At 43.1% G+C, this 137,871-nt stretch overlaps 2 protein-coding genes across 2 annotated transcripts in view; both read right to left on the bottom strand.

Annotated features, from left to right (window-relative positions):
* Nucleotides 1–16,282: 16,282 nt before the first annotated feature.
* On the bottom strand, nt 16,283–120,390 carry PMP34 (Peroxisomal Membrane Protein 34). Its single transcript, XM_068360122.1, has 8 exons — nt 120,234–120,390; nt 96,432–96,492; nt 88,311–88,377; nt 80,871–81,016; nt 58,552–58,677; nt 37,888–38,135; nt 26,630–26,697; nt 16,283–20,896 (listed from the first exon to the last, which is right to left on the bottom strand). The coding sequence occupies exons 1-8, from the start codon at nt 120,291–120,293 to the stop codon at nt 20,743–20,745; spliced, it is 930 nt and encodes a 309-aa protein (XP_068216223.1). The 5' UTR covers nt 120,294–120,390; the 3' UTR covers nt 16,283–20,742.
* A 16,516-nt stretch (nt 120,391–136,906) lies between these two features.
* HisT (Histamine transporter) overlaps nt 136,907–137,871 on the bottom strand; it is a 17,698-nt gene continuing 16,733 nt past the window's right edge. The window contains exon 8 of the mRNA XM_068360121.1: nt 136,907–137,612. Within this exon, the coding sequence (XP_068216222.1) occupies nt 137,459–137,612 (154 nt within the window). The 3' untranslated portion in view covers nt 136,907–137,458. The remainder of the gene's footprint in view (nt 137,613–137,871) is intronic.

The raw sequence follows: 137,871 nt of genomic DNA, 5'->3' as shown, positions 1-137,871 counted from the left end.
CTATATGATTGCTTGGCTTTAAGTTTGCTTGTTTTAAAGCCCTGCCTTGAAGATTGTTTGGCTTTAAGTTAGCTTGTTTTAAAGCCCTGCCTTTAAGATTGTTTGGCTTTAAGTTTGCTTGTTTTTAAGGACTGCCATGGAAATTGTTTGGCTTTAAGGTTGCTTGTTTTAAAGCCTTGCCTTGAAGATTGTATGGCTTTAAGTTTGCTTGTTTTTAAGGACTGCCTTGGAAATTGTTTGGCTTTAAGGTTGCTTGTTTTAAAGCCCTGCCTTGAAGATTGTTTGGCTTTAAGTTTGCTTGTTTTTAAGGACTGCCTTGGAAATTGTTTGGCTTTAAGGTTGCTTGTTTTGAAGCCCTGCCTTGAAAATTGTTTCGCTTTAAGTTTGCTTGTTTTTAAGGACTGCCTTGAAGATTGTTTGGCTTTAAGTTTGCTTGTTTTAAAGCCCTGCCTTGAAGATTGTTTCTCTTTAAGTTTGCTTGTTTTTAAGGACTGCCTTGGAAATTGTTTGGCTTTAAGGTTGCTTGTTTTAAAGCCCTGCCTTGAAGATTGTTTGGCTTTAAGTTTGCTTGTTTTTAAGGACTGCCTTGGAAATTGTTTGGCTTTAAGGTTGCTTGTTTTTAAGGACTTCCTTGGAAATTGTTTGGCTTTAAGTTTGCTTGTTTTTAAGGACTGCCTTGAAGATTGTTTGGCTTTAAGTTTGCTTGTTTTTAAGGACTGCCTTGGAAATTGTTTGGCTTTAAGGTTGCTTGTTTTAAAGCCCTGCCTTGAAGATTGTTTGGCTTTAAGTTTGCTTGTTTTAAAGCCCTGCCTTGAAGATTGTTTGGCTTTAAGTTTGCTTGTTTTTAAGGACTGCCTTGGAAATTGTTTGGCTTTAAGGTTGCTTGTTTTAAAGCCTTGCCTTGAAGATTGTTTGGCTTTAAGTTTGCTTGTTTTTAAGGACTGCCTTGGAAATTGTTTGGCTTTAAGGTTGCTTGTTTTAAAGCCCTGCCTTGAAGATTGTTTGGCTTTAAGTTTGCTTGTTTTAAAGCCCTGCCTTGAAGATTGTTTGGCTTTAAGTTTGCTTGTTTTTAAGGACTGCCTTGGAAATTGTTTGGCTTTAAGGTTGCTTGTTTTAAAGCCCTGCCTTGAAGATTGTTTCGCTTTAAGTTTGCTTGTTTTTAAGGACTGCCTTGGAAATTGTTTGGCTTTAAGGTTGCTTGTTTTAAAGCCCTGGCTTGAAGATTGTTTGGCTTTAAGTTTGCTTGTTTTAAAGCCCTGCCTTGAAGATTGTTTCGCTTTAAGTTTGCTTGTTTTTAAGGACTGCCTTGGAAATTGTTTGGCTTTAAGGTTGCTTGTTTTAAAACCCTGCCTTGAAGATTGTTTGGCTTTAAGTTTGCTTGTTTTTAAGGACTGCCTTGGAAATTGTTTGGCTTTAAGTTTGCTTGTTTTTAAGGACTGCCTTGGAAATTGTTTGGCTTTAAGTTTGCTTGTTTTTAAGGACTGCCTTGGAAATTGTTTGGCTTTAATGTTGCTTGTTTTAAAGCCCTGCCTTGAAGATTGTTTGGCTTTAAGTTTGCTTGTTTTTAAGGACTGCCTTGGAAATTGTTTGGCTTTAAGGTTGCTTGTTTTAAAGCCCTGCCTTGAAGATTGTTTGGCTTTAAGTTTGCTTGTTTTTAAGGACTGCCTTGGAAATTGTTTGGCTTTAAGTTTGCTTGTTTTAAAGCCCTGCCTTGAAGATTGTTTGGCTTTAAGTTTGCTTGTTTTTAAGGACTGCCTTGGAAATTGTTTGGCTTTAAGGTTGCTTGTTTTAAAGCCCTGCCTTGAAGATTGTTTGGCTTTAAGTTTGCTTGTTTTTAAGGACTGCCTTGGAAATTGTTTGGCTTTAAGTTTGCTTGTTTTAAAGCCCTGCCTTGAAGATTGTTTGGCTTTAAGTTTGCTTGTTTTTAAGGACTGCCTTGGAAATTGTTTGGCTTTAAGTTTGCTTGTTTTAAAGCCCTGCCTTGAAGATTGTTTGGCTTTAAGTTTGCTTGTTGAAAGGCCTGCTTTGAATATTGTTTGGCTTTAAGTTTGCTTGTTTTAAAGGCCTGCCTTGATGATTATTTGGCTTCAAGTTTGCTTGTTTTAAAGGCCTACCTAGAAGATTATTTGGCTTTAAGTTTGCTTGTTTTATAGGCCTACCTTGAAGATATTTGGCTTTAAGTTTGCTTGTTTTAAAGGCCTACCTTGAAGATATTTGGCTGCTTGTTTAAAGGCCTGCTTTGAACATTGTTCGGCTTCAGGTTTGCTTTCTTTATAGGCCTGATTTGAAAATGGCTTGGTTTAAATGCCTGACTTAAAGAGTGCGTTGCTAAAGTAAGACTTGATGATTCTTTGGATTATATGCTTGTCTTGAAGAATATATTTTTCATAATTGCATGGCTTGCAGAGTGCTTGCCTTAACTGGCTGACTTGAATATTGATTGGCTTGAATGCCTGGCTTGTAAATTGTTTGACCTAAATGTCTGGCTTGAAAATTGTTTGACCTAAATATCTGGATTGAAGATTATTTGTCGTAAATGGCTGACTTGATTATTGATTGGCTTAAATGCCTGGCTTGAAGATTGTTTGACCTAAATGTCTGGCTTGAAGATTGTTTGACCTAAATGTCTGCCTTGACGGTTGTTAGGCCTAAATGTCTGACTTGAATATTGATTGGCTTAAATGCCTGGCTTGAAGATTGTGTGGCCTAAATGTCTGGTTTGAAGATTGTTTGGTCTAAATTTCTGACTTGAATATTGATTGGCTTAAATGGCTGTCTTGAAGATTGTTTGACCTAAATGTCTGACTTGAATATTGATTGGCTTAAATGCCTGGCTTGAAGATTGTTTAACCTAAATGTCTGGCTTGAAGATTGTTTGACCTGAATGTCTGGCTTGAAGATTGTTTGACCTACATGTCTGGCTTGAATATTGATTGGCTTAAATGCCTGCCCTGAAGATTGTTTCACCTACATGTCTGCCTTGAATAGTGATTGGTTCAAATGCCTGGCTTGGATATTTTTTTACCTAAATGTCTGGCTTGAAGATTGTTTGGCCTAAATGTCTGACTTGAATATTGATTGGCTTAAATGCCTGGCTTGAAGATTGTTTGACCAATGCCTGGCTTGAAGATTGTTTGACCTAAATGTCTGGCTTGAAGATTGTTTGATTTACATGTCTGGCTTGAAAATTTTTTTACCCAAATGTCTGACTTGAAGATTGTTTGACCTACATGTGTGGCTTGAAGATTTCTTTGCTTAATTCTCAGACTTGAAGAGTGCTTAGCATACATGCCTGACTTGAAGATGGCGTGAATTATGTGCCAGGCTTGGAGATGGCTTGACTTATGGGCCTGGCTTGGAGATTGTTTGGTTTCAATGAGAGGCTTGAAGATTGCTTGGCTTTGATGCTTAACTCGAAGAATACTCGGCTTATATAACTGGCTTGAAGTATGTTTAGCTTAAACAATGGGTTTAAAGAGTACTTGGCTTAAATTCTTGGATTACAGATAGGTAGACTTAAATGCCTGGCTTGAAGATCATTTTTGTTTAAATGCCTAGCTTGAGGAATATCTGGCATAAATGTCTGACATGAAAATTGCATATCTTAAATGCCTTACCTGAAGATTACTCTGTTTAAATACTGGAATTGATGAATGCTTGAATTAAATGCTTTGCTTGAAGATTTCTTGGCTTAAATGCCTGGCTTAAGGATTGCTAGGATTAAAATCCTGGCTTGAAGATTTCTTGGCTTAAAAGTGTAGCTCAAGGATTACTTTTCTTAAAGGCCTTTATTAAAGAAGCCTTGCTAAAAGGTTAGGCTATTTGGCTTAAATATCGAGCTTGAAGTCTGGTTGGCTTAAATGCCTGACTCAAAGAATTGTCTTCCTTAATGCCTGGCTTGGTGATATTTTGGCTTAATGCCTGGCTTGAATATTTCTTGCCTTAAATTCTTGGTTTGAAGATTGCTTGATTTGTGATATTTTGAAGAGCGCTTGGCTTAATACCTGGCTTGAAGAGTTCTTTGCATAAATGTCACATTTTAAGGATGTTTGGCTCTGAAGAAAACCTGGCTTAAATGTCTGGCTTGAAGGATGTTTGCCTTAAATGCTCACCTTAAAGATTACTCGGCTTAAATGCCCAGGTTGCTTAACTCCAAGGCTTGTAGGATGCTTGGTTTGATTGCCTGTCTTGAAGGTTGCTTGGCTTACAATTAGGCTCATTACCTTACTTGAATGATACTTGTTTAAATGTACTACTTGAAGTATGCTTAGTTTAAATGTCCAACTTGAGACATGTTTGACTTAACCTCCTGCCTTTAGGATCCTGGCTTTACCAACCTGTCTTGAATAGTGTTTTAAACAACTTATAAAACGGGGTGTGTCGAAGAGAAAGTTTTTCTGTTGTATGTTAGTTTTCTTAGTGAAAATGTATAAGATCGTTGTTTTATTATCAGATGGCCAGATATTCAGGTCTATTCTTCCAGATACCAACTTTCTGGCCGGGATTTTGGTAAGTACCTAGATGACCTAACTGCATTATCATAGCACCGTATGAATGCCTAGCACGTTACTTTACGAAAACTTAATTCTTTTCGACTGAAGTTCCGTATGTCTCCAGAAGTCTTCATCACCTTAGTTGTCTTCAGCTTTGCCCAATATTTATAGGGTTACCGTTTCCTATTAGCATTTTTACACACACCATCCTTTGAAAAGTGATTGAGTTGAGACATTTCTTCTTCTTAAGTAATGTATGTCTGGGGAGGTCCTTATCTTAATGACTGCTGCTGGAGGGTTGCCTAAATGCATCTCTTTGCGGTATGAATAGAATAGTAAGTGAAGCCTGTCTCTTTTGAAGGGTACTTTATTACGGTTTTAAGATTAAGGGGGTAATCTCCACTTTTTAAGTAAGGTGATCTCTTACATTATGTAAAATTCCATAAGATCGGGCCGATCTATTATTTTCTTAAAATTCATTTTCTCAATAAGGCGAGCTACGGCTTGCTATAAAAAACGAAGTTAATGCTTTTTTTTTTTTTTTTAAATGGGTAGCTTGCATGGTGATAAAGTACTATAAATTCTCTTGAAAAATTGACACCACTGGCATTGTGTAAAGAACACACAAGTTAATGCATAAAACCCTCAAGTTTCACTTTATTCTTCTTGTTCCCAGGGTAAATGAGGGTGTGAAGAGATCTTTCACCTTTGTTGGTAGGTCAGTTGCATCTCAATTGATGGGCAATCCCAAATGACGCCATGATGGCTGTGAGCCACTGTGCAACACAGGAGAGAGTGAAGGAAGGACACGGCTGAGCATGCTCTAGGTGGGTAGATGCAGACTGTAGATTATATTGACTACTTTTTGCCTTATAATGATGGCTGAATTGAAGAATGGTCAGGCAGAAGAACCTGCCACGCAGGCTCGTCTGTGGCAGACTATTTTGGAAAGTATTTTTAACCCTGATTGTTTAGATATTTTGAGCAAATGAACAACTTCGCTCGGCTCGTCGGTCAATAAAGACTGCAGGAAAATGCATGTCAGCATGTAAATCGCTAAAGTATGAGATGCATCGACCAGTTGAATGCATATCAAGGTGAAAGTACCGACCAGTGTCTTTGATACTCTCAAACGAGTGACTGCAGAGATGGTAAGCATCCATCCCGGTGAGGCCTTGTGTTGGAGAAGGCATTGGTGGGCAGCATCATTTGTGTAGCTTTAGGAAAGAAAGAGCGAGCAAGCAAGTACAGCTTCAGGGGTGACTGTAGCGACCGTGATCCGCTGCGAGATGGGGATGTTGGGTAGGCACCTATTTCTTGTGCGTCGCTGGTCCGTTCCCTCAAGTAAGAAAGTTATGTCCCTTCACTTGGCCAGCTTCTGAGAGAGGGAGGTGGGCCAGGTATTGAGGACGGTGAATGATCCTGCTGGAAAAGCAGAGGCTAATCAGAGTGCCTTTCCCTTATTTGTGAGCGTGTAGCGGCTATGCAGTGGGTGGGATGTCTCAAGCAAACTTCAAGAGAAGAAAGCAGCAGCTGTTGAGTGAATTGTGCGAGGTCTACTCATATATGTGCGAGATCAGATTGAAGGATGGTCTTGAGCCTTGTGGTAGGGGTGTAAGAATACTACCACCATATGCCCAACATTTCGTAGAAAGCGACTAAAGGGACAGTTGCTGCTTTGCAGTCCGGCTTTGTAGCAAAATGCTAGGCCCACTGCCAATAACTGTGGGAATGGCAACCTTGCAGTTGGACTATTTAGTCATAGGCTAGGCCCTCCACCAATAAATATGGTTGATGACTGAAAGGCATATGATCATAAAAACCATGTGCCAAATTATTACCATGCCTGATGTTGTTGAAGATTAACATCAGGCAACCTACCCCTTAATGTAGGGATAACGGTAAGAAAGATGAAGACTGTTTTTATGGTTAATCTTTCAAGATAAACGCTTCATGTGTTTCCCTAAGGAAACATCACACTCCGGGAATGGTCCTTCAAGATCAGCCCTCAGTTTCAATGACCAATCCCACTATGGGTCACTGGTTTATAAAGGAAATTACAGATTCCTGAGATTCCTTTAGCCAAATTGAATCAGGTCATGTAAATATTACTGATCTAAGCCAATAGTAGTTCATGATAGCTGATGGCAACATTTAGTGTCTCAATAGAGGATGATTATAGGATGATTTCTCAAAAGTGGTATTACTGCGTGTATCATCTATGTGCATTGTTATGGCTCACCGGCCCAATCATGGACCTACATACCTAGCCACATGTTAGATGTGCCAGATGAGGAATAGTGCCGCGTAGGCTTCTTGTCTAGCATGTCGTTGCTGCTTTTGTCAGGCCGAGATGTGCTGGGCGACCCTGCTCTAGTGCCGTCATCGGGCCGTCATCCCATTATTAATACTCATTCTCCAGAATCCATGATATTTTTTTCTTCTACATAGGTTGCTTAGAAGAGAGAGAGAGAGAGAGAGAGAGAGAGAGAGAGAGAGAGAGAGAGAGAGAGAGAGAGAGAGAGAGAGAATTTTACATTTCATATATTGACTATCTAAGTCTCCTTATAATTCTTGTGATAAATAATTGCATGTAAAAGTCACTGTAATTAGTTAACTTATGATTCTCTCCTTAATTAGTAGGATTTGGTATAATTATTACTTAATGATATGTTTTCCTTGTGCATTCTAATTCTATGTCTCGTTACCATATTGTTTTGTTCTATTACGATTGCCTCACCTAATGTGGAACACATAAGGTGAACAATTGGGTATTGAAACAAGAGATAGAGAGGGAAGGAGCAAAACAAGTTTGATATTAGTGTTGTTCCATCAAGAAGAAGAAGAAACATTATCTCACTTTGTTTACATCCAGGACTCTGAGAGACCATGGTGGTTCATACACCGTACCTACATATCAGTTAGGTAATTAGTAGTTATAATAAGGGCAATAAGATATATATTGTTAGGGTAAGGATTACTAACATTGCAACCATATATACTAGATTATTAACGAAGATATTTGGGTTTGTTTCAGACGTGTAAAGCTGCAGGCAAGTGTTTCATTGTCAACACAATTTATTCAACTTACCCACAACCATGGGGAGGGTGCTGAAACCTGCTCATCAGACTCGTCTGGATGTCGACCAAAGTTCCCCAACGACAGCAAAGAATTGGTGACATTGGCACAGGAAGTTTGTGAACTTCATCGAAGAGCTCTGTGAAAATATGCCTAACAAATTCAGGACACTTGTAAATTGCGTGTCACATGCAGTGTTTGAGTATATTGAAGTGTGTGCAGACTGATTCAGGAGTAATTATTCTAGAAAGACTGTAAAACCTCAAATGAAATATTTGCATGGCATTTACATGCAACAAGGTGGCAGAAACTAGATGAATCACTTATTCCTGATAGAATTAAGGAAGTTAAGTAAAGACTGCAATCTAAAGGGTGTCAGTATTGATTAATATGTGGAATTACTTCAGAAGGCCTTCATGATTGGTCTATCTTCAGGCTACATACGCCAACGCCTCACAGAGAACAACCTTCTTGACTTGCAAGGTGCAATACAATCAAGCTTATGCCTGAGAACTTGCATAAAGGAATACTGAAGCCTACATTTCCCTGACTGCTCACATTTCTGTTACCCCTCAGAATCCACAGACATTGCAAGTTCTTCACTCAACTGCAGTGGTAAACCTCAAGTCTTCTGAAGAGGATGTCATGCAAAGCTCACCCCTCTCTTCTGAGAAGTCAGCAGTTGCAGCTAATTACAGTTTACGAAAGATATGCTACTTTTGCGGAGGACCATATCATGTTAAAAGTACATGCCCTTCAAATGAAGCTACCTGCCATAAAGGTTTTAGGAAGGGACATTTTGCTCGTGTTTGTCAATCTAAATCGACAAAACCGTCTGCAGAAACAGTGTTTAGTGACAAGTACTCCTTATGGACTTTCACAGGTTGCTACTGTAGTAACAATGAAAGACAGAAAGTTTAGTTCTCTATTAGATTCGTGTACTACTGAAAGTTATATAAGTGAGAAAATTGCTCAAGAATTAGAAGTATAAGTGCCTCCAAGTAGTAAGGGGATTAGTACGTCCCTGGGTATGTTGTGGCCGACCTCATATTTGATCTCATTATTCAATTTTATCTCCTGACACATCTTGGCGTACAAAAGGACCTGTGTGCAAACATAATTCTTGGGGTAGATTTTCAGAGACAGTATGGTGAGTTTCTTATTTTCTTAAATCGTGGTGTATTGTTGCAAATTATTGCAAATTCTTTTTCAACATAAATGTTTTCAAATTGGATTTTTCTTAGTAGTTTTTATGGATTATCTAAGGAGAGGGTCACTAAATTTGTCTTTTAAATTGAAAAAAAAAAAAAAAAAACTTTGTACTTTTTGCAATACAAGATCACTGCATTAGAACATTTTACATACACTTGTAATTTCTATATAGATAGGAAAAAGTATTTTCATGATTAGTAGATGTAATAAAATTAGTTTGCGATTATAAACAGCATTACATGAAAGGTGGTGAACCGTCTAAAGATCGCATGCGAGGTTATAAAATATCTTCACCATTATTAGCTACTGGTGATGTCATCAACTCCAGCCGTGATTGGCTGAAGCTAGTGTTTACTACTATACTGCGAGGTATTGCCAGATACTACAGTTTTATGATTACTTTAAAATTTTGGTAACAGTTTTGACATTTTTTTACTTTCTTATAATATGGAAACGCTGAATAATTGAAACAAATATATCATGAGATATTCATTGAAAGTCCACTGTTTTAGTAATAGAAGCTTATTATATCATGTAATAGTGAAAAGAGTTACCAAGTACTCTATTCCGTGGCAACAAAAAGTCTATAGCCACGATAATGCAATGAAAACCTAATCAACATAAATTTTCTTAATTTTCAGGCTTATTTTGGTAAAAATTAATTTAAAACAATCCTTTCAAGTGTAAAATAAAACGACAATCTCTACTATGATAATTTTGATAATTTTTTGCCACATAACTATAGACTTTTATTTGATTAAAATTGGCAACTCAAGGTTTCCATGTAAACACCCTTGAGTTGTCATTAGTAAAACCTTTCCTTACGAAAAGTTATCAATTTACTCTTGTTTCGAACAGCAATAACCTTGCCTTATTTATTCCTGTTCAAGCAGATTTCCATCTTTTTGGTAATTTTAATCTCTCTCTCTCTCTCTCTCTCTCTCTCTCTCTCTCTCTCTCTCTCTAAAACAACTCAAATCAATGGAAGAAATGTAAACCAGCATTGATCATAGTAATGAATCTGGGGTTGAAATTCTCGCAAATAGCACTGAAAGGAAAATTTGCTTGAAGATATACTCTTGTAAACAATATCTATTTGATAGCTTACAGATAGACTAGAAGTACTTAGAGACCATGTAAGGACATCCTCACGACCAATAGAAGGACCTGTACTGTCCAAAGATGTCCTCAAATTTTCTAGGACCACGAGCTCCCCAAATCCAGAGAAGCCTAAGAAAAGGATATCGTCTAGCTTGCCTCGTCTGAATACACATTGATCAACAACCCTCTTAAATAAGAAAATTCTTACAAATGTTATTTGATAGAAAGTAACGAAAGAAAAATCAAGCTAAACAAACAGATAATTTACCCTTGGACGTGGGAGACGTTGATATTAATAATGAAACATCAATTAACTAGGTTTGTAATTGGATTATTAAAGTTAATTAGTTATATTTTCTGATTGGAATAATTGTTTTATATATTGCAGTTGATTAACCTTAAGAACCTCCATATGCATTTCCTTAGCGGGAAGTGTCGTTGTGACGTCATTAAGAGTAGGATGAACTTTGCTGGCGTTACGATATCGAATAGACAGACTGACTGATAGATAATTAACATTTACCAATAGATATTCTTATTATTTTAAACGAATAATAAGCCTTCTATGAATTTAATGAAATAAATAAAAAAAGCACCTCTAGCTAGAGAGTTTGACGTTTATCCCTCGTAAATTTGAGTATTTCGTGAACAGCAGCCCATAAACTAGAGGAACCCTCTCAACTTATGTATTGGCTTGGCGGGAAATATCTGTCCTCTCATTGGCCAATTCTTCCTCTTCCGTGATTGGTAACTGTATGTGACGTCAGACAATAACATGGATCTTACTGAGTTGGGATAAAAAACTATAATTTTAAAGTAAATTACGGCTTTTAAATTTAAATACTGATTTTTAACAAACTTGAAACTAATAATTGTTGGTCAAAAAATATAAGATCATAACAATGGGTATAAATGAGGCACATACAACATTTTTATGGGAATAATTCGATTGCATACTGGCTACGCTGTTAGGTGTTTGTACGTATGTGTGTAAAGCAGTAGTAAGGGAATGTAACCACCAATCACAGCTAAGAATGATGTAGCCAATCAGGGGAGAGGAATTTCCCAACATCGGAGAGATCCTGCGTTTTATGAGTTGCTGTTACAGAAACCAGCCCAGATTTCCTGAATCTTTTTACATGTTAGTTTCTCAGGAATTATTTATTGGAGAAATTTGTTTTTATTGACATTTATAATGTTTTTGTTTATGTGATAAGTAAGATAAGGATGTTATGCCATTGTCAGGTCACAGAGAGTAGGATGAACTTTACAATCTTAGCAACTGATTAATAATGGTTTATTAACTTTTGCCCGATGAGTAAATACTATCATTATACTTAAATGAAATATATAAGGCCCTTTGTGACTTTAATTCATATTTAAAACAAAATTAAAAGGAAAAAGGGAAAAAAGGCTCTTTTCACTAGAGCGTCTAGGTCAAATATCTTTCATAATGGTGACGGTTTCGTCAACAGCAGCCCATAAATCGGAGGAACCCTCTCAACTCATGCATTTTCTTGGCGGGAAATGTCTGTCATCTCATTGGCTAATTCTTCCTCTGCCATGATTGGCGGTTGTATGTGACGTCAGGCACTCACTTTTTTTTTTTACGAGTCAACAGTATAACTATATATTTCTTAAGGTAAATCTAACTTTTAGATTCAAATGCTGATTTAGGCAAACATAAAACTAGTAGTTATAAATAGAAGAATAGATAATCGATTCTAATAAGGGTTATAAATGAGGTAAATATAACAATTTTATGGGAATAATTGATTGGATACTGGCTACGATGGCAAGTGTGTGTGCGTTTGTGTGTGAATCACAGTAATCCAGCGTAACCACCAATGACAGCTAAGAACGCTGCAGCCAATCAGAGGAGAGGAATCTCCCGCTATAGGAGGGATCCTATGATTTATGAGCTGCTGTTCATCTAACAGTCCCGATTTCTTGACAATGGTTTTATTTATATAAACAGAAAACAATTTTCGTTTAAATTAAATACAGAAATTGGTTTAAATAATATTTTTATGATGTATTTATTTGTATATGGATAACTGATTAAAAAAAATCTTATGTTACACAATGAGTAGAATGAACTTTACAATCTTCACTACTGTTTAATAAGATAATAAATAGATAATGCTTTTATTATATTTAGCAAACATTTTGATGACTGAAAAAAATTCTCATATTGCTGACGCTTTCGTGAACAGCAGCCCATAAATTAGAGGAACCCTCTGTACTTATGCGTTGCCTTGGAGGGAAATGTCTGTCTTCCCATTGGCTAATTCTTCCTTTGCTTTGATTGGTGGTTGTATATGACGTCAGACAAGTGTTTTTTTTTCTTTTATTTGAATGAATCATTCTACATATGGATAACACAACTATACAAATGTTTAAAAGAATTACGACTTTTAGATTTAAATGATATTGCTAACAAATTTAAAACTAATAGTTTTGGTGACAAGATAAATAAAAGATCTTGATAACTTGTATAAACGAGGTAAATATAACATTTTCAGAGGAATAAATGACTTCATACTGGCTATACTACATGAGGCGTGTGTGAAGTGGAAGTAAACAAATGTAACTACCAATCACAGCTAAGGATGATGTAGCCAATCAGAGGGCAAGAATTTCCCGTGTGAGGAGAGATACTACGATTTATGAGTTACTGTTGAACAAACTAGCCTAAATTTCTTGAAAATTTTATTCTGTTTTTCAGGGCAAGAGAGACCTAATTTCTTACAATTAATTAATTACATGAATTAATTTATTAACAGTTATAGTGTTGTTTTTTATTTGTGGAATAAATGAACTCAGACTATCAAATCATTACGTTTCTATGAAAAAAAAAGTTATGACGTCACAAAGAGTAGGATGAACTTTACAATCTTCCTTCTGATTAGTAACAATCATTGATTGATATTTTGCCTATGAATAAACACTTTTATTGTGTCTAAATGAAATTATGAAAGTTCCTCGTAACTTTGGTGCCACAACAAAATCGAAAGGAAAATATTAAAAAGAGCCCTTTTATTTAGAGCGTTCAAATAAAATGCCTCTTGTAATGGGGACGGTATCATTAAGAGCAACACATAAATTGGAGGAACTCTCTCAGCTTATCTGTCCTCTCATTGGCTAATTCCTCCTCTTCCGTGATTGGTTGTTGTATATGACGTCATCTGATCTTATTGACTATGGGCAAAAAACTATAATTCTACGAGTGTATTCTGTCTTTCCAGTTAGTAATTTAATACTTAAAAACTTAGAATTATATAACTTTTGAATAAAATAAATAATTGATATTAATAAATGGCCTTATGTTACATAAATGTAATATTTTCATGTGAATATTTTATAGTGTTTTCGCTGGAATGTGAACTTTGCGTGTGAAGCAAATGTAAACAAAGATAACCACCAATCACAGCTAAGGATGATGTAGCCAATCAGAGAACAAGAATTTCCCACCATAAGAGGAATCCTGGGATTTATGAGTTGCTGTTTGATAAGCCTGTCCAAATTTCAAGCAAATTGGTCTTAAACGCTCTAGCCATGGGGGGTTCAAGATGACATTTATATCTTTCGGGACAAGAGATGTATATTTTCTTATAAATGAGCGTAAAAATGTACAAATGAATAGTTGTAATAAATAATTTGTTTATGGGACTAAATGAGATTATTAAATCGCCACGCTGATGTGTAAAAAAATATCATTGTGACGTCATGAAGAGTAGGATGAACTTTATAATCTTCCCTGGTGTAAGATATACTTAGTAAATTAATAAATGGTATTTGGCCTCTAAACACATACTTTAATTATATTTATTTGAAGCCATGAAGGCCTGTGTGTCTTTGATTCGTATTATGAGACATTCTAAGACTAATTTTGATGAAATAAGAAGCAAGATCTTGTTGCTTCCATGAGATTGTTGCCATACAAAACCAGGTACAGAGACTTTGTGAAATATTCCTGGTTATTTAAACAAAAGTACCCATGATGTCCACCTGATTAAGTCTAAGAAACCTATCCGTCATGCACCTCAGCTGCCATTATCTTTTTTTATCTTTTTAGTTTATGTAGTTGGTGTGTGTGTGTATGAAGGCAAGCCTTTCCAGTATTGCCAACAATTCTTCGGCTCCTCATTAGAAACTTTCATTTGTTCTTTCATTTGTTAGAGATAAATACTTTAACTGGACTTTTTATTTTCTTTTCTAAATCAATCACAGTTTTCAGATTTAATTTGGCAGAGTTTTCATTTTAAATACCCAATTCATGTGAATTAGACTATAGTTTTACCACCACCTGGTTATGTTTGTTCACACATTAAGCATGTCTTGAAATTAAATTTCTGGGTTCCCCACACTTCAATCAGCTGATGAATCTTTAATCCCGCTTCAGTGAAATTAATTAATTTTGTTTCTTTGTTATTGGGAATATAACTTTTTAAACCTATTTAAGCCTACTTCATGGCTGTGTATGCTATTAACTACAATAGGTTAGGTATTTTTTTCTTTTTCAAAAGACCTAACTGGCATGTATCAAAAAAGAATTTATTCCTGGAAACTATTATGCTTTACTTGATTAATTTACTTTAAAAAGATCTATCATCTGTTTTATCCTAAGAATATTACACACTGGGATCTTTCTATATGATGAATTTAATCTAAAATTTTTCAATTAAATCTGAAGAGGTTGTCTTTCTTTCACTCAACAAAGTAAATGATAATTTCCAGGTAGGTTTATATTAAAATTTTTATTTCTACTTTGCCCCATTCTTCTGGTGATAAAAAAAATCTGATTAGAAAATTTACAAATAAGTTACAATTATGTGATATAAAAGGAAAACCAGGCGTTTTGAACATTTTAGAAAGATTAGAATTTAACTTATGACAACACTTTTAATCTCCTCTCAGCGAAGCGGCTCTATTAAGTTTCTTCATCTCTCTCTCTCAAGTTCGTTCAAATATGTTCAGGAATTCCGCGTAAATATTGTTGGTGTTAATAATGGTTGGTGCATGATCACTAAAGTAAATTATTTTTAGCGAGGCAGATTTGCACCGACTCGCAGCGGTGCCCTTTTAGCTCGGAAAAGTTTCCTGATCGTTGATTGGTTAACTTGTCCAACCAATCAGCAATCAGGAAACTTTTCCGAGCTTAAAGGGCACCGCTGCGAATTGGCAAATCTGCCTCGCTAAAAAAAATTGACTATAGTATGCCAGTCATCTAATGTCCTTCAATCAAAATCGAGAAGGAATTTATTAGCAAAGAGTTAGATTTTGATGCAGTTAGGTCACTGGCCTCAGTCTTACTTTAGACAAGACATAACGTGAGTTACTCTTGGGATTTTAAGTTGAACAATTCCAATTCACAACTAAATACAAAAAAAAAAAAATTGAATCCTAACTTTCCATAGGTTATTTTTTCTTTAATATTCTTCACATTTCTTCAAGTTCAAACATCGGATGATGGTTCTGTCCGATAATGTAACTAAAATTTAATACAGCAACAAAATTATCCAAAGGCAACAATAGTCATCAACCTTAATGAACTACACTTTATACTCTAGGCTATAAATACATTAAAATTAAGATTGGTGCTTTATATCAGCTTACTTGTCTTTAAAAACATGCCGACAGAATTATGAAATTTTTCTAAAATTTTTGTAATTACAAGCAATCAGAAGATGCCTACAGGGCAATAGGAGCTGCACTTACAGCAATAACTGCCCACGGAGAGAAAATGACCTTCAACTACTGATCGAATTAACTCAAGAAAAAAAAATCAATTATGCAATGAAAACTGGAAAATTCAGTCTTCAAAAATTAAGCAATTTAAGAAGACACTTTATTCTTGCAGTCTTTCGTTTCATTAATCTCTTTGAAAACATCATACAGTATTCATACATTTACCCATCGATAACAGGTAACCAAGTCTATCGTGACAGGTCATAGAATGAACATTGAAAAGATTGGGAATCTTAGCCTAAAGTTTGTGAAAGGATATACAGTATGCACTCAATTTTTCAGCTTCTTCATATTCACGAAACAGGGAAGAAGGTTGTAAAATACACAAAATCAACAACAAGTGTTTGATGCGAATAGTGTTTCTACTCGGCAACCATTTCCATTTCCAAGTTTTAGCGACTCCATCTTTTTTTTTTTTTTCTTTTTCCTTCAAGTAGACTCAAGGTATGCTTGTTTTTCTTTTGCTGTCAAGAGACATTCTTGACACATGATGTTGATAAATTTTCTCTCCGTTTAACGCCCAATTCAAGTAACACAAGGACCCACTTGGCAGCCAGTAGAGAATCCCTCTAAAATGTCTTCCATCACTGAAGCTTCATGGAATTTTAAAACATGTATGGGTATTTGTAAAGGAAACAATTAAAAGTGAAGTTGTCATATTTAATAAAAAAAAAATTGTGATAACTTTCTAAATACTGAAAAGCAATTCTACAGACTGTATCATTTTAATTGATAAAAAATTATGAGTATTTTATATATATAGGGAACAACTGCTGGTAAGAAAGAGAGGAAATTTGCTTTTTATAAATGGCACATCAAAACCTGTTCAAACAGTAAAGTACAAGGAACCAACATTCCTCGTAAGTTATATTTTACCCTCTTGCGGGTTGCTTGTTATGCTTTTATGGACTTTGGGGGAAGACAGTTTCTGCTTTCAAATGTTCATTCACAAAATATTAACACTGAAATCTCATACACTGATGTAGGTAAAGGATAGTTAAATGCTTTCCCTGTAAAAGCCAAAATAATTAAACAGCGTTTCCACAAACTAAGTCTCCTCATGTAATAATAATAATAATAATAATAATAATAATAATAATAGTAACAATAAAAATAATAATAAAAATAAAGAAAATTAAAATAATACTAATGAGTTGACAATGGGAACCTTTTTTTCTTTAAGACCTAAGATCACCTCAAGTCTCCCAAAAAATACAATTAATAAAAGTTTCTTTTCCAACTGAATTTTCAAATCTGATGATGCACTGAGTATTGGTAAGTAGGGATTAAAAAGTACAGTACATTACAGTACAGTACTCTAATGCATAAAAATATACAATACATTATTATATAGTATAATGGCAAGAAGTAATTAGCTTCGTTTGTATCTTACTGTGTTACATTAATACGTTACATCATTACTATGTATCAATAAACAATTTAATAAGAATATCTTTTATAAACAGTATCACAACTTCAGACAACCTAGAATACAAGTCACAAATGGAATTGACAAAATATTTTGTAAATTCTTCAACATTCTCAAAGATAATAACTATGATGGATTTTGAAATTAACATTATTTAAAAAACCACAATGATGTCAAAAATACAATTCATAATACAGAATAAGATTTCAACAAAAGTCATCTTTTTCATAAGCCAAATACTTTAATGCATTTCATATACTGTGACGAAAATATAATTCAATGTAAAAAAAATTAGAAATGGTTTGATAAACTAAAATACTGTAATATAATATTTTCTTACAGTTCATCAATGTAAATTTAACTGATTTTAATTTGTTCAATGGCACCTTTATACTCAATTTAGGGTGAGTGTAGCCATTAAAAACTGAGGCCACCACACAAAACTAAAAACACCAATCAAGACTCATGAAAGAACCTAAATTCACATTCTAGTTTGTTATCCTTTCCAGCAAAAACGATGTATATTGTCATCTACACTTAAGGAACATCTCAATTATAAACACACAGGATATAAAAAAGAACATACATACACTTTTGAAATATATACCCAACCTTCTAAATAAAAATCTTTAATTTTGTGCACCTGTTAGTCAGCATATTTAGCATTACCTACTACAATACATAATACTTTTGTACTCGGTAAACAGGTATTTAAAATTTAACTTCAGATCACCTGACATATGCAACATGTGTAAGTCGCAAGTTTTCAAGGAATGCGTCAATCATTTTTGAGTGAATTTATCAATCTGAAGGCTATTGATAATGTCTAAAGAAGAAAATATTGACTTCAGTGATTGGAGATGTTTATCAATGAACTCAAAATACATACCAAGAGTTTAAAGCATCATTAGCAGTATGACTTAACACAATCAGGGTTATAAGAATGCTATTTCAAAGATAATATATAACTTTGAGATGAAATGAAAGTAAAGCCCTTTCTTTTACTATGCCCTAAACTAGTCCTGAGAAACTAAGAACAATATGGACAAAATTCTAGCAATTAAAGACAAACACCAGAGGTATGTGAAGACGAATACTGAAATGGTACAGCTCCTACATAATAAATATATTCAGTCTATCTTATAAGCAAACAGATTTTATCTGCTTCTTGTAGCTTTACCTTTTTTCTCGAGCTTAATAAAAATAGAAAAAACTAATGGCAACAAATATCCAATTTCTGACTCGTATGCAACAGACTTCCTCGAGAACTAACAGTGTAAAAATACTCTACAAACCTTATACATCAGCAATATTTTAAACCTATTAAATATTTAACTTTTTATTGATCTTGTTTTTCATCACTACTTCTTCAAAGCTTATTCTTCACCATATGGGACTGCTTTTCCTTCTGGAGTCCTTGGCCTTGCAATATTCTGCTTTTTGAACTGCTGTTACAGTTTGGGTTGTAAATTAATATTAATAACTATAAGTTTACTTCATTCATCATACACTTAAAACACTGATTTTCACTACAGTAATACCCTGCCCTACATAGTCAATCGTTTCCAAGAGTGCATGCATATGGGAATTTTAGATGTAGGTTGGATTTTCGCCTTGAAAAGCGACATATGGTCCTTATACACGGACTGAACATAAATTACTTCTAACCTACAGTATCATTATATAAAAACAAGATTACATTAATAAGCTTCAATGTGATGTACATTACTGAACAGTACAGCATTTAATCATTATTTCCCGAGTGGAAACTGACATAAGGTAGGGAAAAAACATGTAACGCAGATTTTATTTTTTGTATTCAAAACTTAAGCAGGTGCAATATAAAGTCAGAACTGACGTAAGGAGGTGTATTACTGTATAGTTTTCCATCAACATCACAAAAATAAACAGAACTATAAAGCTAAATCTAAATGAATGAAAGACTTTACAGAGATATACAAAGACAGAAAGAGTTAAAGTGAGTTAAATATGGTCAGTAAGAAACACAAATATCAGCCACATGAGTTTTCAAAATTTTGTTTGGCAGACACTAGCTATCTGATGCTTCATGGGTTAGGTCTTCCGGTAAACAGCAAAATGTGACCAGTAACGACGTCACTGTTGTGTAGTCTACGTATGGATGGACTCGAGAACCTATAGCTGAGAGCAACTCGGTATGATTCTGTCTAGTCTAAAGTAAACTATATGAATCAAGGGATTTATCTGCATAATAAGCATTGTTTTGATTGATCTACGAATAGACCATCATGGAACCTGGGAGGCCATTTAATGACTGAAATGCAATATGTAAGAGAGAAATTGGGAATGGAGGTAAAGGAGATGGTTGAAAAGCACTTTTCTGGAAAGACCTTTTGGTAATGCTTGAAAAAATAATAGTATAACAAAATTTCTCCTTGGAATGAAGCTGGTGGGTAGTTTGAAAAGAAAAGGATTTCTCCAGTTTTCTCCGCAAATGAAATCGGATTCCTTGGATAAATACAGAGAAAATTTATACATATGGAAGCTTTTTTCTTTATAAAACTTACATGGAAAGCCAAGAGCACTGTACAGTATACATAAGCAAGAATTCTTTTCATTATAAAAAGATATAAATTTATAAAGTGTCTAGTTTGATTTTTTAAAAAGAAAAAAAAAATATAAGCATGATAGCTGAAACAATTGGTATTTGCATTTCTTTTGAGATGCTAATACATCTCAAAACTTATAAAGAGCATGAAGCTGCAAAACTAGAGAGAAAATGGAACCCAATTGGCAATGAATACCTTCTAATACCTTTTCCAATAACAGTCAACTCATAGTCCGTTTACAGAATCTATTCTAAGATGCTTTATCACCGAGCACTTTGCAAAACCAAATTGGTCTGCAATTACCTACACGGTACAGAAAGCCTTTAATGATTACAGCTTCCGGTATCAAGAAAGCATGAGGAAAAAGAACTCAAGCTGCATACAGTACTCTATCAGATCTCAATAATCATTTACGAAAGAGCAAAAGAATCCCCAGCCATGCCTGCCTTACATATACGGCCACTGAGCTGTGTAATTGTCTATTAACTGCAATATAAACAACCAAACCTTTAAGTTTCTCTCTTTGAAACTCAAATAACACAGACTGAGCACATAATTTCCTATCCCAAAAGAGGCTTTACCATGCTTTAATCTGGTTAAAAGCAAAAGCTTAAATTGGTAAAGTATTTATCAATTCCCTAATTAAATAGAAGGAAACTATTTACAAACTAATGTCTAACAATAAAAGATATATAGAAACTAAATAAATTCATTTAGGATATACTTTGATAAAAGAAAAAATTATATTAGAGAACTATCAAGATATGGTTACAAAAGATACCTCTTATAAAAACACACATTAGATAATGACATCAATTTGTATACAAAAGTCTCGAAGTATGATGTGGTACCTAATATAACTAACAAACACCTTTCAGGGAGTGACATGCATTGTTTTTAGACACACTTTATACAGGAATTTTAAAAATAATATAATTACCATACTGGCTCCATTTAAAATGTAAACTATTCCATAAAGAAAACATCCTCGTATGACAAATAAATACAAAAGATTAATAAAAAATGAAAATAAACAAACTAAAACCTAAAGCATCACAATATCTTGGTATTTGGGGCTTCTTAGAGCCACTATTTCCTGAGGGCAGTTTTTTTATTCCCCATAAGCACAGCAAAAACAATGCCGGCTATCTTCTCATAGCACACAAACATTAGAGCTGCTGTTAGAACCGTCTGCAAGATTTTTGCTTCTAAACCTTTGAACAGCCCTGTGAAGCCGTGTTTCCTGAAACATCAATGCAATATAAATTAATGGGTTATCAAATAATATTTCCTTCAACTTAAATATAAGATAAACAAGTAAAAAGAGTAATCAGAGATTTCAGAACTTCGTCAATGAAGATCGTCAACATTTAACTCAAGTCTACGGACTAAGCACTCCCCTTTTTCATTTTCATATGTTGACCGTGAATAAATCTACTGTATATTAATAACAATAATAACCAGAATCGCAATTTTGATCCGGATCACCCCCAAAATTCAAAGGATTCTTCTGGAGCATAATAACTATCTGTTGTTAAAATTTGGTGATAACACGGCAAGACGTTTTGATATACTCCTGCTAAAAAACATTTTCTAACCCTGGTGGAGGTAATTAATGGATTATCAAACAATATTTCAGGAATATATTTCTGGTAGGTTTCAACAAAACTAAGCAGAATATCCCATATCTTCACTACAACTTCCAAAAAATATTCTTCGAGCGGTGTTACATTACACAATTTCAGAAGTAATATTACACCTTATCAGTAGAGAAAAGCAAAGATGAAAAAAGTAAGAGTAAGATTAGAGCTTTTCTTTTCCTGATGATAATCTCTATTTCCAGACCTTGATCTTTCATCTAATTCAGTTCATTTTCAATAATATACAGATCTCAAACACTATCTGCTAAGCAATGAGGTTTTGATGAAAGGAAAACGCTATTTTAGGAAGTGCTGTGTGTTCCCAAAGATTTTCCTGTTAGGCTAGATCAGAGGATCCAATATAACAGGATAAAACATTGTCTTCCCTGACCTGGTGCGAGTGTATCAACATAAATGAGATCTATGGATTTCAGATTCACTTAGAATCTATCACAGCACCTCCAATGCTATATTCTTCTGCCAGCAGACAACACATTGCCCACTGAGAAACACTACTCCTCACTGAGCAGTGGCCCCAAGGCTATTATTTACCATGAATGCCATCTTTTCTTTTGTGATAAGGGTAGGCCTCCATTACATCCACACCTTCCTCATGAGTCTAGGGAGGTGGGAGGGCCTTCAGGACCACACAGCACCTCATGAATTATGGATTTTCCTTTCTAAAAACCTATTTTTGGGTTAGGAACTGTGGTCCCTAAAGACTAGTACGACAGGATATAAAAGGTAAACATATGAACCAAAAGGGTTAAATTACTAACAATATCAAACTAGGGAATAGCTAATATTTTCATCATGTGAGTGGAGAAAACTAACATCTTCGCTTCAAGAGGGAGATGCCGATGAAATGGTCAGATGCCTATTACTGAGTACAGGTATCAGCCAAAGGGCTCCATTAAGTTTTCCCCATCTCAGCCAGAATTGTTAAACAGCTTGGATATGTTTGAAGTAGTTTTTTTTACACACACCGTATGAAGAAACCCACCCACAAAGCTCATTATATCCTAAAACTGCTTATTTGCAAATAAATCTTGAGAAGATGCAATTTTTCTCAAATCATTTGTCTTGTGATGGAGAGAGGACTGGACTTCTTTAAGTGAGAGGTCATAAGACAACGGACAGCTATTGTTGAAAGGGACTTATTGGTCTAGGAGTTCTGACATAGACTACAGTCAAACCTTTGGATACGAAAGAATCTGCTAACGAAATTTTCACTCTGCGAAACGAGATGCGAAGAATTTTACGACTCGCATCACGAAAAATGTTTCGGACAACGAAAGGAGGTACGGTGCGAGGGCCCGACCGTGTCCGAGACTGATTTTAAAATTCGCGCCCCGCCAGCCCGTAAACTCGCTACCATCCCCCTGCGCTCCCATTGGTTATCTCCCTACTCAAATGCTAGTTACCACCATGAGATCCTGCTCTCCTATTGGTTAGCATCTGTATCCCATCATGCATCTATGTATTGGTGTTCCTAAGTCTTTTCGTTTTGGCAGCGGTATCGTACGCATTGTCTTAGTGTTTGTGATTTCGCTTTCGTAATAATTGTACAGTACTGCATCGTGTGTGATATTACATTAAAACATTAGCCATGGGTCCCAAGAAAGTCGCTAATGTCAAGGGAAAGAAGAGGATGATGCTTTCCATGGAGATGAAGATGGAAATAATCAAGAAATACGAGGCTGGCATGCGGTTAAGTGTGCTCGCGAAGGAATATGGCCGAAATCCATCTACGATAGGAATGATCCTGAAGCAGAAGGAAGCTATCAAAGCAGCAACACCCTCCAAGGAAGTGACTGTTTTCTCCAGCAAGAGGAGCCACGTCCACGATGAGATGGAGAGACTGCTACTTGTCTGGATAAAGGACAAAGAAATGGCTGGAGACACTATCACCGAAGCAATAATCTGCCAGAAAGCCAGCTCCATTTTCGGTGATCTCGTGCATGCTCAGGCTGAAGCCGACGCAGAAAAAGGAACATCGAAGCAGGAACCCTCAGAGTTCAAGGCTTCTCGTGGGTGGTTTGAAAAATTTAAGAGATGATCTGGCATTCATTTGGTGGTGCATCATGGGGAGGCTGTAAGCTCGGACACGACAGCGGCCGAAACCTTTGTTAAGACGTTCGATGAGTTGACTGTCTGGGAAGGCTACAGTCCCCAGCAAGTCTTCAATTGTGACGTGACTGAGCTTTTTTCGGAAAAAATGCCTCGCCGAACATACATCAAGGCAGAAGAAAAGAGGCTACCACGGCATAAGCCTATGAAGGACAGGCTTACCCTTGCACACTGTGCAAATGACAGTGCGGATTGCAAGGTGAAACCCCTGCTGGTGTATTACTCCGATACTCCTCGAGCCTTCAAGACCCACAAAGTCACTAAGGAAAATCTAAATGTGTTGTGGAGGGCTAATGGAAAAGCCTGGGTAACAAGACAATTGTTCATCGAGTGGATAGATATTTGTTCTGGCCCGACTGTGAAAAAGTATTTAGAAGAGAAGTGCCTCCCTATGAAATGCCTGCTGGTGCTGGACAATGCCCCTGCTCAGCCTCCTGCCCTTGATGAAGATATTGTAGCAGAATATTCCTTCATCAAGGTTCTCTATCTTCCACCGAACACCACACCTCTCCTCCAGCCCATGAACCGGCAAATGATATCAAATTTTAAGAAGCTTTATATGAAATATCTCTTCAAGAGATGTTTCAAAATCATTGAGAGCACAAACCTCTCCCTTCGTCAATTTTGGAAGGACCATTTTGATATTGTCACATACCTCAAAATCATCGATCAAGCTTGGCAGGAGGTTTTGAGGCGCGCCTTGAACTCTGCATGGATGAAGCTGTGGCCTGATGCCGTCTGCACGAGATTTCGAGGGCTTCCATGCAGGCCAAGCTGAAGCCAATTCTGAAAATGTTGACGATCCTGAACCTGTTCCTCAATCTGAAGTTGCCGAGATCGTTACACTCGGTAAGTCCATGGGTCTGGAAGTTGATGAGGCCGACATTGATGAGCTTATCGAGGAGCACCAAGAGGAACTTACAACAGATGACCTGAAGGAGTTGGAGGCCATGCGTGTGAACATTGTTCAGGATGAGTACAGTGGGGGGGAGGAGGATGACCCACTGACAACAGCAGAAATTTAGGAAGGTCTAGATGGCTACTTTAAAATGGTGGCTCTCGTAGAAAAGAGACACCCAGAAAAAATTCTCACAGGTCGTGTGCTTGAGTACTGTACTGTAATGAAGTTTGCCCGAGTCATTATAGGAAAATTTTTAAAAACAGGCAGAAACAAGCTTCTTTGGACGAATATTTTAAAAAGAGGCCTTCAGTAGAAGCAGACCAAGCGCCAGCTAAAAACCGAAAGAAAAGTGGCAGTGATGAAGAAAATACGTAGTGTAATTAAATTTAGAGAATACAAAACGTAAAGTAAAAAAAAAAATTAGAAAAAGGAAAAAAAAAAGAAATTTTATACTAAGTTTATCATAACGTTAAGTTAATATTTTCTGCCATTTGTAATGTGTTTCCTAAAATTAAGTGTTAATGTTTTCTGTCATTTATACATCTATTTGTAAAGTTAGGTGTTCACATTTTCCACCGTTTTTTATCCTCCTCTACCGCCCCGCACTTCGCTCTCGGACATCGCCCCACTCCAAAGGTAAGGTTCCACATTTTTGTTACTGTATTTTTATTGTTTGCTCTAATTAAACACTTCTTTTACAGGTTACCAATGATTAATCTATTATTAAATTATCAAAATACAGTACTTTTCATACATTTAGTACTGTTTAGTGGTGTAAACCCTTTTTATAACCATTTAATGTGGTGTTCTTGTAGGGTCTGGAACGAATTAAGCTATTTACTTGTAAAAGGAGACTCACCAGACAAAAAAATCCCTTTACGAAAGTCATTACAAGACTAATTAATTTTGTGTTGTGAGGCATCATTTCTTATATTTATGTAGATGTCTCCAAAAAGATTTGCAGGGTAGTCTGTTATCGCAAGGAGGCAGTTAAGTTGAGATATAAAAATGGTTCTGTTGATAAAGGGGCTTTTCATTCTTGGCTAAATAAAAAAGACCAGGAGTCAGTATTAGGAGATGGTGGGAGTGAGGTTGACTCTTGCCTCTGAGGATGAATTTATGAAAAATACTGTCTTCTTTAGGAGCTATTTTAGGGTGATGGTATGATTACTTAATTTGATTGACAAATCAACCACTCTCCTGAGACATAAGAAAATAACAGGGGTTGGTAAAGTAGGCAGTTGTAAAGCAGAGAGCTGAGCAATCTTGTGAAACATATCCAAAATGAAATCCAAATAAAAAACATACTTGTGTGGTTTTACCAAAAATGGATTTGTAAGACAGAATTGTTGAGGGCTTGAGCTACCTACAATCATAGGGGCAGACTAAAAAGAAACCATGAAGTCCAGGGTTATCCGACATGGTGTCCTGTCTCTAAGGAAGGCCCTCCATAACTTCCTTGTTGAATGGTATTAACTAGTGGAAAACCACCTCTTACAGCCCATCAATTATGTTGTTAGGTGAGATGTTTTTCTGATAGAAACAAGCATGAAGGCTCTGGGTCCAAAAAGAGGAAGCAAAAGTGGTCTGATTCTCTACTCTAGTACAGCTGAGCTATCTGAAGAGGGTGTGGCTTTAGTCTCAAGCATTAAAGGAATGAAAACCATGGACTGTTTGGTCACAGTGGAGACACAAGCAGAGCTGTCCCTCATATTATGGTCTAAAAACTTCAAAATTAAACTTGTCTAAGGAAACAAATCAAAGACAATATGTTCCAGTTCAAGTTCAAGGCATCTCTTGCAACTGCAAGAAAAACCACATTTGGAGCTTAGAAGAGAGGGATTTTTTGGTTTTCTGATCTTTTGAACAGTTCCACTTGGAAATCCTGGACAATTTTGAGAATCTTGTGGAAGGAACTCTGGTCTAAGATTCATTCTGAAGCTGAAAAATGGGTAAGGAAAAATTTTCTTTGATATTTATAAAAGGAGAAAAAAATGGCAGAATACAGCTAAAGAATAAGGAAATCAACTCCCATAAAATATTAAGGGTGACATAAAGCACCTAGGCATTGTATGACGACAGCAGTAATCTAGCATATGCTAAATAATTCTGACATGAATCATGACATACTGTATTTGGAAATAACTTGAATTTTTCCTAAAACTACAAACATGGAGTTCTTTACATAGGTATTTATTCTCCTTATGAAAAGAACGTAGAGTTTTTATTCTGTGTAGGAACAAATAAAAATAATCGAAAAAGACAATGAAAAATGAAGATTGGTAAAACATCACTTTCAGATTACCTCAAGATGAAAAGCAACATAGCAATGAGACCTGGTTTCTGTGGGAGTCCTTCATACGTATGACCATGCTGAAAGGAGGAAATAAAATAATTTTAGTTCCTAAACTCAGTGATAAAGCAATATATATATATTTACTCTTATTCCATCAAACTCCCTCTATATGAATTAGTTCTGGAAAAGGACTGACCCTAGAAAAGCAAATACTGTACAGTATGTACAGTATTTGCTAAATACAGTGAACCCTCGCTACTTAGCGGTTCGACCATCGCGGATTCACCACTTCGCGGATTTTTTCCATAACCCATATATATACAGTAACATGTATATATATATATATATATATGTATGCATGTATTTATGTATATATGTATGTATGTATATATGTAGGTATGTATATGTGTATACATATAAATATATATATATATATATATATATATATATATATATATATATATATATATATATATATATATATATACACAAACACACACACACATATATATATATATATATATATATATATATACATACATATATATATATATATATATATATATATATATATATATATATATATATCTAAAGTAGGAAGATGTGATGTAGTTCTAAGGGAATAGTATGGGAGATATGTCTGGGTATTAAGCAAAGCTCTACCTCCAGTTTGTTTCTTCATTATGATCAGAGATAAATGTAAACAAAACATTGGTTGCCATTTTTTAACGTGCTTTTTAGCGTGTTTAGGAAACGCATGATATAAAATTGCCTTTAATATTTGTGCCTGTTTTAGTTTAGGGTACTGTAGTACATGCATTAAGTGTTCTGTACATTAAAGGGTAGTTTGTTAACAGTACTACGTACAAGGGAAGGTTTTAAAAGTCTGAATATACATGTTGAATAAATAGGTAAATATGGTGTCACTACTTCGCGGATTTTCACCTATCGCGGCCGCGTCTGGAACCTATCTACCGCGATAAACGAGGGTTCACTGTAAACTAATTTAGCAAAGATTTATAAACCTTAAAAAGTATGTGACCAGAGTCTCGCTTTTAGGCAGGACAGTCCAACTTTTTAACCGTCCCCCTTTTTTTCAAAGTTATCAAAATGTCCCACTTTTATTTTACTTTTGTCCCACTTTGTTACCATTTGTCCCACTTTTTTGTGATACAATAAAAAATCTCCCAATTAACTGAATAGTACTGATATTTTGTTTAATTTTGCCACTCCAGTGAAAAGTATGAATAAAGGAACTGTCCGCTATGTCCTTCATTTTTTTTTTTTAATTATTCAAAATACACAATTTCTATACATGTTTCAGACCTATATATTACCTTCATCATATAAAAATTGCAAGTCCTTTGATCAAAAACTTTTTTATTTATTAGCAAAAATCATACATACATACATACATAAATACATACATACATATACCAAGGCACTTCCCCCAATTTTGGGGGGTAGCCTACATCAAACAAATGAAACAGAAAAGGGGACATCTCTCTACGTTCCTCCCAGCCTGACAAGGGACTCAACCGAGTTCAGCTGGTACTGCTAGGGGTGCCACAGCCCACCCTCCCCCATTATCCACCATAGATGAAGCTTCAAAACGCTGAATCCCCTACTGCTGCTACCACCACAGTCGTCCAAGGCACCGGAGGAAGCAGCAGACCCTACTGGAACTGCATCACAATCGCTCACCATTCATTCCTACTTCTAGCACGCTCTCTTGCCTCTCTCACATCTATCCTCCTATCACCCAGAGCTTCCTTCACTCCATCAATCCACCCAAACCTTGGCCTTCCTCTTGTACTTCTCCCATCAACTCTTGCATTCATCACCTTCTTTAGCAGACAGCCATTTTCCATTCTCTCAACATGGCCAAACCACCTCAATACATTCATATCCACTCTAGCTACTAACTCATTTCTTACACCCATTCTCACCCTCACTACTTTATTCCTAACCCTATCTACTCGCGATACACCAGCCATACTCCTTAGACACTTCATCTCAAACACATTTAATTTCTGTCTCTCCGTCACTTTCATTCCCCACAACTCCGATTCATACATCACAGTTGGTACAATTACTTTCTCATATAGAACTCTCTTTACATTCATGCCCAACCCTTTATTTTTTACTACTCCCTAACTGCCCCTAACACTTTGCATCCTTCATTCACTCTCAAATGTACATCTGCTTCCACTCCACCATTTGCTGCAACAACAGACCCCAAGTACTTAAACTGATCCACCTCCTCAAGTAACTCTCCATTCAACATGACATTCAACTTCGCACCACCTTCCCTTCACGTACATCTCATAACCTTACTCTTACCCACATTAACTCTCAATTTCCTTCTCTCACACACCCTTCCAAATTCTGTCACTAACTGGCCAAGCTTCTCTTCCGTGTCTGCAACCAGTATAGTATCATCCGCAAACAACAACTGATTTACCTCCCATTCATGGTCATTCTCGTCTACAAGTTTTAATCCTTGTCCAAGCACTCGAGCATTCACCTCTCTCACCACTCCATCAACATACAAGTTAAACAACCACGGTGACATCACACATCTCTGTCTCAGTCCCACTCTCACCTGAAACCAATCGCTCACTTCCTTTCCTAACCTAACACATGCTTTATTACCTTTGTAGAAACTTTTCACTGCTTGCAACATCCTTCCACCAACTCCATATAACCTCATCATCACATTCTACATTGCTTCCCTATCAACTCTATCATATGCTTACTCCAGATTTTGAAAAAAAAAATTTTCTCCACTGATATGACACCAATTGCATTGAAAATCATACCATCAAAACTTCTTTATAAATATAAATCGAATAATTCTGTGAGACAGATTCTCGATTTTCCTTTTCCTTTATTATCTAAATATTTTTTTTTTAATTTTCTTCATCTATATGCAAAATAATCATGAATAAAAGAGAAAAAAGAAAATAAAAATTGTGGGATTTTTATTCTTCTGTTTGATGATATCTTTCTCTCTAAAATCGAACAATAAGTGAGAAAAATGTACCTAAGTGTGAATAAGTATGCTTATGAGTTATGAGCTCCCTTGGAAAAGCATGATGCTATAAGCCCAAGGGGTCCAACAGGGAAAATAGCCTAGTGAGGAAAGGAAAAAAGGAAAATTATGTTATTTTCATTAGTAAAATAAATTTTTGAATATACTTACCCGATGATCATATAGCTGTCAGCTCTGCTGCCCGACAGAAAAACCTACGGGCGGAATACGCCAGCGATCGCTATACAGGTGGGGGTGTACATCAACAGCGCCATCTGTCAAGTAGGTACTCAAGTACTCGATGTCAACATAGAACCAATTTTCTCCTCTGTCCACTGGGTCTCTATTGGGGAGGAAGGGTGGGTCCTTTAATTTATGATCATCGGGTAAGTATATTCAAAAATTTATTTTACTAATGAAAATAACATTTTTCAATATTAAACTTACCCGATGATCATATAGCTGATTCACACCCAGGGGGGTGGGTAGAGACCAGCATTACATGTTGACATTATCATGAGCTAAGTATTCCGTATTTCATTTTAGCAGTTATTCAAAATAACAAGCATAAAATAAATAAGTACCTGGTAAGGAAGTCGACTTGAACAATTACTCTGCCTTTTTAAGTACGTCTTCCTTACTGAGCCTCGCGATCCTCATAGGATGCTGAGCGACTCCTAGGAGCTGAAGTATGAAGGGTTGCAACCCATACTAAAGGTCCTCATCAAAACCTCTAATCTAGGCGCTTCTCAAGAAATGACTTTGACCACCCGCCAAATCAAGTAGGATGCGAAAGGCTTCTTAGCCTTCCGGACAACCCAAAAATATTAATAAAACATTTCAAGAGAAAGATTAAAAAGGTTATGGAATTAGGGAATTGTAGTGGTGGAGCCCTCACCACTACTGCACTCGTTGCTACGAATGGTCCCAGAGTGTAGCAGTTCTCGTAAAGAGACTGGACATTCTTAAGATAAAAGACGCGAACACTGATTTGCTTTTCCAATAGGTTGCGTCGAATATACTTTGCAGAGATCTATTTTGTTTAAAGGCCACGGAAGTTGCGACAGCTCTAACTTCGTGTGTCCTTACCTTCAGCCAAGCTTGGTCTTCCTCATTCAGATGGGAATGAGCTTCTCGTATTAACAGTCTGATAAAATAGGATAAAGAATTCTCTGACATAGGCAAAGATGGATTCTTAACTGAACACCATAAAGCTTCAGACGGGCCTCGTAAAGGTTTTTAAAATAGAACTTAAGAGCTCTTACAGGACATAATACTCTTTCTAGTTCATTTCCAACCATACGATAAGTTTGGAATATCGAACGATATTGGTCAAGGCCGAGAAGGCAGCTCGTGTTTGGCTAGAAAACCAAGTTGTAGAACATGTAGCCGTTTCGGATGAGAATCCGATGTTCTTGCTGAAGGCATGAATCTCACTGACTCTTTTAGCTGTGGTTAAGCATATCAGGAAAAGAGTCTTAAAGGTGAGATCTTTCAGGGAGGCTGATTGAAGCGGTTCGAACCTGTCTGACATAAGGAATCTTAGAACCACGTCTAAATTCCAACCAGGTGTAACCAAACGACGCTCCTTCGTGGTCTCAAAAGACTTAAGGAGGTCTTGTAGATCTTTATTGTTGGAAAGATCTAAGCCTCTGTGACGGAAGACTGATGCCAACATGCTTCTGTAACCCTTGATAGTGGGAGCTGAAAGAGATCGTTCTTTCCTCAGATATAAGAGAAAGTCAGCTATTGAGTTACAGAGGTACTGGTCGAGGATACGGATACTGACTTGCACCAGTTTCGGAAGATTTCCCACTTCGATTGGTAGACTCTAAGGGTGGATGTTCTCCTTGCTCTAGCAAACGCTCTGGTTGCCTCCTTCGAAAAACCTCTAGCTCTCGAGAGTCTTTCGATAGTCTGAAGGCAGTCAGACGAAGAGCGTGGAGGCCTTGGAGTACCTTCTTTACGCATGGCTGACGTAGCAGGTCCACCCTTAGGGGAAGTGTTCTGGGAACGTCTACTAGCCATCGAAGTACCTCGGTGAGTTATTCTCTCGCGGGCCAGAGGGAAGCAAATAGCGTCAACTTTGTCCCTTCGTGAGAGGCGAACTTCTGCAGTACCTTGTTGACAATCTAGAACGGAGGGAATGCATATAGATCTAGATGTGACCAATCTAGTAGAAAGGCATCTATATGAACTACTGCTGGGTCCGGGATAGGTGAGCAAACTATTGGGAGCCTCTTGGTCATCGAGGTTGCGAAGAGATCTATGATTGGCTGGCCCCAGGTGGCCCAAAGTCTCTTGCATACATCCTTGTGGAGGGTCCAATCTGTTGGAATTATTTGTCCCTTCCTACTGAGACAATCTTCTATGACATTCAAGTTGCCTTGGATGAACCTCGTTACTAGTGAAAAGTCTAGACCTGTTGACCAGGTGAGGAGGTCTCTTGCGAACTCGTACCATGTCAGAGAGTAGGTCCCTCCTTGCTTGGAGATGTACGTCAAAGCAGGGTGTTGTCCGTGTTCACCTCCACCACTTTGCCTTGAAGGAGAGACCTGAAGCTTTTCCAGGTCAGACGTACTGCCAGTAGCTTCTTGCAGTTGAAATGCATTGTCCTTTGACTCGAGTTCCATAATCCCGAGCATTCCCTACCGCCTAATGTCGCACCCCAGCCTACGTCCGATGCGTCCGAGAAGAGAACGTGGTTGGGAGTCTGAACAGTCAGGGGAAGACCCTTTCAAAGGTTGATAAAGTCCTTTCACCAAGTCAGACCAGACTTTATCTTTCCGGAAACCGGGATCGAGACCGCTTCTAGCGTCTTGTCCTTTTCCAGAGAAAAGCTAGATGATACAGAAGAGGACGGAGGTGTAGTCTTCCAAGTGACACAAATTGAACCACGGATGACAGTGTCCTAACCAGACTCATCCACAGCCTGACAGGGCAGCGTTCCTTCTTCAGCATCTTCTGGATGGATAGCAGGGCTGGGGGTTGATCGTCTTGTTCAGCAATGTCCTCATCAGAGGGTTCCTCATCCGAAACTGATGAGGAAACGGCAACGGAGTGGGCAACGTCTGACTCGCTGAATCAGGTCGCACTGGTGGATGCGTGACGGAGCCGGACACAATATCATGGTACTGCTGCACAGTCTGTGAACTGTCAACCATGGGGACGCGAGGAAGTACAGCGTCAACCCGAAACTATCTAGACTGTCTGGGTTGTGCAGTCAACCCCCTACCGGGTTGCTGAGGTTGCCGCACTACGTCACAACAAGTCACCTCTGCTGGTTGTTGAACGTCTTCCTAGTGACACACTGAACGTCCACAACCACCTCCGAGAGTCGCTTAACGTCAACGTGCGACTGGCAACCCACACTGGGTCGCATCGGTGGAGGAACCACCTCAACTGGCGGACGCGAGTAGGATACCTCAGCGTCAACAGGGCGCACAACCAACCGGTAGGAAGGTTGTTGGCAAGAAGGGTCTTCTCCGTAAAAAATACTCTATCAAGGACACAAGCTTGGACTGCATGTCTTGCAGCAAAGCCCATTAGGGTCTACGGGAGCAGGTGTGGCAACAGACGGGGTTAGCGACTGAAGCGGAACCATTTACCATCCCTGGAAGCCTTGTTATGCTTTAATTAAAGTCCATAGGAGGCTAAGCAGCTTAAGGCTCCTCTCCAAATGACAGAGTCCTCAAAGGAATATCAGTAGGAGGGAGAACAGCACTTTCTCATCTACAGGAACCATGTCCGAGAAAAGCTAGGTTATCTCAGTGAGGGTCTCACTGGTGCATAAGCAGCAGACCAGAAGGCAACGTTAGGTAACTGCTTGACAGTCTGTGAACTGTCAAAAACTGAACTGTCAACCACAACAGGTGCGTGAGGACATACAGCACTGGTGCATTAGCAGCAGACCAGAAGGCAACGTTATGTAACTGCCTGACAGTCTGTGAACTGTCAAAAAACTGAACTGTCAACCACAACAGGTGCGTGAGGACATACAGCACTGGTGCATTAGTAGCAGACCAGAAGGCAACGTCATGTAACTGCTTGACAGTCTGTGAGCTGGCAACAACCAAAGCTGTGTGGGGAAGCCTCAACTCCTGACTGACTAGTCTGCTGCGGGCGAGTGGCGGTAACCACATTGGGTTGCGGAGGCTGACACACCGTGTCAAAACACGGCAGCTTGTGGTAGCTCACGCACGGCAACGGAGTGCTCCGTGTGTCTGTGGGAGTCAGCATGCGTCTGGCAGAGTCGACTGCGCATGGGTGGAGGAGCTCTCACAACAAGAGTGTGGGAGCAGGCAGCCGCAGCGTCTGCTGGGCGCACAACCGTGGCAGGTTGTAGGCAAACGGGTGCATCGTCAACCTTCTGCGCAGTCGGAGTGTGGGAGCAGGCAACAACCAAAGTGGAGTGGTGGTGTGTGGTGGGGACTGCCGTGGGTTGCGGAAACTAACGCATCGCGTCAAAACACGGCAGCTTGACTCCACCTTCCCACTGCTGATGCGGTAGCTCACGCATGTCAACGGAGGGTGCCGCACGTCGGCTAACGTCAACATGCGTCTGGCAGGGTCGACTGCGCATCGGTGGTGGAGCTCTCCGCAGCCGGAGTGTGGGAGCAGGCAGCCTCAGCGTGAGCTGGGCACACAACCGTGGCAGGTTGTAGGCTAACGGGAGCAGTGTCAACCTTCTCCGCACGAAACTCCTGCATAACCGCAGCTAACTGAGTCTGCATAGACTGCAGTAAAGACCACTTAGGGTCTACAAAAACGGCAACAGACGGAGCTACTGTCCGTTGTGACTGAGGGTCTAAAACAGCTGGTGCGGCAACAGACGGAGTTACTGCCTGTTGCGGTACCACCTTGCCTCTCTTGGGAGGTGTGCAGTCGTCGGATGACTGCAGCAAGTCCGAACTGACCCAGTGGCTACACCTGGGCCGTTGGACTTGCGCGGAAGGGACCGACTTGCACTTAAAAAGCTGCGAGATGTGGTCCATGGTTTCTTACGAGAAACCTCTTCCGCAGACGAGGAATAAATGGGCTCTCTCGTCTTTGTGTGGGTGGGGCGATCTTGGGTAGATACGCCCGAAACCACGGAGGGAAAAACGTCTGTTCGTTGATCAAGGCCTGTGGAACCCATAAGTCGTTCGACATTACTTCTCCCCTGGGCTTGGGAGCTTGTAAGAGGTCCCGGACTAGGTGAACGACTGGCACGAACAGACGAACCCTCGGACGCAACACTGTAACACTTTGCGCATATCACTTTATCACTTTGATTTTCTGTTTTGCACTTATTTCACTGAAATCGAAACTTTAACTGATTTCTACCTGAAACACGCAATCCTATCCTTCATTAAAAGGTAGTAATTGCGAAAACAGTCTTACAATGCAACAGAAAACATAAATAAAGATAAAGAATTCAGTGGCTGGGAAAGAGACTAAACACTAGATCAAATAAACTACGTTTACAATCTCTCATCGCACATAGCCTGGGAACAAGAATAAAACCCTAGAAACGTTTTACCTTCTTCCCCTACAGCGACTAGGGAGGAGAGTAAAAAACGAGAACAACGTTACCAGCTTGAACGAAACGTTTATTCTCCTCTCTCTCCCTCCGTCTCAATCTCTCTCTCTCTTTCTCTCTTGATTTCGCACCTGAGAGAAGAGCCCAATTATATATCGATAAAACATGTTATATGCTAAAGGAAAAAAAAACTGAAAGGTTTTCCAAATAAAAAGTTCCTTTAATTTAGAATTTAAACCATTTAAGCTAAGAAAGAATGAACGAAACGCCAGAATCGGTTTACTCTTACTGCAAAGTGAAACCGTGATACTCTCTCTCTCTATCGTAACGATAGAGCGCATGTTGAACGTCCTGAACGTCAACAACTGCGTAGACTAAAAACTAAACGTTAGTTCATCTTTGAAAACAGTACGAGACTATCAAAGAAATTCTTTCATAAAACATTAAAATTTAAAAAGTATTAAATTCTTTAAAGGTTAAATACGATATAACGGGCTCAATGTTAATTAACTTCGGTTCCAATTTAGGACCGCCTACTATCAGGCAAGGTCGCATATAAACAAACATAAAAATTTATTGTTATATGTTTATGATAAATGGAAAGTTAATCGAAGAGGCCTATAAAGGCGGAGAGATATAAAATATATAGATCTATAACGTGTTAAGCAAAATTACCAAAAACCTAAACACACTTCCGTCTAAGGGAAGGGTCGGCCATTTAAAAGTGAAAGAGAGTCCATACTCTCTTCGTCACCATAATTAAACCTATCCAAAACGAGTTCAAGTTTTGAAATGAAGATAAAACCCCTGCATAGCGAAAGCTCAAAACTGGAATAGTGTACTTCACCAAATCGTTGTGAAAACAAATCCAGTCAGTAACAGCGTATTTAGTAGGTCTTGCCAGTGGCACGACAGAGAGAAAATTGGTTCTATGTTGACATCGAGTACTTGAGTACCTACTTGACAGATGGCGCTGTTGATGTACACCCCCACCTGTATAGCGATCGCTGGCGTATTCCGCCCGTAGGTTTTTCTGTCGGGCAGCAGAGCTGACAGCTATATGATCATCGGGTAAGTTTAATATTGAAAAAAATATTTTAGGAAGGGTAACAACATTAAAATAAATAAAAACTTCAACAAAACAAGAGGAAGAGAAATAAGATAGAAGAGTGAGCTCGAGTGTACCCTCAAGCAAAAAAATTCTAACACAAGACAGTGGAAGACCATGGTACAGAGGTTATGGCACTACCCAAGACTACAGAACAATGGTTTGATTTTGGAGTATCCTCCTCCTAGAAGAGCTGCTTACCATAGCTAAAGAGTCTCTTCTACCCTTACCATGAAGAATGTGGCCAATGAACAATTACAGTGCAGTAGCTTCACAAGGGAAGAAGAATTGTTTGGTAATCTTTGTTGTCAAGTGCAGTATGACAGAGGAGAATATGTAAAGAATAGGCCAAACTATTCAGTGTGTGTGAGTGTGGGCAAAAGGAAAATGAACCGTAACCAGAGAGAAGGATCCAATGTAGTACTTTTTGGCTAGTCAAAAGACCCTATAACTCTCTGGCGGTAGTATTTCAACGGGTGGTTGGTGCCCTGGCCAACCTACTACCTACTGCAATGTAACTTCTATACGTCTTTGGAAACTCTGGCTGTTCTTGTAGACCGTAGTTTGCATTCGGCTACCTTCTACCACGGTCTTCCATCTCTGCCAGACGTATGAGATTTCGAAATGTAAGTGAAAAAAATTGCTATATACGCAAAATTAAACACGCAAAGACGATTCTGTCTAACTCAGTCATGCAGATGACGCAGTAAAGATGACATCATCATTTAAAGACCGCTTTATCTTTATTATTTGTAAGAATAATTGGCTGAAACTTCTGCAGAGCATATATGATATGTTTCTGCATACAAAGAAGCAATAAAACGATTTTCGTTTTTCAAAGTTGCTATGTCAAACCCCATAGTGGACAGTCCCCTTAAGTAGAAAAAGGATTTGGATTGGATTGATTCTTGGATTCTTATATATATATGTATACCATGAATATGAAGTACTGTACTAAAATTTACTTTATTCTATTAAAAAGCTCCTGCATTGGTCAAAACAAAACTGGTACATGTAATTTCAACAAAACTATCAAGATTTTAAAATGATCTTAACCATGAATACTGCAAGTAAATGTTGGTTTAATTACTATAGGATTGACAATACAGTGTCTACATTAAATTAAATGGATAAATAATCAAATGATAGTAAATTTAGAGCGAATCTATTAACTAATCAAGAAATTTCCCACCACTATAAACTGTATGATAAAAACTTGATTGAAATACCTGAAGAAGGGGTCTTGCCTAAAAATGATAAAAGCAATCACTTGCATTAAATAGTCTAAGCTTTCTTCTACTGAAAAATTCATGATAAGCAAAAGAATCGTGATGTTCAGAAGCAGGGAAATACTGTAGATTGATTTTTCAACGACAAATATCCTATTTGCTACGAAAAAAGAAGAGTAAGAAGTTTTGTTTAGTGGTTATGCTGTTAGTCAGATGCAAGGACCTGGAAAGTCAGAAGGTGGACACAATTAGTTAAGAAATGCAACAGGTATAAGAGGAAAAGTGTGAATTCACCAGACGCCTGACAGTATACTGTAAAGGTGGAACGTATCGCAGGATGAAAAATGATGTTGGATAGTCAACTATAATGCTCACCCTCTGCTTTGCCTGCACCAGCTGAATCGGGTAGGTCAGGACCGTTGCAATAGCCTTCGCTGCTGCGCCAACTTTGAAGACATCTAGAGAATTGAGCTGCTGGCTCCCGTAAGTCCTCTGCATATGTCGTTTCATTGCTTCGTAGGCCATGAACTGGATGGCTGGGTTGATCGTTAGGATGAGGGAAGAGCACGCCCCAGACCACAGTCCAGCGATGCCTTCTTTTTGTTTTACTTGTATGAGACCATCTTTAAAAAATAATCAGTTTCAGATTACAGGAAATTTTAGCACACATTACCACATTCTTTTCAAATGGACAATACGGTAGTACATTTCTTTACAAAGCTGATACTGTATCAAATTCTAACAAAAGAGTAGAGAAAAATCACATAATTTTAAAGTAATTTGTATTTTATCTAACTATACAAACCTGAGTCCTTTAATAGGAGCATGATTTCAACAATGCTCAAACGTCAATTAAAAATTTGTATATGGGGGTATAGGAAGAAAAACACAAAATCCTGAAAAAATTCACTGAGGGTTGTATGGCAATGGAGAATGCATGTACAAAATATTTTGTCAAAATTCCCCTTACTCTCATAGTTACAGGGTAATTAGTAAACGGAACTCAATAAACCATAAACATTGTTTCCTACAAGAAATGCATTATTTTTTCTGTTATCATAAATTTTGATAATTACTGTATTACATTTTACTGTAAAAGAAATTGTGAACAATGGCATCTGTATAACTTCCACGAGTCGCAGAGGATATAGTATTTACACCTTTCGTCCTTCAGTCCTACCACAAACCTTAGACAGAGTACATGCTTGAGTTTGACCTCTGACATTCACCCATTTTTACATTTGTTTTTTTCCTTTCCGGCAAAAATTTTATCATTTCAAAAAGGAAAAAACAATTTTAACATCTTGCTAACATAAGGAAAAAGAAAATTTGCTCTATTAAGCATTCAGGAGAGAGAGAGAGAGAGAGAGAGAGAGAGAGAGAGAGAGAGAGAGAGAGAGAGAGAGAGAGAGAGAGAAAATGACAAATTCGAAGATAATTTGTATTTTTCCTAACCATACAAACCTTAGCTATTTACAAAGGGTTATTACTTTTAGCGTAGCTGAAATGGCGAGCCATTAGAATTTAACGAGGGTGTATTACCCCCGCGCTAGTTAGCGGGGGGGTAGGGGAGTGGTAGCTAGCTACCCCTCCTCCCCCTCACACACAGGTGAATACTCACTTTCACTTAGAGGTAGGACTTGTCTTGGGGGACAGGGCTGGCGGGCAAATATGTGTAAATAGCTAAGGTTTGTATGGTTAGGAAAAATACAAATTATCTTCGAATTTGTCATTTGTTCCGTAACCGAAATACAAACCACGCTATTTACAAAGGGTGACTTATCCCTTAGGAAGGGTGGAAAGTCCCCAGCCATACTGGCTTTGGCTTTACCCGGGGACTCAGAATCCGAGTGAGTCGCACTCGAGAAAAGGAGTCCCTGCACCTCACAAGTTCCTTGCACCGCAAGGAACCATGTGGCCTACGTAAGCTTGTGTGTGAAGGAAGAAGTGTGACCCGTCCTAGGCAGTTGACCTGGAGTTCCAGAAGGAACTCTGGGTTAGGACGTTCCCAATACCACCTCGTCAGGGTATGGGGGACGCGACAGTATTGACTCAATACTCGGAACACAAGGAAGCATGGTTTACCTGCAGAGGTTCGAGGTCAGCTATGCAGAGACCAGGATGCTGCTTCCCCGTAGAGGGGATGATGAAGAAAGAAGTAAGGGCCAGACATACTTCTTTCGTTCATGCAGACTAAAACCTGATAACAATGCCCTCAACCTTCTGCTACCTGTCCAAAAAGGAGCCTGAGGTTAGACCAGCTGTTGTGTAGCCACCACAGAGCGATAGAAAACGTATCGAGACTCCTGTGGGTCACGCCCTGCAGGAAGCGGGCTGCGAAGGTCATCAGACGCTTCCAGACTCCAGCTTGTAGCACCTGCGTCACAGAGTAGTATTACTCGAAGGCGAGGGACGTTGCGATGTATCCAACATCGTGCTGTAGGGCGACGTGACGGGGGAGGGTCTGAAGACAGGTCGAGATGAATGTCCTTGAGTCCGGGCTGAAGAGGTATACTGGTGACTCTCCCCCCATGTCCTCCTTGTGTTCCCAAATCGGCTGCAACTGAGGCCAAACTGCAGCTGTTCCCAGCGCTAACCTCTCGATTCCTGTACTGGCAAGAAAGAGAAGGTCTTGGGACATCAGACACAGAATGGAGACTCAAAATCTTGAATGAATCGGACCGAAGGGTCGGGACCCTCAGATTCTGAGTCTAGCCAACAACTCAGGAGCGAGCCTGAATGTTGCCTTCTCCTCTTCCTTAGAAAGGGGGGGAGTAGTAAGAGACCAAGAAGATTGCTTACACACTGGCCGTGGCCAGAGTGAGCAGAAGACCCAAGGCGGAATACAATCCGAGGCCTGTCGTAAAAGGGTCTTGAGAAGATCTCTTAAAGGACTAAAAGTCCGAGCCATGCTCCAAGTCGGAGGTCTTCCTCCGACTAGGGCAGGGACGATCGTAGCTTCGCATGAGCGAGGATAGATCCAGCGGGCAGGAAAAAGTTATTCCTTTAAGCCTGAAGGTCAGGGAAAGGCTGAGCGACAGGCTTCATTGCCAAGAGCGGAAAGGAGTTTCCTCCCGCCGAAAGGCAATAAGACCGTTATTGCTGGAGAAGAGGCCTCACGGGAAGAGGTATATCTCCCACGGCACCAACCACCTTAGACTCTTCACTTTGCCTGGGAGACCCCTGTGGATGACTATCGCAGATGACGCGACCTCCGTACCGCGACTGTAGCGGGTTGTCTCTTCTAGAGGAGGAAGCGTAGTGTCTCCAGGCATGAAGCCGAAGCGACGCCCCGGTTCGGGAGAGATGTCGCAGTGTGGTTGCTTGAGTAGTCTGCGCCGTGGGAGAAGCTCTCCCGGGAGTTCCGTCAGGGGAAGCAGAGGGTCCAGAAACCGTTCTGCGCATAGTCCCAGTGGAGCTCTCCCATTGAAAGGTTGACAGACAACCTGGTTTTGTTGAGACCCATTGTCCGCAGACAAAAAGGAGGGAAGACGCAGGCGTCGAAGTTGTCCCACCATCACCGGAATGCATCTTGCCAGAGTCTCGGGGTCTGAGACTGGGGGGAAAACTAGCGGAAGCTTGAGGTTCCAAGCTGTCGCGATCAGGTCCCCCAGACCAGCACTTGCTGGTTACCCAAGGTCAAAGACCCTTAGGTACACTCTCTCTATGAGGCTCTGCTCGGATAGTCTGAGAGAAACATTCCCCTGCCTGGAATGAGAGAGCCGATGGTGGAATTGAGAGAATCTCAATCATCCCGGTATCTCTACTGCAAGATGTGAAGGTGTGAAAATGCGTCCCCTGCTGGTTAGCATGAAGTCGACACGCAACGGGGCGACTTGGCAGGAGCGGTAGGATCTGAAGAGGGGCCAGACTAAGGCCCTTAAGCCTGCCTGAATGATGGAGAGGTATCCTTCAGGTCTTGACCATAGGCCTGGACCGGAACATGCCCCCCCCCCCCCCTTTCCTTTGACGAGTCCGAGAACCGCATCAAGAATGTGGGGAAAGGACGAGAATATCCACTACCATCAAGAGGCTCCATAGGTCAACACCCATTGCAGGTTTAATAGTTCCGCTGGTCCCATAGGGCCAGGGAGTCCGGTTAAACATTGCCTGAAGCCACCGGAACTTGGATCGCCCCACATGGAACTTATCCTGAGGCGACCGTTCGGACTATAAACGGGTCAATGAGGAAAGAAGAACTAGGAAACGTTCCAAGGTAGGGCTGAAAACTCTGCTTGACTGAGAACAGGTACTGCGACTCTCCTCAGTCTTGCCACAGTCAACCGAAAGGAAGGCTCGGAGGATGTGGTAACAGAATCTGGCGTCCCCAGGTGGTCACCCATCCAAGTACCGACGTTGCTTAACCTCGCTGGACGGACGAGAAGCGGGGTTTCCAACGTGGTAAGGCGGTTGACTCAATATCATGGCCAGATACTCCAGATGTTGAGGCAGAGGAAGAGAAGGCTCCAAGCAAAATACCATGAGCCCACACTCATGGTCAGCATTCGGAAGCTTTTCCCGGCGCTGAAGAAGGTCGAAACCCGAGCCTACCGGAGTTGACCAGCCCTCCAAACAGCAGAGGAGGCGAAAGTCTGCACCTGAGCGGCCAAAAGGAAGGCAGGGAGAGTTCTCTGGGGAAACACACCTGCTATGCCACGGCGGGATAGCCACACTGCATCATAAGCAGGAATACTTGCAGTTTAGGCTGAATTCGACGAGCACCCTGGAAGATGGATGGAATGGAAACTGAAAGTACCCGTCCTTCCGATCCAGGGTTAAAGGAGTCCTGTCGCCTCGTTACCAGTCTGATCGATTCTGCTGGTCTACGCTGGCCGAAGTTTGTTCGACAAACTTGATCAGGGCTGAGAGGTCGACTATGGACATCCCCTCTCAGATCCTTCCTTACAAGAAAGGATCGACTGAGGGGGCCGGGGGTGAAGCCGTCGATGATCCTAAGGAAGACCTTCGCCTAAGGTATGGATCATTCTGCCCAACCGGGCAACTCTGCTGATGCTATGGCATAGAGGTTCAGAGACACTGAATTCGCTGACAGAGACGGCAGGCGCGATATCCTTGGCTACTCACAGAGATTGTGCGGGAATGGGCATCGGGAAGCTGTCATTCGGATGAGTAACCTTAAGCATCCTCCCAGCGAAAAAACCTGCAATCCTAGAGTTCGTGAACTCCTTTTAGGACTATGCCCTCCCCCGGGGAAGTCTCCCGTGCCATCTGTTCCTGACAGGAGGAAACTGCAAATGGACACCTTGTCCCAGTTGTCGTAGCCGATAACTTAGGCCGACGTGGTTGAAAGAAAAGGGAGCTGGAGCCCTGCAGAGTCTGGAAGAAAGCGCCTTGGAGGAGTGAAACCGGAAGTCGATTTACTCCGCACAGCAGATGTTTAAGTCTCTGTCCTTGGGCAAAGACAAAACTCTTCTCAAGGATGGAAGGGTGTCTGAGGTCGTTGACCTCCACAGATGAGACACCCGAAGGAAGCCTTCAGTCAGTGCGTCCAGATGGTACAACATCGAGCTTGTCCGCAAGTAGATACTTAACGACGAAAGGCCAAGGTGCCTGAGCTCGAGAGGAGGAAAGTACCCTTGATCTTCCTGTAGCTTCCTTGAACCAAACCTCGGGCCGTAACCGAGGAGGGAAAGAACCTGGTAAGCTCCCAGAGGAAGAGGTAAGCAGTCACCCCTTGTCCGATGGAGAAATCTTCAACGGAAAGCCCCCCCGCCAAAAATCCTTCCAGGGCGGGAGAAGGAGAGAGTACTCGTGCAGGAGTGGGGACCCTCGAGACCGACCTCTTGGGAACCAACTTCGCCCTGGGGGAAGTCACCACGAAGTCCACTCCTCTCTTTCTCTTCAGCGTAGGAGAGACAGCCGCTGGTTTGTTACCCTGGCCGGTGAGTGCTGGTTTCATAACCCTCATTAACGCCCGTGCCAGCGGATCAAACCATGTCTGCTGCTCCAAGGACACAGAGTCCGAAATCCTCGCTAAGGTGAAAGGGATCGGGCGATCCTTTGGAGAGGACACGACGGTTCCTGCCTGAAAAGAAGGTGGGAAGAATGCTGTACTGACCTGTCTTCGTCCTGCACTACCAACCTGTGCTTGGATGGAGGTGATCCCGAGTGCCGCCTAGGAGCAGGCGTCCCTGCTGCTACCACCGGCTGTGGAATTCGCCGCGAACTATGGTCGCGCGAGGGCGAACGGTCGCGCAAAGGCGAATGGTCGCGCGGGCGCACAGGCGAGTGGTCGCGCGGGCGCGCAGGCGAGCGGTCGCGCGGGCGCGCAGGCGAGCGGTCGCGCGGGCGCGCAGGCGAGCGATCGCGCGGGCGCGCAGGCGAGCGATCGCGCGGGCGCGCAGGCGAGCGATCGCGCGGGCGCGCAGGCGAGCGATCGCGCGGGCGCGCAGGCGAGCGATCGCGCGGGCGAGCGATCGCGCGGGCGCGCGATCGCGCGGGCGAATGGGCGTGACGGCGAGGGATCGTGCTGCCGCGTAGGTGAAGAAGATCGCTGGCGGTAAGCGATGGCGAGCAGCATGTGTAGGTGAATGATCGCGTGATAGGGTGCGATGGTGATCAGCATCCGCAAGAGGGCGAGCGTTCAGGGTTGTGCGATGAGGAGCAGCATGCGTAAGCGGGCAATCGTGCAGGGTTGTGCGATGGCGAGCAGCATGTGTAGGTGAATGATCGCGTGAAAGGGTGCGATGGTGATCAGCATCTGCAGGAGGGCGATCGTTCAGGGTGGTGCGATGAGGAGCAGCATGCGTAAGCGGGCAATCGTTCAGGGTTGTGCGATGGCAAGCAGCATGCGCAGGTGAATGATCGCGTGAAAGGGTGCGATGGTGATCAGCATCCGCAAGAGGGCGATCGTTCAGGGTTGTGCGATGAGGAGCAGCATGCGTAAGCGGGCAATCGTTCAGGGTTGTGCGATGGCGAGCAGCATGCGCAGGTGAATGATCGCGTGAAAGGGTGCGATGGTGATCAGCATCTGCAGGAGGGCGATCGTTCAGGGTGGTGCGATGAGGAGCAGCATGCGTAAGCGGGCAATCGTTCAGGGTTGTGCGATGGCGCGCAGTTGAGGGTCGCGCGATGGCGATCAGCATCCGCAGTTGAGGGTCGCGCGATGGCGATCAGCATCCGCAGTTGAGGGTCACGCGATGGCGATCAGCATCCGCAGTTGAGGGTCGCGCGATGGCGATCAGCATCTGCAGTTGAGGGTCGCGCGATGGCGATCAGCATCCGCAGTTGAGGGTCGCGCGATGGCGATCAGCATCCGCAGTTGAGGGTCGCGCGATGGCGATCAGTATCTGCAGTTGAGGGTCGCGCGATGGCGATCAGCATCCGCAGTTGAGCTAGTAGCTGGCGAACCATGTTCCTTCAGAAGTGTTGGAGAACGTTGGCGTGCCAGCTGTAACACACGTGGGCGATCCGGAGATCGCTGGCGAGCTGATGATCGCTGACGAGCTGACGATCGCTGGCGAGCTGATGATCGCTGACGAGCTGATGATCGCTGACGAGCTGATGATCGCTGACGAGCAGAAGGCTACGCGTGGAAGCCTGCGTAAAGAAGAGTCCTTGACCCCGACCTGAACCGAAGTTCTAGATCGCGAGGGCGAACGTGGGCGCACAGGGCACGTAACAGGAACCGCAGGGAAGATCATCTTGAAAGCGCTGACGAACAGGAGAGCGCTGACGAACAGAAGGGCGCGCAGGGAAACCCTGACACGCAAGGGAAGAACCCCCGTGGGGGCAACCCTTTGCCCCGAAGGGATCGTTGTCCGCCGGGAGACTGATGTCCGTCGGAAGACCGCTGTCCGTCGGGAAGACCGTTGTCCGTCGGGAAGACCGTTGCCCGTCGGAAGACGAGATTAGACTGCTGTCCATCTGCACCAAGACGGAAGATCGAGAAAAAGAAGTTGTAGGCTGCAAACGGAGATTCAAAAAGGCGCCTCAAGCACCCTTATAGGGAGATGAGAGGCCCTTACGACGAGGCGGACGGAGGGCCTTACGGCGAGGGAGGCCAACAGCAACAGCAACAGAAGAAACCTCCGAAGAGGAGTCTCTATGAGTGTACTCTCTCGCGAACGAAAGAGAAACACTTCGTGGAAGAGACTGGTCAGCCAGTGACCTAAAAGGGGCAATCCTCCGAAGAGGAGCTCCTGCAGTTGCCCAGCCCCTTGAGCGAAACTGCAGGTGCGACCGCTCAGCACCAAGAGCATAGTCGCACGAAAAAAAGGCAAGAGAAGAACCCCCCATAAGAGGAAAAGCTCAAGCCTGGACAGGAAAAAACTTCCCTCGGAAGGAAAGTTATCCGCCCAAGGAGGCAAGCCTCCTGACTGTTCTAAAATGAACTGGAGAGCTGTCCGTCGACACGGGAGTACTACCAGTAGAAGGAGACACGCCCCTGACGACAATACAAGGGGGGAGGCAGCAACAGCCGAATCCCCAGGACTCAACCAGACAGCTCACACCGTTGCTATATTACAGAAACGAACTAGATCGGTAACTGTAAAAAAATAAAACAAATAATATTAGTACACATTCATTCCCCCGGGAAGGCTCCGAAGAGGAATCCCGAGGAAAAGGAACAAGAATTACACAACAGGCACGTGCCCTCACAACCACTTACACTCGCGGAAGGAGAGCTGTAACCAAAACAGAATTATAACAATTATAATTATGTAACTATGTAATTATGTAATTTAAAAATGAATGAACACTAAAGAAAAAAAAAAAAAAACGAAAACCCCGAAAGGAATCGTTCTACAAGCTGAAAAATTAACAACTACAATTAGATTCATAAACTAATTGAGACAAAATGTACGGCGTAGCAACCCCACCCACACGGGAAGGAAGCTACAAGGGCGTAGTAAAACATAGTAAAAGGGTGAACGACCTCAAGAGAGAGAGAGAGAGAAAGACCGAAGTCAAACTCGATCGCAACCCATAAAATTAGGCCGTGGTGGCCTAACTGCCGAGGCCTCCACGTAGATATCGTACACTACACACACACATCTGAAAAGGAAACTTACTTATTTCTATACTCAAATATATATACAAACATGAAAACATGTTTACATATATATTGAGTAAAAGAAAAGTAAGCGAATAAGTAAAGACAAAACAGACAATGGCTGCCAAGCGAGGACCAAGACAGAGAGACGTCTGTCACAGTCCGAGCCAAAAGTGAAAGTGAGTATTCACCTGTGTGTGAGGGGGAGGAGGGGTAGCTAGCTACCACTCCCCTACCCCCCCGCTAACTAGCGCGGGGGTAATACACCCTCGTTAAATTCTAATGGCTCGCCATTTCAGCTACGCTAAAAGTAATAACCCTTTGTAAATAGCGTGGTTTGTATTTCGGTTACGGAACAATTGTTGTTTGGATGGAGACACAAAGGCCTTGACTAAAACAAGCAAAAGAAGCAAGATATTGAGCAAAAGGATCTTTGCTTATGAGTACATTATGATAACTTTGTTTTCATTTATTAATATCCAAAAAGGAACGTAAAATTCATAATAATCAGAATTTACCAATATTGTCTTTGTAAAAATACAATGAAAAACTTTGAACACCTGTATCTCAAAACTATACTTATTGACCTTCAAATTCAATAGTCTCCCTTAGTTTTCAAGATATAGTACTGAAATTTGGTATATAACTTAGAAATACATTATAAAATAATGAAATTAAGCCCTTTTTTCCGAATTTTGTTTCATATTTTTTTCTTAATTTTTCCCTTATTTTTAGTTTATTTTTTTTACCATAATGAAAAAATTCATATCTGGCAAAAAAATTACTTTTAGGAAAAATGATATTTTAATTATAAAATAAATTTTTGAATATACTTACCCGGTGAATATATAATAGCTGCAACTCTGTTGCTCGACAGACACATACAGTAAAAACTCGCCAGCGATCGCTATACAGGTTGCGGGTGTGCCCACCAGCGCCAACTGTCGGCCAGATACCACTCTCGATGTAAACAAAGACTCAATTTCTTCTCATCCCACTGCGTCTCTATTGGGGAGGAAGGGAGGGTCGTTTAATTTATATATTCACCGGGTAAGTATATTCAAAAATTTATTTTATAATTAAAATATCATTTTTAAATATTTAACTTAGCCGGTGAATATATAATAGCTGATTCACACCCAAGGAGGTGGGTAGAGACCAGTTCAATATGTTTACATCGTATAAGCTAAGAGTTTTTTATTTCATTTTGACAGTTATCAATATAACAAAACCAAAATAAATAGGTACCTGGTAAGGAAGTCGACTTAGACGATTACTCTGCCTTGTAAGTACGTCTTCCTTACGGAGCCCAGCGATCCTCTTAGGATGCTGACAGACCCCCAGGAGCTGAAGTATCAAGGGCTGCAACCCATACAACAGGACCTCATCAAACCCCTAATCTGGGTGCTCTCAAGAAATGACTTTGACCACCCGCCAAATCAACCAGGATGCGAAAGGCTTCTTAGCCTTCCGGACAACCCATAAAAACAACATTAAAACATTTCAAGAGACAGATTAAAAGGATATGGAATTAGGGAATTGTAGTGGTTGAGCCCTCACCCACTACTGCACTCGCTGCTACGAATGGTCCCAGTGTGTAGCAGTTCTCGTAAAGAGACTGGACATCTTTCAAGTAAAATGACGCGAACACTGACTTGCTTCTCCAATAGGTTGTGTCCATGATACTTTGCAGAGATCTATTTTGCTTAAAGGCCACGGAAGTTGCTACAGCTCTAACCTCGTGTGTCTTAACCTTAAGCAAAGATCGGTCTTCCTCACTCAAGTGTGAATGAGCTTCTCGTATTAACAATCTGATAAAATATGACAAAGCATTCTTTGACATAGGCAAGGATGGTTTCTTAACCGAACACCATAACGCTTCAGATTGGCCTCGTAAAGGTTTAGTACGAGCTAAGTAGAACTTAAGAGCTCTAACAGGGCATAAGACTCTTTCTAGTTCATTGCCTACGATCTCCGATAAGCTGGGAATATCGAAAGATTTAGGCCAAGGACGAGAAGGTAGCTCATTTTTGGCTAGAAAACCAAGTTGCAGAGAACAAGTAGCTTTTTCTGACGAAAATCCGATGTTCTTGCTGAAGGCATGAAGCTCACTGACTCTTTTAGCCGAGGCTAAGCATACCAGGAAAAGAGTCTTAAGAGTGAGATCTTTCAGGGAGGCTGACTGTAAAGGCTCAAACCTGTCTGACATGAGGAATCTTAGTACCACGTCTAAATTCCAACCAGGAGTAGCCGAACGACGCTCCTTAGTGGTCTCGAAAGACTTAAGGAGGTCTTGCAGATCTTTATTGTTGGAAAGATCTAAGCCTCTATGCCGGAAGACCGAGGCCAACATGCTTCTGTAGCCCTTGATAGTGGGAGCTGAAAGGGATCGTCCTTTTCTCAGGTATAAGAGAAAATCAGCTATTTGGGCTACAGAGGTACTGGTCGAGGATACGGAAACTGACTTGCATCAGTCTCGGAAGACTTCCCACTTCGATTGGTAGACTCTAATGGTAGACGCTCTCCTTGCTCTAGCAATTGCACTGGCTGCCTCCTTCGAAAAGCCTCTAGCTCTCGAGAGTCTTTCGATAGTCTGAAGGCAGTCAGACGAAGAGCGTGGAGGCTTTGGTGTACCTTCTTTACGTGTGGCTGACGTAGAAGGTCTACTCTTAGAGGAAGACTTCTGGGAACGTCTACTAACCATCGAAGTACCTCGGTGAACCATTCTCTCGCGGGCCAGAGGGGAGCAACTAACGTCAACCTTGTCCCTTCGTGAGAGGCGAATTTCTGCAGTACCTTGTTGACAATCTTGAATGGTGGGAATGCGTAAAGATCCAGATGTGACCAATCTAGGAGGAAGGCATCTATATGTATTGCTGCTGGGTCCGGGACTGGAGAGCAATAGATTGGAAGCCTCTTGGTCAGCGAGGTTGCAAAGAGATCTATGGTGGGTTGACCCCAAGTCGCCCAAAGTCTCTTGCACACATCCTTGTGGAGGGTCCATTCGGTTGGAATTACTTGACCTTTCCGACTGAGACAATCTGCTAGGACATTCAAGTCGCCCTGGATGAACCTCGTTACTAGGGAGATGCCTCGATCTTTTGACCAGATGAGCAGGTCCCTTGCGATCTCGTACAACGTCAGTGAGTGGGTACCTCCCTGTTTGGAAATGTACGCTAAGGCCGTGGTGTTGTCCGAGTTTACTTCCACCACTTTGCCTCGAAGGAGATACTCGAAGCTTATCAAGGCCAGATGAACCACCAAAGGCTCCTTGCTGTTGATATGCATACTCCTCTGACTCGAGTTCCACAGACCTGAGCATTCCCGACCGTCCAGCGTCGCGCCCCAGCCCAAGTCCGATGCGTCCGAGAAGAGAACGTGGCTGGGTATCTGAACTGCCAGGGGAAGACCCTCTCGTAGGCTGATATTGTCCTTCCACCAAGTCAGACAAGACTTTATCTTTTCGGAAATTGGGATCGAGACCGCCTCTAGCGTCTTGTCCTTTTTCCAGTGAAAAGCCAGATGGAATTGAAGAGGACGGAGGTGTAGCCTTCCTAGTGAGACAAATTGCTCCAGGGATGACAGCGTCCCTACCAGATTCATCCACAGCCTGACTGAGCAGCGTTCTTTCTTCAGCATCTTCTGGATGGAGAGCAGGGCTTGATCTATTCTGGGGGCCGACGGAAAAGCCCGAAAAGCTTGACTGCGAATCTCCATCCCTAAATACAGAATAGTTTGGGATGGGACCAGCTGCGACTTTTCCAAATTGACTAGGAGTCCCAATTCCTTGGTCAGATCTAGAGTCCAATTGAGATCCTTCAGACAGCGACGACTGGAAGAGGCTCTGAGAAGCCAGTCGTCCAAATAAAGGGAGGCTCGGATGTCCGATAAGTGGAGGAATTTCGCCACATTCCTCATAAGCCTCGTAAACACGAGAGGAGCTGTGCTTAGGCCAAAGCACAGGGCCCGAAACTGGTACACCACATCTTCGAAGACGAATCTCAGAAAGGGTTGGGAGTCTGAGTGAATGGGGATGTGGAAGTAGGCGTCCCTTAGGTCTAAAGAGACCATCCAGTCTTCCTTTCTGACCGCTGCTAGGACTGACTTTGTGGTCTCCATGGAGAACTTCGTCTTTGTGACAAAGACATTCAGAGCACTGACGTCTAGCACCGGTCTCCAACCTCCTGTCTTCTTTGATACTAGGAAGAGAAGGTTGTAAAACCCCGGTGATTGAAGGTCCGAGACTTTGACCACCGCTCCCTTCTCTAGCAAAAGAGACACTTCCAGTTTCAGGGCTTGTCTCTTTTCTTCCTCTCTGTACCTGGGAGAGAGATCGATGGGGGACGTCGCTAGAGGGGGTTTGCGTACAAAAGGGATTTTGTACCCCTCTTTGAGCAACCTCACAGATTGTTGATCTGCGCCTCTCTTCTCCCAGGCTTGCCAGAAGTTCTTGAGTCTGGCACCTACTGCTGTCTGAAGTTGCGGGCAGTCAGACTCTGCCCTTAGAGGACTTGGATCCTTTTCTCTTTCCTCTCTTCCCTTCGGCACGAGCACCTCCCCTGCTGGAGGCTCTGCCACGAAAGGGCGGGATAAACCGAGACGCTGGAGTGTCTATCCTAGGTCTAGCAGACAATGTAGGCAAAGGGGGAGCTTTGCGAGCCGAGGACGCAACTAGATCGTGGGTGTCCTTCTGCACTAAAGACAAGGCAATTTCCTTAACCAAGACTTCAGGAAACAGGCACTTGGACAAGGGCGCAAAGAGAAGCTCAGATCTTTGGCATGGCGTCACTCCAGCAGACAGGAAAGAACATAGAGACTCTCGTTTCTTCAGGACTCCGGACGTGAATGAAGCGGCAAGTTCGTTGGACCCATCACGGACGGCCTTGTCCATGCAGGACATAATGAGTAAGGAAACATCCTTATCAGCAGAAGAGATTTTCCTACTCAGGGCTCCTAAACACCAGTCTAGGAAGTTAAAGACTTCGAACGCCCTAAATATACCTTTAAGAAGGTGGTCCAGGTCCGAGGGTGACCAACAAATCTTCGAGCGTCTCATGGCAAGGCGGCGGGGAGAGTCTACAAGACTTGAGAAGTCGCCCTGGGCAGAGGCAGGAACTCCCAAGCCGAGAACTTCTCCCGTGGCATACCAGACGCTCGATCTAGACGAGAGTTTAGATGGGGGGAAGGCAAATGCTGTCTTCCCTAAACTCCTCTTGGTCTCTAACCAATCGCCTAACAGCCGTAAAGCTCTCTTGGATGAGCGAGAGAGAACGAGTTTAGTAAAGGCAGGCATGGTAGTAGGAACGCCTAAGACAAACTCTGACGGCGGCGAACGAGGAGCCACAGAAATAAAGTGGTCAGGGAACAACTCCTTAAACACAGCCATGACTTTTCTAAAGTCCAAGGATGGTTGAACTGCTTTAGGCTCATCAAGTTCTGAAGGTTGATCCTCAGGATGTGGTTCAGCAATGTCCTCATCTGACAGTTCCTCATCCGATAACTGATGAGAAAACGGCAAAGGTGTGGGCAACGTTTGACTCGCCGAGTCCGGTCGCACTGGTGCATACGTGACAGAGCCGGACGCAGCGTCATGGAACTGCTGAACAGTCTGGGAACTGTCAACAACCACAGGTGCGCGAGGACGCACAGCGTCCACCCGAGACTGTTTAGACCGTCTGGGTTGTGCAGTCAACACCATACCGGGTTGCGGAGGTTGACGCACCGCGTCAAAACAAGTCACCTCTGATGGTTGATGAACGTCCTGAACGTCACCAACCACATCCGTGCGTTGCCTAACGTCAACGTGCGGCTGGAAATCCACACTGGGTCGCATCGGTGGAGGTACTATCCCAACTGGTTGACGCGAGAAAGCTACCTCAACGTCAACAGGACGCACAACAGACCGCTTGGATGGTTGTTGGCCAGTAGGTTCAGCGGCAACCTTCTCCGCATTGTAGTCCTCCATCAAGGACGCAAGCTTGGACTGCATGTCCTGCAGTAACACCCATTTAGGGTCTACGGAAGCAGGTGCGGTAACAGACGGGGTGAGCGACTGAGACGGCACAACTTTGCCTCTCTTAGGCGGCGAGCAGTCATCAGATGACGGCAACGGGTCCGAACTGTCCCAGTGGCTACAACCGGGACGTTGGACTTGTCCTGAAGGGACCGACTTACGTTTTAAAGGTCTGGAGACCTTGGTCCAAGGTTTCTTACGAGAAACACCTTCGGACGACGAGGTAAAAAGGGGCTCTCTCGTCTTACGTTGGTAGGGGCGATCTTGGAGAGATACGCCTGATACCAAAGAGGGAACGTCTGTTCGCTGATCAAGGCCTCTCGAACCCATGAGTCGTACGACATTGCTTCTCCCCTGGGCTTGGGAGCTTGCAAGAGGTCCCGGACTAGGAGGACGACAGGCACGAACAGACGAACCCTCGAGCGCAACACTGTTCACAACACTTTGCGTAACACAAGGCACTTTGACACTATCCTTCGTGGCACTTTGACACTTGAGTTCCTTAACGTCCGCCATGAGTTGATTTCGGTCACTTGCTAAAGACTCAACTCTCTCCCCCAAGGCATGAATAGCACGCATCATGTCTGCCATCGACGGTTCCTGAGTGCTAGGAGGGGGGTTAGGAACAACCACTACAGGGGAAGGAATAGGTTCAGGGGCATGTGGAGAGGAAAAATCTACCGACCTAGAAGAACTTCTCCTTACCCTATCTCTCTCTAGTCTGCGTGTATATTTCTCAAATTCGATAAAATCGAATTCCGAAAGGCCCACGCATTCCTCACACCGATCTTCCAATTGACAGGTTTTACCCCGACAATTGGAACAAACAGTGTGAGGGTCGAGAGAAGCCTTTGGAAGACGCCTATGACAGTCCCTAGCATTACATTTTCTGAACTTGGGAACTTGTGAAGGGTCAGCCATTTTGAATTAGTCAAGGGAAAATTCCAAAAAACGATCTAAGTCATCAACAATTAATCCGATCCAAAAAAGAGTTCAAGGATTTATTTGAAGAAAAACACCTGTACTGCGAAAGCTCAAACCAAATTAAAGTACTTCACCAAATATGATGGGAAAAACTCCAGGTTCAACAGCGAGTAAAGTACGTCTTGTCGACACGTCGACAGAGAAGAAATTGAGTCTTTGTTTACATCGAGAGTGGTATCTGGCCGACAGTTGGCGCTGGTGGGCACACCCGCAACCTGTATAGCGATCGCTGGCGAGTTTTTACTGTATGTGTCTGTCGAGCAACAGAGTTGCAGCTATTATATATTCACCGGCTGTTAAATATTTAAAAAAACTCTTCCTATTATTGGGGGGTCTATATCAGGTCTATATAGGGTAGTAATCCCAGATTTTAGTAATAATTATCAAGAGAGTAGATATAATTTGAAAAATACTAATTTTCATGATGAATCGCCCTGGCGTCACAAAACCGAAGGTCAGAGGCAAAAATCCTATGCAGTTTGGAGATGTACTAAGTCACCTTATTAATTGGTATAAATGTCAAAGTCCTGTCATTAAAAATCGGCAATAGCTGGCCAGCCCCCTTAACAGCCTGTGCACGAAGATGTCTCAGGCATTAGAATAGGCACGTACTGAGCATAAACGGCACTCGGTCACAGGAGAACCTGTATCCTTGTATTGGATATGTCTGCATCTATATAAAACTGGTTTAAATATATTTTATCCATCCTTCTCTTATTTGGGTGGATGGGGGGAGATACTTCTTCACACATCTTTTCTGAAAAGAAAGGTTCCTCGGTTATAAAGCTTCATAACAGTCTTGACAGTTTCATCCCTAAGAGAGGGAGAAGAAAGAAGAGTAGGAAGCCAGAGACTCTACCTTTCATTCTAGGCTTATGCCAAAATGGGTATCTTAGAGGAGATGCTTCTTGTCATATGAGGGAGCTAGGCTGGCTTACAACTTAATGATCAGCTGCCAAAGGACCAAGGACTTGAGGGTATACCCCACTAGGTTATGGAAGGTGAGGTTTGTTTGAAGTTTCCAGACTCCTGCCTTCAAGTGCCCTTGTCTACAACAACCCTTCAATCCCTTCGGTTGAAGGATCTGGTCTTATGAAGCCCGGGGAGTGCTCTAGGATATCCTTTTGATCCTGCCATTGCTAAATAAGAAAAGGAAAAAACCTCTGGTGGTCAGGCCTGAAGTGCCTAGTCCTGATTTCTTCAGGATACCTCTTGAAGAGAAAAGATGGACAAGTATTCGAATTTGATATTGTGGGGGCGCTGGGTTCTGGGTCTTGGCCATGAACTTAGGAACAAGAGAAAAGGAGACTTCCTTTCATTCCTTTGGATTAACTTGTGACATACGAGATGCCAAGAAGTTCACCAACACACTTAGCTGATGGCAAGGCTAGCAGGAAGAGTCTTATGTGTCAGATCGAGAACATTGCTCCAATCCAACTCTGAAAAAGTCTTCAGAGATTTTCAAGGATCAATCTATTCTCAAGAAGGATTTCAATTCTTTGTCTGCCTTGTTTCGAGTATTGCTCTCTTGTCTGGTCTTTAGCTGCTGATTCTCATATTATTTTATTGGACAAAAACTTACAGCCTATTAAATTCCTAATTCCTGATCTTGATATTAATCTCTGACACCACTGTTCAGTTAGTTCTTTATACATGTTGTATAAGATTTTTTATAAATATGACCATCCTTTGTATTCAGATCTTAACAGATTGTACCATCATGTACATAATACTATGGATGCAGTTAGTTCTAACAGTCTTGCCTTTTCAATCATCAGGCTCACTTCTACATAGTACTCCAGAAGTTTTATTCCAGCTGTATCCAAATTGTGGAATGATCTTTATATCAACCAGTTTAATCGGTGAGACTTCAGTTATTCAAACTTACATTGAATGTTTTTAGGTTGAACAGGTTGACATAAGTCTCTCTCCAGAGTTTATATATTACAGTTCTATTTTATTGTTGCTACTGAAATAAATATATTCTATATTCTTTATTCATTACTTTTCATATAGTTAATTCATTTCCTTTCCTCACTGGGCTATTTTCCCTACTGGTGCCCTTATAGGGCTTACAGCATCCTGCTTTTCCAACTAGGATTGTAGCTTAGCTAATAATAATAATACTAATGAGCATACAGTTCCCATGAGGAGGAGAGGCCTAAGCCCTCAGTATGAGGGCCTAGAAAAGCGTGTACGTTCAGATTGTTCAAGGATGTCAAAATGTTTCCTCGAATACCACCCAAGGATCTCCTCAAATGGAGGAGCAAAACATCAGTTTTTTGTTCTGCCATGTGGTAAACAGGTTGATCCCACAGAGCAAGAATGCTTCCCCAAAGGAAGTAGGGCCCACTCTGACCATAAAACCTGCACCTGCGCAAATAAGCGTGTCTGCTTGAGCATTCTTGCCTGAGATGAACCTCACTGACAGCTCTACAGCACTGTTCACTGCCCAGATGTGCAACAGTTTTATCAACTCGCAAACATTGTACGACGGTCCTTCCCTGCTTGTTGACGTATGCTTTGACTGTAGTGTTCTCGTTCATCATCGCCACTGAGTGCCCTATCAAACTCAGTTGAAAAGCTTGTAGTGCTAAGAAAGCTGCTTACATTTCCACCATGTTGGTATGCAGGTGCTTTTCTTCTGGGGACTACATCTCTAAATTGTTATGAAGGCTGATGGGTTCTTGTTTATTTATTGTACTTGCTGAAGTTACTGCACTTCAGTTTTTAGAATATCAACAATCATCGTGTTGTTACCATGTTTTGACTGGTAATTTTTCCATTGCTTGTTTACCAGTTCTTTGTTTTTAACTGTTTAAGGAGCTAGAGAGATATTTCCATTTTTTTTCTAGATTTTATAATTGTAGTAGAATATAAATAGTGAAGTCAAGTCATGTTAAAGGAGAGATTCAAAGACCTCCACACTGAACTTAAAAGATCTTCTTGGCCTTCATCTGTTACTACCTACTGGGAGCCTCTAAGGACTTATTCCTACAAGTGTTTATTGTGCCTAACGAGTGAGGACTATAATAGACATTGTGACTGTGTAAATTATTATTCCAGTTTTGTTAATAAATTCTCTAAAATTACGTAAGTGTGTTTTGATCTTTGCTGTCATACTTAACAGTAATTCTGATGCATAACAAAATCGACTTAGTCCTTCAGGAGTGTGTCCTACCTCTCCTTTGCATCCGAGAACAGAGGCATCTCTGAAGGTGGGGAGTTATGTAGAACTTCCCTGATGAGATTTTCACCATTCAACCACCAGAGAAGATTATTTTGTACCGCCTCCTCCTCTGGAATAAAATGGGTTAGAAGATCACTGGCTGTTGGGCAGCGATACTTCAAAAACCACAGACGTGACCGCTGGTGGAAATGGCCATGTGGAATGAGGTTCTTTAGTTTTTCCGATGAGGAAAGATGTCCCACATGACTTTGGGGTCATGAGGAGAACAATTGAAGGGTGAATGATCATGAAGCTGATCTTGTTGTGAGGAGACTGTGGAACAAATTCCTACTCACAGTCATGTGAGGGAATGTCTTGTCACTCGTATAAGTGAGACCAATAGCTGGTTCCTCTCATCCCACTAAGAGCCAATTTCTCTCCCTTAGGAACCGAAGTATCCTTGGGGTAAGAGATTGAGGTGTACCTCAATTGCCTAGGGGAAGGGAGAGGAAAAGATCAGTGCCCTTCATCCTGATGGATAGTGTGAGCGCTTAGTTTGGTACAAGACTGAACACCGGTCGTTGGGTCGTTTCTCGGTACTGCACTGTCTACCTCACGAGTAAGCGAGGAAAGATCGGTTGGAGTCTTCCTGGACATCTTCAATGATTTCTTCTGCTTCTTGGCAGAATTAGCAGCATCCAAAAGAACAGGCAAGATGGTCCACACAAGGAGGAAAAAGAACTATGAAAGGAAAAAGAGTGCATACATTTCTCCTTGCCAGCCCTCTTCAGGGTCGAGGTATTGGTGAACAATGACGACATTCCACTGAGGAAAAGGCCGTAGAGGCCTCTTTAAAAGCAGTTGAGACCACATCAAAAGGTGCCATATTGTCCAGCACCTCCACAGGTGTAGCAAGAGACAGGGAAGATACAGTGAGGAAAGTCTCAGAAGTCCTAGTGGTGAGCAATGCCAGATCATTATTGATCTGACCAGCAACACCTTGAGCAATAGGCGGGGGGTATCACCTTCACTAGGGTAAAGTGATACATTCGCTTTCCTTGAGGAGAGCCCTGAGAGCACGCTGAGATCTCCTGGCCCCCCTCATGAATTCCTCCAGAGGACCAGGCCTCAAAGGAATCTACGGAAGACACACCAGGTGGAACACTGATGGAATAAAAGAAAGAACTATAAAGCTTCTTTGGCATGAGTTTAGGCTTTGCTAGCACAACACCAAAAAATAAATCCTTCTTAGCCTTTCTTGATGAACTTAACCCTCTGAAGAGGTGGTCATGACCTGTAATCGTCGCAAGGAGATGGCTGCGAAGTCATTACCCTCCGCAAAAAAAGACGGTAGAAATCAACAGCATACTGTATTTTAAGGTAAATCTGGCACAATTCACCAAGTTTACCCAGACACTCCAAATATCTACACACTTCTCACTTTATTCTTAAAAGATAAAGAACAAAGATTGTAACAGCCAAATTTGAGAGGTTGAAAAAGTGTGTGCACTGCTTATGGCAGAAGTCAAAAGTAAGTGTCTCCTCACCCACCGATATTTATAACTACTGTAATGTACATAGTTATAAATTTCACCAGCTTTACCAATTTCACTGAAGACATACTGTGATTAAAGGACGATAGTTTATATTCATGAAAGAACAAATATAAATTATGGATAAAAAGATGCAGGTACTTTTAATACTGTTGTACATATATAGTTTATCCAGCATGGTGAAATGAATACACCAAAAAAAAAAAATCCTTAAATGATCAAGGGAAAAAGACACTAAAAATTCAAGAACAGATCCTTGCTTAATCTAAAATACCAAAAGAGTTTCAATACTGCATCAACTTACCCAGAAGATTCTTGTAGTTGTGCGTCTGTGGCGAGGCCTGCTGGCCACTCCTGAGTCGCGCACCTTGCATCTTCATGCGAGTATTCACAACCCACAGAGGATTTGTGGTCATTACATTGATGGAACCTGAAAATATATATTTGTACTGAAAGTTTGCAGAACAATAAAGTTTTTCTAAGATATTTCCTGAACTTTATTCTTGAAGAACATATGTCAGTCTGTCATTGAAGTGAAGGATATCTTTCGGTGTTTGTTTACAAGACCACACTCTCCATATACTACCAAATTATGCAAAGATATTGTTTTCCTCCATTACTTTTTCATAATTTAAAACAATTTGCCACATGGGAAACAATATAAACTTATAAAAAAGCTATGGAATTATAAAAAAAACTATCCTGGTTTACTCACTAAGCGACCTGGAACAGACATCGTCAACATAGTCAACCAAACAGAAGTTCAGGATGCCAGCATACATATGATATATATTCAAAATGATATTTTCATAATAAAATAAATTTTTGAATATACTTACCCGCTGGTTATATAAAAGAGCTGAAGTCCCTGACGCCAGGGCAGAAAATTCAAATCTCGCGCTATCGAAGATACGCCAGGTGTACCAACCGCACCCTAGCGGTAGAACAGGTGGAACTACACACCAACTCCAGTTCTTCCATGCCTCATAGCCATACCATAGGTAGTCTCTAGAGGGGAGGAGGGAGGGTGTTAAATTTATATAACCAGCGGGTAAGTATATTCAAAAATTTATTTTATTATGAAAATATCATTTTTAAATATAAAACTTACCCGCTGGTTATATAAAAGAGCTGATTGACACCCCTTGGTGGCGGGTCAGAGACAGCTACATACAGAAAATTCACTTAAGGGTTACATACAATAAACTTAAGCAGTTCTCACCTGATAAGGAAGCTGACAGCAATGATACTCTGCCTCATTTCGTCCGCTATCCTTAAGAGATCCAGTAATCCACTCGGGCTGAAAATCTCTAGGAGCTGTCAAACGGTACAAACACCTATAACATGACAGGACCTCAACCAATACCCTTGTTCCGGGTGCACTCAAGGAACAAATTGACCACCTAGCCAAATCAAAGATTGCGGAAGACTGACGCCCAATCTCCACAAACAACCATAACAAACGAGTTCCAAGAGATAGAAAAGGGGTATTAGGAAAAAAGGGAACGTAGTGGTAGATCATTCACCTACTATCGCATTAGCAGCTATAAAAGGACCCAACGTAAAAAGGTCCTCATAGCGAGTCTGAACATTCTTCAAATAATGGGATGCAAAAACAGACTTACTTCTCCAAAATGTTGTATCCATCAGACTTTGCAGAGAACGGTTCTGTTTAAAGGCCACTGAAGTCGCTACCGCTCTGACTTCATGTGTCTTGACTTTGAGGAGCCTCTGATCCGACTCATCACACTGAGCATGAGCTTCTCGAATCAACAATCTAACGAAAAAAGACAAGGCATTCTTGGACATGGGCATCGAGGGTTTCCGAACTGCACACCACAGAGCGTCTGAGTTACCTCTCAGATTCTTAGTTCTGTCCACATAACACCGTAGAGCTCTAACTGGACAGAGAACCCTTTCCAATTCATCGCCAGCCAAATCAGAAAGGTTAGAAATCTCGAAGGATTTGGGCCATGGTCGAGAAGGGTTTTCATTCTTGGCCAGAAACCCCAGTTGCAAAGAACAAATGGCTTTCCCATTCCGAAAACCAATGTTCTTGCTTAAAGCGTGAACTTCACTAACTCTTTTCGCAGTGGCGAGGGTAACTAGAAAAAGGGTTTTCAAGGTTAAGTCCTTAAATGAAGCCGAGTGTAAAGGCTCAAATCTGTCACTCATGAGAAATTTAAGGACAACATCCAAATTCCAGGCGATGGGAGACGTTTGAATCTTCTTGGTCGTATCAAAAGACCTAAGTAAATCTCGTAGATCCTTATTATCAGAAAGGTCTAGGTTCCTGTGTCGAAAAACCGTCGCCAACATACTCCTGTAACCTTTAATAGTTGATGACGAGAAGTTATGCTTAGTTTTAAGGTCCAAGAAAAAATCTGCTATTTGGGAAAGCGATGTACTGGAAGAGGAAATCGCGTTAGTTCTACACCATTCCCTGAACAACCCCCACTTGGACTGATACACCTTGATGGTTGAAGACCTTCTTGCCCTTGCAATTGCCTTGGCTGCCTTCTTCGAAAATCCTCTAGCTCTAGCGAGTTTTTCGATAGTCTGAAGGCAGTCAGACGTAGAGCTCGGAGGTTTTGATGATTTCGGGCCAAGTGAGGTTGTCTGAGAAGATCGGGTCTCATGGGAAGGCTTCTCGGGACATCCACCATCCATTCCAGTACCTCTGGAAACCAGCTCCTTGACGGCCAGAACGGAGCTATCAGTGTCATTCTGGTCTCCTCGTGTGAAACGAACTTCTGAATCACTTTGTAAAGGATCTTGAACGGAGGAAAGGCATAAACCTCCATGTGTGACCAGTTCATCAGAAAAGCGTCTATGTGTAAAGCTTCGGGGTCTGGAACCGGAGAGCAGTAACACTCTAGTCGTTTGGTCTTCGCGGTGGCAAAGAGATCCACGAGAGGTCGACCCCATAACCGCCACAGACTCTTGCAGATGTCCGGGTGCAGAATCCATTCTGTGGAGAGAACCTGACCTTTCCTGCTGAGTCTGTCTGCGCTCACATTGTTGACCCCCTGGATGAACCGCGTCAAAAGAGTCACCTTCCTTTCCTCCGCCCAGATGAGGAGCCGTCTTGCAATCTCGAACAGAGGCCAAGAGTGGGTCCCGCCTTGTTTCGCAATATAGGCCAGAGCTGTCGTGCTGTCCGAATTGACTTGGACTACCTTGCCCCTGATCTGCTTTTCGAAGCCGATGAGAGCCAGATGAATAGCTAAAAGCTCTTTTTGATTGATGTGGAGAGAGGTTTGCTCCACCGTCCAAGTCCCCGAAAGTTCCTGCTTCTCTAGAGTGGCTCCCCACCCCGAGTTGGAGGCGTCGCAACACAACACGAGGTTTGGGTTCCTCTGAAGTAAAGACAAGCCTTCTTTCAGTCTGGGCTCGTTGTTCCACCATTGAAGATGAGACTAGATGGAAGTCGAGATGGGAATGCAATCCCTGTCGAGGCTGTCCCCTTTCTTCCAATGGCGGTTGAGATGAAACTGAAGAGGACGCAAGAACAACTTCCCCAGGGTCACGAACTTCTCTAACGACGAGAGAGTCCCCAGAAGACTCATCCAATCTCTGACGGAGCAAAGATCTCTCTTCAGGAACGTTTGTACTTTTAGGAGGGCTGCTTGGATTCTCACCGACGACGGAAAAGCCCGAAAACTCCGACTGTGAATCTCCATCCCCAAATAAAGAATCTCCTGGGATGGAATGAGTTGTGATTTTTTCGAGCTCACCAGGAGACCCAGTTCTCTGGAGAGATCCAAAGTCATCTTGAGGTCCTTCAAACAACAATCGGCTGAGGAGGCTCTTATCAGCCAATCGTCCAGATACAGTGAGGCCCTGATTCCCCTCGAATGCAGCATGCTTGCCACGTTCAGCATGATCTTGGTGAACAATAGAGGAGCCGTGCAGAGTCCGAAACAAAGAGCCCTGAACTGGAAGACCTTGTTTCCGTCCATGAACCTCAGATAACGTCTGCAGCTGGGATGAATCGGAAGGTGGAAATAGGCATCCTGAAGATCTAAAGAGACCATCCAATCGTCCTTCCTCACAGCTGCCAGAACTGTTTTCTGAGTCTCCATAGTGAACGTCGAGTTTTGGACGTAACCATTGAGCACACTTACGTCCAGAACCGGTCTCCACCCCCCGGAACTCTTGGGTACTAGAAAAAGGCGGTTGTAAAACCCCGGAGACGTAACATCCTGCACTTCCTCTATTGCTCGTTTCTCTAATAAAAGAGACATCTGTAGAAGCATGGCTTGTTTCTTGGGACCCTCTCTGTATTTGGGCGAAAGATCCATTGGATCTGTGACTAAAGGAGGATTGATCAGGAAGGGGATCTTGTAGCCTTCCTTTAACACCTGGACGGACCAGGGGTCTGCTCCATTCCTCTCCCAAGCCTCCCAAAAGTGAGTCAATCTGGCCCCCACTGCTGTCTGAAGGAGAGGGCAGTCAGACTTTACCTCGGCCGGACTTGCCCCCTCTGCCTCTAGGTTTCCTTCCTTCTGGTTTAAAAGAGCCTCTTCCAGAGGGCTTACCACGAAAGGACTGAGGACGAAACCCAGAAGAAGATTCCTTAGGTTTTCGAGATGAGAATGACGGAGGCAAAACTTTCCTAGTCGAATGAGCAACTAAGTCATGTGTGGCCTTCTGAGTGAGAGCAGTAGCCACCTCGCCCACTAATTCCTGAGGAAATAAAGAATTAGACAAAGGTGCGAAAAGAAGGCCTGTCTTCTGTTAGGGAGACACTCCTGCGGAGAGGAAGGAGCACATCGTGGCCCTTTTCTTGAGAATTCCAGCTGTAAACAAGGCAGCAAGTTCGTTGGAGCCATCTCTCACACCTTTGTCCAAGCAGGACATCAAATGAACCAAACCACTAGTGTCCGTTTCCGTCATATCAGAGACCCTCTTACTCAAAGCCCCCAAAGCCCAGTCCAAAAAATTAAAAACTTCGAAGGCCCTGAAAAGACCTTTAAGCAAATGGTCGAACTCTGGAATGGACCACCAAATCTTCGTCTTCCTTAAGGCAAGACGACGAGAAGCATCTTATCAACACTTGTCACAACACCGAGAGAGTCACGATTCTTCGGTACCACATCAGACACTCGTGTCGACGCACCTTCCGCAACACTAACCACATTATCAACACTTGTCACAACACCGAGAGAGTCACGATTCTTCGGTACCACATCAGACACCGAAACACTTTCCACAGTTCCGATAGGATCACGGTTTTTCAATACCTTTAACTCGGAAAAGATAGTATTTCTATCGGCTGCTAAGGACTCAACTTTCTCACCAAGAGACAAAATAGCAGTAAACATGTCCTTCATAGTAGGTTCCTGATCTACCACCACAGGGGAAGGAACAGGAATAGGAACAGGTAAATTAGGTAAGGTTCTATCCACAGATCGGGAAGAACTACGCCTAACTCTATCTCTCTCTAATCTCCTAACATAACGATCGAAAGTAACAAAATCATCATTAGTTAAGGAAAGACACTCATTACACCTATCATCTATTGAACAAAATTTACCCCTACATTTTACACAAATAGAATGAGGATCATTAGATCCATTAGGAAGTCGTGTACGACAACCCTCACTAACACACCTACGCTGAGCAGGGGAGGAGTCGGCCATTTTAAAGTTAACGTGAGAGACCGACAAGCAAAAGTAAGGGAAAAAACAATAAAGAAAATCTCAAACAAAAAGATTTCAAGATAAGAACCAAGGAAAATTAATCAACGATAGCTTAAACTCAAAAAAGAACGTTGTACATCACCAAACAACTTCCCAAGAGAGTAAAAACACGAGAGCGAACTTCTGTATGTCAGTCAGCTATGACGGCAGAGAGAAGAACTGGAGTTGGTGTGTAGTTCCACCTGTTCTACCGCTAGGGTGCGGTTGGTACACCTGGCGTATCTTCGATAGCGCGAGATTTGAATTTTCTGCCCTGGCGTCAGGGACTTCAGCTCTTTTATATAACCAGCGGGTAAGTTTTATATTTAAAAATATAAACTAAATTAAAAATGGAATAATCAATCAGAAGTGTCCATAAAATATACAATTCAGAAGTAGTATTTACTCCATTTTTAATTTAGTACAGTACAGTATACTGTATATTTTGAATATATATCCAATGTACGCTGGCATTCCAAACTTCTGTTTGGTTGAATATGTTGATGTCTGTTCCAGGTCATTTAGTGAGGAAACCAGGCTAGTTTTGTCTATAATTCTATGGTTTTTTATCATTTTAACTTGTTTTCCATGTGGCGAATTATTTCAAGTTATGAAAAAGTAATACGTAGAGGAAAACAAAAGCTTTGCATAATTTGGCAGTACTGTATATGGAGAGCGTGATCTAATAAACAAATATGACAAATTCAGAGATAATTTGTATTTTTCCCTAAATAATACAACCCTGGAGTTATTTATGTGGATAATCTTTCAGCGTAGCGAGAAGGTAGCGATTAGACCAAGCTTGAGCGGGTAGGCTAGGGGTGGCTGCGGGGTATCCAGCCGCCTCTATATATACTCTCACAGCAGTGACAGATGTCACTTTTGATTGTAGGCAGGTCTTCCAGGGGACAGGTGATGGCGGGCCAATTTATATAAACTCCAGGTTTATATTAGTTAGGCAAAAATACAAATGTATCTCCGAATTTGTTATTTGATCCCATACTAACAAACCTTCTGTTATTTATGTGGATGACTCCCTCTTAGGTGGGTGGAAGCCCTAGATCTGGTATGGACATTGACCCGGTTTTACCTGGTACCGTATATGACTGTGGTCTAGGAAAAACTCTGACTCCTTGTTGAAGTATACAAAGTGAGTATATTAGCGGCCTGTGCAATACAGTGTAATAGAGGTTGTTAATTTGTATGAACGCCTTCTGAGTTTACATAGGAAAAACAAGACGTATCCCATTGGTCCCTCGCAAAAAGCAATGGGGACGTGGAGAGGATATTAATTTTTTAACTTTTACTAGGCTACACAAGAGAAGTGATAATTACCTGCAGAGGGACCCATGGTGCTGTACCCCAAGGGAGGGGAAGATGAAGAAAAGAAAACTAGGCATTCTTCTCATTCATCCCAGTCTTAACCCGGGTAACCAATGCCCTCAACCAACTGCTACTTGTCCATCAAGGAGCTTGAGGTATCTTAAACCTCTTGTTGAGCAGCCACCACAAGAACGATAGTGAATGTATCGAGTCTCCTGTGGGTCACGTAATTTAAGTAATGGGCTGTGAAGGTGGTCTGTCTCTTCCACATGTCTGCTTGGAGAACTTACAACACGGAGAAGTTGCGTTTGAATGCCAGGGAAGTACTGATTCCCCTGACATCATGGGCTCTATGTCGATGAGCCTGAGGAAGATCAGGAGCCTAGGCTATTTCGATTACTTAGCGAATCCAGGAGGAAACCATGTTTTTGGTGATCCTCTTTACTCTACCTGAACTAACAAACAGAGGTGTTAGTCTGAGCCGTGTTGCTGCAGTGCATTATAGATAGTATCTCAAACTCCTCACTGGGCATAGTAACAAGTGATCTGGGTCGTTGGTTAAAGAACGAAGACTCGCAATCTGAAAGGGCCCAAATCTATGGTACAGCACCCCAAGATTTTGAGTCTTAGCAATAAACTCGGGATGAAGCCGTGTGTCACTTACCCCCATCTCCTTGAATGGGCAATGTCATACGAGAAGCCATGAAGTTTGCCGACTCTCTTTGCCAAGGCTAAAGTGAGAAGGAACGCCGTCTTCAAAGTGAGATTTCTGTCAGTTGCATGGCATAATGGTTCGTAAGAGGTCCTTTCAAGGATCTCAAGACGCGAACCACGTTCCAAGGAGGAGGCCTAATCTCTGATTGGGGGCAAGTGATCTCATAACTCTGTATGAGTAAAGAAAGCTCCAACAAAGAGGAAATATCCACTCCTTTCAGCTTAAAGGCTAGGCTTAAGGCTGAGCGATAGCCTTTTACCGCTGATACTGAAAGAAGCTTTTCCTCCCGAAGGTATACAAGGAACTCCGCTATTACTGGAATAGTGGTATCAAGTGGAGAGATATTCATTCCACGACACCAACCCCAGAATACTCTCCATTTTGCCTGGTAGACCGAGGCTGAAGACTTACACAAGTATTCGGACTTACGCTCCGCAACTTGTCGTGGAAAGCCCTTCTAAGAGAGGAGACACTGGATAGTCTCCACGCGTGAAGCTAAAGCAACTGCACGGTCTTGTGGAAGAATGTTCTTGTGTGGTTGTTTGAGTAGATCTGGTCATAGAGGGACTTCTCTCAGTAGATCTACTAGAAGTTGCAGGAGGACTGGAAACCACTCTGCATGATGCCATAGCACAGCTACAAGGGTCATCATTAGATCTTTGGAGGCTCTGGTTTTGTTGAGCAGTCTTCTCATCAGACAAAACGGGGAAAGGTGTCCCATCGGTGTTAGAATCTTGCCATAGAGCCTGGGGGTCCGGGATTGGAGAACAGTACAGCGGAAGATTGCTGTTCAGAGATGTTGCGAACAGGTCTACAGTTGGGGAACCCTACATAGTCAGGACTTTGTTGGCTATCTGACGATTCAAAGACCATTCGGAGCCTACAATCCGAGTCACTCTGTTCAGATTGTGCGCGAGCACATTCCTCTTGCTTGGAATGAATCGAGCAGATAGACACACCGAATGGTCTTCTGACCATCTGAGGATCTTTACTGCAAGATGCCATAGAAGCTGCGAAAAGGTACTGCCATGATTGTTTATAGAAGCCACTACTGTGGTGCTGTCGCTCATCAACAACACATAGTGACCTGCCAACAACTGTTGGAACTGATGAAGAGCTAGGAAAGCTGCTCTCATCCCTAGAAGATTTATGTGCTGGTACCATTCTGACTCTGACCAAAGGCCGGAGATCGTATGGTGCAGCAGGTGAGGTCCCCCCCCCCCACCTCTTTTGATACATCTGTGAAGAGCAACAAATCCAGAGGGGGAACGAGAAGATTCTGGGCCCTTCGAAGGTTTTCTTCTACCATCCACCAACTCAAATCTGTCACCTGATCCTGAGTTATTGAAACTCGGGTGTCTGGTGGATCGGAGAGTTAGTTCTACACGGACTTCAGCTGCCACTGCAGGAATCTTATCCTGAGGTGGCCGTTTGGAACAAGACGGATGAGAGAGGTTAGATGGCCTAACAGACTCAACCAATGAGAGGCTGGAATTACTTTTTTCCTGAGGAAGGGTGCGGCCACTTCCTTCAGTCTGTGTACTCTTTTGTCTGATGGGAAGACTTTGTTTAAGACGGTGTCTATGATCCTACCGAGGTATACCAGTCTCTGTGAAGGTTGCAGTAATGACTTCTTGTGATTTATCAGAAACCCCAGGTCCTGACAAAACTCGAGAGCATGTCCAGGTGACAAAGAAGGGTCATCTCTGAGTCTGCTAGGATCAGCCAGTCGTTCAGATATCCGAGAAGACGGATGCCGTTCCTGTGAGCCCAAGATGACACTAGGGCGAACACTCTGAAGAATACCCGAGGAGCTGTCGCGAGACCGAAGCATAGAACCTTGAACAGGAATGTCTTTTTCTTGTGTATGAATCTCAGATACTTCCTTGAAGACGGATGGATTGGGATCTGGAAGTATGCGTAATTCAGATCCAGTATGCACATGAAGTCCCTTGGACGAACCGCTTGGATAACCGTGTCTGCTATCTCCATTCTGAACTCAGTCTGTTGAACAAAATTGTTCAGAGAGGAGAGATCGATGACTGGTCTCCAGCCTCCAGTCGCCATTTTCACCTGAAAAATTTGACTGTAGATGCCTGGGAACCTGTCCACAACCTTTTGGAGAGCACCCTTCTGCAGCATGGTCTGGACTTCGGCCCCTGAGGGCCAACTCCTTTGCGGATCCCTTCACATAGAAGCTTAGATGCACTGGATCCCGAGTCAAAGGAGGGAGAGATTGAATGAACAGGACGCGATACCCTAGGGCGATCACTTCGACCGTCCAAGGATCTGCTCCATGGAGCAGCCACCTGCCAGCGGGGCTGTAGCCATCCTCCCACAGGTGGTAGGTGATGAGGAATGCCATTCCTACTGGGAATGACCACCTCCCTTTCCTCCCTTCTTTCCTCTGAAGGACTTGGAGCCTTTCTATCCTTTGGATGGAAAGGGCTGCTTAGACACCTTAGAAGGTCCAGAGGACCTACAGTAGAAATTTTTCTGGTGAGTAGAGGAAGGTGCTTGGTGAGGCTGTAAAGACTGGGAAGGTCTACCATACGTCTGCGATGTCATGGCCCTATGGAGAAGAGAATTGTTTGACGATTTTCTCCATCGTTCAGCAGCACTCTCCATCTCTTCCAGAACAAAGAGAGATGAACCCACGAGGGTGGATTCCTCAACCGAGAGACCTCCACTTTCGGCACCTGTTTGTGGAACCTACCTATGACAGCATCCCTTCTCTTGAAAATGGCATTCGCCAACAGGTTGATGAAGTGGTGCAATAGAAACTCAAGAGTCCGGGTACCTGACAACAGGAAGGACTCCATAGTCTTCCTGGCGGACTACTTTGAAAGATCGTAGGAGCGAACCATGAAGCCTAAGGATCCTAGCCATAGATCGAGCTACGAAGCAGCCTGCATGGCGTACTTCGTGCCTCTCTCTATGTTCAGGAGCTCAACTGCCGAGAGGAAGGCCTTCAGAGAGGAGAGGGTCTGAGTCGATACACCCTTCGTTAGGGACTCTACTGAATGGTCGAGGGTCATGGTGGAATGTGGTTCTTCTTCGATCTCGTAATACTTCCGTTGTAGAACAAAAGGAAGTGGAAGGGACTGAGAGGAGGAACCTGCCCTCAAAGCACTAGAAGTTCCAGTTATCTGGGCAAAAGCTTTCCTTTTGTCGGCTGTCAAACCTTTGGACCAGGGAAGAGCTGCACTGGACCTGGAAGGCTTCTGGGTCTCGAATATCTTGTCGAGAACCATATCCTTCCCTTCGTCTTGCGAATCTATGGGATCATCCATCTCCAGGCTTACATCCAGAGCCTGGGGTAGGTCAGGGTCATTAACAGAATGACTGGGAGGACCCACCACAAGGGACTGTGTCTGTGCCTCAGCCATTCTAGCTTCCCGTGCCGCAGCGTTCTTAGGTTTCGTCTTCGTGTCCTACGATTTCCTACACACAGGACGCTCCTCTGCAGTCTTAGGAAGGGGAACCTGCGAGGTTTTCGAGGCCCTTGATGAAGCCTTGGCAGTAGGAGCTGAAGGCTCCTCCTCTGGAGGAGGTACAGAAACCGGACATTGGTCCGGAGGCACTACCTCAATTTCTTGAGGGTTGAAGGGATGGATCACAATCTCCCTCGACGAGCCTATGTCCTTACTCATCCTAAGACGGATGATGTCTGCATGAGGTGGTGTTACGCCTCTCATCCTTCTCTTCTGCGTAAAAGTTAAGTTAGCCATATAAGGATCAGAAGGAATTGGACCTTCAGCACGTAATTGGGGTGAAGGTGATCTGCGAACTATGTCTGCGGTCGACTTCCTTCTAGGATCCTGACTCTCAACTGACGAACTCGATGAGGATTCCAAGGGGATCCTAGGGATTGCCTTGACTGAGACAGTTAGAGGTTGTGATGTAAGAGCCTCAGTCAGTCTTCAGGAGGGTGGACATGAACATGTTCACCCATGGAGGAAGCTCTGAACCTCTAGGTAAACCCTGGAATTCCCTAGGAGAGTGTCCTTTGGGTGGAACTCTAGAAGGAGCTCCAGTCAATGGAGGTGATAACCTCTGAGGCAGAGGAACACGTTTCTTTGGGAGCAAAGGAAGGCCTGGTATAATAGGCATCTTTGCGAACCTATTAGGAGGCTCCTTGAACCCTTCTGGAAAGAGGGACGAGGCGAAGGTGTTGGTACCACACTTGCTCGCGGTTCCGACACATCTGCTCGTGAATTGCTCGTGGAAATCGCCAATTTGCTCGCGAAATCGCAAGAATCGCGCGCAAAATTGCTAGTTTCACACGTCAACTGAATCAATTCACGAGCAGAAGTGCTCGCAATAGGAGCACTAGGAACCATAGAGGAAGAGGAAGGTCTTAGACCTTCCTGCTGCCTCAGAGAAGCACCTACGTCCGACGAAGTCGGCAGAGGAGGCCTAGGAGTAGGGACTACTCTAGTCCAGTCCGATGTCGTTTGGAAGGTCTGGTTGAGGGGCTACGAGCAGATCGACTGCACGTACGCCTACCTCTACCTCTAGACGAGGAACGTCTAGACCTTGATCGCAAACGAGTGGTTCATGATCGTTCGTGAACGAGAGCATCTAGTTCTCGTTTGAAAACAGCGTGAACGTCGCGAATGCCTAGCTCGCGAATATGAGCGTCGGCCTCGCGATCGAAAACGTTGTTCTCGTGAACGCTCCCCACACGAACGGGAGCCTCATCTGCGCACGAGGTCCCAGGATGGAGAGGGGGTTCGTCGTCAGCAGGGGGCCGTTGGAGAATGCGAGCAATCACCTCGTTCACGAGTGGAAGGGCCAGGAGAACGCGACAGATGGACCTCGCACCGTTCCAGAGCGTGAGATGTTGACGGCTATGGAGAAGGGTCCTTCCTGGCACCACGCTGAAGAAGGCGCAGTAGCTCCTCCTTCGAAGGGGGTCCCAAATCCCTAAGAACGACCACACCTGCAGCAGATCTGAAAAGGAGAATGGCTTGCCAGCAGCTGGAAAAGTTACTCCCCTAGGGGGAGCAACAACTCCCCCAGAACCCCGGGGATGCCAAGGAGTTAATCGATCTGTGCACCTACTCGATCGTCCCTCATAACAGCACAAGCGAGAAGGAGCTTTTGAGATTTGGGGGTGCGAGAAGAAGAATGCGCTCTGCTCACCCCTGAAGGAGAACGGTCACGCTTCGTCTTCTTCCTATGCCGCCCAAATTTCTCCCATTGGGAGGCAGACCACTCACTACTCTCTGCACTGGGTGAACCCTGTTCGCATCGATGCCCTCGGCGAGTAGGACACAGAGTGCAGGTCGGTCTGCAATGACGACATGAAGGTCCTGCACGCGGCACCTTCGCGCCCTGGACAGGTTCGCGTGATGAAGGCAATCGCAAGAGAAGGCACGCATACCTAAAAAGGAAGAGCAAAATTGAAAAAGTCCAATGACAGTCAGGAGGAGAACGGACACATCCGATCTCTACTGAACCAAAAGAAAAAGTAGTCTCTCACAGCTGTGACAGTATATATAGAGGCGGCTGGGTAACCCCCAGCCACCCCCAGCCTACCCGCTCAAGTGGTTAGGCAGGGTTGACACTTTGCAATTAAAGTCTGATGGCTACCTCCCAGCTACGCTGAAAGATAATCCACATAAATAACAGGGGTTTGTTAGTATGGGAACAAACCGATCTTTCATAATGGCCATTATTTATGTAGTCTTTACCTATAAAGAATACAAATCTGTTTCCTAGGATTTATGAAGTAAATTATTAAGTTCAGTATAATATTAGACATAGTGTCATCCTTATTCTTTATAATAGCTCTATATGGAAGAGTGGAAATAAATATGTCTTCCGAGTAACAAAGGAGGTTTGAGGGGGGGGTTGTAAAAAGCAATGGAGTAGAGGGACTTCATTATGCTTAGTTTATATCAACCTAAAAAAATACAGTAATAGAAATTCAAAAACCACTCCAGCTTTGGTGATTGTACATTAAGCACATATTGTATTCTTATTAATGATATTATTTCATGAAAGTCCCACCTCAAATCAATCTTTCCATATATTGGAAAAGGCAGACATAAGTCTCTCATCACAGTTTATATACAGTATGACAGATCTATTTCAACGTTGTTACAGATCTTAACATATTTTATATTAATTACTGTACTCGTTACTTCTAATATGGTTTACTTTACTTTATTATTTCCTTTCCTTACTGGGCTATTTTACAAAGTTGGAGCCATTGGGCTTATAGCATACTGCTTTTCCAACTAGGGTTGTAGTTTTGTTAATAATAACACGGTAATAATAATAATAATAATAATAATAATAATAATAATAATAATGGCAATCAATCATGATTCACAATACTGTCTAACTTATTAGATTAATATTCAATCATTTGGTTTAAAGCATTTGAATATGTTAAGTTTTCCCTTGAATTAAATTTACAATTATTCTTTCATGAGAACCTATTTTTTTACTCTACCTCTTTCTTTTATAACTTATAGAAATTCTTTTCTATGGAAACTGGTTTCAAGATACAGTAATTAATTATTTCATTAAAAGGCTCCCAAGATTACAAGCCTCCCAAGTGAAGTAAAGTATTGTAATTCTTCAAGCCGAAAGTTTTAAAATTCATAAAAGTATGAATGAACAAAGGAAATTGTTGGCGCTGATAAATAATATGTTAACGAATTTTTAAGCATCTAAAATCAGCACCTGTTTCAGAACAAAATATCTCATACTAAAATAGTTTAGTGTAAAGTTACAAAAGGCTGACAAGAGATATCACTAAAAATTCCTTCTTACGATGTAAATTTCTTCAAAGACGTAGGAAGTATCGAATACGCAAAAGTTACTAATTTACAGCGGCATTGTCAGTGACAAATTACAAATAATAAATTGTTCCATACATTGACTGTAAGACCTGCAAGTACTCCATGAGAAAGTTTTTGAAATAAACAATGAAAATCTTGTCAGAGCCCGTAATATTATCAATTTAGTAAACAATCAAATGTACTTTATCAAGTTTTTAACAAATGGTTAACTTAACAAAGTAGGATATATGGATATGTGATTACTGTACATGTGTGTTCAACTATACAAAAACATACTGTACATATTATATTACATAGTGTAGCATAAGCATGAATCTATATACAGTATGCATATTTACAGAGAAGAAATTTGACAAATCGGAGATGATTTGTATTTTTTCCTAACTAATACAAACCTGTAGCTATTTCTATTGGATATTACTTTAGAAGGAGCTGGAAGGTAGCCATTAGATTTAAAGTGTGAGGTGGCAACCCCACCTAACCACTAATATTGGGTAGGTAAGGGGTGGTTGAGGGATACCCAGCCACCTATATCTACTCACAGTTCAATGAACCATGTCACTTTTTGCTTGCAGGCAGATCTTATTGGGGGAAAGGTGATGGCAGGCCAATTTATATAAATAGCTAAAAGTTTATATTAGTTAGGGAAAAATACAAAATTAGTCATTTGTTCCCATAGTAACAAACCTTCCGCTATCTATATAGGATGACTCACTCTTAGGAAGGTGGTAAGTCCAACTACTGGCTTAGTCATTGACCCAGGTTTCCCTAGTAAAGTTTTAGACTGTAATAGTGGGAAACCTTGCACCTCGCATATCAATACAAGTGAGTATGATAGCGGCCTGAGCAACTAAAATAGTTGCGAGAGATATAAGAATGTCTAGGTAAGATGTTCCTAGATAAAATAGGAGCTCAACACATAAAAAGACGTTTTCCAAGGCCTACCTTACAGGAGGCGTTGGGGACATGTACGAGTATATGAAAAACATACTTGGTTACACAAGGGAAGTGGTTATTACCTACAGAGGTTGAAGCCAACTTTGCAAAGGGACCCATGGCACTGTTCCTCAAAGGAGGGGAAGATGATGAAAGTAAATGAGCCAGGCATACTTTCATTCATCCCAGTCTTACCCCGGGTAGCCAATGCCTTCAACATTCTGCTATTTCTCCATCAAGGAGCCCGAGGTATTATTAAAACACTTATTGTCACCACCACAGGAGTGATAGACAAAACGTATCGGATCTTCTGTGGGTCACGTCTTGTAGGTAGGATGAGGTGAAGATTAGACACGTATCCACCTTACCAATGGCACGGTTTGTGTCACAAAGGAGCTGCTCGAAAGCGTTGTGGACCACAGGAGCGATAGCGAAAACGTATCGGGTCTTCTGAGATACTACCGCTAGAGTTATGTGGTCCTTTGGCTGGTCAGACAGTTCTACATAGGACCCTTCTCTCTGGTTACGGTTCTTTTCCTTTGCCTACACAGACATAGTCTGGCCTATCCTTTACAGATTCTCATCTGTTCTCATACACCTGACAACACTGAGATTGCCAAATAATTCTTTTTCACCCAAGGGGTTAACTACTGCATTTTAATTGTTCAGTGGCTACTTTCCTCTTGGTAAGGGTAGAAGAGACTCTTTAACTATGGTAAGCAGCTCTTCTAGGAGAAGGACACTCCAAAATCAAATCATCGTTCTCTAGTCTTGGGTAGTGCTGTAGCCTCTGTACCATGGTCTTCCACTGTCTTGGGTTAGAGTTCTCTAGCTTCAGGGTACACTCGGGCACACTGTTCTATCTAGTTTCTCTTCCTCTTGTTTTGTTAAAGTTTTTATATTTCATATAGGAAATATTTATTTTAATGTTACTATTCTTAAAACATTTTATTTTTCCTTATTTCCTTTCCTCACTGGGCTATTTTCCCTGTTGGGGCCCCTGGGCTTATAGCATCCTGCTTTTCCAACTAGGGTTGTAGATTAGCATTTAATAATAATAATAATAATAATAATAATAATAATAACGTCTTGTAGGTAAGGTGAGGTGGAGATCAGACACCTTTCCACCGTACCAATGGCACGGTTTGTGTCACAAAGGAGCTGCTTGAAAACGTTATGGACTGATTATACCCTAAAACCTTCAGAGCTCTGGGTCATCTCTATGAGGAGGAGAAGAGGGATTCTGTGACTGGTATATGCCCTGTGTTCCCGTCATGGACGATATACTTACAACCTCCCTCCTTTGACCTTCCTAGGGTTAGCGAGGCGTGCTGAACCTAAGGAGCGAACTCCTTCATTGTTTTCCAGAGGTATGGCCTCAATATAATCACTGGCGTGAAAAATAAAAAAACAATAATGAGTATCTGAACCAGTGTGCTATACCCTTGGGGCTAGGTAATCACCCTCCTCGAAGTATGTCCTAAAGTAATTACCTGTGATACAGCCTTGATTACAAAGTGGCAGATTCCCAGTTGGAGGGCTTGGACCTCAGGTTCAAGCTGCCCGGAACAAAATAGGATGTTACTTGGTTTCTCACTGTCAGCGAGAGACGTTGAGGGAGACCGACAGGGTACGTCTCTCTTTTGGTCGAGTGTCACACTGAGAAAGACCTGTCTTCGGGATCAGGGAAAGATCTGCAGTTTAGAGACACCCATCCCATTGAAGGCTGTATCACCCCACTACGGGTAATCGGTTCAAACTCTATGGAGAGCGTGATTCCCTTCGTTGGCAATTTTTGAGTGCATGACTAAAATAGCACTCTTGAGAAGAGGAAAAAAAAAAACAGATTTCTCTCGACTCTCACCACGGAGTATCTAGTCGTAAAGGAAGTCTGTAATGGGATCTCCAGAGTCGTAGATATGCCACTGTATGTGACCTGTCTTTCGGAAAGACGAGTCTTGCCGACGAGGCTAGATCAAAGCTCTAGTAGAGTCCCTTAATGAGACAAATCTGACTATAAGTCTGCATGGAAGTGGGAGAAGCCCTCTATTCCTTTCTCGAAGAAAATTGCTCTCAAAAGGGAATCTAACAGGAGACAGCAGTCCTTCTCCTGCAAAATGATCACTGCTTGTCACTGATATTCATTCCGCTTCCCGAAGGAAGACCTCTAAAACAGAGGCTGTAGTAGGAATACTCCTGCAGAAGGGGTGGTCTATAAAATCCAAACCCGTGGACAGGATACCACGAAGGGGAGACCACATAGGAGCAGGAAGTGTTTTCCCGTGAACGGGAAACCAACGAATCACTGTCATTCTCCCCGGCACTTTTCCGAAAAAAGAAGGTCCCTACTAGGGGATTAAGAGACGGTATCATTTGTGCTCTCATCATAGTCCTAAGGACAAATGGTCCTGTATGTGGCTTCCCTCCCCCTTTGCTTTGATTGCCTCTATAGGAAGTGTCAAAAACCAGAAGAACAAGGACATCTACTCCTTAGAAGAGATTCTCGTCAGATAGCCTTTTAACTAGGACAGTTACTTGCTCAGGTCTTATATAGGACCAAGAGAAGGACGATCCCTAGTGCCGGACCTGGGACCCGGCTAGTTTATCAGAGGTCGCACTCGACGGGGACTAATGCAGTCTTGTCGGACCTGCGGAAATTTCTACAGGGTAATGACACAAGCTAAGGATATCCGTATAGGATATGACCTTCGTGTCATTCCTTCGATTACTCAAATTATAGATCGAGGTTAACAAGAGGAGATGTCTCGCAGGAGTTCGAGACTTTAAAACCAGTCAGTAGGCCGAGGTCTTCCAGACGAGGGCCGATCCTATATAGGAGACTAACTGGTTGATCACAAAACCTTCCCTCGCATGACAAGGTTTGAAGGTTAAGTTTGTCTCAGGAGGAGAGACTAAAAGTAGATACTTCTAACCGAAGATGCATGGCTATATTCCGGCGTCCCCCGTCTTCCTATGAAATCGTATGTTCCAATCATGAGGAAGAAGATAGAGACTGCTTACCATTTCCTAGAGGAAGATACACGATAGTATCCTTGTAGCTAAGTCTGGACTCTCTTTCCGTGGCAAAAAAACATGTGCCGATTATTTCGACCTCGTGTGAGGGTTTCTCTTATGAGAAAGGAATATATTTATTCCAAACCACTCTGGCCTAAGAAGGAGATGCGGTTACGGGAGGAAATCTTCATCCAACTTCATGAACAAGCCTGAGTATCATGAAGTGTAGATAAAAGATGTTTCCCCGGAACGGAAGCAGATGGAGGTTGAATGTGTTTCCACTAAGGTCCTAGGGCATAAGGGCCAACGAAGATTGCGAGAACCCAGATTTTCAATATCCTCTGTTATTCCTGTCATGTCACCCGTCTAGAGCTGACCCGGATCACAGCAAGTAAATTGCTATGGCTGTTGATTAGACAGCACTGAATTTCGTTCTCTAAAAGGGAGAGAATGGCGGTAACCTCAAGAGGTTGTCTCTCCCGCTATAGAAGGGGAAGGGGGAGGAGAAAAACGGATTCGAAGAATCTGCCTCCCTTATCACATCTGATATCTGATTTGCTTCAGGAGACTGCCTAACTAGCGTAGTTCCTATTCAAGCAAATTCGGCTCGTGAGCAGCCCATAATAAACAGGACAACAGGGGAGCAGGTAGCAACTGAAGCAGCAACCTGGTTTCTGAAGCAATTCGTTCGCAAGCCTTCCTGTAGTATGAATGAAGTGTACAAGAAAAGCATGTACGTTCAAGGGAGATGATTTCCTGTGAGTGTGCCGGATTCAATGCATAAACCTGGCCTATTTAAAGTGGATCCCTCTGATTCCGCCGATGGTGGGAAAACTTTGGGAACCCAAGAAGCCCTGTTTGTGATACACAAACAGGAACTAAAAGAGCGATGGGCACCGAGCCTTGCACTAGCTTATTATCCCTGTTGCCGAAGAAAGGTGTATTCTTAGGTTCCCAGAAGGAAAAGACCGTCATTCCATGAGCTCTGCAAGGTTTAACAAAGTAGAATAAGCTCAAGAGCGAGGAGTGACAATCTATGCCATCTAGGAGAGAGTGCTCTCTTGAGCAGCTCTCTCTCAGGAAGTCGCTGTTAAACTAGAGGCCTAGAAAGGACTAGGCTTATAGTGGAGACTAGTGAACATCAGGCAGCAAAATGGGCAGCAAGCAAAAACGACAAGCTTCCGTCGTGTAGGACAACGAATGACTAGCTGTTGAACATAAAAACAGCGAACGGTGCTACTGATAAGCAACTGAAGATCGTTTAGCCGTTGAAAAATGGTAATTGGTAGCTGACAAATAAGAGACCTGGAAAATCTAAGACCTACCGAATCGGTCGGGATCGTTTCGCTTGAGACTCTGCTCATGATCATGAGAGCCTCCTAGGTCTTGAAACGCCTCGTGTGAGCGTCTCCCATGTGAGCGCCTCACACGAGAATGTGAGCATCTTACTCCTGAGCATAAGCGCCTCACACGAGAGCTTCTTGCTTATGAGTGAGAGCATCTCGCACAAGAGCATGAGCGTCTCGCACAAGAGCATGAGCATCATGTACAAGAGCGAGAGCGTTATGCCTAAGAGCGTAAGCGTCTTGCCTGAAAGCGTGAGCAAGTTTCATACGAAAGCACGAGCGTTTCACTCACGAGTGGGAGCATCTAGTTCATGATTGTGACTGCGAGCATCTAGCTCGCGATCGTAAGCGTCAAGAGCTTGTGTGTGACTAGATCGTGATCGTAAGCATCTAGCTCATGACCATAAGCATTTAGTTCATAATCCCGAGCTTCAGCTCATATTTAGTGTCTGGCTTGTGCCCGTTATCATGAGCGTCTTGCTTGTGCTCGGGATCGCGAGCGTCTATTTCGTAATCGTGAGCGTTGATCTTGTGACTGTGAGCTTATACCTCTTGATATGAGCTTTTAGTTCATGATCAAGAGTGTCTAGCCTGGGATAGGGGCTCATCACTCGTGACTTGCAAGCGTCTTGTTCATGATCATGAGAGTGTAGCTCGTGATCTTTACCACAAGACGCTCACGATCAAGATCACAAGAGTCTTGCTCGTGACAGTGAGAGAAGAACTTATGATCAAGACAGTGAGAGTGTCGAGACCGCGATCACAGTCACAAGCGCCTTACTCACGACTGCGAGCGTATAACTCACGATCGCGAGCATGAACGTCTCTGACGTGATCACTTGTGTCTAGATTGTGAATGTGGCCACAAGACCCTCGTGATCACAATCACGAGCGTTGTGCTTGAGCATGTAACTGACGATCATGAGCACGATCTAGGTAGTGATCACGAGTGTTTAGTTTGTGATCGTGACTACAAGACACTCGAGATCGCAGTCACGAGCGTTGTGCTCACGATTAAGAGAAAGTGTAACCCATGATTGTGAGCGTGAGCGCGATCGGGAGCATGTTGCTCGCAATCACGTGAACGTAATTAAGGGTTGTAGAGACTGGCGTCACAATCATGGTCACGAGCGTCTCGCTTGAGACCGTGAGCATGTAATTCACGCTCGTGAGCATAAACGTTCTCAAGGGTTATAGAGACTGACGTCACAATCATAGTCATGAAAGTCTCGCTCATGACTGTGTAACTCACGCTCGTAACTCGAGCGTGCTTGCAAGCGTCTCGTTCATGATCACTAATGTCTAGCTCGTGATTGCAAGCATCCTCAAAAATTGAGAAGAGACTAGTGTCACAATCGTGGTCACGAGCGACTTGCTCATGACTGAGAGTGTAACTCACGATCGTGAGCATGAGCGCGATCACGAGTGTTTAGCTCGTGATTGTGAGCTTCCTCAAGGGTTGAGGAAAAACTAGTGTCGTAATCATGGTCATAAGCGTCTCCGTGAGCGTGCAGCTCACGATCATGAGCATGAGCGCTAACGGGAGCCGGAGACCACAATCATCATGAGCTCGTGACCTTGAGTTTATAATTCACGATCTTCAGCGTAAGCGCAAATGTGCATAAAGGTTGTGTAAGGACTCCCTCGGAAGGGGAATATCTTGCATCTGGAGGCAAACCTCCTAGCAGCACTCTACTGCCCTTCGATGAGTTTTATCTCAAATGAAGGTTAACAAAGTGTTGCTGGAGAAAAAGCCAAGGCTTAATTCTGAGTTGTCACCGAAGGGATTTCCCTAACGGGAATCCTGCCAGAGTAAACACCCTGGAGAATGGGAAACCGAACAGGAGTTCGTCTTCAAGAAGAAAAAAGTTGAGATTGCAATAACCTACGATCCTGTGATCGTAGCGATCTATGTGACAAAAGACGCTCTGATGAGTGTCTAACATCTGATTGTCGCGAACGACAATCTGACCGACCAGGAAGTCGAGGTGATGAGTTTCGCCCCTGCGATCATTAAACAGAAGGAAAGTCCGTCGATTCGGCGATTGCCGAGCAAGGTAAGGGTTGATGATTGTCCTTGATCTAGCGATCTTCAACAGGTGGCGCTGCATACGCAGGCTGAAACACTGCCTGTAGGGAGAGAGAAAAAAATTGCGGAATGTTGGGAGACAACGAGATTGGTAGAAGGCGAGAAGACTCGTCGTCAGCAGAAGACGAAGGATGGGCGAACGGAGGTAGACCTAGTCGACAGCTAAGACATCAACCACAGCTACAGCCACCGAATTTGCAACCCGATGTCGTCATGAAGCGCTGAGGAAAAGATAAAAAGAGAATTAAAAATTCCTCCCCTTCAAAGAATCGTTAGCGCCGAGGAATCCTTCCATTAATTGCAAAACAAACATCGACATCTGAAACTGCTATATTACTCAGGAATGGAGCGTCACATAAAAACACAAGTCATATCAGTAAAGAAAAGAATGAGCTTAAAGCAATATGTAGTGGTAAATGGCTAAGCCTTGAAAGGAGAGATACAGAGGAGACATCCGCTCTCTACCAGCCAAAAGTAAAAAGTGACATGGTTCATTGAACCGTGAGTAGATTTATGTGGCTGGGTAGCCCCAAACACTACTTACCTACCCACTATTAGTGGTTAGGTAGGGTTGCCACCTCACACTTTAAATCTAATGGCTACCTTCCAGCTCCGCCGAAAGTAATATCCAACATAAATAGCGGAAGGTTTGTTAATATGGGAACAAAAACAATGGTTTACCATGGCAAAGACTTACCTGCTACCATCCCCAGCAATAAGTCAAGAAGGAGAGTTTTATCTTTGTTTGCTATCCTTTTGAGTCCATGGAAAGTGTAAAAGTACACAAAATTGGAGCAATACAGTGACTGTATCACCGGAAGCAATCCACGGTACAGGCCAGCTCTGGAAAGTGATTACTGTATGAGATTTTCTTAGATTAACAGTGTTGCAGTAACATTCTAAAATTAAATACCTGGAGTCCATGACTCTTTCATTGATAAAATAATGATGGCTTTGCAAATTATTAAGTTTTTGATGTAACAACCAAGTCGCACTATATCAACAGATTGGGCCAATGGTAAATACAATGATCTCACGCTTTAAGTGTGGATATTACTCTAATACAATTTTACTGTACTAATCAAGAACGTTAATACAGGCCAATCTGAAGATAAAGCAGTTTGATTTCTGGCCAATTTTAAAAGGACATGCAGTGTCTTCCAACAAAACGTTCAATCAACACAAGAAAATGTAGTTGTAATACTGTACATTAACTAAAACAAAAACAAAAAAATACTAAGAGCCAACAATAATGAAATCCATCCAAGTTAATGTCCATCAAGCATTAAGGCCTCTCCTAACTTAGGTTTACAATGGGCACTTGAAACGTGACTTGCAGGCCCTCCATATGAGGCACTATAGGTCTAACAGTAAAGACTTCTTCCCATCCTGACCCTCTATTGTCCCAATCTACTAACAGCATATTATATTACATACTGCACAAAGTATGAGCCAGATTAAGTTGTTCTTAGGTGCTGAAGGTAAGCAAAACCCATAGATAGTGATTCAAAGAAACATTGAAAGGGAAAGCCAATGATAACTACGCTCTTGAATTTTATATATATGAAACAATCTATCCATTATCTAGCAGTTAGGTAAAGGCAAGTATATTATTAAGAAACTGTATTGTATATAAATAATACAATACTACATAAGGTGCAGTTTATCTTAAATGAAACAACAGAAAGATGCTTTGCCTCAATTTTTTAAGATCATCAGAACTGTCCTTGTACAGTATCGAGGCTGAGAATGTCACTACCCAATATCTAATATAGCACAGTTGTTAAATACAGTATAAATAAAGCTTAATGTAACTGAATCTTCATCAAGTATAGACAAGTGAACAGTAAAAATTTCCACATACTGGCTTTTAAACATTTAAAATATGACAAATTCGTAGATAATCTGTATTTTTCCTAACGATACAAACTTTAGCTATTTATTTAGGGGTATTACTTTCTGCGAAGCTGAAATGATGAGCCATTAAAATTTAGCAGGTGTTAACTACCCATACCGCTAGTTAGCAGGGGTAAGGGGGGTTAGCTTGCTACTGCTCCAGCTCACACACTGGTGATTTAGCTCACTTTGCTTGGAAGTAGGATTTCAAGGGGGATAGGGCTGGCGGGCAAGTTTGTATAAATAGCTAAGGTTTGTATCATTGGGAAAAATACAAATTATCTATGAATTTTTAATTTGTTCCGTAACTGGAATACAAACCTACGCTATTTATCTAGGGGTGTCTCACCCATTAGGAAGGGTGGACGTCCTGCCAATCTAGCTTTTGGCTTTACCCCGGGGGCTCCTTATCCGAGTATGTTAGCACTCAAAATATGGAGTCTCTGCGCCTCGCTGAAACCTTGCTATGTGAGGTCCGCGGCCTACGAAAGCTGTGTGTTGAGATATTTAGAAGTGTGACTGTCTAGGTAAAGTTATTCCGAGTCTTTTTGTAGGAAAAACTATTGTAACCAAGACTTTCCCAATACCACCTGGCCAGGGTATGGGAACGCAAGAATATTACCTTAATACTAGGTACACAAAGGATCATGGTTTACCTGCAGTGGTTTGAGGTCAGTTTATACAGAAAACTCAGGAAGCTGCTTTCCCCAAGAGAGGGGAGGATGAAGAAAAGAATAAGAGTCAGTCGAACCTTTTCATTCACGCAGACTAAAACCAGGTAACAGTGCCCTCAACCTTCTGCTACTTGTCCAATACGGAGCTTGAGGTATACAACCAGTTGTTATGCAGCCACCACAGGACCGATAGAGATCGTATAGAGTTCCTGTGGGTCACGTTTTGCAGGAGAAAGGTTGTGAAAGTCACCTGGAGCATTCACACCCTTTCTTGTAGAACCTGCGTCACAGTAATCTGCTTAGAAGGGCCAGGGGCATAGCTATGCCCCTGACTTCGTGAGTCGACGTGTAGAAGAGGATCTGGATTCAGAGCCTAACTGATGACTGTGAATCCAGCAGAGATGATGCTTTGGTGATCCTCCTCTTGTCTCTCCCAGTGCTGATGACAAGAGAAGGGACCCAGGTGGGCTGCTGCCGTTCTCTTGAGGTAGAGCCCCAAACCTTACCCTAGGTACAGTAACAGATGATCTGGATCGTCATTTACTGAGTGGAGACTTGTTGCCTAGGAACCGTCACCTCTGGAGACTGTGTCTGGCAACACAATCGAGGATGAAACTGAACGTTGCCTTTCGCCCTTCTCATGAATGGGCGATGTCGAAAGAGAGACCATGAAGTTCCTCGACTCATTTGGCCGCTGTCAAAGTGTGTAGGAACACTGTCTTCTAAAACAGGTGAAAATTTGTTGCCTGGTGAAGTGGAACGTACGGAGGTCTCCTTAGAGACCAGGGAACTCGAACCATGTTCCGAGAGGAAGGTCTCAATTCCAACTGGGAGAAGGCAAGTTGTAAGTCCGCATGAGTTAGAAAAGACCTAGCGATGAGGGGATGTCCCTTCCTTTCAGTTTGAAGGCGAGGCTCAAGGTTGAGTGATAGTCTTTACCTGCCGAAACTGAAAAAGGCGGTCTTTTCCTCCTGCATATACTCGAGGATTCCGCTATTGCTGGAATAGAGGTATCAAGTGGAGAGATAGGCTTTTCCATGACACCAACCACAGAAGACGTTATACTTTGTCTGGTAGACTGATGCTGATGAATTCCTCAGATATCTAGACAACCTCTTCGCAACTTATTGCAAAAAGCCTCTGTGAGAGAGGAGGTACTGGGTAGTCTCCAGGCGTACAATCATAGCAAAGCTATAGCTTGTGGTAGATGTCGAAGTGTGGTTGTCTGTGATATGGAGAGGGTTCTCTTGGAGGCTCTCTATCAGGAACTGCAGAAGCTTTGGAAACCGTTCTGCGAAATGCCATAGCGAAGCTATGAGAGCCCTTGAGAGGCTGACCGATGTTCTAGCCTTACTGAGTAACCTGCTCTTCAAACAAAAACAGGGACGAGACATATACTGTACGTCGTTGTTGTACCCACCGTTGTTGGCATGCCTCTTACCAGAGAGCCTTGGGGTCTAGGACTGGGGAGCAGCGGAAGCCTGAGGTCCAGGGGTGTTGCGAACAGATCCCTAGTTGAAGAACCCTGTAAAGTCGGGACTTTGTGGCCTAAAAGGTGATCCAAAGACCATTCGGTACATCTTATCTGAGATGCTGTGCACAGATTGTTGGCGAGCACATTCCTCTAGTCTGGAATGAAGTGGGCTGATAGTGGTACTGAGCGGAGTTTGGGCCATCTTAGTATTTATACTGTTAGATGGGGAGAAGCTGCGAGCAAGTTCCTTCTTGCTTGTTGATGTGAACCCCTATGTGGTGTTGTCGCTCATCACACCACTGAGTGGCCCATTAGTAACTGATGAGGCTGTTGAAGGACAAGAAAGTTGGCCTTCATCTCTTAAGAGATTTAAGTTAAGGTACTTTCGGACTCTGTCCAGAGGCCTGAGGTCGTGTGGTGCAGCACTATGTTCCCTCCTCCCTTCTTTTGATGTGTCTAAGCACAGCATCAAGTCCGAGGAGTGGGGAAGGACGAGAAGGTTATACCACTCCGTAGATTCTCGACTGACACCCATCCCTTGAGGTTCGTCCAAACTTCTGGTCCTGTGGGGATAAAAATGTCCAGGGATTCGAAGGCCTGATTCCAATCAGACTCAAGCCGCCACTGGAGAGAACGAATATTGAGGTGGCCGTTGCAGGCTAGACAGGTCAGAGATGATAGATGTCCAAGAAAAAAATAGTCACTCTGGGTTGGGAGTTCTCGTTTTGAGAAAGGGTCTAGTGACTTTTCTATGCCTGTCTTTGATGAGAAGGTTTTGTGGCGATTGGTGTCTAGAATCATTCCCAGATATACCAGTCTTCTGAGAGGGAAGTAGGGAAGACTTCCACAGGTTTAGCATGACCGCCCGATCTTGGAAAAAAGTCTTTAGAAGTTCCGGTGCTAACGCAAAGTTGCCACCGAGTCTGCTAAGGTCAGTCAGTCGTCCAGAAACGGAGACAGAAGCTGATCCTGTGAATCCAGGATGGGTGCTGAAGAAAGACCAAAGCACAATGCCCTGAACTGGTGTTTCTTGTTAGTCTAGACTGAATCTTCAATCCTTCCAAGAAGATGGATGATTTGGGCCTGGAAGAATGCGTCCTTTAGGTCCAGCATGCAAATGAAGACCTGTGGTCTTAGCACTTGTCCTAACTTCTCCAACAAGGCGTGGACATCGACCCAAAGGGACAGCTCCTTGCGGATCCTTTCGCATGGGAGATTGTTGACGCTGGGGTCATGACTCGTGGCGTTAAGGATGGGATGCGATACCCTGTGTAAGGATTCTTCCCTGGGAGAGAACTCCTTTAACTGATAGAAGTAAGGCAATGCTTAACCCTACCCAGCAAATGTTAATCAATGGTTAACGGCTGGGTATCGTGGTTGCTGTGCAGTTGAAGAGTGCTTGCGAGTGGTCACCTGTCGACAAGCCACTGATGGGGGCTATTGATCGTTTTCCGATCGCTTTAGTGGAATAGTGTGATGGCGTACGGCGAGTAGCGAGAAGTGTGTTGTATGCCCTCCGATCTAGGGAACCACGGGTAGAGGTCGACCAGTAAGTCTGAGTGACGAACTGCCGATGATCGGTGAATCGGCGATCTATGAGCCAAAAATGTAACTGACAGGCAGATGAAGGCTGTCTGGTCAGTCAACCAAAGAAGGTTGGCGATTACTGAGTTGGTGATCCGCTTGGAGAGCCCCGAGAGACAGCAGAATAGTTTAATGATTGTCATTTGGTGATCGGTGAGCCATTGATGTTCAGCGCTCGATCGCGGACTGGCAATCAGTGAGCTAGAGATCAGCAAGCTGATGACTAGCTGGTCAGAGATCAGCGATCTGAGGTCAAACATCGAAGAAAGACGAGCTACCCCTCGGCGACCTAGTGATGACTGGTATTTGACTAGCAATCGGCGATCGGCACACTAGCAATCGGAGATCGTTAGCAATTAGCGAGACTGGAGGTCAATGATCAGAGAGAGATGAGCTAGCAATTGGCGATCTGGTGATCAGCAAACAGTAATCTAGTGATCAGTTGGTTGATGATTTCTCATTGGTGGAAGATGAGCTAGAAATCGGCGACCGGCGGACTAGTGAACTGCGGTCGATGAGCGGTAATTAGAGATCTGCCAGCTAATGATAGGCCATTTGCAATGTTCAGATCGTGTTTGCTGACAGTGGTACCGTCAGGAAAAACTCCTGAAGAGAAAGGGACCCAGGGTTCCCTGTGAGGAGTCTCGACCGATGGTAGACACGGTTGATCCGCCTTAGAAGATGGAATCTGCGGGATCTTGAACACTTCTGTGAAGCCTCTTCCCTCTTTTCCCAGCGGGCATGCTGTTGCGGGGAGGGGAATGGGGCAATGGTGACCACTCAAAAAGTTTACATTCTTTTTGCCTCTCACACAAGTGCGCAGGAGAGCCCTGGCGAGCAGGTAAGCGTTGGTGAGCTGGCGCATAGGCGAGCGCTGGTTTATTGGCGAGCACAAGTGCAAAGGAGAGCACAGGTGCGCCGGAGAGTGTTGGCGCACAGTAAGGCGCTGTCCCTAGAATGCACAGGAGAGCATGGGCACATGATTGCGGGCAAGATCTCGTGTGTAGGACAGCGCTGGAATGCGCGCACACGGGGAAGAGAATGCTGGCGTGTGCGTGGAAGATTGCTGAATGCTGACGCACGCACTGGAGAGAGCTGGCACACGTGTGTACTTCTAAGAGATGACACCCATGATGACGTCCTCTGAGGGTTGGCAGTGACAGCAGATTCCCCAGGCACCAACAGAACAGCTCTGCTCGAACGAAGAACTGCATGGCTAACTGAGAAAATATAAATTAAATTATGTAACGAAAAAAAAAACTCCCTCGGGAGGAACACCTAGTCCGCGAAGGAAAGGGAACAAACATAAAATAACTGCGCCCTCCTTTCCCCCATCGACATCGACAGGAGAAGGGGAGCGGAGAGTAACTATAATAAAACAAGAATTACAATTATTTAAATCAGCTAAAAATATTCACTATTAGGAAGAACCACTGATCCTAAGAAGGGAAGTGTTCCCCACGGAGAAGAAGCTGAAAAGTTAAATTACAAACGATTATAATTTCACTTAAATAATTAACAAAACAATCAGAAGTGCAACCTAACCCGCGAACAGTAAAGGTGCTCCCCCCCGTTAGTATACTGTCGGAAGCCCATGAAAGGTGAACGACCTAGAGAAGAGAAAGACCAAAGTCAATCTCTGAAAGGCTACACTCCCTTCCCTCAGTAATCCATATGTTCCCCATAGGAAGAGGGAAAGGTGAAGACAACAGTTGAACGAGGAGGGTCCAAACGATGACGATTCCCCTACAGCAGCGGCTGCCTTGCGCAAGTGTCTTGAGAACCTGTTGTATACTGTACGTTATCACACGCACAGCACAAACACTGAAAAGGAAACTTACAACATTTCTATATATACATATGCATATAGATTAAGAATGTTTTCATATATACAATATATACTGTATATATACAGTATATATATTAGAATAAAAGTAAGTTAAAAGACAAAAGTTAATGGCAGTCCAAAATAGGCGAGGAGGAAGAGCGGTTACAACCAGTCTCCATCCAAGCCAAAAGTAAAGTAAGCTAAATCACCGGTGTGTGAGTGGGAGCGGTAGCAAGCTACCCGCCCCTAACCCCGCTAACTAGCGGTATGGGTAGTTAACCCTCGCTAAATTTTAATGGCTTGTCTTTTCAGCTTCACAGAAAGTAATACAGTACCCCTAAATAAATAGCGTAGGTTTGTATTCCAGTTACGGAACAAACAGTAATGTGTAAAGTATTTGTCATTTCCAGAGCAGAGAATAGTATTTTGGAAAAATAAATCTACACCTTCCAGTACAGTCATGAAACCTCACCAAGTTTTCATATGAACTATCATTTAAATATCAAATCCCATACATCAATTGCACCCTAACCTATGCAGTCATTCAACAAACTGTACAGGTAATATACCTGTAACATTACTGTATACATATCAGTGCAGTCCTTACTGAAAATGAGCACCTTCCTTGAACTCTACCTTGAGGCATTAAAGAGAAGAGGTGGCAAATACTGAAAAACTCACAGTCCTTCCTCCTTGAAAATCTCCACCATGATGGCAATAGTGCTCTTGCTTGTCCGGGCTTCTTCCACTGCAAGAAACGTATGCGTTAAATGAGATATCGCCACATCTTGCCAGGGGTGAGTTTGAAATCACCAAAGATCTGCTAAATGTAAGTTAGGCTAAGGGATGTTTAAAAAACTTTTTATGAGGAAAATTTGGAATTATAGTAGGGACTAATAAACGTCTGCTTGACACTCAACTAACTTGATACATATTAGGTTAAGCTAGGAGGTTGTTTTAGTAGACAATTCACCAAACTTCAGTAAGACTTTACTTTAACATGTCTAGCACCAAAACGGTGAAATTTTCATTCTACCAGGTAATCTTCACAGAAAAATAAAGTTATATTTGGTCATTTTCTCATTCCCTTAACCCTTTTACCCCCAAAGGACGTACTGGTACGTTTCACAAAAGCCATCCCTTTACCCCCATGGACGTACCGGTATGTCCTTGCGAAAAAATGCTATAAAAATTTGTTTTTCATATTTTTTGATAATTTTTTGAGAAAATTCAGGCATTTTCCAAGAAAATGAGACCAACCTGATCTCTCTCTGACAAAAATTTAGGCTGTTAGAGCAATTTGAAAAAAATATACTGCAAAATGTGCTAGGAAAAAAATAACCCCTTGGGGGTTAAGGGTTGTAAATTTCCAAATACCCCGGGGGTAAAAGGGTTAACTGCGAAAGTATGCACTGTATTATGCTATCATAGAAAGAACATAATTACAGCTACAAAGTGTTACTATATACTTGACTCATTAGCTACAGCTTCCTTTGCCTAATACAGTACAGTATTATACATTGCAGTGTTCCACATACTTCCTACTAAACAGTAATAATGCACATTTTCTTTTTTTGTGCCAAGTGGTAATATACTGTATACACTATCCCACTTGAATACTGTACAATAAACAGTTTTGGTCTTCAAAAGAATCAATCTCTAATAATGGAACCAGTGGCTCTCCAAATATGACAGCCAACAATCACAGTGTACTTACATTTACTCCTAAATAAGAACAGTACTGAGTGATATAAAAAATGATCCTTTAATATCAAATAAACTATTACCATTATCCAATCAACATTACAGTAGACCTATCTTAGTCTTATGGAATGAGCTAAGAATTAGTAGCAGTTTATAAGTAAACAAATACATATCATGAGAATATTAAAAATTCCCAAGGACTTTATTAAACATGATATTTTGATTATAAAATAAATTTTTGAATATACTTACCCGGTGAATATATAATAGCTGACGTCTCCGACGGCTCGACAGATTCCAAAAACTCGCGAGCGATCGCCGTGAAGGTTGGGGGTGTGCCCACCAGCGCCGACTATCGGCCAGATACCGCATATACTTGTCAATTTCTCCAGTTCTTCTCAGTCCGCTGGGTCTCTATCGGGGAGGAAGGGAGGGCCTTTAATTTATATATTCACCGGTTAAGTATATTCAAAAATTTATTTTATAATCAAAATATCATTTTTAAATATTAAACTTAGCCGGTGAATATATAATAGCTGATTCACACCCATGGTGGTGGGTAGAGACCAGTATTAATACAATAAAGGCGTATATGCTCAAGAGTTTTTGACAACTATTCAAAAAACAGACTTAAGTATAGGTACCTGGTAAGGAAGCTGACTCTGATAATTACTCTGCCTCATTAGTCCGCTATCCTCACGAAGCCCAGCGATCCTCTTAGGATGCTGAAAGACTCCCAGGAGCTGCTATATCCAGGGTGAACACCCCTATAACAGGACCTCATCAATACCCTTAATCTGGGCGCTCTCAAGAAACAATATTTTGACCACCCGCCAAATCAAAAAGATTGCGAAAGACTTCTTAGTCTCCCGTACAACCCAAAATAAGATTAAAAAATTTCAAGAGTAGATTAAAAGGATATTGGGATTAAGGGAATGTAGTGGTAGAGCCTTCACCCACTACTGCACTCGCTGCTACGAATGGTCCCAGTGTGTAGCAGTCCTCATAAAGAGTCTGGACATCTTTCAAGTAATATGAAGCGAAAACCGACTTGCCTCTCCAAAAGGTCGCGTCCATAATACTTTTAATGGATCTATTTTGCTTAAACGCTACAGAAGTTGCTATCGCTCTAACTTCATGAGCCTTGACTTTAAGTAAATTATGATCCTTCTCACTTAATTGAGAGTGTGCCTCCAGAATCAAAAGTCTAATAAAATAAGACCACGCATTCTTAGACATGGGCAAAGAGGGCTTTTTAACGGAGCACCATAAAGCCTCTGAACAACCTCGTCGCGGTTTAGTTCTGGATAAACAAAATTTAAGAGCTCTAACGGGGCACAGCACTCTTTCAACTTCATTCCCCACAATCTCAGAAAGACTGGGGATTTCAAATGATTTAGGCCAAGGACGAGACGGAAGTTCATTCTTGGCCAAAAAACCAAGTTGAAGAGCGCATACTGCTTTATTAGCGGAGAAGCCGATGTTCTTGCTAAAAGCATGTATCTCACTAACCCTTTTAGCCGAAGCCAAGCTCACCAAAAAAAAGTGTCTTGAGGGTAAGATCCTTCAGGGAGGCTGAATCTAATGGTTCAAACCTGTCTGACATAAGGAACTGTAGGACCACGTCCAAGTTCCAAGCAGGAGTCGAAATATGACGCTCCTTGGAAGTCTCGAAAGACTTAAGAAGGTCTTGGAGATCTTTGTTATTAGAAAGATCCAAACCCTTATGCCTGAAAACAGAAGCTAACATGCTTCTGTAGCCTTTAAATGGTGGATGCAGAGAGGAAGCGACCGTTTCTCAGATAAGGCAGATAATCCGCAATCTGCGCTACAGAGGCACTTGGAAGATGAAATAGAGGAGGACTTGCACCAGTCTCTAAATACCTCCCATTTCGACTGATAGATCCTGATGGTAGAGGATCTTCTAGCCCTCACGATCGCTCTAGCTGCCTCCTTCGAAAACCCTCGAGCTCAAGAGAGTCTTTCGATAGTCTGAAGGCAGTTAGACGAAGCGCGGGGAGGCTGCGAAAGCTCAAACCAAAATGAAGTACTTCACCAAGTCTGTTGAAAAATACTCCAGGTTATACAGCGAGTAATGATACGTCTTGTCGTTAAGGCCGACAGAGAAGAATTGAGGCTTGTTTACATGCATATGCGGTATCTGGCCGATAGTTGGCGCTGGTGGGCACACCCGCAACCTTCATAGCGATCGCTCGCGAGTTTTTGTGTGTTTTTCTGTCGAGCCGCTGGAGCAGCAGCTATTATATATTCACCGGCTAAGTTAAATATTTAAAAAAAAACTTCAAACGCTCGAAAAAACTCCTAACAGGAGATGGTCTAGCTCTGAAGCAGACCATAAAATCTTGAAGCGTCTCATGGCTAGACGACGAGGAGAGTCCACTAGGCTTAAGAAGTCTCCCTGGGCAGAGGCAGGTACTCCCAAGCCGAGAACTTCTCCTCGAGCTTCTCCTGTGTCACACCAGACGCCCGAGCGAGAAGCTAATTAAGAAGGAGGAAAAGCAAAAGCAGACTTTCCTAAACTTCTCCTGGATTCCAACCAGTCTCCCAGTAAGAGCATGGCCCTCTTGAAAGAACAAGAGAAAACTGACTTCGTAAATGTAGGAGTCGAAGAAAGTCATGCCAAGAGTAAACTCAGACGGCGGAGCAGCCGTTACAAAACGAGTAGGACAAAATTTCACTAAAGAAATTCATAAATAAAAAACAAGGGATTGTTGGACCACCCTAGGATACTCCTCTTCCGCATGACTCCCCAAAGGTACATTAGTTGAAAGGGGGTCATCAACTTCTTCAGAAGTCACATCATCTGATAAATCTAAAGTCTTGCGAAAAGGAGATTTATATTCAGAATGACGTGAAGGAAAAGCCTGACAGGCTACATCAACTTGTATATGAACAGAAGTTAAAGTTGGAGGGTCGATGTCACGTTGTGACTGCAGAGAATGTTATTCTACTACACGTCGTGACAGAAGTAACCGACGTTCAAACGTCCCGTAGTAACAGCGGTGACTGCTGTTCGATGCTATATCGTGACTACGATGACTGACTCTCGACGTCACGTCATGTCTACGGTGTCTACCGCTCAACGTCACGTCGTGTCTGCAGCTCAACGTCACGCTGTGACTGCGGTGGCTGACGTTCAAAGCGATCAAAGTTACATCGAGATTTATGCTCCGCATCTCGTTTAACAGCAAAGCTGTCACTAGGGATAACGTCAGCGTGGCGTAACAAAGCTCGTCTAGAAGGTTGAAGACCCGAATCACGTATCCCAGAACCGTGACGTACAAAAAGCAAAGGATCCTTTCGCACAGGAACAGGATCGAAAGCTTCTACAACCTGTGACTGCGGTGGCTGACGTTCAAACGTCACGTAGTAAACAGCAGTGACTGCTGATCGATGCTATATCGAGACTACGGTGACTGACACTCGATGTCACGTTGTGTCTACGGTGTCTACCGCTCAACGTCACGTCAAGTCTGTGGCAGAAACGTCTGTACATGAACGTCATCGCTATGAGCGGGACTCGTATTATGACTACAGCTATGACGTTGAACTTGTTCTGAAGGAACTAATAAACGTTTCAACCGTCTCGAAACTTTATGCCCAGGCTTTTAAAGAGACGAATCATCGGAAGACGAGGAGAAACTTCGTCTCTCCTGTCTTATGGCAAGGACGTGCTTGCCGAGCAACGTCTGATACCTTTGAGGGAACGTCTGTTCGTTGGTTTACACTCCTCACTCCCTTAGGTCCTACGACATTCCTTCTCCCTGGTGCAGGGGAGCCTGAAAGAGGTCTCGGACTAGGCAAGTGACAAGCACGAACAAACGAACCCTCCGCAACACAGAACATGTTTTTTGCACTTCACTGATATCGTATTTTTTAATAATTTCACATTAGACATGAATAAAACTGATTTCTACCTGAAGCACGCAATTCTCCCTTACATCAAAAGGTTAGAATTGCGAAATGAGTCGTATAATGTAAGCACATTAGTACAAAATGACACACACATGCAAAAATCAATAAACATATACATATATATCGAATAAAACGGAAATATATAAAGTTAAAAAGATCAGTGACTGGGGAGGAGACTAAACACTAGTTCACTAAGGACTACGTTTTCAATCTCTCACCGTACAGTGCCTTGGGACGAGAATAAAAACTAAAACGTTTTATCCTCTCTCCCCGTACAGAGACTTGGGACGAGAGTAAAAAACTGAATCGAAAACAACGTTACTCGCTCCCAAACTCCTTGTACAGAGACTTGGGACGAGAATAAAGATCGGATCGTTCTCTCTTTCTCTCTCTCTCTCACAGTCTCTCTCTCTCTCACTCTCTTGTCACTCACAAGAGAATGGCCCACTCACCCTTCGTCAATAACAGGTTATTTGACTAAAGGAAAAAACTGAAAGGACTAAGAAACTGAAAATTAACAAGTTCCTTTAAATTAGTAACTAAAACACTTCAGTTTGAAAGAAGAATGAACAAAACGTCAAAATCGATTTACTCTTTCTGCAAAGTGAAACCGTGATTCTCTCTTTCTCTATCGTAACGATAGAGCGCAAACTGCGTAACATAAATAAACCAAACGTTAGTTCATCTTTGAAAAAACAGCACGAAGACTATTCAAAGAATATATTTCTTAAAATATTTTCTAAAAAATATTCATCTCATAACTCTTACAGAGCAACTGTTTAAACTAAACAAAAATAAAAGTTGAATGGGCTCAACGTTGTTTAACTTCGTTTTCCAAGTTAGGACCGCCTACAAAGAATAGGTAACGGCCGCATATAAACAAAAACATAAAATTTATCTTGATGTTTAGTATAAATGGAAAGCTAATCGAAGAGGCCTAATAAAGGCGGGTGAGATATAAAATATAAAATATATAGAGGTAAATCTATAAATATCAACAATAATTTATAAAGTGATAAAATAATTACTAAAAGCCTTTAACACACTTCCGTACACTGAGGGAAGGGTCGGCCATCTTTTCCCCATGGAAAAACCAGAGATAAAAAAAAAAAAGCAAGGGCAAAACACTTTTCCTCTCCTTTCAAAAGCATTCTTTTGAAGATTGTATTGAATAATCCAACACGGCGAAAGCAATAAAACCAAAACCAAGTACTTCACCAATTCGGTCGAAAACTCGAGGTCATAAATCGAGCGGAACCAACTTGTCGACAAGACCGACAGAGAAGAACTGGAGAAATTGACAAGTATATGCGGTATCTGGCCGATAGTCGGCGCTGGTGGGCACACCCGCAACCTTCACGGTGATCGCTCGCAAGTTTTTGGAATCTGTCGAGCCGTCGGAGACGTCAGCTATTATATATTCACCGGCTAAGTTTAATATTTAAAAAAACATAATCCATCAATCTTGTATATTCAGGATAAAACAGTACTAATTGTTATTATTTCTCATATCATTTATTTATTTCCTTAACTCCTTTCCTCGCTGGGCTGTTTTTTCCCGTTGAAGCCCTTGGGCTTGTAGCATCTTGCTTTTCCACATGGGGTTGTAGCTTAGCTAATAATAATAATAATAAAGGGATTTTGACGTAAGAAAAATCTATTTCTGGGCGAGAGACCTGAGTCGCCCAGTGAAATGCTCCTTAAGCATCATTTCTAAGGTATATAACTGCTATGTATTACCAGAGAAAAAAGTTGCATAGGAATGCCAGGGTTGAACCCAGCTCGCTCACCTAAATAGGTGTCGGTATATAGTAACTGGGGCGTGAAAACCACTAGCAGAGGTCTCGTGCCATTTAGATATCTCCTCTTCAAATATCCCCGTTACTACGAGGTGCCGTTCTACATCCACTACTGATTGCTACTACCTCTATCTCCACCCACGCCAACTACGTCACTCCTTTCATAGCATCTTCAGTGTTTACCTGTGCGTTCCCTTGCTTGTGATTTTTGGTTGTTTTGGTGCTTTTTTGTACGAGATGTCGGACGTTCAAGCTTCCTCATCCAAGTTAAGTACTAGAACTATGGATTTTGAGTTTTTGGAGGTAGCGATGCCTTTATTTTCTTTGTTTTTAGTGTTAACGAGTTTTTCAGGTTGAGAGTCCCGATTCACGGCAGCCATGCTTGGTTTCGCTACCTCCACATCTTGTTCTTGACGTTTTGCAATTAGTCTACCATACTAATTGTAACTCGTTTTGAACCTTTTTGCATCTGCTCAATTCCGTGTCACATTACACGATGCTTTTATTCAGCTTTCGTGTTTTCATTATTACGGGAACGTATATATATATATATATATACAGTGAACCCTCGTTTCTCGCGGTAGATAGGTTCCAGTCGCGGCCGCGATATGTGAAAATCCGCGAAGTAGTGACACCATATTTACCTATTTATTCAACATGTATATTCAGACTTTTAAAACCTTCCCTTGTACGTAGTTCTGTTAACAAACTACCCTTTAATGTACAGAACACTTACAGCATGTACTACAGTACCCTAAACTAAAACAGGCACAAATATTAAAGGTGATTTTATATCATGCATTTCCTAAACACGCTAAAAAGCACGATAAAAAATGGCAACCAATGTTTTGTTTACATTTATCTCTGATCATAATGAAGAAACAAACTGGAGGTAGAGCTTTGCTTATTACCCAGACATATTTCCCATACTTTTCCCTTAGAACTACATCACATCTTCCTACTTTAGATATATATATATATATATATATATATATATATATATATATATATATATATATATATATATATATATATATATGTGTGTGTGTGTGTGTGCATATATATATATTTATATGTATACACATATACATAAATACATGCATACATATATTTATATATATTACTGTATATATATGGGTTATGGAAAAAATCCGCGAAGTGGTGAATCCGCGATGGTCGAACCGCGAAGTAGCGAGGGTTCACTGTATATATATATATATATATATATATATATATATATATATATATATATATATATATATATATTTTAGGTTATGGGCTTGCTTGCTAATAATAATAATAATAATAATATTAATAATAATAATACAAGTTTGTACAAAATTCAACTCAAAACTCAACTCACATTGCAATCTTGTTCTGACAGTATCCAGTGGGTAGAACGTAGTCATAGCCACAGCTGACCCCTGGGAGGAAGACAAAAAGAAGAAATATTATGGGAAAAGTACAGTACAGTACTCCAGTTGTATGCTGTACTACAGAGCTACATCTCACATGTGGGATTTTGGAATTTGGGCCTCCGAGTCCAGTGCTGCAAGCCCCACTTACTGCCAAGATGTAAATGAGGAAAAGACCTGCCGTAACACTAATTGGCTGGACAATGGGATGGAAGAAAGGAACGGGAAGGGAACTATAGTAAATGGCTAAAAAGGGGGAACAGTTAATGCCCGGTGGGACACTGCAAAGGAGCTGCGTCTCGGGTACACTTTCAAGCAAGATATGTAAACTATTTTATTAACAAGAATACATTAACCCTAAATACCCTTAAATTATATTATTGAAACATATAACATAAAATGGCAGATGTAAAAAGATACAAGACAGTCTTGAGATGATTTTATAGGGCCTATTAAAATATGAAAAACAATGAATATCATAAGACTAGCATAAAATACTTGATAACACTTGAGCACAAATCTGATGGAGAAACAGGGACAAGTTAAAGAATAAAAGGACCTCCCTGAGTTTGAAATTTATTACTGTGTTAAGGATGAGCAATAAGAATATGAAATGATGGGATTCAAGGTCTGGTAAGTGTAGTAAAACATAACAAATTTAATGTAAGTTGTATTTTTGGGCTCAAGCCATGTCGTCCTGATGGAAGTTCCTATAGGGTAGCTTCCTAGGGTATATTACAACTACGGCGATATTCCCAGAGAATTTACCTTAAGGTACCCAGAATTCTAACTCCTGGAGCGAATATCCCTAATGAAAGTACCAGGGATATCGCGAAATATCAGAGGACGTATTCTTGACACGCCACATGGCAATCTGCACCCCGAACAGAGATAACACTTCGAAGGGGTCAATTGGCAAGAAAACGAAAACGAGAAAGAAAAAGGAGAGCCGTTCGCAAGGCTCTCTCTTCTCCCGTTTCGTAAACGTGCATTGCGCCGATCCTGGCGCCATCTGTATTCCTTTTTGCGTAGCTTAACAACTCGGTGTTTTTTCCTGTGTTTCTCGCAAAATCTTGGATTTAATAGCTTTATTATGCTTTCTCCAACTTCGTCTGCCTCTGATAAGTTGAGTATTATTTCTTTTATGTATAAATGTAGGCTCTTGGTAATTTTTATAGTGATTAATAGTAATAATCTTTGTTACAAGAGCCGTTGCCTACCGGAGGCGTCCTGGACGCTGTTGCTCGCTAGGTATGAGTTTTAGTTAGCCAGAGCGACGTTCCCGGCTGTTTTGCTTTAATAATTTTAGCTATTTAGCTTTACATAGGATTTCCTTATTCGTGCTTTTAGTATTATTTGTTTTGGCGAAGTATTCGCCAATTCTGGCCTACGCTAGACCATGTAGCCTAGTCGTTGGCCCTAGTACTTTCCTGCAGGATTTTTGGATTTCCGAGTTTTAAAATATTATTGAAGCTTTAGGCAGTTTTATACATTTAAGATTATATTGATTATTTCCAAGATAGTATACGAGTGAGTTTCGGTGATTTAGGTAATCGATTCTCTTGGTGCCTAGGCTAAGTTGCCTATGGAGCCTTAGTATACTTTCTCATACTCCCCGGTTGCTTTCTTTTCTTCGGAGAAGGTATGCAATCCCTTTCCCTCTGTTTAAGCCTTGGGCTTAACCCTAGTGGTTTATCTGAATTAACTTTCGATACAACTATATTGGGGTGTTACTGTACCTTCCTGTTCCAGTAAGTCTGGCTTCAGAGAGGGGCAGAACATCAGAGTTTTTTAGTCTGAGTCTGTGTTTGTCTGGCTTAGGGTAGAGTCTCCCTCGCTAGTCTGACGCAGACATAGGAGGCTTAGCCTCCTTAGGTCACTCCCGAAGGTTTCTGTACGAGATGATTCCTTCTTTTGTGATCAAGCAGACTAGTTCTTGTTGCTGTTCTCGGTGGGAGGATAAGATCCTTTCCCTGGGAGTAGCAACACCTTCCTTGCTTTGGTTCAGTGGGGGTTGGCAAGTATTGCTGGCCTCCCTCCTTGGATCTCCCTTAGGCTAAGATGAGTTTTCTTGGGTGCGGGTGATTCTTTACTAAAGCAAGGTTGGTAGGACCCTCTTTGTCCCTTCCCCCTCTGTAATGGCCTAGCCGTTACAGTACTGTACGTCATTCTACATCTGGACCTAGTATAGGTTAGGATGTGGAATTGACTCAGTCCCTTGCCGGCCGGCAAAGGTCTTCTGCTTTGAGTGCTGCCCGGACCTCCCTTGGTCCCTCATCCATGTCTGTCTGTAGAGCCAGACGGCATTGGTCAGGAAGCCTGAATTAGATTCTCCCCTTCCTTATATGCACTCTTTCGGATTGCCGGGCTTGGAGGTAGTATACTCTCTTATCCTGGCATCCATTCTGTTTCTTCTAGTGCTGTACCCGACCCGGCTGCCGGCCTATGTGGCCGGCAGCCGGGCAGTCGAAGTTCTCTGGTTCTTTTGCTGCTGGCCGGCATCGGTTGTTTACCTTTGCCGGCCGGCTATTGTCACGCCCTTGTCTGCCGGTCGCTATGAGCGGTGGCCGGCAGCCGGGTGCTACCTTGTGTAGTTGTCGGCCGGCAGTCATTGCCGGCCGACATTGGCTGTTGCCGGCCGGCACATGCATTTGAACCAGCGTTCTGCCGCCTTATAGCTGTTAAGTAGTAAACTTTAAAGCTAGTTATGGTGTGTGCCGGCCGGCGCATTACCTTCTATACTGTACCAGTATTCTTCAGTATAGCATATACTGTAGGGAGAAAACTATAGTATAGTATTGGTACAACACTGTGTTTTCTAACACTTTTGTGTTGTCTTGCACAGCCCTTTGGTGTTGCCTTACAGATAAGAAAGTGAGTTCTTTCTTGTCTATTATCCGGTATTTTAAAATCATATCTTAGGTAGGAGCTCCACCTGTTTCCTCTGGAAATTTTTCATTGGTTACTCTAGGACAGATTAACCATACGATTTTATTATCTGGAAGGCTGCAACAATTGGTTGTGCGGGAAACACAAGTGTGTGTCTTTCCTTTCTGATTTGTTATGCTAAACTGTGCATATCCAGTGATACGTAGTTCACTTGATACTCATGGAAATTTCTTCTCTTTACAGGAGGACCATCCGAAGTGCGGAAGTGTTTTCTGCAACGTCCGCAGTAAGAACTTCTGCGGACATGAGTTATGTAGGAGGCACGCAGCATGCGCTGTCTCCAAGGGTGATCTCCGGTATTGGGACCCTCAGGTATGTACCGTGTGCTCTAACCTGATTACTGAGGCTTTTGATTCCCCTAGGACGGCGGAATCAAGGGATATAGCAAGGGAGAATCTTCGTACCTGGGTAAGGGGCTTCCAGAAGAACACCTCTGGACCTTATCTTCCAAGTGAGAAGATGAGGGCTTACCTTTTCCCTAGGGCATCAGCTGATGCAGTGATTCCCCAGCCTCAAGAGGAGATCCCCCTAGTTCAGATCCCGGTGGATGCTGAAGTCGCGGTCGCCTTGCAAGACATCCAGTTGGACGACAGGATGTCAGACGTGTCCGAGCGTCTGGAGGAAGACCTCCTGGCAGAAGGCCAGGATGAAGATCAAGCCCCAGACATTGTAGAGGAAGAGGCCGACGAGGTGTCGGCTGCTCCGGTTCAGATCCCTGAACCTACTCCTTCAACATCGTCCGCTCTCCCAGTAGAGCTGGGACAGGCCCTCTCCTCCATTGTTGGAATGATCCAACAAATGCAGAAGGAGAATAATGAGAAGGCGGCTGCAATGGAACTGCAGATGCAGAAGCTTGCAGCATCACGTGGGCCCTAGAAAAGGCTCAATGTGAAAGACCTTCCCTTGTGCTCAGATGCTAACCCGTGGAGATATGCTGAGCACATGCCGATGACGATTGGAAAGATCGTCATGTCGAATAAGTTGGGTTCAGTTCCCCTAGAGGAGGTGGAATTCTGGCCCAGCAAAGGGTCATATCCGGACTGTTATGTCCGGTTGAGGAAGGAACCAGCTTCAAAGGAGGAGACAGAGCCGAAGGAGGTCATAGTGATGGACCATGCTAAGGCTCAAGCTTTGGTTTCATCTTCGATGAAAGAGAGGGGCTTCACGAACTCAAAGGTAGCTGCATTGAGTAAGAAGCTCCCTTCCTTTGTGTCCTCTCCTGCTAGAGCCTTCCCCTTTTTGCAGAAAGGGTTTGCGGTTGTGTTAAAAGCAGTCGAGGCTGGCAAGCCTTGCCCCTCCTTGGAGGAGTGTAAACCCTTGTCGCTGGCCCTACCTATGGACCACAAGGACTGGAAGGACGTCCATCTTACCTTCTCAGTCGGGAAGTTGGAGGCTGATATTGCCGGACATCAGTTCGGTGAAAACCTCCCTAAGCTGTCTGACTTTCTTTTGCGGAGAGAGCTCGAGACAAAAGAAAGACTGGCTGCCTCAATGTCTCTTCAGACCACTCTTGAGACGATGGCAAGTGACCCCAAGGTCCATGAAATGTTCATGGTAGTGGCCAAGACTCATCTGGCCACAGTGACGAAGGATCTTTACAGCTTCGTCAGGGCGAGGAGAGCTTGTAGGGAGTTCGTGTTCACCTCGGCTACGGTAAGGCACGAGCCAAGGAAACTAATCTCCTCCAACATTTGGGGCAAAGACCTTTTCCCTAGCGAATCGGTCAAAGAAGTTGTTGATAAGGCCGCCACGGAGAATAGAAACCTTCTCCAGAAGTGGGGCCTGTCTATCAAGAGAAAGTCTTCCCCGGATGAGGGTCCCAAACCAAAGATGAAGACTAAGAGGACTAGGCTACCGTCTCGGCCAGCCAAGCCATTTAGACAGCAACAGCAACAGCAATTGCCGATGCCTTCAGTGCCCCAGATGGTGGCACAAACCCCGACCACATTCCAGTGGGTACCCCAGGCCGTGTCGACACAGTCCCCGGCATTCAACCCAACGTTCGAAGGGCAGTCAACTTCCTTTTGAGCAAAGCCTAGAGGAGCAGCCAGAGGCTCGTCTAGGCGCCCCTCAAGGGGAAGGGGATTCAGGGGTGGTCGCGGTCAGGGAGGCAAGACCTCAGGACAGCAGTCCAAGTGAGATGATACCGGTAGGAGGGAGACTTCAAAGTTTTCGGGATCGGTGGACCTTCGATCCCTGGGCCCACAGCCTACTCAAGAATGGACTGGGCTGGAGCTGGTACAGCACTCCACCCCCGTGCCCTCGGTTTTTCCAACACTCCACCCCCGTTCTGGAGGAGTACATCCAAGAACTGTTGGAGAAAAAAGTGATCCGAAGGGTGAAGTCCATCAAATTCCAAGGGAGGCTGTTTTGTGTTCCCAAGAAAGACTCGGAAAAACTCAGAGTCATTCTGGACTTGTCGCCACTCAACAAGTTCATAGTGAACTGCAAGTTCAAGATGCTAACACTGCAACACATAAGGACCTTACTGCCCAAGAAGGCATATACCGTCTCCATAGACTTGTCAGACGCCTATTGGCACGTTCCAATCAACCGTCGACTCTCCCCCTACCTAGGGTTCAAGCTACAACGAAGACTATACGCCTTCAGAGCCATGCCATTCGGGCTAAATATAGCTCCAAGGATCTTCATGAAGCTTGCGAGCTTCAACCTTCAACCTTCCCCATGCTGACAATCTCCTTCCACTCAGGGGGGTCAGCTCCTGAAGTTCATTTAAGGTAACACCTCGGTGCCCACACTGGCCATCAAAGCGGTTAGTCTGGGATATCGGCTATCATGAAGCCTCGCAATCCAGAAGGGCCTGAACCTAGGACCTGCTACTCCCGAGTTGGCGATAAACTCAGGGACAAACCCAAGCATTACCTCTCTCCATCCGCGTGAATGGGAGACTTCACAGGAAAGACCACGGAGTTCACTTACTCTCTTGGCTGAGGTCAAAGCGAGAAGGAAAATGACAAATTCGCAGATAATTTGTATTTTTCCTAACTATACAAACCTTAGCTATTTACATAGGGGTAATTACTTTGGGGTAGCTGAAGGACGGCCCATAAGAATTTTAACGAGGGTTTACTACCCCACCGCTAGTTAGCGGGGGGTACGGAGGGGTAGCTTGCTACCCCTCCCCCTCACACACACAGTGAATGCTTCACTTTGCTTAGAGGTAGGACTTATCCCGGGGGACAGGGCTGGCGGGCAAATATGTGTAAATAGCTAAGGTTTGTATAGTTAGGAAAAATACAAATTATCTACGAATTTGTCATTTGTTCCGTAACTTAAATACAAACCACGCTATTTACATAGGGTGACTCAACCCTTAGGAAGGGTGGTAAGTCCCTGCCATACTGGCTTTGGCTTGCCCGGGGACTCCATATTCGAGTGTTTACGTACTCAGACAATAGGGAGTCCCTGCTCCTCGCTAGCATGCTGTGAAACTGCTGCGGCCTACGTAAGATGTGTGCTAAGGTGAAAACTGACTCGTCCTAGGAAGTTGACCTGGAGTTCTTCAGATGGAAATCTAGGCTAGGACTCTCCCAATACCACCTCGTCAGGGTATGGGGACATGACAGTATTACACTTAATACTAGGAACACAAGGAAGCATGGTTTACCTGCAGTGGTTTGAGGTCAGCTGTGCAGAGAACCTAGGATGCTGCTTTCTCCAAGGGAGGAGAGGATGAAGAAAAGAATAAGGGCCAGACATACCTTTTCATTCATGCAGACTAAAACCGGGTAACAATGCCCTCAACCTTCTGCTACTTATCCATTAAGGAGCCTGAGGTTTAGACCAGCTGTTGTGCAGCCACCACAGGGCCGATAGAAAATGTATCGAGATTCCTATGGGTCACGTCTTGCAGGTAGTGGGCTGTGAAGGTGGTCTGACGCTTCCACACCCCAGCTTGCAGGACCTGCGTCACTGAATAATTTTTCTTGAAGGCCAGGGACGTAGCTATGCCCCTGACATCATGCGCTCTAGGGCGACGTGACGGAGAAGGGTCAGGATTCAAGGCTAGGTGTATTACCTTGCAAATCCAGGCTGAGATGGTATTCCTGGTGACCCTTCTCTTCGTTTTCCCAGTGCTCACGAACAAGGCTTGAACCTGGGGACGAACTGCAGCTGTTCTCTTAAGATACAACCTCAGACTCCTTACTGGGCAAAGTAGGAGATGGTCTGGGTCATCTGTTACAGAACGGAGACTCGAAATCCGGAAGGAGTCGAACCTTGGGTCCAGCATTCCCGGGTTCTGAGTCTTGGCGACAAACTCAGGGACGAAGCTGAACGTTACCTCCCCCCATCCCCTTGAATGGGCGACGTCGTACGAGAGACCATGAAGCTCACTGACTTGCTTGGCCGAGGCCAAAGCTAGCAGGAACACCGTCTTCCAGGTAAGGTGGCGGTCAGAAGCCTGGAGTAAGGGTTCGTAGGGAGGTCTCTTAAGAGACCTGAGAACTCGAACCACGTTCCAAGGAGGACTCGCTTCCGACTGAGGGCAGGTAAGTTCGTAACTCCATATGAGGAGAGAAAGTTCCAGCGAGGAGGAAATGTCCATTCCTTTAAGCCTGAAGGCAAGACTTAAGGCTGAGCGATAGCCTTTCACTGCCGAGACTGAAAGGCGCATTTCTTCCCGCAGATAAACGAGGAACCCCGCTATTGCTGGTAAAGTGGCATCGAGGGGAGAGATACCCCTTCCACGGCACCAACCACAGAAAATTCGCCACTTCGCCTGGTAGACTCCTGCGGATGACTTGCGCAGGTGGCCAGACATCCTGTTCGCAACTTGTTGCGAAAATCCTCTCTCTGTGAGGAGATGCTGGATAGTCTCCAGGCGTGAAGTCGAAGCGAAGCTTTGACTTTGAGGTAGATGTTGGAGTGTGGTTGTTTGAATAGCTCGCGACGTGGAGGGAGCTCCCTCGGAATCTCCGTGAGGAGTTGAAGAAGGTCCGGGAACCATTCTGCGTGATGCCATAGCGGAGCTATGAGGGTCATTGATAGATTGACCGATATTCTGGTCTTGTTGAGTACTCTCCTCATCAGACAGAACGGGGGAAAGGCGTACACATTGATGTTGTCCCACCGTTGTTGGAAGGTATCTTGCCAGAGAGCCTTGGAATCCGGGACTGGGGAGCAGTACAGCGGGAGCTTGAAGTTCAGCGCTGTAGTAAGAATCCATAGTCGGGGAACCCCACAAAGTCAGGACTTTGTTGGCTACTTGAGGATCCAAAGACCACTTGGTACTCACTATCTGCGTCGCTCTGCTCAGACTGTCGGCGAGCACATTCCTTTTGCCCGGAATGAAGCGAGCCGCTAGTGTGATCGAGTGGACTTCGGACCATCTCAGTATTTCTACTGCAAGATGGGATAGCTGTTCTGAAAAGGTACCTCCCTGCTTGTTGATATAAGCCACCACTGTGGTGTTGTCGCTCATCACTACCACAGAGTGACCTGCCAGGACTTGGTGGAACTTCTAAAAGTGCCAAGAAAACAGCCTTCATTTCTAACAGGTTTATGTGAAGGTACTTTTCTGATTTTGACCACAGGCCTGAGGTCCTGTGGTTCAGAACATGCCCCCCCCCCCTTCTTTGATGCATCCGAAAACAACATCAAGTCTGGGGGGAGGACGAGAAGATCCACTCCCTTTCGTAGGTTCTCGTCTGCCACCCACCACTGGAGGTCCGTCTGTTCCGGCTGTCCCATAAGGACCAGGATGTCCAGGGAATCGTGTCCTTGATTCTACCGAGACTTGAGTCGCCACTGGAGAGATCTCATTCTGAGGCGACTGTTGGGAACCAGACGGACCAGGGAGGAGAGATGGCCGAGGAGACGTAACCACGCTTGGGCTGGAAGTTCTTCTCGTGTGAGGAATGGTCTCGCGACCTTCCTCAGCCTTGCTATCCTGTTGTCTGATGGGAAGGCTTTGTGGAGATTAGTGTCTATGACCATGCCTAGATATACCAGTCTCTGAGAGGGCTGCAGAGAGGACTTCTCGAGGTTTACCACGATCCCTAGATCTTGGCAAAGCTCGAGAAGCTTGTCTCGGTGGCGAAGAAGGGTAGCCTTCGAGTCTGCTAGGATCAGCCAGTCGTCCAGATAACGGAGAAGACGGATGCCGATCCTGTGAGGCCATGATGAAATCAGGGTGAACACCTTGGTGAACACTTGAGGTGCTGTGGAGAGACCGAAGCACAGTACCTTGAACTGGTAGATCTTGTTGTCTAGGCAAAATCTTAAGTACTTCCTTGAAGACGGGTGGACTGGGATCTGGAAGTACGCGTCCTTCAGGTCCAGTGTACACATGAAATCTTGTGGTCTCACTGCAAGCCTGACCATGTCTGCCGTCTCCATGCTGAACGGAGTCTGTTTGACAAACCCGTTCAGTGTTGAGAGGTAGATGACTGGTCTCCAGCCTCCAGACGCCTTTCTTACAAGAAAGAGTCGACTGTAGAAGCCTGGGGACCCGTCCACAACCTCTTGGAGAGCGTCCTTCTTCAACATGGTCTGGACTTCTACCCGGAGGGCCTGCCCCTTTACCGATCCCATGGTAAGGGAGCTCAATGACACTGGATTCGCTGTCAGGGGAGGTAGAGATGAAATGAACGGGACGCGATAACCCTGACCGATTACGGAAATCGTCCAGGTATCTGCCCCGAGTTGCTGCCACCTTGTCGCGCAACTTTGTAGGCATCCCCCCACTGGTGGACATGCAGGGGGACTGCCAATCCTAGCGTTTACGGCCTCGGCCGTTTCCTCTAGGATTTTTACCTCCTCCCCTGGAGGACTTCTTGCCCCTTCTGCCCTTGGCAGGAAAGGGCTTAGACACCTTCGGCTTCGCTGCTGTTGTCTTCTTTGTGTCCTTAGCTGGACGGGGCTGCTGGGCTGCTGGAGGTTTGTAAGGCCTCGATGACAGGGCCTTGTGGATGAGGGAGTTCTGATTGGACTTCCTCCACCTCTCAGCGGCTAGCTCCACGTCCTTCGGCTCAAACAGACTTTTACCGAAAACGGAATATTGTCTGAGCCTGCTAACATCGGAACTGGGGACCTTCTGGTGAAACCTCTCAGCCACTGCGTCCCGACGCTTGAGAATCGTGTTGGCCCACAAGCTCGAGACTTGGTGGGCCAGAAACTCAATGGTACGAGTGCCTGAGAGCAAGAATGTCTCCAGTGCCTTCCTGGTACTTTCCTTGGACAAATCCTCAGAACGTACCAGGATGCCCAAAGACGCCAGCCAGATGTCAAGCCACGAAGTTGCCTGCATGGCACACTTCGCAACTTTCTCCTGGCTTAGGATCTCAGTTGCAGAATAGGACACTTGCCGGTTGGAGAGCCTCTCTAGAGGGACTCCCCCAGTGAGTTTTTCCACAGAATGGTGAACTGGAAGACCCAAACAAGTCTCCTCTAAGATCTCAAAGTACCTCCTCTGATGTACTTGAGGAGGAGGGAGGAGCTTGTTACCGGCGCTGGATCTATTGGAGGAGGCAAGCTCAGAGAGCTGACCCTCGACCTTGTCTCTGGCACTCTTCATCCCCTGTGACCAGGGCAAAGCTGCACTGGCCCTAGAGGGTTTCTGGGTGCCGTAGATTCGGTCCAGGACCGTATCCTTTCCCTCACGAGGAGGAATCTCAGGGTCTGGAATCCCGTTGAGGTTCCTCATGAGGGTCAGGACTTGCCAGAACGCATGCTCTGACTCTTGGTGCTCTCCTCCTGAAGGACTGGCAGCAAAGTCTCCCGTCCCCAGTGGCTCTTCCTGGGGAGACTCGCGGATGTTCTCCAAAGGTCTATCTGGTTCCTGTCTGGTCCTTGTGGAAGACTTAGGGACAGTCTTCGAGTCCTTCGGTTCCCTCCTGGGAGGGATACAGGACTCCAGCAATGATGGATGCAAGACTTTCCCCACCTCTATACGAGAAGACTTCTCAGGAAGAGGCGGAGTTTCCCCCATTGGTGCTATGGGGGAACGGACCGGCTCTTCCGACTCTCCTGATGGTGGGTAATACTCATCCGCAGGGGAGGGAGAGAAAGTCTGAGGAGGGGAAGGAGCCTTACGCAAGGATTTGCGAGGAGACAGGATAGTCCTTAGAGAAGTTACCACGGAGGGGACTCCTCTCTTCCTCTTCAAGGGGGAGGAAGCTGCCACTGATTTGTGGCCCAAGTCAGAGAGAACAGGCTTCATAGCCTGCATAAGAGCTCTGACAATGGTACCAAACCAGGGCTGCTGACTGACAGTCGCGCTGTCAGATACTCCCTCTGGAGGGAAGGGGATCGTTCGATCCCTTGGAGGAGTCGACAAACGAGGGTTCGCCTGATAAGCTGAAATTGAAGAAAAAGAAGAGTCCTTAGACCTGTCCGGAAACCTCCCTTCCTCCGACGAGCGAGCTGTTCTGCGTTTGCGGGGAGGGGAACGCGATGATGACCTGTCCGCCTGTAACCATGTTGCACCTCATGCGTGATCGCGTTGGCGATCGGGGCGCCGATTACACTGGTGATCACGTGATGAGCCCTGTTCTGGGTCGCGCGTGAAGGAATCGTGCGCAGCAGGATTTTCGCGCTCGCGTGTGAGCGTGCGAGACTGAGGGCGCGGGCGCGTGTAGGAGATGGCAAGGGCGTGTGGCGCACAGGAACTGGCTTATGAGGCGGGGTTGAAGGCTGGATGCGAGGGCGCACAGCAGTCTGATGTGCTACTGGTGGGCGCGAGTGCGCAGCAGTACGCGGGCGCGTGTCTGCAAAGATAGGGCGCGGGCGTGATTGCGCAGCCTGATAATAGCGCGAGGGCGTGATTGCGCAGCCTGATAATAGCGCGAGGGCGAGTTTGCGCGCAGGCGAGCGGTGCGTAGGTTGCGCAGTTGCCTTAGGCGATCGTGAGATAGCCGGCCGAACAGGTTGCGCAGGTGCCCTAGGCGATCGTGAGATAGCCGGGCGCGCAGGAGATCGTGCGCGGGCATGGCGCACATCAGGATGTGGGCGCACAGGTGTGCACTGCTGCGATGGGCGCGCAGCAGGAATCGAACGCGTGGGTGTGCGCTGTCGGGTTGGGCGAGCATCGCGCGCAACTGGAACCTGGCGCGCAGCTGGAACCTCGCGTGAAACTGGAACATTGTGCGCAGCTGGAAGGGTGCGCAGTCTGGAAGGTGAGTCCAGAGGTACCTGTGAGCGCCCGTGCGCTAGCTTAGGAACCTCCTGGACTGCGCGCTGAGATGTAGAAGCGCGCTGGCTCGTTGGCGAGCGCATGTGCGCTGTGACAGGAACTGCGCATGATTGGCGCACATCACTCTTTGTAATAGAGGAGTGTTGGGGGTCTAGAGGCACCTGCGAGCGCCTGTGCGCTAACCTAGGTGCCTCTTGGACAGCGCGTGGATCAGGAACTGCCGGGCGCTTGTGCGCAGGCGAGCGCGTGTGCGCAGGTGGACGCGGACGCGTTAACTCAGGAACTGCTGATGGGCGCTGGCGCGCCAAAGGTTGTGGGCGCGCAGGGGAACCCTGGCGCGTAACTGGAAAATTTGCGCGCATGCGAGCGCAGTGGCGCCAAGTCAGGATCAGCAGCAGCAGCAGAAGGGCGCGCAGGTATAACCTGGCGCGTAAGGGTTTGATGTGCAGTTTTGCGATCATTACCCTTGTGCCCCGAAGGGACCGGTGCCTGCGCAATGACAGGATTTGTCGGCACATAAAGCGCATCATCCTTGAAGGGTGACGGCAGGTCAGCATGTCTAGAGGGTGACTGGTTACAGGGTCCCAAACGACGACCATCCTCCGACGGGGATCGCGAACGATCTCTGGAGAGGTCTAAGGTGGTAGCCGGCAGGAACGGTGAACGGCGAGTTGTCTCCTCCGCAGAGGACTGCGGGGATGACGAGCCGAAGAGGCGCCTCCTAACTCCCTTGTGAGGAGAAGGAAGGCTTCTACGGCGAAGGGGAGGATGAGCCTTCCGCCTTATACGCCCACGAGGGGCCGTTGGATCAGCAATCTGACCTTCATAAGGCCTCTGCAGAGGAGTCTCTGTTAGTGAACTTCCCCGAGGGGGAGAAGCACTTGCAGGAGAGACCGTAGGACTTAGTTCCTCCCTCGAAGGATGTTCGGAGGGGGAAACTAAGCCTTCAGCTACCTCAGGAAGAGCAACAGGCACGGGTGTTTGAACAGAAACACTCGATGCCTCCGTCACAACAACGTCAACTACAGACAGGGGATCTATCCCTGCTGTCGTTGGTGATTGTTTGACAGCTGTACCAAGTTTGATCATATCAAACAGGGCTTCCTTGGAGGGCGAACCCTGAAGCCCCAAGGAAGCCCAAAGCTGTAATAAATCAGAATTATTAACAGTTAAATCAGAAATATTATCCTCCTCCGGGGGAGGAGGGGCAGCTGCCTCGCTATGGGAGGCAACTACCTCTCCCGCACCCCGGGATCGGTCAACAGAAACACGGTCTACGCTACCACTCGCCGGTGTGACGGTCTGAACGATCCCCCGGTCTCAGAATTCTCCTTGACATTGTATAATGGTTCTTTTCCGCCATTAGCTCGCTTCGCTCGCATGAAAATGATATTTTGATTATAAAATAAATTTTTGAATATACTTACCCGGTGAATATATAATAGCTGACGTCTCCGACGGCTCGACAGATTCCAAAAACTCGCGAGCGATCGCCATGAAGGTTGCGGGTGTGCCCACCAGCGCCGACTATCGGCCAGATACCGCATATACTTGTAAACAGCTCCAGTTCTTCTCAGTCCCCTAGGTCTCTATCGGGGAGGAAGGGAGGGCCTTTAATTTATATATTCACCGGGTAAGTATATTCAAAAATTTATTTCATAATCAAAATATCATTTTTAAATATTAAACTTAGCCGGTGAATATATAATAGCTGATTCACACCCATGGTGGTGGGTAGAGACCAGTATTAATACAATAAAGGCGTATATGCTTAGAGTTTTTGACAATTATATCATAACAAAACCCAATTAAATATAGGTACAGTGAACCCTCGCTACTTCGCGGTTCGACCATCGCGGATTCACCACTTCGCGGATTTTTTCCATAACCCATATATATACAGTAATATATATATATATATATATATATATATATATATATATATATATATATATATATATATGTATGCATGTATTTATGTATATATGTAGGTATGTATATGTGTATACATATAAATATTCAGTATATATATATATACACACACACACACACACACACATATATATATATATATATATATATATATATATATGTATCTAAAGTAGGAAGATGTGATGTAGTTCTAAGGGAAAAGTATGGGAAATATGTCTGGGTAATAAGCAAAGCTCTACCTCCAGTTTGTTTCTTCATTATGATCAGAGATAAATGTAAACAAAACATTGGTTGCCATTTTTTATCGTGCTTTTTAGCGTGTTTAGGAAATGCATGATATAAAATCACCTTTAATATTTGTGCCTGTTTTAGTTTAGGGTACTGTAGTACATGCATTAAGTGTTCTGTACATTAAAGGGTAGTTTGTTAACAGAACTACGTACAAGGGAAGGTTTTAAAAGTCTGAATATACATGTTGAATAAATAGGTAAATATGGTGTCACTACTTCGCGGATTTTCACCTATCGCGGCCGCGACTGGAACCTATCTACCGCGATAAACGAGGGTTCACTGTACCTGGTAAGGAAGCTGACTCTGACGATTACTCTGCCTTATTAGTCCGCTTTCCTCACGAAGCCCAGCCATCCTCTCAGGATGCTGAAAGACTCCCAGGAGCTGTTATATCCAGGGCGACCACCCATACAACAGGACCTCATCAAAACCCTTAATCTGGGCGCTCTCAAGAAACGACATTTGACCACCCGCCAAATCAAAAAGGATGCGAAAGACTTCTCAGCCTTCCGTACAACCCAAGACAAGATTAAAAACATTTCAAGAGAAGATTAAAAGGGTATTGGGATTAAGGGAATGTAGTGGTAGAACCCTCACCCACTACTGCACTCGCTGCAACGAATGGACCCAGTGTGTAGCAGTCCTTATAAAGAGTCTGGACGTCTTTTAAGTAAAATGAAGCGAACACCGACTTGCTCCTCCAAAAGGTCGCGTCCATAATACTTCGCAGAGATCCGTTTTGCTTAAAAGCCACGGAAGTTGCTATCGCTCTTACTTCGTGCGTCTTGACCTTAAGTAAACAACGATCTTTTTCACTTAAGTGAGAATGAGCCTCTCGGATTAAAAATCTAATAAGATACGATAAAGCATTTTTAGACATAGGCAATGAGGGCTTCTTAACGGAGCACCATAAAGCCTCAGATCCACCTCGTAAGGATCTGGTACGAGCTAAATAGAACTTAAGAGCTCTAACTGGACACCGTACTCTTTCAACCTCGTTGCCTACGATCTCTGATAGGCAAGGTATATCAAAAGATTTAGGCCAAGGACGAGAAGGCAGTTCATTTTTGGCTAAGAAACCAAGCTGAAGCGAACATGTGGCTTTATCTGTAGAGAAGCCGATGTTTTTACTAAAGGCATGGATCTCACTGACCCTTTTAGCCGAAGCCAAGCACACCAAAAAAAGCGTCTTGAGGGTGAGATCCTTCAGGCAGGCTGAATGTAATGGCTCAAACCTGTCGGACATTAGGAACCTTAGGACCACGTCTAAGTTCCACCCAGGAGTTGCCATACGACGCTCCTTAGAGGTCTCGAAGGACTTAAGGAGATCTTGGAGATCTTTATTATTGGACAGATCTAAGCCTATATGTCTGAACACAGAAGCCAACATGCTCCTGTAGCCCTTAATAGTGGGAGCAGAGAGGGAGCGAACATTTCTCAGATGCAGGAGAAAGTCTGCAATTTGGGCTACAGAGGTACTGGAAGAGGAAATGGATGATGACTTGCACCAGTCTCTAAAGACCTCCCACTTCGACTGGTAGACCTTGATGGTAGATGCTCTCCTAGCCCTCGCAATCGCTCTGGCTGCCTCCTTCGAAAATCCTCGAGCTCTTGCGAGTCTTTCGATAGTCTGAAGGCAGTCAGACGAAGCGCGGGGAGGCTTTGATGAAGACTCCTTACGAGGGGCTGCCGTAAAAGATCCATCCTTAAAGGCAGACTCCTTGGAACGTCTACCAGCCATTGAAGTACCTCTGTGAACCACTCTCTCGCGGGCCAGAGTGGAGCAACCAATGTCAACCTGGTCCCTTCGTGAGAGGTGAACTTCTGCAGCACCTTGTTTAGGATCTTGAAAGGTGGAAAGGCATAAACGTCCAGGTGAGACCAGTCCAGCAGGAAAGCGTCTATGTGGGCTGCCTCTGGATCTGGAACTGGAAAGCAGTAAGTCGAGAGCCTCTTTGTCAGAGAAGTCGCAAAAAGATCTATGGTGGGTTGACCCCATGTCATCCATAGCTTCTCGCACACAGTCTTATGCAACGTCCACTCCATGGAGATGACTTGTCCTCTTCTGCTGAGGCCGTCCGTCAAGACATTCATTTTTCCTTGCACAAATCTCGCCAAAGGAGAGATGTTACTTGCCTTAAATGGAGTTCCTTCTGATCCGTGGATCAAAGACCCGAGCATTCCAGACTGTCCAGTGGAGCTCCCTAACCCAAATCCGATGCATCTGAATACAACACATGGTTTGGGTTCTTGATCGCAAGAGAAAGACCTTCTCGAAGTCTGATGTTGCTGTCCCACCAAGTCAGACATGTCTAGACTGAGTTGGAGATTGGGAAAGAGATACTCTCTAAGCCCTTCTCCTTGTTCCAATGGTTTAGGTGAAATTGGAGAGGGCATAGGTTGAGTCTCCCCAGAGAGATAAACTACTCCAGCGATGAAAGAGTTCCCACGAGGCTAGTTCAAACTCTTACAGAGCAACTGTTTTTCTCTTGCAAGTGAAGGACTTTTAACAGAGCTTGTTCCATTCTTGTGGGAGACGAAAAGGCCCGAAAAATCAGACACTGTATCTCCATTCCCAAATAAAGAATAGTCAGGGATGGGGTACTGTAAGTTACGACTTCTCTACGTTCACTATGAGACCTAGCTCCTTGGTTAGGTCTAATGTCCATTAGAGGCTCTCCAGACAGCGATATAATGACGACGCCCTGATTAGCCAGTCGTCAAAATAAAGGGAGGCTCTGAATCCTCAAAAAATGTAGAAAGCTTGCTACATTTTGCAAGGGCCTTGTAAAAACAAGAGGAGCAGGAATGAGGCCGAAGTACAGTGCTCGACATTGGTACATTACTTTCCCGTCCACAAACCTCAGATGTTGTTGAAAGTTTGGATGAATCAGGATGTGGAAGTATGCATCCTGAAGGTCGAGAGAGACCAACCAGTCGCCTTCCCTTACTGCTGCCAAGACAGATTTGGTAGTCTTCATCGTGAAGTTTGTCTTGACAATGAACACATTGAGCGCACTTACATCTTAAGTACTCCTGCAGTGAACGTGGCTGCCAGATCATTGGAGCCATCCCTGGTAGCCTTGTTCCTGCAGAGAACGTGGCTGTCAGATCATTGGAGCCATCCCTGATAGCCTTGTTCATGCATGACATAATTGTACAGCAATACATTGACAGCTGGAGAGACCTTCTTACTTAAGGCTCCCAGGGACCAATCCAACAAATAAAAACTTCAAACGCTCTGAAGCCGACCAAAAAATCTTGGAGCGTCTCATGGCCAGGCGACGGGGAGAGTCTATGAGGCTTGAGAAGTCTCCCTGGGCAGAGGCAGGAACTCCCAAGCCGAGAACTTCTCCCGTGTCATACCAGACGCTCGCTCTATAAGCCAGTTTAAAAGGAGGGAAAGCAAAGGCTGTCTCCCCCAAACTCCTCCTGGTGATCAACCAGTCGCCTAGCAAACGTAAAGCTCTCTTAGAAGAGCGAGAGAGCACTAGCTTAGAAAACAACGGCTTCGAAGTAGCTAGGCCTAGCGTAAACTCTGACGAAGGCGAACGAGGAGCAGCAGTTACAAAATGGTCCGGACAAAGATCCTTAAAAATCAGCATGATTTTTTTTTTAAAGTCCATAGAGGGCTGAGCAGCTTTAGGCTCCTCTCCGTCTGACAAAGTCCCCAAAGGAATATCAGTAGGAGGAGGATCAGCAACTTCCTCATCTGAAGGAACCTCGTCCGACAATTGCCGAGTCTCATGAAAAGGAGAGACCTGCCGCGGCGGCAACGCTTGACAGGCAATGTCAACAAGCAAAGGAGCAGCAGTAGCAGTAGAGGAAGCGACGTCACGCCGCTGCTGAAAGGACTGAAATCCTTGTGACTGAGCAACAACAACAACTGAAGTTGATTGACGCTCGACTTCACGTCGGAACTGCCTTGACTGCATAGACTGAGCAGGCAAAACAACCTTCGACTGCGGTGATTGACGCTCAACGTCAAGTCGAGGCAACTGAGCCGGTCGGCGAACGTCCGGTCGGGGCTGCGGCGGCAGCGGCTGAACGTCAACACGAGACTGCGGCAGCGGCTGAAAGTCAACACGAGACTGCAGCGAGGGAGGATCCATGTCACGTGACCGACGTGAAAAACTACTGACATTACGTTTCAAAGTACAAGAAAACGTCAGCACTAACGTCAAACGGACGAGTAAATGCTCGTTTGGGCGGCTGACGGCCAGAGTCTCGTTAAGCGTAACGGCGACTCGAAATCGAAGGTTCATCGTGAACCTGCTCAACGTCATACTTCTCCATAAGGGAGGCAAGCTTAGTCTGCATGTCCTGCAGGACAACCCATTTAGGATCAACGGGAGTCGGAACGGGCCGAGACGACGGTAACGTCTGTGTTGGCAAAACATTGCCTTTACCGCGACCCTCGGACCCCGTGTTACGCTTGCGTTTAATAGGCGAAACAGTCTTCCAACGACTGCAAAGGGTCAGAGCTGTCCCAATGGCCACAGCCAGGACGCTGGACCTGTCCTGAAGGGACTGACTTTCGCTTCAAGGGTCTAGAAACCTTGTCGCCAAGGTTTCTTTTGCGAAAAGTCTTCGGATGACGAGGAGAACACAGTCTCACCCGTCTTGTGGTAAGGGCGATCTTGACGAGAAACGTCCGATACCAAAGAGGGAACGTCTGTACGTTGGTTAAAGCCTCTCGTCCCCTTAAGTCCTACGACATTACTTCTCCCTGGTGCAGGGGAGCCTGAAAGAGGTCTCGGACTAGGGGAGCGACAAGCACAAACAAACGAACCCTCCGCAACACAGAACATGTTTTTTGCACTTACTTCACTGATATCGTATTTTTCAATAATTTCACATTAGGCATGAATAAAACTGATTTCTACCTGAAGCACGCAATTCTCCCTTACATCAAAAGGTTATAATCGCGAAATGAGTCGTATAATGTAAGCACATTAGTACAAAATGAAACACACATGCAAAAATCAGTAAACATATATATCGAATAAAACGGAAATATATAAAGTTAAAAAGGATCAGTGACTGGGGAGGAGACTAAACACTAGTTCACTAAAGACTACGTTTTCAATCTCTCACCGTACAGTGTCTTGGGACGAGAATAAAAACTAAAAACGTTTTATCCTCTCTCCCCGTACAGAGACTTGGGACGAGAGTAAAAAACTGAATCGAGAACAACGTTACTCGCTCCCAAACTCCTTGTACAGAGACTTGGGACGAGAATAAAGATCGGATCGTTCTCTCTTTCTCTCTCTCTCTCTCTCTCTCTTGTCACACACAAGAGAATTGCCCACTCACCCTTCGTCAATAAACAGGTTATTTGACCAAAGGAAAAAACTGAAAGGACTAAGAAATTGAAAATTAACAAGTTCCTTTAAATTAGTATCTAAAACACTTCAGTTTGAAAGAAGAATGAACAAAACGTCAAAATCGATTTACTCTTTCTGCAAAGTGAAACCGTGATTCTCTCTTTCTCTATCGTAACGATAGAGCGCAAACTGCGTAGCATAAAAAAACCAAACATTAGTTCATCTTTGAAAAAAAACAGCACGAAGACTATTCAAAGAATATATTTCTTAAAATATTATCTAAAAAATATTCATTTCATAACTCTTACAGAGCAATTGATTTAAACTTAACAAAAATAAAAGTTGAATGGGCTCAACGTTGTTTAACTTCGTTTTCCAAGTTAGGACCTCCTACAAGGAATAGGTAACGGCCGCATATAAACAAAACAAAATTTATCTTGATGTTTAGTATAAATGGAAAGCTAATCGAAGAGGCCTAATAAAGGCGGGTGAGATATAAAATATATAGAGGAAAATCTATAAATATCAACAATAATTTATAACGTGATAAAATAATTACTAAAAGCCTTAAACACACTTCCGTACACTGAGGGAAGGGTCGGCCATCTTTACTCAATGGAAAAACCAGAGATAAAAAAAAAAAGAGCAAGGGCAAAACACTTTTCCTCTCCTTTCAAAAGCATTTCTTTTGAAGATAGTATTGAATAATCCAACACGGCGAAAGCAATAAAACCAAAACCAAGTACTTCACCAATTCGGTAGAAAACTCGAGGTCATAAAGCGAGTGAAACCAACTTGTCGACAAGACCGACAGAGAAGAACTGGAGGTGTTTACAAGTATATGCGGTATCTGGCCGATAGTCGGCGCTGGTGGGCACACCCGCAACCTTCATGGCGATCGCTCGCGAGTTTTTGGAATCTGTCGAGCCGTCAGCTATTATATATTCAGCGGCTAAGTTTAATATTTAAAAATAAAACATCAAACTCGTATGTACTGGCAAGCGGTAATGTTGAGCAGCGCACGCTAACATTACTGTACAGGAAAATAAAACATCAACCTCGTAAGCATTGGCAAACGGTAATGTTAGCGCATGCGCAGAATATCAAGGAGAATTCTGAGACCGGGGGTTCGTTCAGACCGTCACACCGGCCTCTCGGAAGAGACCGATCGAGTGGGAGCTTCGGAGGAGGAAAGGGCTACGGAAGAAGCTGCCTTGGAACTTTCTCTCTTCAGAGAAACCTCTGAAGGAGAAATATCCCTCTTAGCCTTCTTCTTGCGGCGCCGGGCAAACCTCTCCCACTGGGAGGTAGACCACTCCCTACACTCAATACATACGTTAGACCTATCACACCGTTGGCCCCTACAGTGAGGGCATAAGGAGTGAGGATCGGTGTCCGTGGCCGACGTAAAGGTACCACAAGGGCGGCCAGGAAGTCCAGGGCACGTACACATATTAGAATAATAGAGGCCAACTTCAAACACACTCTGAAAGAAAAAGAAAAACAGATTATGGCAGTCAAAACGAGGGAGAGAGCAGACACGTCTAACCGTCTCCCGAGCCAAAAGCAAAGTGAAGCATTCACTGTGTGTGTGTGAGGGGGGAGGGGTAGCAAGCTACCTCTCCCTACCCCCCGCTAACTAGCGGTGGGGTAGTAAACCCTCGTTAAAATTCTTATGGCTCGTCATTCAGCTACGCCGAAGTAATTACCCGTATGTAAATAGTGTGGTTTGTATTTCAGTTAAGGAACAAACCATGTTTAAAGACAGGGGAAGATCTGATCCCTGGATTAATGGTTCATAAAGGGATCCTTTCCTAGACCGAAGGAGACTAACCCCGTTCCATGGAGGAGGTCGAATTTTCATCTAAGGCCAGGTAAGCTCAAAACTCCGTATGAGGAGAAACAATTCCAACGAAGAGGAAATATTAACTCCTTTCAATCTAAAGACGATGCTCAAGGCTGAGTGATAACTTTTCACCGCTGAGACCAAGAAGAGATTTTTCCTCCGGAAGGAACAAAAGGAAAACCGCTATTGCTGGAATAGCTGTATCAAGAAGAGAGATACCCCTCAACGACACCAACCACAGATTGATTGATTGAAAGTTTTCTGGCATCCTGACATCTAAGACACCAACCACAGAAGACTGTCCACTTAGCCTTGTACACAGCAGCTGAAGATTCCCGGAGGTATCCAGACATCTTCACAACGTTTTGTGAAAAACCTCTCTTTGTGAGGAGATGCTGGATAACCTACAGGCGTGAATACGCAGGGACTTTGTGTTAGATGTTTACGTGTGGTTGTCTGAGTAGATCGTGACGTGGAGAGAGTTCTCTCAGGACTTCTGTCAGCCGCTGAAGAAGGTCCGGGAACCATTCCGCATGATTGCCAAGTAGGTGGATGATCTTGCCTTGTTAAGCACCCTTCTCATTCTTTGTGCTTTATAAAAAGAAATCATCATAGTTTTCGATATAGCGCTATGAAAATAACTTACAATCAGATGCTGCCAATCAATGGTGAACATTCGATATCACACATTCAGAGCCGCATTTGTTATTTTTCTTTTAATAAACAATTATTGAACTAACTGACCATTCAATAGGAGAATGGGAAGAGATGAGCTCATGGCCAAGATTAGAGAAGTAGATGGTAAAAAGTGGAGGGATGAGATAAATGAAAAAAATAGTTTAGAAATATACAAACAAGAAAAAGGTTCAATAGGAAAGGAAATGTTCTATGACAACAAACCTGATTCCGTTATTATGTATAGAGCTAGGGACAACTCTTTAAGATTAAATGATAGGAAAAGACATGAAGTAGGAGGAAGGGTAGAATGTAAGCTATGTGGGACAGAGACTGAAGACATCTTGGACCATTTCATTCTTGACTGTCCAGACCTCAGCGACGAGAGAAGGAAAATAGTAGAATTACAGCAGCCGTACGAAGAAGAAAAGAAGATAATAGGAAACGTGCTATTTAAGAAAGATGGAATAAAGAAAAGAAAAGAATATATATATTAGCTGTGGTAAAAAAGGGAGAAGATAATAAAATAATTAGAATAAAGAAAAAAGCTAAGGAGGTGCCGATGGAAAGCGAATCCCTCCACCCAACAACTGAACTGAACTGAAGGGATATGCCTTCTATGGTTCTATAGTTAATCACTTTTAGTTATTATCAGATGAAGAGGATGACAATAATTGGAATTAATTATACTAACTGGCAACCCCACGAGTTTCTAACGAACTACATACAATGAATTTAGCAATTTGTTGCATTAGTTTTGGCACCTACTGTAATTGAAGTACATTTGTCTTCTTTTATAATGAAATTATCTTGATTAACCTGCAACCTACAGGTAGGTTACTTTAGTTAGGCTAGTCCAAGATTTACCTCAAGCCATGCCTTAATTACTACCTTAAGGTAAGGTAAGCCAGTGTGACGGTCTGAACAATCCCCCGGTCTCAGAATTCTCCTTGACATTGTATAATGGTTTTTTTCCGCCATTAGCTCGCTTCGCTCGCATGAAAATAAAACATCAAGCTCATATGTACTGGCAAGCGGTAATGTTGAGCTGCGCACGCTAACATTACAGGAAAATAAAACATCAACCTCGTATGCACTGGCAAACGGTAATGTTCGCGCATGCGCAGATCATCAAGAATTCTGAGACCGGGGGATCGTTCAGACCATCACACCGGAGCCTTTGTATATCAGCAGTCAGTTACTCCTGCGTGCATAAAAAATGGACATTAACTCAGCTAAACTTCACCCCCTAGCCTAACCTACAAGCCATGTCTATACAATCTTACCTAACGGGTGGGAGGGGGTAACGCCCCCTTCCTAACCTCCTTACACTGCCGTATTCTACATAGGGCGAAATCATACGGAAAGGTGGCTGCCATCATACATACACCCCAGTAAGCCTATCCATACCTCAGCTGACCCTAAAAGTTTTAATTATCAATCCAAATCAAGATAAACTATCAAGGCTCAGCCTCTAGGACTAATGGTATTTTACGAAACATGAGACCGGCATTAGACTAGGGTAGACGGTACTGCATTTCTCTTATTTTCAAGTAACTTATAATACACTACTTACACATCCTCCAGCTATAGCATGAACTAAATTGCTATAGGAGAATAACTCGGACTTCGCCATGGTGACACTATTTATTAATACAGACTAGATTTAGATCGTCTGCAGTTATGAAAACAACAGACTATGATGACATGAATGTCATGGCACTCGGTAGAAGAAGGATGAAACATTTAGTAAGGTGTCCGTTATATTTTGAACGATTTTAACTAAATTAGAGATTATTTAGGTATATATTTCAGATTTTCAAGTAATTAATATAGATAAATATTTTATTATTACTGTATAAAATTTAAGTGTAATTAGTATTCCTCAATAAAGTTTATAGATTCTTAGGAGCTATTACTTCTGTAATCTTAAGACCGTGGAATTTTTCTTCCACAAATTGTTTACAATTTATTTTTCTCAGCAACACACACACACACACATTTAACTATCAGTTATAGGCATCTCTCTTATATCTATTCACATTATCTTTATTAGTTGTGAAAGAATTATATAATTAATTACCGTACTTGAGAATTAGCTTAGCTGTGCAGATGTTTTATGAGTGAAACAGCCAAATAAAAAAATTTAAAAATGCCATTTAAACCAATTAAGTTAATTGATTGATATGCGTTACTGGTAAAAACATTCTTCATTTATTATAAATAAAAAGTACATATCACTCATGTTTATTGTTTCATTCAACTAAAGTAAGTTTAACCTATTCACTATTCATCACAAATTGCTTGGGAAAAAGTAGGCTTACTTGATCTCATCCCCCCCTTTAGTACATTAATTATATGAAACATCGTCAAGAGACATTATCTTCATAGAATTCACCTTATTATTAGCAACTTATATTGCACAGATTTTCATTTTAAAATGTCAATTAGAAATTGATATAAAAAAAAGTATGACCAGTGCCATCTTATTTTTATCTTATCACTCGTTATAGTTGCATCATCGGGAGCATGTGATTATCAGCTGATCTAACTTGATTTCTTATCTGTTATCATTACTATTTTGTAAATCTCGATAAGTGGATATCAAATGTTATATTCATATAGAAGAATATGATTTCCTATGCACCATTTTCTTAATTTTAGAAAATTGCTGCTAATATTGTTGTTGTTGATTATTAAGTAATAATACCAATTCCCTAATATTGCAAGAGGGTCTGCCCCTCTCTTTTATTCTTCTCCTGTACTTCTTTTTTTCCCTATTTCCTTAATCTTTCCCATACCGAGTACCTGCCTTTGTGCTATTAACTGGATTGTATCCAGGGGTACTCTTCCTTTCCCCATATTCCACACTTCCCTATTCTTATTATCATTATTTGACTATAAAAGCTATTTAGCATAGTTAGCTATCATATTAGTGTTGATCGTATGTCTATTCTCATTCATCAATGGGAAATCATTAAATATCCTTTTGTAATTCAGCCAATGTGATGAAACTTTTTTTTTTTTAAGATGATTCTAACATTTCATCTTATTGATTAATGATGAGGATTTTTTCCAATAATTTTAACATTTCATCGTATTGTTAAAGATAAGAGTTTTCCAACAGTCATATTACAGTAAGATTTGAAATAACACAAAATCTTTTTTTCATAGTTTTCCCATTCAAGAAATTGATCCAGTCTAGTTCTTGAATTTATAAAGCGTGGGCAATAAATACTAACACAGATAAACCATCCAGCAGGGAGATAATATCCTACATCGTGGTATGGGGGTAGCCTACACCCCACAATTCCTCTATGAAGCAACGGCTATGATATTTTGGATTAAATGAAAAAGAGGAGCTAGCGGAGGATGTTACTTGGCTAAAAAGTAGGTACATCTTAAGTAATGCCTGATATCCATCAAAAGTAAAAGAATAACCTTGGATTCACTTATATTTACTTGAGATGTTGTTTTTCTGGTCCTATCGCACATGGAAACCCTGAGCCCTACAAGATGTTTGCCGTATACATTCTTAAGTATTTAAAGCATCACACAACATATATTCTGCTCTTCATGGAGGACACTCCAAAATCAAACCATTGTTCTTCAGGCTTGGGTAGTGCCCTAGCCTTTGTGCCATGGTCTTCCACTGTCTTGGGTTAGAGTTCTCTTGCTTGAGGGTACACTATTCTATCTTATTTCTCTTCTTGTTTTTATAGTTTATATCGGAAACATTTATTTTAATGTTATTGCTGTTCTTCAAATTTTTATTTTTCCTTATTTCCTTTCCTCACTGGGATACTTTTCCCTGTTGGAGCCCTTGGGATTATAACATCCTGCTTTTCCAACTAGGTTTGTAGCTTAGCGAGTAATAATAATGATAATAATAATAATAACTGTCAAATTCACATTATCAAAGCACTTAGAAAACAAACAAGACTTACATTTCTTGAATGTCTCAATATTTTTAGTCTTTCTTTAATATAGGGAAAAACAATAAATACAATAAATCTAGTGTCTCTCCCATCCTAAAATCCAACATATTTCCCCAAAGGCAAACTTTTATCATTATCTGTAATGGGGTTTAGATATCTTTATAAAAATCCTTCTCGTTATCAAGATCATATATCCTCGTTGACACTGTCAGGATTATATTGTATCCTCAGCCGATCATAAAGGAAAGAAATAAATCTCAAAGAGGATACATAATAGACACAAATCTTTATTTCAGATATGTACAAAATAAAAATAAAAATAATGATACAAAACATCAACAAATAACAATTACCTTAACAAAATAATAAAACTATAATATATATTCATATACTCAAACAAGATAGCATTTAAAAGATATCGATATGGATAGGGAATTAACCATTATACTAACATATGCTTATATACCTTACATAAAACACATATTGCAAATAATTTCGAATTTATATAAACTAAAAAGGACATCAGTTATCAAGGATATCAATAACTGTATTTGAAGCTACGGTACATATATCGTTTAATAAAGTCTTTATAAACTAAACAGGGTGCCAGCCAATGTCATAATGATTGTGTAATGCATTTCATCATAATGAGAAGAATTGAAAATGTAACAGGGTAAGGTAATTAGATTGCCAACAGGTATAATTAGCTGATATGCAACCAATAACAAAGGTTATTGGTTTTAAAGGTTGCCCATGAATGGCAAAGGTAAGGGACAGTGACATTGCCCTAGAGACTGATCATAAACTGGGACCAGGGAGGGCCAGGTAATAGCTGCTGATGACTCAGCAGATAGACCTGTAGGGTCCCCCAAATGCCCCAACCTTAGCTCACAAGGATGGTGAGGTTACAGACACAAAAGGAACTAACGAGTTTGAGCGGGACTCGAACCCCAGTCTGGCGATCACCAGGCAGAGACGTTACCAATTAGGAATTTAGGCCACAACGTGACTTAAGAGAAAGAATGTGACTGGCTAATGCAGAGCAGGTAACTGGTCCAAACGTCCATTTCTAAAGTTAGGATAGAGGTAACTAGCTGACTGAATTGGAATAGCTTAATTGCCTAGATTGGCTGATTCCAAGGGGATGAATAGACATGGCGGCTTATTTAGACTGGACAACTGTGGTGAAGGAATTTAAGTGGCTGGCCAATTTTGATGAACTTAAATATCACATTCTACACCAAGCAAAACTAGTCACTGGTTACATGAGGTTGAGTCTATGTTATAAAATGTCTAAATTTTAATCTTTTTTAACTAAAAGTTCCTAAGTTGTCTTGTGATTACCTCAAATAATTTTCTACAATAAAGTGTAAGTCCAATGACAGAAGATAATGTTTTTACACCAGCATTTACTAGTAATTGAAGCTTTTTAAAAATAGGTCTAGGTCAGAAGCAAAAAAATGGGAGAGAAATTTTAGGGTTCAGGTGGCGAAGAAAAGTAGAAAATAATTGGTTTGTAAAAATATGAAATGAGTGCAAAATCAAATAACCTGTTTATTTTAGTTAAAATTAAATTGGATCTTACTTACTCTTGGTAAAACATAGTTCCAACCTAAGAGATAAAATTATTTCTTTTTCTAAGAGTATGTTTACAGCAATAATAGTAACTTACTACATGGATTAACTTCATGTTCATTTGTATCCTAAGTATTGACCAAAACAGTATAGGTATACCTTAGTTTATGAATGGGAAATATACTCTGCCTCGCACAGTTCCTAAGTATGAGAAAAAAAATTTTCTTGGTACCATATGACACGAAGCCAAATTCTGACATGGTCTTATAAAATACTCTACTTTGGAATGTTACAAGGGATAAACAAAAGCTACATCTTCGTTACATAACATTAGGGACACAGAGCATGACTCAATCACAATACTATCACTCATTCTGATGCAATATGGAAGACAAGTTTCATGGTCCAGTGTAGACACGCTTTCAAAAAAATATATATAAAGTATTCTTACACCATGTATCTAATACATGTCTAAATGCAATCATGGCCTACGAGACAAGACACTGGCTTCGGAAGCTGTTGTGACCCGACAATCATGGCCCACAAGACAAGATGTAGGCTTCGGAGGCTTCTGCTGCATTGTAAGGTGATGAGATTATGCATTCATGCAAGGGCGTAGCTAGGGATTTGGATGCCAGGGAGGACGAGTTAGTAAAGAAGATCTTTCCCGCGGACCTTGGCGAGTGGCGAGCAAAGCTCAATTAGCTGGTGGGGAATGGGCACTACAGTTTTGATAAAAAAATCAACCTAATTTAGGTGCAGTTTTGCATTGTCCAAGATGCTACTGAGGTTGGTTTTGTGGATACTTTGAAAATGAAATGGTAATTTCAAATGTATGCCTTTATGCTTTTATTTTCTGACCCTGTTTTAGAGGGACCCTCTTTTGGATACCTCGGGACCGTTTTTGAGAAGCGCTTTCCCTTAGGTATGCCGCTGCATTCATGTTTACACATATACACCAGTGTTAGACTTTGCATACATATATCGATCTAAGTATATATCATTCTGCATTAGCAGTGACGTGTAGACAGGATTTAACTGTCTTTGACTGTGACAAGAACATTCCATTTTGTGAAAAGTAATATCAATTTATACTTCGTTCACTGGAAATGAAGTCTTATTTCTCAACAATTTAGATACATATTAGATTACACTAATAGAATAGTAAACATTTTTGAGGTTAAGGTCTAGTTTCACTTCAGTCTAGTCTAGTTAGGCTAACACCATACTGACCTTAGGTAAAAATAAACTTGGGTAAACAAATATCCAGCGATTTTAGATGGAGTTCGTCCAACACCATACCAACCTCAGGTGACATTGCACTGACGTAAACAAAAGCCCACTTGCACATTGCTTTAACAAATGCCATAAGCAAAAACTGATCTATCTTAAGCTATGAACTTGGGTGCATTACTCAAATGCTGTCTCCCTCAAAGTCCTATGTTATATACAGTACACATATTCATGTAAGAGTATATGCATAAAATACTCACATAACACTTAAATACTCAAGTCTGCTAATTTATGGATCACATAACTATTTTACTCCTCAAATGAACAAGCTATTTAATCAATCTATTTATATAGTTATCTATATCATGAAGTTATTATAAACACGTCCACTGTAGGGATAACTGTAACAAATAAAATTCTTTCTGTTTGTAAAACTCACGTGGAGAAAATATAGAAAAAATATATAAACACATAGAACACATTAGGCTACAATGAAATTCATTATTGGAAATATTTCAACACTTATAAAACATTATAAACACAGTTTACTAAAAGTTTAATGTATAACATAAAAAATTTTGAGGGTTAAAATTTATCCTTGCATTTATACCTGTTTATTTTCAATAAATCACATGTCAGCTCTTTTCTACAAGCTCTAAAAAGAAATTTTCATTTTTTAAAGTGAGGAAAAGTTAATCCTTTCCCTTGATATAGGCCACAAGTGTTTTTAATTTACTCTCTTTTTCTGAAACACTTCAAAATTAAACTGTTGATTACAAAGTTAGGATTCTTAAAATATTTACATACCAGGAATTAATAAAAATATATGATGAAAACATTTAGACCCAAATACAACACAATAATGCATTCCAAAATGCCATGGATGTAGAAGTGAGAATTGCAATACAATATTTGTAATTTGGCATGTAACAATGAATTAATAAGTAAAATATATTTGTGGACATCTGATAGAAAAAAATATAAGCACAAACTTGCTAACAAATTACAGTATATCAGTAATAAAAAATGTAAACAATTTTATTGATAAAAGTATGGAAAATGTAATTTGGTATTATAAGATGTATGAAATATAGTTTGGGGAGATTGAACAAAACTAGATGGCTTATACAAAATTTAGAAATATTAGTATCAATAAAAATATGGAAAAAGATTATAAGAATGAATATAATTAAGTAAAATACGATAAAAAATGGAAAAAAAATATGAACGTACAGAAACATTGATACTGTACAAACAAGAAAAATACAATATGTAAATATCTATAGATAAAAACAATTTGACGGTCTGATAAAACTTTTGAAATTCCTTGATTTAGCATTACCATAAAAGAAAACTAAGTTATCGCCATCATGGCACTCTGAAGTGTTCAAAGGCCTTTCATTCATAAAACTCAAAAATGCATAAAAAAACGGATTTTGAGCGAAGCGAAAAATCTATTTTTGGGTGAGATAGCCATGGCGTCCTGATGGAAGGTTCCTGTTTGGTAGCTTCCTTGGGTATAAGACTACTAAGATATTCCCAGAGAATTTAACCACAGGTTATCACAGAATTCTAACTTCTGGAGCGAGTATCTCAAAGGTTTCCCTTTAAGACATCGTAATACAACAGGGGACACGCATGTCTGGTCGTGCCACATAGCTATCTCCACCCCGAACAGAGTTAACGCTTCGGTGTGTAAGGGCTGAGAATAGCTGGGAGCCGTTCCACAGCTAATCTCACTCGTGGCTACTACTGATACTCGAGACGTAAACAAACGGACGCCATTGCTCTAATGACGTCACGCGCGTCTTTATCCTGGCGCCAGTTGCTGCCCATCACCATGATACAATTGTGTAGGGTGGGAACAAACTGAACGAAGTAGTAGGGAGGGTCCATCAGGACGCCATGGCTATCTCACCCAAAAATAGATTTTTCGCTTCGCTCAAAATCCGTTTTTTGGGCTCAAGCCATGGCGTCCTGATGGAAGAGTACCAGAGAATCAATGTATCGTGGTAGATTTTCCCCCAGAGTTAAGTGCCTAGGCATTGACAAAACAGCAAAGTAATCTTAGGTAAGAACCATAGGAACGAAGTATCCTGCCCCCCATTGGTAGGAAGTTCCCATGGGCTATGCCGACGTCAAAGTGGTATTGAAGGGCTATTCATCTTGACAGAAGAGCTTTTAAGAGCTTAGAGATGAAGCAGAATGTTTGATATTTGTATAGGAACATTCTGAAGTAGGCCAGTGGTGGTTGGGCACTGTGTGTAGAGTTCATCTCCTGATTATCAGAAGTAAGTATTCGTGTAGGAACCTTACTGAGACAAGGTGAATATAATTTAGGAATAGACATCTTAAATTCTTCATGACCATAAGAAAGGAGGAATAAATAAAACTATGACAGTATGTATTTCATAGTAAGTAGGAGCTGAAAGAGACGCATAAGTAATAAAATAGAAATTTTATTTCACAATGCAGAAATTAAATAATTTACAGCAAAAGTAAAGTTCATTTACAGTAATAATAATGTACATAGAAATAAAGGCTTGCTCTTGAATCTGAAAGGGAATTTCAGGATTAGTAGGTACTCGTTCTCGAGGAACGCAAGTCTTTAAATAACACATCATGCTCAAGGCATGCGGCACTTGTGTGACACTATGACATTTCACCTGGGATAAGAACAGTTATAAAAGCACTAAGTGTTTTTAGACATCACTATGAATCACTCGAGGGTCAACATAGGCACCCGAAGAGTTAGAGTCCCAAGTAACTCACTGTTCTACGCAGAGTTAGGTGCAGGTTTCATAACACTACCTGCGGCTACCACAAAATGTTTGATTTCGTGCACTTGTTTCGCATAATGTTTAAAGAAAACTCGCGAGGACTTCCAGCCCGTAAAGTTCTTAAGGCTCTCGAAGTCCATGCTCTGAAAGAAGTTCAGAGAAGATGCCACTTTTCTAGGATCATGACCAGCGGGTGTACTGTTCGGATCCGCTCTGCGAATGAAGTAGGTGATTTTCGCTCTTAATTGTTTCAGTGACAGGTCGCTGCCCGATGTTTCTCCTTTGAAGAGTTGGCCTCCACCAAAGTTTGAAGTTCTGCGAAGATAGACCTTGAGACTCTCTACTGGACATAGAGAGACATCCTCCTTCAGGGGGCATATTCTCCAAGGGCCCCATCTTTTGGTGGGTAATTCATTTTTGGCGAGAAACGTCGGATCGGGGGAGAGGGTCACTTCTCCTGAATCAGCAAACAGGATGTGTCCCTCTTCTCTTGATAATGCCACTATTTCGCTGACTCGAGCTCCCGAGGCGAGAGCAAATAAAAATATAACTTTCTGAGTCAGATCCTTGAGGGGGCATGAATCATTGTCCAAGTTGGAGGCGAAATGGAGCACCTTGTCTAGTGACCAGGAGATCGGTTTCGGAGGGGGTGCTGGGCGTAGGCGAGCACATGCTTTCGGCAGTTTGTTAAAGATGTCGTTGGACAGATCAATTTGGAAAGCATATAGAATTGGTCTAGTCAAAGCCGATTTGCAGGTTGAAATCGTATTGGCTGCTAATCCTTGTCCATGAAGGTGAATGAAGAAGGACATACAGAAATCAATGGTGATTTCTTTAGGATTTTTTGCTTTAACAAAGGAGACCCATTTCCTCCAGGATGATTCGTATTGCCGTCTCGTGGATTCGGTCTTGTATTCCTCTAGGAAGTCTAGACTTTTCTTCGAGATCCCAAACCTCTTCTTTGCGGCAAGGGAGAGAAAATCATGAGATGAAGGTCCTTGATTTTCGATGATGAAGCGAAGACAGTCGACTTCTGTACTTGTTGAGAGAGAACTGGGCCCGGGAGAGGGATCAGCTTGGGCTGCAGCTCCAGGACCAGGGGGTACCAGTTGCTCCGGGGCCACTTGGGAGCCACTAGGGCCGCTGTCCCTTTGAAGGTTCTCAGTTTGGAGAGGACTTTCAACAGAAGGTTGGTGGGAGGGAACAGGTATATCTTCGACCATCTGTTCCAGTCCAGTGACATGGCGTCCACCGCTTCTGCTTTGGGGTCCTCGTACGGGGCTACGTACAGAGGAAGTTGATTGTTGTCGCTCGTTGCAAAGAGATCTATCTGAAGTTCTGGGACTTGATGAGAGATGAAGGAGAATGATCTTGCGTCTAGAGACCATTCCGACTCTATCGGGTTTGTCCGAGATAGAGCATCCGCTGTCACGTTGCGGAATCCTTGTAGGTGAACTGCAGACAGGTGCCACTTCTTCTTCTCCGCCAGACGGAAGATTGGGAGAAGCACCTGATTTATCTGGGGCGATCTTGAGCCCTGGCGATTGAGACAACGAACTACCACCGAGTTGTCTAGGGTTAGACGGATGTGGATCGAGGGCGGCGGGGATAGCTTCTTCAGAGTAAGAAGGACCGCCATGGCCTCCAAGATGTTTATGTGGAACGTCTTGAATAGTGGAGACCAGGTCCCTTGAGCTTGTTTCAGGTGGGAGTGACCTCCCCAGCCCTCCAGTGAGGCATCCGTGTGGATGTTGAGTGATGGAGGAGGGTGTTGGAGAGGAATGGACCTTTTCAGGGCCATTGCTTCCGACCACGGCTTTAGGAGGCGTCGAAGTCTGTTTGGAAGCCGTCTCTTGAGGTCTCTTCGAGCGATGGATGCCGATCGTCTCCAGACTCCCGCGGCATCCTTTAGCTGTGCACGAAGCACTGGGTTTGTCACTGAGGCGAATTGTAGAGAGCCTAGAACTCGTTCCTGCTGTCGTCTTGAAATGCGTTTGGATTTCAGTAGTCGCTTGACAGACCCTGCTATTTCCTTCCTTTTCTTCTGGGGGATGGAAAGGCGGTGTGACTGAAGATTCCAGTGGATTCCCAGCCACTGAAACTTCTGAGCCGGAGAGAGGCGAGATTTCTTCTCGTTGATCTTGAATCCCAGGTGTTCTAGGTACTGGGTAACTTCGTCGCAAGACTTTGTACACTCTTCGGGCGATGGAGCCCAGACTAGCCAGTCGTCGAGGTAGGCCATCACCTGGACGTTTCTTAGGCGGAGCTGTTGTACTATGGCATCCGCCAGCTTTGTGAAGATCCGAGGGGCCACATTGAGGCCGAATGGCATGGCCCGGAAGGCGTAGCTTTTCCTTTGGAGTCGAAATCCTAGGTAGGAGGAAGCGTGATGGTTCATTGGAATGTGCCAATAGGCATCCGCCAGGTCTATAGAGACCGTGTAGGAACCTTGAGGCAGAAGGGTCCTTATTTGTTGAAGCGTCAGCATCTTGAATTTGTTGTTCTCTATGAACTTGTTGAGGGGGGATAAGTCCAGAATGACTCTGAGCTTGTCTGAGTCCTTCTTGGGAACGCAAAACAGTCTCCCTTGGAACCTGGTGGACTTTACCTTCCTTATCACCTTCTTGTTCAAGAGGTCTAGAACATATTCTTCCAGAATGGGGGTTGATGGTTGAAAGAACCGCTGGAAGATTGGGGGTGGTTGCACCCAACTCCAGCCTAGACCGTTCTTGATGATGCTGTGTGCCCAAGGATCGAAGGTCCAACGATCCTGGAATTGGCGGAGTCTTCCTCCCACCGGAAGCACTTCATTGCTTCTGGTGTCCCGAGGACTTGTTGCCTCGGCCGCTAGCTCCCTTTCCTCCTCTACCTCTGGAGGGACGACGAGAGGCGTCTCTGCTTGCACCCCTGGACGAGCCTCTACCTCTGGCATGAAAGGTAGTGGATGGCTGCTCAAAGGCAGGGGTGAAGACCGGTGACTGTGACAACACCGGTTGGGGGACCAATTGAAAGGTCTGTTGTGGTTGGGCAACCACTTGGGAGGTAGCGGGTCCCGGAAACTGACGTCGTTGTTGACGTTGCTGGGGTTTCGGCTTCTGAGGTTTTCTCTTAGGCTGAGGTCCATCGTCCTGAGAGGTTTTCCTTTTTCTGGACATGCCCCACTTGTGGAGAAGGTTCCTATTCTCCGTGGCGGCTCTGTCAGTTATTTCCTTGACAAGGTCAGAAGGAAACAGGTGCTTTCCCCAGATGTTGGAGGAAATCAGCCTCCGGGGTTCGTGTTTCACGGTGGCACCGACAAACACGAATTCACGACAGGCTCTACGAGCCTTTATGAAATGGTACAAGTCCTTCATTACCGTGAGTAAGTGGGATTTGGCCAGTACCATGTAGTGATCAGGTACTGCTGTGTCACAGGCCATTACTTCAAGTTGGACTTGATGAGAAAGCGATGCTGCAAGCCTCTCCTTCGTGTCTTGTTCCCGGCGAAGGAGGTGATCGTTGAGCTTAGGGAGGTCTTCATTAAACTGACGTCCGGCGACGTCAGGATCGAGCCTACCCACGACGAAAGTATGTTGGACATCTTTCCATTGCCTAGTGTCAGGGGGTGTCACGATGGAGAAGGGTCTGCACTCCTCCAGTGCAGGGCAGGGTTTTCCTTCTTCCGCCGCTTTAAGGCATGCAGCTAAGGCCTTTTCCAAAAATGGAAGAATCGCAGTGTCAGGTGCGACATATGTAGGATGCTTCTTGCTCAAGGCAGGAAGCTTAGAGCAGGTAAAGCCCCTGCTCTTAAATGCGGAGGCTAGCATAGCCTGGGCCTTTGCGAGATCGAACACTATCTCTTCTTTAGGTTCGGTCTCCTCCTTCGAGGCAGGTTCGGAACGAAGTCGGACGTAACAGTCCGGGTAGGCCTCGAAGCTTGGGAAGAACTCCACATCTTCCAACGGGACCGTGCCGATCTTGTCACTAACAAAGATCCTGCCGGTCGCAATAACCATATGCTCTGCATACCTCCACGGGTTGGCATGAGAGCAAGCTGGGAGATCCTTGACCGAGATCTTCTTCGTGTCTCTGGATCCAATCATAGACCTGATGGACTCCTGGTTCTCCTTCAGTCTGTCGTCCATGACAGCTCTAATCAGTCGGATCAGTTCTTGGGTAGAAGAGGAAGGATCCGGGGTCGAGGAGGTAGACGGAAGGGACAATTCCGTCGGTGTAGGAGTAGGCGGAGGGATGGACGAGGGAGTAGCTCCAATCTCCGACTCGGTGTATTCCACCTTGTCTTCGTCCTCTTCGGCTCCTTGAGCCATAAGCGTCTTCTCCGTGTCTTCCGAGACGTCAGAGATCTGTTCATCATCCTCGGAATCCAAACGACACTCGTGCATGGACTGAGCCATGACCACATCAGGTTCCACTGAAATTTGGACAGTGGGGATTGCTTCCTTTGGAACCACTGAGTCAGGGGAGGCCTTAGGGAACAACAGGGACCTCAGTTCTTCGGTGGCCAGGTACGGTCCAGTAGCATTTCTCTGAAAACCACGCACCCACTTGCGCAGTTTCTCACGAGCAATGTCTCTAACCTCCGCTGAGGGAGGGTTATGGAAGGCCTCAACTAGGTAGGCCTGGCAGACCGTACATTCCAGTGGATTCCAGAACTTCCAATCCCCTTTCTTGTCTGAGCAAGGGGCGTGAGTCCTGCACGCCGTATGTCCGTAAAACTGCGAGCGTTTCACAGCACAGTAGGCGAAATCGCACTTCATCTGCTCCTCCTGTGGAAGAAAGAGAAAATGAGTATGGGGGAGTCATAGGAATGGCTCTTAAATTAAGTTAATATTAATCATTAATTTTAACTTAAGGAAGGTGTGATGCATAGAGAATGAAACAGTAAAGGAGAACACGCTCCATGCATCTCGCCCGGTTGGTTACCATAGGCTTGGTCCTGGGATAATCCAAATGACCGAGATCATTGGATATAGTTTCCTAGGATTCCCATTATATTGGAACTCCATGGAAAGCCAAGGACAAGGTTGGGATCGAATTCATTCGGTTCCCAGATAAGAGCCAGAAGGCCTCATTAAGGGTAACTGCTTCTGGCAACCAGCCGCGCTAAGATGCACATAGCATGCTGGAAATAGAAGAATGCAAAGAGACAGCATGATCACTAATAGAGCAGTACTAGGTACTGATCTTAGAAGCAAAGCAGCTTATCTATTTGCAAGGTAGGGCTATCTTAGTCTTATGATAGCTACAGAGAGGGGGTGCAAGTATTCTTGACGCCTCCGGGGCATCCGGCAAGCCGCCGGCACGCCGGAGCTCGCTCCAGCATAGATTCTGGCACTAGAACAGACAATTTTCAAAGTCAGTTAGATACCAGGATGGCGGCCGCCGGCACAACGGCGGCACGCCGGCAGGGAGCGGCGGCTCCGGCAGCCGGAGGATGCCGGATTGGTGACTGGGGTAAGGATGGTACAGGTAGTATCGGGTTGCCGGCAGTATATGCCGGCACTCCGGAGATCGACCGGCAAGCGGACGAATAGATAGGAGTAGGAGAGCCGCCGGTAGTAGCCGGCGGCAGCCGGCAGTCCCTCGGTACACGGGGGGCTGGCGGCAAGGGTAGGGAAGTCACCAAGAGGGAGGCAGGTATTGCCGGCAGTAGAGGCGGCAAGAGACCGGCACCCGGATAGATAGAGAGACAGGGGGAGGGAGGAAGGGATGCAGGAAGTACCGTCAGGGTTCCAGACATCCCTCCCCCTCCCTGAGGGGGTGTACCCATGATAGAGACAGGCTCTAGCATCCATAAGCAGGGGTCACTAGGGACCGGGAGCAGGTAGCCCAAGGGAGGACTAGGGAACACCCAAGAGGGGGGGGAGACTCCCCTATGCAGAGCTACACTAGTAACTAACCTTATAGGACACTATGAAGGTATATGTACCAGAGCGGACAGCACAGGGAAGCTCGGGTAGCCCTACTCTTCCACCCTAAGGAGGATTTGTAGGACAGGGGACAGATGAGTATAAACTAACCTAAGCATAGGCTAGGCTATACAAGAGATAGGTGGGGAGGGAGAAGAGAGAGGTCTTCCCAGGAAGGGTTTCTGTACCAGAGCGGCCACAAAGGGAAGGGAGGACACTCCCTAACCTAAGATTAGGCTGATCGGCTAAAACGGTGCAAGAGTACAGTTTCAGCATGGAACAGAGAAACCTTCCTAACCCGGCCTAGATCAGGGCTAAAAGTCCTGAACTAGGCAAGGAAGAAGACGTATCGCTATCGCAGGAAAGTCATAGACTATCCTAGCCATAGAGGTAGGCTAGCCTAACCTCACTCTCAGACGCAATCCTAAAGGGGGTTCATTCCTTTAGGGAGGACTGAGAGGCGATATAAATACTCTATTAGACAATTAATCCCTTTACTCAGAAAAGGGATCAAGGCTAAATAGAGGGAGTGCCAAGGCAGGGGATGAAGGAAGCATATAGGGGTCCTAAGGTTAGGTTAGGCTAGAAAGAATCACTGACTAGCCTATCCCCTATATGGTCCCTGAAGGCGAAAACATTTGCATCACTAGTCAAAAGTATTGTAAAATAATAATGCCACTATCTTCATAACTTAGTCTAGGATCACTGATAAATCATGCATGAACACTTGTATATAGGCTCCTGGCCTGGGGGCTATAGTAGCCGACTGGTATGAGGTCAATCGATGACCGATAAAAAGCGTCTAAACACGATATAAAAGTTCCTAGCTATGAAGACTAAATAAACTAATGTATTCGATTAGTATATAATGCCGGAAGCGTTGTTGTGGCTAACTAAATAAGACATGCAAAACAACAACGACGCCATAAAATGGCGGGTCCGGTAGAGGCACAGCTCTGCCACAAAACATCAATTATTTCGCGAAATAATATTTACTTTACGGCCAGAGCTTAATTAAACAATACTGGAACCTTGTACTCAACTTTCCAGAAGAAGGCGAGGCTGAAGGTAACGACATAGCGAAGATGCAAAACGATAAAGTTCACACAAGGGAAAATCCGTCTCAGTAGGGCAGCTACTAAACAAAGGATGAAGACGCGCGTGACGTCATTAGAGCAATGGCGTCCGTTTGTTTACGTCTCGAGTATCAGTAGTAGCCACGAGTGAGATTAGCTGTGGAACGGCTCCCAGCTATTCTCAGCCCTTACACACCGAAGCGTTAACTCTGTTCGGGGTGGAGATAGCTATGTGGCACGACCAGACATGCGTGTCCCCTGTTGTATTACGATGTCTTAAAGGGAAACCTTTGAGATACTCGCTCCAGAAGTTAGAATTCTGTGATAACCTGTGGTTAAATTCTCTGGGAATATCTTAGTAGTCTTATACCCAAGGAAGCTACCAAACAGGAACCTTCCATCAGGACGCCATGGCTTGAGCCCAAAAAATCCTTTTATTGACATACAACCATACATTACACATTTGTGCCATACAAGTGGGCCTGACATTCACACGTCAAAAATATATATTTACAGTCATATATATACAAAAAAAACACCATAATACGCTCATGATCTAGCTATGCCTGCTGATTTGGAGTTATGAATTTGGGCCATATGGTCCGGTGCTGGGACCGAGGTTATTCAAGACCTTCCTGTAACTGGGAGAGAAACTCCAAAATTGCATTATGAAGTGAAAAAGTGAAGAGATTGGACAGCAAGATGGAAGAAAGGAAATGGGAACGGAGGCACAGCAGAAGGGGCCTAAGAAAAGCTGCACAGGTTATGCTTACAAAACACTACGACAATATACATTAATAACACTAGATCATTGAAATATATGTACCTTATACTTATTGATACACCCTACTAATCCTCTCCTTTATACCAGCAACTTCTAGACACCTATGGGAAGAAGATGTGTTTCTTTTGTTTTCTCAACATAGGTTAATTTACCTTAAACAATAGCATTTACAAAGACTATTCAGAAGGTTGAGTTCTTTTAAAGTGGTACGTTATTTGCAAGAATTGTAGAAAATATGGTTTCCGTGACATACGGTATTTAGTTCCTCATCTCAACGCCTTAGTAAACACATTCACAATGTGAGAAAAATATCTTACGTTGAATGCTTACAGATGTGAGGCTTTATCTAAGGCTGATGCTCTGAAAAGCATTAATAATCAGAAATTTGTCTTTTAGTTATGAAACTACAATGGTATAGTTTCCCTAACCCCTAATGAAAATAGGGATACTATTAGATAAAGTTTCTCTGTTGTAATTCATAACTTCAGCAAGGTGAATTATTCAAAACATGTAAATCTCCAAAGTTGTCGGGACACAAATCAGAACGTTGGTCCAAAGATAGACAAAGATGTGGAAGATTGTACCCACTGGATTATTCTAAAGAACTGTATTTTTACTCTTGTAGTAATCACTTACATCTAGTGTCTTTTGACTCACAGTCTTTTATCGTTAGTCTCGACGAGAATTGCTCCATTCCGGAGTATAATTCTTCCCTAAATGTATAAAAGTATGGTACAATGCTATGACAAAAAAAGAAAAAAAATATTGTCCCTGGCCATTTTGCTGTTGTAGTTTGCTACTAAGCTGCCGCCAGCATTAAAAATCGAAAGACGAATAGGTCTAATGCACATTGATGTATCACTAATCTGGTTCACATGGAAGTCCTAGGGGAGGATATAGGTCTACATTTTATGTGCAAACACAACTTAATATGTTTGCATGTGATGCCATATCTTTTCTTTTCTTTTTTTTTTAGTTTGGCTCATCCATCAAATGGTCCAAGTGTAGAATTTTACTTGGATCTTTCAAGAAATGTTTTTCAGTTGAGAAAAAGAGGTTCCATAAATTCTTATGTATATATGCATGTGTGTGTATACAATGATACAATACATACATGTATGTAAAACTTACAACTGGTCATATATCTACATGGAACATGTCGGATTATTAGATAGACAGATATGTACACACAAACATACCCACATACATATTGTTAATAATAAGAGCATAAATTATGTAATATAATACTGAGATGAATCAGAATTATTTGTGGGCCCCAAGCAGTCTTCGACCTATTTTGCAATATGGACAATCCTAGCACTATTTAGATCACAGACAGTCATAGACCTATTAGTACTTTGCAGGTAGTCGCAGACCTTGTTTAAGGGCCGTAGATAGTTGTGGGTCTATATGAGGGTTGCAGAGAGCCCTAAACTTATATATGAGTGTCGTAGACCTATTTGTGGGTCGCAGAGAGCCCTAGACCCCTTTAGGTCACAAACGGTCCTAGACCCTGGGTTCCTTGTCGTCTATTCCTGCCTGTGCGCCCGTCTTTTTGGTAGCAGCCTGTCTCCTGAGATCTTCTTTGATGCATGCTGTCATGACCACTCCAACAAGTAGCACGATGACCAACAGAAAGTTGGCTGCGATGTCACCATATCTGTTGCAGATGAATAATGAAAAAAATAATTGGATGTTACATTTTCGGATCTGTTAACTTACATAATGGTGAACAGAATTATCTATTTTGTGGATTATTGGTGAACACCAGGATTATTTCTTTGCTAAATATGTTGTGTGTAATTAGTGACAGAACAGAATTAACAGTTAAAATTAGAAGGCAATGTGGCAAAACATCTGTTGGAGATTATTTAGATAAACATAATGAGCGACTGTGTAATTGTGTTGATGACTCAATC

Source organism: Palaemon carinicauda, chromosome 36, assembly GCF_036898095.1.
Source record: "Palaemon carinicauda isolate YSFRI2023 chromosome 36, ASM3689809v2, whole genome shotgun sequence".
Lineage (NCBI taxonomy): Eukaryota > Metazoa > Arthropoda > Malacostraca > Decapoda > Palaemonidae > Palaemon > Palaemon carinicauda.
Note: the sequence above shows the minus strand (reverse complement) of the source record. Positions and strands in the feature narration are given on the sequence as shown.

Coding starts and splice junctions, on each gene's coding strand:
- PMP34 (XM_068360122.1), bottom strand. CDS start 120,293: ATGGCGAAGTCCGAGTTATTCTCCTATAGCAATTTAGTTCATGCTATA. Junction 96,493..120,233: donor ATGCTATAGCTGGAGGATGT/GTAAGTAGTGTA, acceptor TCTTCCTCCCAG/GGGTCAGCTGTGGCTATGAC. Junction 20,897..26,629: donor ATGTTGCTTTTCATCTTGAG/GTAATCTGAAAG, acceptor TTGATGTTTCAG/GAAACACGGCTTCACAGGGC.